Source organism: Syngnathus typhle, linkage group LG8 (genome assembly GCF_033458585.1).
Source record: "Syngnathus typhle isolate RoL2023-S1 ecotype Sweden linkage group LG8, RoL_Styp_1.0, whole genome shotgun sequence".
In the NCBI taxonomy this organism is placed as follows: Eukaryota; Metazoa; Chordata; class Actinopteri; order Syngnathiformes; family Syngnathidae; genus Syngnathus; species Syngnathus typhle.
This window is the reverse complement of record NC_083745.1, coordinates 11,033,403-11,173,936: the sequence shown is the minus strand read 5'-3', so window position 1 is coordinate 11,173,936 and position 140,534 is coordinate 11,033,403. Positions and strand designations below refer to the sequence as shown.

General features: G+C 45.8%; 7 protein-coding genes and 1 long non-coding RNA gene across 27 annotated transcripts in view; 7 read left to right on the top strand and 1 right to left on the bottom strand.

The window, feature by feature from the left end:
- Positions 1-2,894: 2,894 nt before the first annotated feature.
- Positions 2,895-25,620, top strand: dachc (dachshund c). 3 transcript variants are annotated; one of them, XM_061285763.1, is made up of 12 exons: positions 2,895-3,475; positions 3,539-3,747; positions 12,229-12,338; positions 14,916-15,023; positions 17,764-17,945; positions 18,496-18,616; positions 18,696-18,797; positions 21,897-22,072; positions 22,839-22,989; positions 23,477-23,608; positions 23,777-23,848; positions 25,249-25,620. In XM_061285763.1, exons 1-12 carry the CDS (start codon positions 3,149-3,151, stop codon positions 25,284-25,286), a joined length of 1,728 nt encoding a protein of 575 aa, XP_061141747.1. In that variant the 5' UTR covers positions 2,895-3,148; the 3' UTR covers positions 25,287-25,620. The 3 variants fall into 3 exon arrangements, with proteins under 3 accessions (XP_061141747.1, XP_061141745.1, XP_061141746.1); XM_061285761.1 differs by having other exon boundaries at positions 2,895-3,747; XM_061285762.1 differs by having other exon boundaries at positions 2,896-3,747; positions 22,842-22,989.
- On the top strand, positions 8,346-12,216 carry LOC133158513 (uncharacterized). Its single transcript, XR_009715228.1, has 3 exons — positions 8,346-8,625; positions 9,045-9,343; positions 9,856-12,216. It is a non-coding gene; the product is annotated as an uncharacterized LOC133158513 (long non-coding RNA).
- A 2,135-nt stretch (positions 25,621-27,755) lies between the features above and the next one.
- On the top strand, positions 27,756-31,239 carry ubac2 (UBA domain containing 2). 2 transcript variants are annotated; one of them, XM_061285772.1, is made up of 10 exons: positions 27,756-27,961; positions 28,306-28,430; positions 28,498-28,617; positions 28,757-28,863; positions 28,947-29,070; positions 29,142-29,189; positions 29,406-29,514; positions 29,600-29,742; positions 29,856-29,984; positions 30,160-31,239. In XM_061285772.1, exons 1-10 carry the CDS (start codon positions 27,931-27,933, stop codon positions 30,265-30,267), a joined length of 1,044 nt encoding a protein of 347 aa, XP_061141756.1. In that variant the 5' UTR covers positions 27,756-27,930; the 3' UTR covers positions 30,268-31,239. The 2 variants fall into 2 exon arrangements, with proteins under 2 accessions (XP_061141756.1, XP_061141755.1); XM_061285771.1 differs by having other exon boundaries at positions 27,757-27,961; positions 29,853-29,984.
- A 6,812-nt stretch (positions 31,240-38,051) lies between these two features.
- Positions 38,052-107,787, top strand: LOC133158725 (ankyrin-3-like). Of its 16 annotated transcripts, XM_061286101.1 has the most exons (49): positions 38,052-38,532; positions 68,934-69,035; positions 69,372-69,470; positions 70,483-70,581; positions 70,951-71,049; positions 71,501-71,686; positions 73,540-73,638; positions 74,170-74,268; positions 74,752-74,850; positions 75,571-75,768; positions 75,916-76,014; positions 76,106-76,204; positions 76,285-76,383; positions 76,469-76,666; positions 77,303-77,401; positions 78,049-78,147; positions 78,442-78,639; positions 78,780-78,878; positions 78,961-79,059; positions 79,132-79,230; positions 79,315-79,410; positions 79,856-79,928; positions 80,056-80,112; positions 82,321-82,444; positions 83,346-83,357; positions 85,495-85,582; positions 86,073-86,123; positions 86,520-86,629; positions 86,793-86,825; positions 87,945-88,169; positions 88,294-88,448; positions 88,575-88,786; positions 88,877-89,084; positions 89,150-89,246; positions 89,323-89,551; positions 89,642-89,767; positions 89,979-90,101; positions 90,518-90,544; positions 91,012-91,093; positions 100,118-100,192; positions 100,305-100,436; positions 100,577-100,720; positions 102,423-103,626; positions 103,697-103,862; positions 104,195-104,275; positions 104,639-104,722; positions 104,825-104,920; positions 105,220-105,318; positions 105,952-107,787. In XM_061286101.1, the coding sequence occupies exons 1-48, from the start codon at positions 38,452-38,454 to the stop codon at positions 105,289-105,291; spliced, it is 6,531 nt and encodes a 2,176-aa protein (XP_061142085.1). In that variant the 5' UTR covers positions 38,052-38,451; the 3' UTR covers positions 105,292-105,318; positions 105,952-107,787. The 16 variants fall into 16 exon arrangements, with proteins under 16 accessions (XP_061142085.1, XP_061142086.1, XP_061142084.1 ...); XM_061286102.1 differs by lacking the exon at positions 83,346-83,357; XM_061286100.1 differs by lacking the exon at positions 83,346-83,357 and having other exon boundaries at positions 85,480-85,582.
- A 369-nt stretch (positions 107,788-108,156) lies between these two features.
- Positions 108,157-115,033, top strand: LOC133158727 (coiled-coil domain-containing protein 6-like). Its single transcript, XM_061286117.1, has 9 exons — positions 108,157-108,467; positions 110,006-110,155; positions 111,035-111,163; positions 111,580-111,683; positions 111,747-111,907; positions 112,294-112,450; positions 113,251-113,351; positions 113,654-113,775; positions 113,854-115,033. Exons 1-9 carry the CDS (start codon positions 108,213-108,215, stop codon positions 114,055-114,057), a joined length of 1,383 nt encoding a protein of 460 aa, XP_061142101.1. The 5' UTR covers positions 108,157-108,212; the 3' UTR covers positions 114,058-115,033.
- A 3,070-nt stretch (positions 115,034-118,103) lies between these two features.
- Positions 118,104-124,505, top strand: LOC133158679 (monocarboxylate transporter 9-like). The gene is made up of 6 exons (XM_061286030.1): positions 118,104-118,493; positions 119,979-120,204; positions 120,279-120,422; positions 120,849-120,944; positions 122,263-123,129; positions 123,229-124,505. The coding sequence occupies exons 2-6, from the start codon at positions 120,012-120,014 to the stop codon at positions 123,414-123,416; spliced, it is 1,488 nt and encodes a 495-aa protein (XP_061142014.1). The 5' UTR covers positions 118,104-118,493; positions 119,979-120,011; the 3' UTR covers positions 123,417-124,505.
- Positions 124,506-129,124: 4,619 nt separating this feature from the next.
- On the top strand, positions 129,125-134,676 carry fam13c (family with sequence similarity 13 member C). 2 transcript variants are annotated; one of them, XM_061285559.1, is made up of 11 exons: positions 129,125-129,285; positions 129,547-130,283; positions 130,455-130,671; positions 130,762-130,891; positions 130,991-131,072; positions 131,208-131,392; positions 131,471-131,554; positions 131,661-131,765; positions 131,992-132,179; positions 132,294-132,395; positions 133,222-134,676. In XM_061285559.1, exons 2-11 carry the CDS (start codon positions 130,055-130,057, stop codon positions 133,346-133,348), a joined length of 1,449 nt encoding a protein of 482 aa, XP_061141543.1. In that variant the 5' UTR covers positions 129,125-129,285; positions 129,547-130,054; the 3' UTR covers positions 133,349-134,676. The 2 variants fall into 2 exon arrangements, with proteins under 2 accessions (XP_061141543.1, XP_061141542.1); XM_061285558.1 differs by having other exon boundaries at positions 130,762-130,912.
- Positions 134,055-140,534, bottom strand: part of phyhiplb (phytanoyl-CoA 2-hydroxylase interacting protein-like b) — a 12,029-nt gene continuing 5,549 nt past the window's right edge. Inside the window, exons 2-5 of the mRNA XM_061285560.1 lie at positions 139,356-139,552; positions 138,995-139,169; positions 138,380-138,497; positions 134,055-135,847 (exon numbers count right to left, since the gene is read on the bottom strand). Coding sequence (XP_061141544.1) covers positions 135,301-135,847; positions 138,380-138,497; positions 138,995-139,169; positions 139,356-139,552 — 1,037 coding nt within the window. The 3' untranslated portion in view covers positions 134,055-135,300. The remainder of the gene's footprint in view (positions 135,848-138,379; positions 138,498-138,994; positions 139,170-139,355; positions 139,553-140,534) is intronic.

Genomic DNA, 140,534 nt, shown 5'->3' with positions numbered 1-140,534 from the left:
GCAGCAATGCTTTGCATGAACATGGACACATCCAAAATGGACACATCCATTGTGTTGGCATATAAAGGCAAAAGCAAAAAAAAAAAACCTGTCATTGCCCAAATACAAGTGGACTGAACTGTATGTATATTATTATATTTTTTAAATCTCACTGGAGACGGCGTTTTCATCAGGTTTTCTGGCAGAAAATAAAGACAGGGGGTGGACGAGCTGTCCAGTCCACTTTAGAGAAGACAAGAGCAGGCACATTGTAGTGACAGCTCGCATTGTGTGCGTGTGTGTGTGTGCGATTGCGCGTAAAAGAGACAGAGACGGTGGACAAGGCAAAGAATGTGTGTGTTGGTATAGCAAAACAGAAAAATGGAGAGAATGTGTGTGTGTGTGCGTGTGTGTGTGTGTTTGGGTGACAGCTTGTATTCTTGGTGATTAATGATGTGCCGTGTGACTTGATAAGTGCTTCGGAGGACCGACGCTTGTTTCAATTAGACCTTGTGAAGGTCGCGACGCTGTGCCGGCCTCTCATTATCATATCCATAATCAATCCACATTATCATAGGGCAGTGTGCAATGGATGTGTGTGATATCTTGGTCAAACACACACACACACACTGAGACATCTAATCACATATCAAAACACAATGACATCGTCCCTCATTCAAAAGAGAGCGCTCGCACACGCATACACACACACAGCCTTCACTCCAAGTTGATTCGAATCATAACAGTGGCTGCCGGGACGGATTGTCTATTCAGATTAAAAGTGCGTATCAGAGAATTAAGCGGTGTTGATGGTGGTGGCATTTCACATCCCCTCTGCAGACACAAATGCCAAAGCATCATTCTGCCCCCCCCCCCCTCTTTCGCGCTCATATAATAACACGCACACACACACACACACACACACACACACACACACACACACACACACACACACACACACACACACACACACACACACACACACACACACACACACACACACTCTCTCTTATCCAAGGCCCAGGGGCTTTTTTAAATAGAGGCAAAGCCATTCGTATGGTTTTAGCCCTCTAATGAGAACAGATTGAGTGGTATTTACACTTGATGGGCTGATCTCGCCACCTACACATTCGCAGCCACTCGTGTTCCTGCACACTGGCCAAAAGAGCCATGTGGAGTTTGGATGAATAAACAGCATCAAGTTTTTGATGGAGAAAATACGTAAGTCAGCAACATTTTGTCCGTCTTCAATGAAGGCTGAAATATTTATGAAATAAATAAATATACAGTACAGTATATGTTTGATATAAGTTACATATGTATGGTATTTTTTTCTTTACATTTTTAGGAACTAACTCCCTTTTTTTTAATGAACACTTAGTCCTACTACGCCACTTTATCAGTCGTGCTGGTGGTACTTAGAGAGCCAAGTATTTTTTCGGTGGCCTTTTGGTGTGAAAAAATAATAATCACTGCACAACAACAGAGAAGCATTCCAGGTCTCGAAGCCTGCGGATCTATTTGTGCTAACCGGCGCATTGTTTGATTTAAGAGTATCTTAACGACAATAGCTGCCAAGCAGATTAAACCCGTGACCTTCCTGTTGTGAGACACAGCCATTTCCCCACCAGGCTGCACGGATGGAAAAATTGCAGTAAAAGCTTCAAAGGTGAGCACGCAATCATCGGGCGGCCGCATTTGACCTATAGATGAGATAATTCGCTAATGTGGCGAGAGGTTAAACGGCACGTTTAAGGTGCGACTTGACTAATCAGCGCCGAGGGCTGCGCGCGCACGTCTCTTACAGATGGAGAGCGCCCGAGTCGTGACATTTCTATTTGGCAAAGAAAAGGCCAGACTCAGCAGGAGTTATCAAAGGCAAAAAGTAAAAAGTTGGAGTTTGCTATCTCCCCCCGCTCCCCTCGTCCCCCCGGAGATACTCATGTTAAGCATAATTAAGCAGATTTGATTAGCATCAAGCCTGGCTTCCTCTCTTGACTTTTAATGAATGTAAATCTACCATCTACATCCTAAAGATTAATTTCTGCCAATTAAAAAACACAAGAGGGCTTATTGGAGAGGGTTAGCCGGGGTGGGGTGGGTGTCTTGTCGGAGTGGGAGGGGGGGTAAAAAAAAACGAGCATCGGAGTCCTTTGAGTTGGGAGTACAGTCAGGGTTTTATCCCCCCCCAGTTGTCGTATGGCGAGATGGTCTCTGGAGATCCGTACAGGCACTCCCTCGCCGCCGAGATCATTATCAGCACAATGTTCCGTGAAAGCCACTTTGAAAGGACTGCAAGCTCCATATGGAAATGACAGCCATGTGTGCGCGAGTGTGTGTGTGTGTGCACAAGAATAGGTAAAAGGGTCAATTTGGCAAGGCAAGGTTATTGCGGACTGATTAGGAGCTTTGGATGTCTTTGCATGCCTCCTTTTCTGAATTGGTTTTAATTTGATTGAAATTCATTCGGGGAAAATACTGTTTTTAGATTTAGCAGATGTTTTACTAAATACACGACTTTGCAGTTTGAAAGACTTTGCCAAGTTGTCAGAATGACTTTGTTTTTTGCCAATTTCTACGTATCCAACTTTCAAGAAGTAGCTCCCAGTTGTTTGTTTTTCCAATAAGATTCCGATTTATTTCGCTCAAAAATAACATCTGCATCAACATCTACTTCAAAGTATAACGTGAGCTCAAAAAGTGTTAGGAGAAGATTACAGAGGTTTTAATGTGTTTCGTGAGAAAGGCTTTGGGTGCCACAGTTAAACTTATCATCAGCATTAATAAGAATTATGAAATGTGTGTATTGGGCGTTGGTAAAGAGGCTTATCTGAACTTTATGTAGGCTAATCATTCTCGTTCTCTCGCTCTCTCTCTCTTTCTCGGTGTGTGTGAGAATATGTCCAGACTCCTCCTCTTTATGATAATGTGACAGGAGCATCTCCTTGTGTGAGACAAGCCTCCATTCCATTCCCAATCAACTATGTGATCTCTTTTCTCGCTCAAGTCTGCTCTTTGCGCTCCTTCCATCCTCTCGTCGTCGCTCCTCAGACTCCCTCAAAGCAGTCACGCGACAAAGTTACTTTCATCGACTCCAAAGTTGACTTTTTGCTCCTGTTTTTTTTGTTTGCTTTCACCGCCACCGGTTGGCTGACTCGCGCGACCCAACATGGCAACTCCAGCCCCACCGACTCTTTTACCCGTGGCTCCGCTCGGCCACCACCCGGCGGCGAGTTCCGCGTCCCCGGCCACTCAGTCACCGCCACCTGCAGCCACGTCCGCTACCTCCTCCCCGGCTCCTCCGGCGGCGCGTCCGGCGCTGCTGCACCATTTCCGGGCGGACCTCTTACTCCCGAACGGTACCCAGTTGAAGAGCGGCGGTGTCGGCATAGGTGTCGGTGTGGTCCCAGTGTCCGGCAACGGGAACAAGCCCGTGTACGCCACGCCGTCCCCGGTGGAGAGCACCCCGCAGAACAACGAGTGCCGGCTGGTGGAGGTGAAGGGAGCCAAGCTCGCGTCGTTCACCGTCAAAGACACGGAGCTCATTTGCCTCCCGCAGGCTTTCGACGTGTTCCTCAAGCACCTGGTCGGCGGGCTCCACACCGTCTACACCAAGCTGAAGAGGCTGGACATCACGCCGGTGGTGTGTAACGTGGAGCAGGTCCGCGTGCTCCGGGGACTCGGGGCCATCCAGCCGGGCGTGAACCGATGCAAGCTCATCTCCAGGCAGGACTTCGAGACCCTCTACAGCGACTGTACCAACGCGAGGTGAGACCGGCCGGACGCGAGAGGGGTTCTGGGACGGGGAAGAATGGGGGTGGGTGGGTGACCCCCGTGTGGGGGAGGGTCAAGGGTGAGCTTGTTTGTCAGTGATGGGGTCAACAAATCCCAGGTGACGTAAATGCATTACTTTTTTTTCTGCAGAAATCCACTACGGTACACTTCCCCCGCCCATTCCGTTTTTTTTAAACTGTCCTCCCTTATGGACTGAAAAACGTTCTTATTCCCTGCATACTTTTTTTACATTATAAAAGAGTGCTGTAAATACAGCTCCAGAAAATAAACCCCAAAACCTTTTCTACTTTTTTTTTCCCCTGTAAAGCATGAAATACAAATGGAGCCCCATATGATTCAACGTTTGTGAATTCACCCTTTGTTTTTCCAGATTGGTTTAGGTAACCTATCACTTATTTCCAAAAAACGCACCTATTCACATTTCTGGGGAAAAAAAATCATAACTTTTCAATATTATTTGTGTGGCAAAATATTATCTACAGTATGCTTGTAAGCATTTAAAGTGCTGTGAGCTTCTCTTCAAGTGCTCATAGTTTGTGGGCAAGTTATAATAATTAACATTGTCAAATCACTTTTGGGGCAGCGTCAGTTATTTACAGATTTTTGCTATCCTCAGTCGAGCTCCGTCAACTGATTGAATTTGAATTTTGGGAGTTATGTGTTCGTTATGCTGTGGATGCTGAAATAATGACAATTTACTCTCATTTTATTTGCCTGTTTTGATGATCACCTGCAACAGGTTTAGTGTTTCTTCTGCCATTTTGTGGAAAAGTATTTAATCATTTCACCTGCCCCTATATGTCACTAGCATAGATAGATGAATGAAGATACATTATTTGTAATGACCGTGAAATTTCAAAACAGTGAAGTTTGATAATTCCGTCAGGCACATCTGCTTATCGCTCAGAGTGCAGAGGTTAAGAATTGCTGATCTAAGGTGAACTAACCTCCGTTTGTGTCCGGGATGCCAATCAAGTCAAGGCTGTGATCATTAAATCCTAGGTGCAGTGAACGCATCGTTGTTTTCCCCCGAAACTCCATTCTTCCAATACTGTACATACATTGAAAATTGAGTGTTACTCACGATGGCAAATTAATCCCGTAATAGGCCAGGATATGTCATCTCCGACTGAGTGAAGCCGGTTAACTTTCTCTTTTTTGACTTGCCACATTTAATTTCTTGCTCTGTTGCTAATCATAATTTTAACGCATGATAAGAGCGATGATGGCGTAGATAATGGACTCGAGTAATCCTCGTTGGGGAAAAAAACAACACGCAAACTTTGTCGTGTTATCGTAGGCTGTGATCTCTCGCTCTGGTTGACACACATACACATACACACACACACACACACGCACACACTGACATATACACAAGCGAGCGAGCACACGCCGAATCCAACACTGTCATTCTTAGAAATTGATTCTTCACAGAAATTAATTAATTTTCATTTGGCCCCAAGCGGCAGCTCAAATCAGGACAAGCTCACTCTGTGATCCCTTCACTCTCACTCTCTCTCCTCCCTTAATAACTCACTGTCTTATCATATCAACACTCTTTAGCCCAGAGCCTCAGAACAGAGAAGATGATTAAATGAATTCTCGGTATTTATGATGAGATTATGCAAATGAGCTGTGTTTTCGCATAGCTCCGTTGGTGACCAATCCGCACGGGTCATCAGTCCAATATACCGCGGCGATGTCGCGATGAAAGAGGCTAAATTGGCCGGGATTTGTGGCTTCCCGGTGCTTCGCCGTTCGCCGACCGGCACGGGTTTCGCCAGCAGAAGTTTGCGCCCCCGGTTTGGGGAATTGCTATTGTGTGGTAGTTAATCCCCAGCTCCCTGGTGCGTGAATAATCCAATTTACACCTGCCACTAAATGCAGATGAGGACATGTCAACAAGGATGGGGATGGAGAAAGCTTCATTAGCCCAACTGTAAATCAACCCATCATGCTGTTGAATTCTCAAGCGGATGGCCACCGAGTGACGAGCGAACAATGTTTGCAATGTCGTTTTTTGGTGGTGTGGGACTGCGTTGCCAGGTTTAGCCAGAGGTATCGACCCTTTGTCGTCGGTGAAATCCGAAGCCAGTCATATTATCTTACGACCTTTTGACACTGATCTCATTAGATTGCACAGGTGTACCTAATATTATGGCCTGTTTTATGATCTAATTTGTGGAGTGAATAAAAATTGGAATAGGTATTAAAAGCATATGACACTAAACTCCCTTTCCACTTCCGCCACCCACACGTGAGACCCTGCAGCTAAAAAAAAAAAAAAAGAAGACAAAATCCAGATCTGTCTCAGGAAGTCTCTGGGGGGTTTCTTCCATGTCAGGTGTTAATGGGAACGCTGTTCTACACACGGCAGAAAAGTGCACACCCTCCGCCGTGTCTCAATTATCCACACAACATCCTAACAGTCTTAAGTTAATGAGATCTGAGGAGATCACTCGTTAGGAGTCTTCAAACGACTTTGCGAGGCCTTATTTGTGCTGTTGTGTCAACTTCCCGCTGCGGTGGTCCGAGTCGGCGAGCAAGAAAAAAAGAAAAAGTTCCGAGAAGCTCTCTCTCGCAACGGGTTACTGATTAAGACAACCCGTCACTTATTACGTGTCGGACCAGAATGGTCGCACAAGCCGCTGGGACAAACAACAGCTCGCTCGGCTTTCTTTAAAGGCTAATGACGGAACAAGTAAACATCGATTTTGGTCGCTTAAATGAAAGCGTTTGAAGGAGCGGTCACGGAAGTGTCCTGTTTATCCATCTTTGTCCCTTGCGTTCACCCCTGCTGTGCATGTGCACACACACACACACACACACACGCACGCACGCATGCATGCACACACACATGCACAAAAACACACACTTGTGTTCACAATGACTCAACCATGAAGAAGGCCTGACTTTTCTCACTGCCAAAACCTAGTTATAATTCATGTAAAGGTGGAACAACAACACACACACACGCACACACACACACACACACGCACGCATGCACGGTCACGGCTGCTTGTTTGCTTGGCCCGGCTGGCTAAATGACATTAGTTCCACCGAGGGAACACGGCGGTGGAGGAGGCAACCCGATCCTTGGTCCTTTTCTTTGTCGCTCACAAAGGAACAGTTTCATTCTCTATTAGAAGCACACATCGGGTCAAGCTGTGTAAATGTGTGTGTTTGTGTGTGTGTGTGCGTCGTCTCTGCACGCTGGCACATAAAAGAAGTGTAATGTGACAAACCGGAGCTCTTGTTACTATTAAAAAGAAGAGAGCATGTGTCACAGGCAACACATGGTTTCGACTTTTAGACACACAATGACGTGAAACTCAAAGCGGCGCTGCCAGTCGAGGCAAATGATGCAACTTTTCTCCTTCATGTCACCTTAATTCGCCCGGTGGAAGGTGTCACGTGAACACATAGTCGTTAACATGTCTGTGTTGTGTAACGTTTGTTTGCACTTGAGCTGGAAGTGATGGCAGCTACTGTAACTTTGAGCAAGAGGCAGGCCACGTGTGCTAGCGCTAGTTTAGCAGTCACCGACGTAGCCCCAAGGAACACATCAGTGATTAATTTGAAGAATAAAAGCACTCTATTTTTTTAAACTGGTCATTATGGTGGCACTTAAATATTTCTTTTGGTAGAACTTGAAGAAAAAAGATGAAGAACAACTAAAAATGTTGATAGAAACCTTCAACTTAATGCTAACAGTGCAATTTAGCCGACCCAGAAAGTTTCTCACGTTGAGGCCAACTGGCCCTTTAAGAGGCTGACCGCAGATGGACTGGTGCTGAAACAGAATCAGCACTTTGTAACCATGTTCTGTGTGTGTGTGCGTGTGCGCGTGTCTTTGAAGCAGGTCATTTATAAAAGAGCCAAATGTGAAGCAGGTGGAGAATAAACATGAGACCAAAGAATCTGTTATGATGATAAATGATAAATGAGATGAGGCGGCCTGCAGAGTGCAACAAAAAACGCTCTTTGTGTGTGTCGGCGTGTGGAGTGCGAGCAAGTGTGTGCGTGTGTGCGCGTGCGCACTTGTCGTTCTGCCTTTGTATTGCTCAACCCTCATCAACTCTCCAACCTTTTATTGTGGGGACATTTGTCTTAGCGGGGGACATTTTGGCTTGTCCGAATGAGGAAAAATGCTGGGATGAGTTCCTTTCACCCCATTAGTGTGTGCGTGTTTGTTTGTGTGCGTGTGTGAAGGTGGACTCTTCAAAGCCGAGCCCCATTGCTATACCATAACTCACTGTCAAAGTGAGCAGCATTAGAGTGAGGGGTCTTAAAAGGGGGGCATTGTGTGCGTGCGTGTGTGTGTCTTTTCGGCTGCTGTGTTTAGCTCAACTTTAACCCTGGCGCTCTTTTGATGTTGTCTTGTGAAGAGTGGGGTGACATAGGGGACCTCCGCATCATCTCCGACAGCCCCTAATGGAGTGAGCACAAAAGCACACAAATGCACACACACACAGTCTTGACATCGTCTTGACCCTGGAATGTCGGAGAGGAATGCAAGGCGGTATCAGTCTCGGAAATCGGATTCTTGCCATGATCAAACGTCCTGTGTGTGTGGGTGGATGTGTGTGTGTGTTGTCCTCCCTGCTCCTCTCATGACATCATCCCTCAAGCCTCCTTAATAACAATAGCACATCTCGCTTTTTCGCCTTTCGTGATCTGTCTTTGTTTTAAGAGGCGGGACGCGACGATCAATCTTACTCGGTCTGACGTTGCGCGGCGGCGGCCATGATGACGGTGATGATGGCCATGGTTATGATTTATCAGAGGCGACCGTGACGGCGAATACAAACGCGGCGTGATAAACACAGATTGAAAGGATGGGCGTCACGGGTATTGTAAACGGACGGCTAATGTATTCCAAACAAAATCTTGTGTAAGCTAGTTGTGTTTTTATTTTTACACAAATAGTCACTTCGGTGTCAATGATGCTGATCGATCTGCACCTTTGCACACATATCAAGTTGAAAACAGCCACACATTGTCACATGGGCTAATTAACATTTCTCTTGCTAATTTCCGCTAGCCTGTCTATGGCGTTTCTCCTTGATTCCTAGCCAGCTAGCAAGCCGCTTTTTGTCGCACAAAATGATATTTAGTTGAATGTTTTCGGTGTTTAAACAGACAATCTGGATTTCTTCTCGATGTGAGAGTACAAGCTTGAAGCAAGCACTCTTGGCCTCTTGTATGAGAGAGAACAGCTGCTAAGGAATACTAGCAACAATCTGTTTTGTTTCTTCTTTGTTTTGTAGATTTTGACCATTTGTGTAAAAAGATGCTTCGTACTCTCTGCAGTTAAGTAAAGAAACACTTCCGGAAACACACACACACACACACACACACGCACGCAGCTGCTCCCTATCAGCACCTGGTGTGAGCCTGTAGCCGTTCCACTGTTTTGACTCTCACACTTCCTCTTCTTTCATTACATCTCTCCCACTGCCGACCTGCCGCCGTGGTATTGGCCAGATCTGTCATCTTTGTTGTTTCCTTTCTCCTCCACCTGCGTTAAGCTCCAGCTGCCATGTTTGGCGTTTCGCTTTACACACAGGTAAGCCACATACAGGACAGGACAGGACTCAATGTGTTGTAATGCTTTTTTCTTTCTGGTAACACAAAATCCGTGTGTGTGTGTGTGAATGTGTGTGTGTGTGTGTGTGTGTGTGTGGCCAGTGCTGGCATGAGGGAGGACGTCTGGGTGAGATTTTAATTAAAGTTTGAGACAAAGAGGTCATAAGCCATACACCCCCTCCTCTGTGCACACCTTACACACACACACACTCACACACACACACACGCATAGACACACAATGCACTGTTTTCTCTCTCACCCCTCCTCTCTCTCATTCCATCCCCTCAGCTTGATGACTTTTCCATGAAAGGCTTTTTCATTAATCCTACCTCAGGGAACCCAGCGCTCTTCAACCTCACACACACACACACACACTTACATGAGCAACAACACACAGACCTCCCTCTGCGGGTCACTTTGATGTATCAACACACTTGAAGACTAAACACAAAATTAGTTTCCAACTCTTTTTTTTTTTTCTTTCTTTTCAGTGTGTAGCTGATTCTCCCCCTTCTACGCGCGCAAAGGTGTACGGAGCCATCAGCACGCACAAGCCATTAATTAGTGTGCGCAAATAAACAGTTGTGAGGGAAAGGGAAGCGGCTGCAGTAAAAAAGAAAGGGGGGAAAAAAACCCAAGCATGCACTTTTGCTGTCTTATTTCCCTCCAGTGGTGCTTTTTGTCTCATTTGAAGTGTATGCTATCAGTTGAGGGCGCTTTAGCTACAAACTAGCCGCCTAAAAATATGTATCCTGCTTTTGTACTGCACAGTATGTCACTACATGCGCTGTAAAAATAAAGTAGGAACTCCCAAAGTTTATTTTACGTTGAGCTACTGAATTTAGTCAGTCGTAAAAGGCAGCACTGCAGTTTTTGTTTCGTATTGAACCTAAAACAAAAATATGTGAACGATGAATATTTCAGGCATATTGATATTTTGGAATACTGGGTAAAACTTTACGGAGCTAATATTTATGTTCATTCACTTTCCATTATTTCTTGTGAAGTTTTGAAATTCAAACAACTCTGAAGTCAAGCAGGCTGTCAGCATGCACTGCTTCCCAAAAAGACTTCATGACTTTACTTTGTTGGCAAATGTGAGTACATTTGCCAACAAATCCCTTTAGCACATTCCTGTGCAAAAACCACAGTGTGTTTCTGTGCCGCCGGCCTGTGCGTGTGTGTAGGAGTGTGTGTGTGTGTGATATCTGATGTCAGCTGTCACATCCCAGTCGGTCTGGGCCCATAATAAGAGACAATAATAACAACTCATTAAAACCGAGGGCAGGAACTGTGGAGCTCATCGGCTCATCAAATTAACCTTTGAGCACTTCATATACACACATATTGCTTGGAGCTGCCTCACTTGCACACACACTCACACACGTGATGGAGCTACCTGTTTTTCTCTCAGTTAGTGGCTACATAATCTTTCTGTCTTCCACACACACACTCGCCTCACTCGCAGCCAGTGGGTGTGTCAACAGGGGATTGGTCCTTTCTGCCGGGTAATTGATGAATTATATGCAATATGCAAATGAGGAGCCATTAATCTCCTGACTGACAGCTTCGTTTATGGGGCCTTAATGACGGCTGGATTAGATTCTAATTAAAATCTGCTCAAAGACACCCCACGCTAGGAAGCGGCTGCCACTCGTCTCTCGCCCTCTCGATCTCTTTTTTTTTTTAATCTCTCGGACCCTCCTTCCGTATATTTCATCTCTCCGTCCTCTGCACACTTTGGCTGGCCGGGCTCCCTCTTTTAATATCCCTCCTCGCGGGCATACATGCACCCACGGGCTCGTGTTATGAAGTGTGTAGTATGAGGGGAGATGAGCCGCGCTGCTTGTCATTAAGCCTGATGCGGCCCGTGTCATTCCCCCTGTCAGGACATTCACACCGTTTAGTCAGAGCCCAAGTGATGTCCGACAGCTTTTCGCCAACGCCGCGCCCCCTCGCCAACCCCCCTGGCCGGCCCACAAATAGGATTGATTGAGCATGTCCGGCCCAATCTGAAGAATGCACGACGTGACGTCAGGATCTCTAGACTAGCCGGGCTCAGACGTCATCCAAAGTGGTGGCGCACAACGTTTTACATCTAAAAAATTACTTAGAGCTCCAATCATTATGACCAGCATCGAAATACAGGCCAAAGTGTTCAAGGCAGAATTTTTACCTTTAATTTTTTTTTTAATATGAGCAAATATTAGCATGATCGCAGCATTGCCCCACTTGCTAATCCTCGCTAACCAAAGATGTGGGAATTTTAGGTAGAAGTTCTGAACTTTCACCTGTAAACCCAAAATCCTTCACTTAGTAGAGTACGTCTTCATCTGCTCAAAATCACCACGACAACTTGTAAGGAGTCAAAAAATAGTCAAGTGGTCTTCAAGCATAAAGTGATGACATGCATAAAGGCGCTTGAGCGCAGTTGAGTGCTGGTCAGTGGGGGACGATGCAGCGAGAGGCAAACTGGGCTCAAGACAATTGGCCCAGTGTGAGTCTGCTCCAGGTAAGAAAAAATTGAAAAAAAACCCCAGCAACAAATGGCCAAGTGAGACAAGAAGGAGTAGTGGGCGAGCACACACATTTAATAAGCACACAAATGAACGAGTAAGCTGAACAGTAATGAGGCGCTTTATTGACGCCATGAGGGGCAAACTCGTTTTTTTGCTTTGCTCGTACTTACGGGGGTGGGAGGGCACGTTTGCTTTTGCTTCCAGGAAAACACTCACATTTCATTTGTCAAATTTTATAGACTTGAAGGCCACTATTTGTTCACATGGGCGGGCCACCCATCTCAGTCTTAGCAACAACAACAAAAAAGCACCAAAGTGACTAACGAGCGATGTTGTGCTCCGCAGTTCGAGGCCTGGCCGACCGCCCAAGAGGCTGCAGACGGTGACTGACGGCGCCGCTCACCACATGCTGTCCCACGGCGGTCTGATGCACGCCGGGATCATGCCTCCCGCAGGTGACCACCCAGCACTCGGCGCTATTACCTGCAAATCGGCAAAACACACACGGGAACTGTAAAATGTCACACACATGTTTGGAGACGTGCGACACCGGTTGCGCATGTCGGTGATCCCATTGCCATCAAGAAAAATATATTTTATTTATTTATTTTTATTTTATTTATTTTTTTATTTGTATTGAATAAACACATATTTTCTTCATTATGAATAAATGAATAAATAAGTGAATAAATAAATAAATAAATGAATGAATGACTGAATGAATGAATGAATAAATAAATAAATAAATAAATAAATAAATAAATAAATAAATAAATAAATAAATAAATAAATAAATAAATAAATAAATAAATAAATAATCCACATTTTCCTTTTTGCAGTTTTGACATGATTGCCAATGAATATATCTATCTAATAATTGGCAGCCGTCAGGTTGAGAACAATAGCGGATTGGCCAAATGTCAACACAATGATTTAGTGGCGTGAACGTGAGTCATTAGGTGGCCCACGATTGCCCGACCACCAGTCCAGTTACCCCGCCTCTGCTCAAAGTGGGCTCCCCTGTGATCCTAATGATGACAAGTCCCATAAAAAATAAAAGTATGGAGGTCGCTTATATGCAGAACACATTTTGGCTGAGGTGACATTGGCGACCCATCACCCGCACAAGTAGAAGGACGAGGGGCGGAGTTGAATGAGGTGACTGATTAAAAAGATTAACACACATTTCTGACACCTCATATAAAAAAAAAAAAAAAAAGTTGGAAGGTCTACTTTTTTGTCACCCCGAGATGAACTACACAGTTCACAAAAGTCTTTTGTAATCTTCGAACCTGCAAAACTTGTGAGCTATTAATTATCTGCCGCCATGAACAACTTCAAAATAAAAGCATGGCGTGTATTTCAATTTGCAGTTGGCCTTTTTGCCATATCGGTGTTACCTTACCATCACGTGCATCAAATAAAGCGGAAAAATATCAGAATCAGCATCTGCCCCAAAAAATCCATATTAGTCGGGGTTTAGAAGTGCTTTTTTAAATCAGTCAAAAGCCTTCTAAAGGTCGTATCATTGCGCCTTGTTATTAAACTGGTGTGTGTGCGTGTGTGTGCGCGCGTTTAAAAGGAGAGGCAGAAAAGTAATTGTTGGCACCTGACCGATCTCAAAGCTGCCCTTGTCTTTGTGTCGTCTCTGCAAGCTGATCTTTTTATTCTGCTCCTCAAAAGATTTTCTATTAGCCGCCACTTCCGTCGCTGTTGTTCAAAGGGTGTGTGTTTGTATGTATGTATGTGTGTGTGTTGTGTGATTGTTGCTCTCTCTGGGAAAAAAAAAAGAAATGCCTTCTCGTTCCCACCTCAAGGAGAGTGCACGGCGGCAATGTCAGCGCTCGTGATTAGAGGCAGGCCCACATGAGAGAGGAAGCCAAAGTGAGAGAAAGGCAGAGACAGGACATTTGAGCGTAAAAAAAAGCGGCGGCCGTCGTTTGATGTGATCCCCTCCTTAGTGTCTCCCTCACACACACAAACGCAACATGGCGGCGGGGCGACCCGCTGTGATGCTGACATTTTGAAAAGGTAAAAGTAAGGCGAGGAAAAAGGGCAGCGGAGAAGATGAGAAGAGAAAAGGAGACAATTTGTCGTGGTTGTCGACGATTTTGGTGGGACAGAGCATCTTTTGTGTGAAGGAGGAGGAGGAGGAGGAGGAGAAAGAAAACAAGCGAGCAGTTGAGCTCAGTGCTAACGTTTGGACATCAAGATCAGGAAATGAAGACTTACAGCTTTGTTTGTATTTCCTCGCTGGTGTTTGCACAGTTGTCCACTTTTAATAATTTGCCGTGTTTGTTCGCATTAACTAGCGCAAGACATATTTAATTGTATGACTTCGAAAGGTTGCCCTCGCGGGGTCAGAGGACTCTCCAAGGTTCAGAGAAGAAATGAAATGGTGTTCCGCTCTTGTCTTTGAAGGCAAAAACAGGCCAACCTTGATAAAAAAAAAAAAATTAATAATAATCTCATTTCTTTCCAAATGCTGTGTTGCGCGTGTGGGGGAGACGAATGTCCGTCTTGATTCCCTGCCAAACGAAATGAGTGGTGCACCCGAGCGGTCGCAATGAATGACGACCAGCAGTGGAGCTTCATCTTCCAGCGGGGCCATTGATCCAACTGCTATTGATCGCCTTTCCTCTCGCCCCAGCTTAAGGAGGTTATGTTTAGTTACATCAGTGTGCCTTTCATGGCGTGTTTCATGCAACTTCCTGTCTCCTGTTTTCGATGCGCAATATATGGATAAAATAGGGCCTGTCTGAAGATGTCAGCTACCTTTTCACCAAGTCATTATTATTTTGAATAATGTTTTACAGATTAAATGTCAATACCTTCCCGTGATGTTTGGTTTATATATAGAGATGCACTTAAGAAGCTTCAGTTCACAATTTGAATTTAAGATGAAGGACAAAGTAACAAGCTGTTTTCACCACAGCGCCATCTGCTGGATGTGCCTGCCCATTCATGCTGTCTTTTAGATTTAAAATTCCGTGGAGGTCAATTTCACTCTTGCTTTTTTTCTGTTGTCGCAGATCTGTCCGCCCTGGCTAAGAAGATCAAGCTGGAGATGGGTGGTTACCATAGCAACCAGCAACATGGCGGCCACAACGGAGAGAACGGCGACCACAGTCCTGGATTGGGTCGGTGTCATTTATCTCTTTTTGTCCACACACACAATCATGAAGGCGCAGACACTTCTTTGGTTACTCGGTTACAACATGCCGCCGCACATTTTACGTCGCTGTGCCGTCAAAGCGAATCACGCAGGATGTGACATCATCATGTTTCCCCTAAGAGGGAAACGTTCACTTACAATTTAAATTGATATCAAGACCAAGCTTGTAGCTCAGGTTCTACGGTGAGCTGGATCTTATTTCAGATAGATGCATACTGGATTGGTCGCCAGACCAAGGCAGGCCGCAAACAAAAATTTTGAATCTTCAAACAACCTCGCATGCCTTGTTTTTTGCAATGTCAGCGAAAGCAGGGAAGCACTTCATATTATAGCAATGCGGACCGGATTAAAAAACAGAGTGGGCCGTAGGTGGCCACGCCTGGCGTGGCGTGCTTTGCCCACCGAGATGGACTGAGCGCGAGATAGAGAGCTGACGAAGATGAGAGGCCGAAGTCCAATCAATAGCTTTCTCTCTAATTCACTACCTTGAATGCAAACGACAAACGGACGGGCAATCGATGGCGCAACACACACACACACTCACAGGCCGGATGCGCCGCTCACCCCTCCCCTCCCACACACCTCACCCCCCCCCTGCCGTTATCGACAGGTTAAAGCGACATCAGTGTGTTTAGACAGATGACAGGGCTTATACGGAGGCCTGTGCGGAATACACTATCAATCTGGGACGCCACATACACACACACGTACGGACGTACAGTTTAAATTATGCGTCCCTTTTTATGTTGCCTTCATTACTATTATTAGTTTCTATTGAAGGTTTTTTTTTAGGTCCTCGCGTCCACTCGTGAGCTTTGTTTACCAGCGCCGATAGCATCTGTGTGGACTTGGGTGGCATGGTTACCACCACCCATTAGAAACCTGTAAAGCTTAATCACTAATGCTACAGTCAAGTGGAAACACACACACATGCACACGACTTTTTTCCCTTTCCCCCCATAGCGCCACCCACTGCCTTATGGGAAGTGCCGGACCTCAACTCGGGCTGGAAGCAGCACAAAGGCATCTCTCGCACGCACACAAATGCTGAGTGCGACACCTTTGCGCGTGCAAACCATTTGTGCGTTTAACAAGATCTTCTGGGAAATGTTTGTTTACAGTAATGGTTTGTTTGGATAAACAGAAGAGCGCTACTTTGACTTGTGTGATGTTTTTTAATGAAACATAAGAGAGAGCAATGGGAGGGCCAAAGAGAAGAAGGGGGAAGGTGCGAGTGAGAATGAAATGATAGCAAGAGGTGGTGACAGAGAAGAAGGCAGCGGCTGTTTGTCTCCATCCGCTCACGTTTTCTTTTGTTTGGAAGCATGCAGTACGACAAAAACACGCACAACCACAAACATATTTTCACTTACTCACCGGACACTTTTGCGCTGATAGTAGCTGGATGAATCAGCAAAAATCAGGAGATTATAGTGTCATTTTTCTTTTGCCTCTTGACATTCATCCCATAGTCCCCCTGGAAAAATATCGTCAAATAATTGGCCACTTTTTTGCCAAGCTTTCTCTCTTTTGTAAGTTAAAGTGTTGCAAAACAGTCAATTCACATCTTTATTGTTGGCAGCGTAAGCAAGTTCCTTCCTTCCTTCCTTCCTTCCTTCCTTCCTTCCTTCCTTCCTTCCTTCCTTCCTTCCTTCCTTCCTTCCTTCCTTCCTTCCTTCCTTCCTTCCTTCCTTCCTTCCTTCCTTCCTTCCTTCCTTCCTTCCTTCCTTCCTTCCTTCCTTCCTTCCTTCCTTCCTTCCTTCCTTCCTTCCTTCCCTCCTTCCTTCCCTCCTTCCCTCCTTCCTTCCTTCCTTCCTTCCTTCCTTCCTTCCTTCCTTCCTTCCTTCCTTCCACCCTTCATCCCTTTTGCCTTTTTTCTTGGTTTCCATCCATCACTTACTGTCACTTGTATGCTCATTTGTCATCCTTTTCACATCCTTCCTTCCTTCTTTTCCTCCCTCTCTTCCTCTCTCTCTTCTCCTTTCCTCTCTTTCTTTCACTGTTCTTCCTTCATTCCCTCTTCATTGCTTTCACATTATTTATGACATTTGTGCAGAAAAGCGCCTAACATTGTGTTCTTCCTGCCCTCCTTTGTGTGCATAATTACCCATCATGCCTTGCTGGCCCGGCACCAGCACTGCCATCAGCTTCTTTTGTTCCACTTCCTCGCCGTGTGTGTCTTTTGTTTTTGCTTGTGCCTTTATTAAATGATAAATATTTATGTCAAACCTCTACCCACCCCCCCCCCCCCCAACGGAATTGTTTGTGTTTCGGACCAGAGGGACGTCAACAAGCCACAGGGGTGCTGTTGAGAGAAGGGATTTCCCTTTAAAGCCGCTCAATTCTCGACTTAAAGAGAGCTTTGTGAACAATAGATTGGCCGCGGTGAGATGAGGTGCGGTTCTTGGAAGTGGTGAAAGCACAGCGGAAAATCAAAAGGGACAAGTGGTGGTTTGACGCCGGTGAGGCGGACAGTGAGAACATCATCACGTTTTCGTCTTTGTGCTCTGCTAAGCACAAGAATATCATTGCATCGCAACTAACTCACAACGTTTTGACATTGCAGTTCTGGTTTTCTGGAGTCCTTGAATAGGTTCACAATCTAGCAGTGACAAGACCTCCTCCTCAGAGTTTGCTGAAGGTTCCTCTTATAAGTGGAGGGGAAAAAAGATAAGTGTTCATCTTGTTGTTTTCTCCCTCTCAAGTTCTGGACCAGCTGCCCTTCATGATGATGTCACATCCCCTGATCCCGGCCAGTCTGGCACCGGCCTCCGTTTCCATGGCGATGGGCCAGATGAATCGCCTGAGCACGCTGGCCAGCATCGCCAACATGGCGCAGCTCCACCACGCCAACCCTGCCGTCCGGCCCCCCGCCTCCGTCATTAAGGTGAAATCATGTCGCAGCGCAACCGTCTTGGTCGAATGCTCCCGGAGAACAAAAGTGTTGCCAAGTTTTATTTTTTCAGTGGAAAAAAAGCACCGGGCTGTTTTTGAACTGGACTATTTTGGTGTGCCTCCAAATAGATGCCGCAACCGACATGCTGCGCCCAAAAGGTTCTATTTTTCCATTCACAAAAAAATTGTTCCCTAAAGATTCATTAAACTCAACTCTCTGTAATAACACACGATTATTACATGTGACTCAAAAGTCTGACATCACATTTTAATAAGAAGGAAAAAAAGTTGACTCCTGATTGCAAGGAGGAAGACTGTTTTCGAACGGCTCGCAGCTTCCAAGACTCGTGGCAGCGCTCCCAGTTGTCCTGGGAAAAACTTTAGGGCAACATCACAATCTCCATCTTTAGATACGTGACCGGCCACTTCATTAGGTACACCTAATGTTGCGGTTGTCTTGCGAAATGAGAACGGATTCCGATTTGGGTAAAATTGAATTGTGAGTTTCACCAATGTCTATCTATCCTCCGGTTTGACCGTAGGAGCGAATGCACGACGACAGCCCCTCCCCTTCCCCCTCGCTGGAGGAAGCTCAGCTGTCATCCAACCACAGCAGCGTGTCCAGTTCGCCTTCTCACATAGACCGCGCCGCAGAAAACACACGTATGTACTGACGCCATTTTTTCCCTCAAACAATCACCAATAAATGCAAATATTTACACGGTAAATGTTTTGATTTCAGACCAGCTCTTCGATGGCGTCACTTTAAGTCACTGCATGTTGGCACAGTCGGGCCTCAGAGAAATCGACTCGATGGAAAGCAAAAGGGGGCGCACTGACAAAGGTAAGATCGGCATACAAAACCTGAAAGAAAAGCGGGTCGGGCTTCGGTTGAAGAAGTGTGCAACTCTAGCGCTCGGACAACACGTCCAACATCCACTTTGGGTCAAGGAGTTTTTTTTTTTCCCGAGATGTTCTTGTCACAGCCATTAATCATTTGCAGATGCTTAATCAGTAATGATTATTCCGCGGACAAATCAATAAGCAGACAACAAAGCCTGCCAATAGGAGGTTTGGATACTTTGAATAATCCATGCAAACACCGCGTCCTTTGCAGGATCTTCGAAAACAGGAACAAACTCTTTCATTTATTTTGAAAACTTGTCAGGATTGAAATTAAGGTTTCAAGGCGGTGCGGGCGATGTCATTTGTGTATAATGGCCTTCTGCTCCTCCTATTGAGAGCAAAGGTGGAAAATTCCGTTCGACGGCCATTTTGCGGGGCGGCGGCCTAACGAGCCGGGCGGCGCCCCATCTGCATAACGACCCGCCTCCCTGTCGTTAGGGCCCCAGCATCGGCGCGGCGCTGCAACGTCAGTTTGTTTGCTTCTCTCCGTCCGTGAGCTTTGCATTAGCTTAATGAGGACTGCTCAAGGACAAACAGTCAGCAGAAAAATAAAGACGGGAGCGCCTGTGCAAATGTATTCTAATGCCGAATCGCATTATTCCTGAAATCAAATCTCCCAAATCACAAAGGCGTCCTCAAGTATGTTTTTTTTTTTGACGGGGGGCTGTCAGGTCGCCGTGAACATATTGACAAAAGCAGTGACGGTGACGCGCAAAGGCCTCGTTCGGGCGGCCGCCGCATTTATGCAATTGACTTTGAATTGATTTTCCCGCATGCAAATGAAGCTTGCGTACATTTGCCGGATTACATGCGGATCGAGGGGGGGGCAACGTTTTCAAAGGGCACGTCGGCACTGTCATTCTGTCAATCTATTGTGCTTGAATCTGCATGCGTGTGCGTGAGAGAGAATCAGATTTGGCTGTGTGTGCTGTTTCGCGCGCTCTTTGAACAACGTATCCATGCAGCAAAGATCAGAGGCCATCCCTGACACCTCACTCCCATTAACCAAACATCAGCAGAATTTTATTCCATCTCTGCCCCCCCCCCCCCCCGCCCTCACCTCTCTCTCCCTCTCTCTCCCTCTCTCTCTTTCTCTCCTTCTCTCTGTCTCTCGCTCTCTCTCTCGCTTCCACTGACTGGCAGTCTTCACGTGGTGATGCTCGATGCCCCCTGGGGACGGCCTGGAGAGGAATAAGAGTGCAGGAAAAAAGAGCAATGAAGTTTAAGAGGAGGAGGGGGGAGAAAACAGTGACCTTGGTTCGGGAGATGGGTAAATGATCAAACGGGCCCGCAGATGCGTGTGTGTGTGTGTGTGTGAGAGAGAGGGAGAGCGGGAGTGAGGTAAAGTAGGCGTAAAACAGTAACTCAATAAAGGATCAGTCACATCCAAGGAGCCTGGGGAGCCCACGCTGCTGACTGCGCACTTCAGCGGGCTATCAGTATGTGTGTGCGTGAGTGTGTACGTGGACGTATATGTGTGTGTGGGCCACAGGAGTGTCGTTGGATGCCCTCCGCTGAGCTCGCCAGCACCTGCTAATTACCTTTCTCTGCAGAGCAATACTCTTAGCTAGAAAGTAATAGACGACGGTGTGTGTGTGTGTTGTAGAGGGGGGGTGATGCTTCTCATCTGTGAAACACCTTGAATGTGACAGTTGCCAAGACATGAGGCCATGGCAGGCACTTCTTTCTGGGAGGGGTTGAAAGATGCTGCGGTCAGCTAAGTGGAGAAAACACTGTCATTTGTCACATATGGATGAGAGAGTGAGAGGAAAAAAATGGCAGAATATCAAAGTGCATGTTTAAGCTCCACGAACCCTCCACGGACACTCCCCGAGCCCAAAAAAAAAAGTGTCTGAAAAAATGGCACATCTTCATTTTCAGCACCTCGCAACACAGATGGCAAAGTACACACATGGTGAACTTAATAAATCCACGTGCTAAATGATACTGCTATAAGTGAAATTACTTATTCAATCCCTTGAGTCAAACTAAAAAACTGCAGACAATGTATTTAAAGATCTTGTCAAGATGAGTTTTAATGTTTGAAGATAATTGTTGAAAACAGGACTGGCTGCGCTAAGCTAGCGACATGCCAACAATGCGTCTTCACCACAGGACACAGATTACGGAACAGCTCAGTGTTGTCCTTGCGAGGAGGTGACCAAGTGGAGCCACTTGCCTTTTGTTAGCATGCAAACTAGCGCCTCGAAAGCTAATCTTTAGACATTAGAAAGATCTATTTCTCTCCAACGTGTGCTTTGACCCATTCATTTGACATACCCAAAGTATTTGAGAGCAGCTTTATTTTCAATTATTCTCTACTTTTTCGGAATCATTTGTCCGCGTTGTGAGCACCGCCCGTCTCGTCTGTGACGATTAACTCCTTTCCACTTTGTTACTTTGCGCCGCTGCCATGCAATAGGCACACACGTGCTCCTCACGTGTACAAACAGATGGTCATCCATAATGCAGCTTCTTCTTCTTTGCTGCTTTTTATGGCCACGTCAAGCTGTGATGCATTATCAATCGGCGCACTGCCACGCCGTAAAAAGAGAAATCCGAAACCGGGACAAAAGATTAGTGTAAACACCCATTTAATATGTGCTTTTATGTGTTTACAAGGAATTCACTCAACAAATTCGAAAGCTGTAAATTATTCAAATGTGTTGCGGAGAACCAAAATAGCATCTGGCCAAATTTGTTCAACAGTGTGCAGCTCGCTCGCGTTGGTCACAAGAACAAGACTTTAATTCAAAACTACTTTACGCAGCAGCTGTCAAAATGCGGCCCGTCCTCGTAAAAATGCTTTACGGGCAGAATGAGAAAATGTCTCTGTGATTTATATGGGAGAGCCTCTCTCTCTTTTTCCTCTTGAAGCTGCAGAGCGTTTGTTGAATTTAATTACAGGTGAAATATAAATTGGAAAGCAGTCGACGACCTTTGCTTTGCTTAGCACGACATCAGGTTTTGGTATCAGGTCTTTTGTTGATTTGTTCTCTTTGAGGGCCTGAGAAATGTTCCCCTCAATGTGTGTCAGAATCCAACCCGTTGGCCGCTGACAGACAAGTGTACCAGCATCCCCCGCCGAGCCGGGACGGCTGCGAGAAGGCGCCGCACCCGGCGGGACACAAGCTCCCGGCAGGTCTCCAGCACGCTCCCTTCATCTTCCCGGAAGGCTTGTCCTCCATAGAGACCCTGCTCACCAACATCCAGGTGAGGCTCTGCCGGGGCTTTGTTGCCGTTATTATACTCGGAGATGAATAGAAGGGCGACTTTAGAAAGAGCGCCAATGGTTAAATAACAGAGGAGGCGGACATTTAGGATATGGTTAACTTGCAATGGGCGTGCGCTGACCTGCTTCTACCGTGGCTTTGTTGTGGACTAGTCACCCGGATTGGTTTTCACTCTGTGAAAAAGGAAAAAAAAATCTTGACTCCGGGAAAAAATGATACTTTTGACTTTTTTTTTTCTTTTTTTAAATAAAATGTTTAGAAATCGAAAACGGGAATGACATCAGAAGACTGCCTACCCATTGTTAAAAGAGAGAAAAAAAAATCATCCAAAAATGTTTTTATTGATGGCCAAAAAGTAAAACCACCTTCCTGAAAAACTCCCATTGAAATATTTGTTTTGCTTTTTAGAAGAAAAAACCTCCAATTTGTTTTATTATGTAATACTGCAGTATATTTGTTCAGGTGAAATCTCTTTATTCTCTTTAATTTATTCATATTTTGCAAGTTTCAGCAAGTGTCTAACATGATGTGGTACTTGCATGGTGACACAACAGAAAGTCTTTTTAGTTATTAAGCGTGGCTAAAATTCTTACCGCCGATTGTTGTGAACAATTCCCACCTAAGCTCGTTTGCAAATTCCTTTTTTGGGGCCGTGAGCGGCGGTCGGCAAATGTTTAGCGTGGCTCCCGGCCGTTGGCGTCCAGCGTGTAACCTGTTGTTGATGTGCGCCTGTGTGTGTCTCCAAGCAGGGTCTGCTGAGGGTTGCCATAGAGAACGCCCGGGCGCAGGAGAAGCAGGACCACCTGGAGAGGACCGAGCTGAAGATGGAACTGGTGCGCGAGCGGGAGCTGCGAGAGACGTTGGAGAGGCAGCTGAGCATGGAGCAGAAGAACAGAGGTAGCTGAAAATACACTGCAACATCGTTCCACCGCAATATGAAGCAACCACATGGGAGCAAAACAGTACTCTTATCTCAAAAAGTCTCTTAACTCACTTTTAGCTATTTATGCCACATTGGAGTCAAGTAATATCCTTAAACATAGTCATGCGCACGCTGCTGTCGACCACAGCTCACACTCACGCTAAGACTTGGTGATGTCACGTGCTGCCCTACAGGGCCCCGCCTACAATTAATACTGTGTTTTCTACTGCAATATTTGTGTTCAAATATGTCTACAACGTGGCTAAAAAATATGTTACCATAAGATCAAGCGTGTAAAAGAAAAGTACTAATCTATCCCAAACAGTGAGTGAAGCAACGCTGACCTAATGCATGATGATCTCACCTGAGTTTTCATGATATGATGTCAGCCTGCACATAAGCCAAAACAAATAGATAGCTTCATGGCTATCACTTTTGTCCTCCTCCTGTGCTTTCTTTCAGTTCTCATCCAAAAGCGACTGAAGAAAGAAAAGAGGAATAAGAGGAGACTTCAGGAGGCCTTGGAGGAGGAGGTGAAACTTCGCGATCAGGCGGAGCACGGCTTCCTGCAGCACGCCGCCAGCGCGCTCCCGGGTATGCCAAAAACACTAAGCTTCTTTTTTTATTTTTTTTTTTACATAAATGTCAACAAGCGTTTACTGGCGACAGCATGGACTGTTCATTAGCTTTATAATTGACTTCCTTTATTCATTAATGACCAAAGCGCAGCACATCAATCATCCGCCGCCTCTCTCCCGACAGAGTCTGCGAGCCAGGACGCGGACGTTGTCAAGCTGGAGGACGACAGGATGGACGTTAAGACAACAGTGCAAGGTGCCAAACAAAAGAACCATCCAGCTGCGAATCACAACAGCTTGTGTCCTTGTTAGCCGGCTTGAACTCAACTAGGATGTCATGTATGCTATAGTAGGCGCACAAAAAAAATAACACAAAGGATTCTAATAGTTTGACATTGAAAATCAGAGTAAAAAAGTAGAAATAAAATGTAGCTGCAAACAGGCAACCAAAAGAAGCTCCCACACAACAAGGAAGTCATTGATCATTTTTGCCCACTCGATGCCTCGCTGATCGGTCTGCCGGAAGATCATTTTGAGTGATTTTATTTTTTTTCTCGCACAGGGAACACTTCTGAGAAACACGCCATGCTTGACTGCTCCTTGGGTTTTAATGCACCGCGACGTTTAATATATTTATTATTTGTCCCACGCTATTGTCCGCGCGACCATTGGATTAACAAGCGAAATGCCACGTGTTAGACAGACAGGGAGCGAGAGAGAAGAAAGCCAGAGTTCCTGGCAGAGGACCACCACACAAGCCCCCCCTCCCCTCCCCAATGGACCGGACCCCGGGCCGGCCGCAGCAGACAGCGAGCTTGTTCCAAGGCGCTTTTTTTTTAATTGAACGCCAGTGAAGCAAGAAGAGAACTGGCCACTAATTAACGGCTGTCTTAATTGTTCTCGTGATGAGTTTGTTTGGACATCATTTGCATAATTAACACCCAGTAATAAATCATTTAAAGGGGAATTGTCTGTCAGACGGCGGGGGCAAGATGCGCTTCCTTTGTGCCAGGAAGTTTAATCGTGCAGAAAAAGGGGATCAAACGCCTTGAAGAAGAAAAAAAAAAAAAGGCCTTCAGTTAAACCTTATCAAGTGTTTTTTTTTTTTTTTTTTTATTCCTGCTCTTCAGTTAAAGCGATGCAGGACCCTTGTACGATATTCATCACGCTAATGAACTGATGGCACAAAGCACATTCTGCTATTAGGAAGTCCATCTTTATTCTGTTATATTCACTCCTGTGCTCAGAAAAAAAAATCCTATTGAGTTTCCTCTCTGTATTATCCGCACATTCATTTGAGGCACTCCAATTGTCCACACGCTGACTGACAAGTCAAACTTTTCCTAATAAATTGAAAATAGAGAAATCAGCCACCAACACCAGACTTCTATCGTAACAGGACGCAGAAGTTTTTTTTTTTGGGCCCATTCCAGCACTCTTACTTTGACCAACTCCACCCGGGGAATTTCCCCCAAATGAGCCGCTATCTGTAGCAGGTACCCTGGCCAGATGGCCGACGTTATATTGTGAAGCATTTTCTGCTTACGTGGTCTAATGCGGGCAGACTTACGGCATCAAATTTGATGATCATTTGGAGGATTCGCTATAAAGCCGCTCAAATTAATCTCGCCGCCTTTCTTTCCGTGTCTCTTTCAGAGGGCCGAGTATTCCTGCAGACAGCCGGCATGTATTGAAAGCAAGATGGCGGACACCTTTGAACTTTTCCACTCTTCTCTACCTTTAATTTATTGCATTTATCACCCGATCCCGGACAGTAGTAAGAGCAATTCCTTTATTCCGATGATGTGTTTGTTTGTGTTTCTTTCGACCGTCGACGAGGAGCGTAGTTGTTTTTTGTTTGGGCTCAAGCGATCAATACAGCTTGAGAGACCCAGCCGTGTACATATCTAGTCAATGCTTTTTGTTCTTATAATCCAGAAAAGGCATGTTGTATAGTCAGTACATGTATGGTGTATGTTATGCAGTAGGCCAGTTTGACAAAACAATACAAATACTTTTTAATATTAAGATTTGTCTTTGCATTTCTCTTGCCGTATACATTTTCTTTTTGTCTATGTGTGATGATCCAAAATTTAGTCAGGTCCCCAAAACAGGTGAGCTGTGACATTGTGGTGAGCTGAGCACTCAATTGCACTGTGATGTCAATTTTAGTCAACAGCAGGTAGCAGTAGAGGACAAAATAGCAGCAGCGTGAAGTGAATAAATATCACAATATTAATCAGATTAGCGTGTTTCGACAAGCAAAAAAAAAAAGTAGGATTACAATGAAACTTGACCTCCGTTTAAATATTTGTACTTTGTAACTGGGTCTGATAAGGTATGGATTTTTCCAAATGTGTCATTTCCTGGTACATTTGACCCACTGCGTTCTACTGTACTTTGTGTCCTCCTTAGATACAGTGTGACTCACAAATGCATTAACGAATGAGTCATCACCTTTTTTGGATGACCACCTCGGAGTCATCTGAATGGAAAAGCTTTAGTGTGTCTTCATTGGGCACACTTCTACTGTTTCACACTCTTTCACTTGCACACACAAAGTAACATTGTCCTGCCGAGAAACGTGTCATGGAAAAGATAAATGGAGGATGAAGCTAAGGTGACAGGCCTGAATGTGTGTGTGCGAGGGAGAGAGAGAGAGAGAGAGAGAGAGTGCACGACACAACAGAGCACCAAACCATCTGCTCATCTCCTCTTAATGAACAAAGCAAACAGCAGGAGTCAAGGCTGTCTCCAAATCTGCTCTCTCTTTATTGGCACACTCGCACACACATGCAAACACTCACACGTACACATCTTTGTGCCGTTTAATCTGATTATGTTTGATTGAGAACAGGGGCAAAGCAACCTTTTTAGACCCGACTCCTACGCCGGTGACAGAGAAGGTCTGAAACACAATTAGCAAGCTGTTCCTCACACTCAATGTCTGACCACCGGCAAGCAAATAGAGCTAATGGGCAGGAACTAACCAATGGGAACTAACGGGCCGCTGTGTCCCCGTGCGCGCAATACTATTAGACAGCTGTTGGACTTGGACATAAGACGGAGCCACCGGAGCCGTTCATGGGGAAGGCCTCGTTCGCCACGTTTGATGTGGACTTTCGCAAAGCAGCGGGGCCTACTCGCAAGGAATCGGCAACGTGACCAACACCGGTGGTGTGTGCGTTGGATGCGACCTGAAACAGATGGCTGACGTAAAGCTGCAACAATATCCGTACATGAAATATTGTGTGGCAAAACTCACCTGGCTGACAAACATGTTGAGATCTTCACACCGAATGTTATTTCTGATTTCATCTTAAATTTAGCAGCCATTTATACGGCCCAAATTATTAAGGTAAATGAAACTAAGGTAAATAAGGTAAACTCTTAGTAAATGAAAAGTGGGACCTGAGCCCTCTTGGGCCCAGCGTCTTAACTTGACAGAAGTACATTAATTATTAGATGATGAACAGAATTGTCTAAATTGGAAATGAAAAATGGCTAGAATTTATGGGTGAATACAAAAAGTTGACAACAAATAAGAATAAGAACAACTAAAAGAATAATTAAAATGACGAATTTCTTGCATAAAATATGTTCAAATACCTGCCAGTAGTTGGAAAAAAAAAGTTAAAGTCGTGATATTTTCTGACTTTTTGGTTTTACAGATAAAGTCACCACCCCAACATAATTAAGGTTTTTTAGAGCATGTCTAGAATAAAATGTAACATGATCATGTTCTTGTGCTGTGCATTACTGTAGCAATTTAGGTTAGTACTCGTTTTTCTTTTCTTTTGATTTCGATGTCTTAAATTCCTTTTTGTAGTTGTGTAAACTGCCCTGCCTGGCTTAGCCTTTTTCAGCTTCAAACTCAATGGAACACCGCCCTCTAGCGACCAAACTAGGAATAAGGAGCATAAATGTAAATTACCCTCAACGCACTTGGAAAAGTTGAGTATAGACCACAATGCATTGCGAGCAGACCAACACCGTAGCTCAAACGCGAATATAAAAGCGGTACAACACGGGGGTAAAACACTCATTTAATTGAAAACATGTACGACAAAGGAAATAAATGCAGTTTTAAAACTATATAGTCGGAATTCTTAATGCGCCGCACTTTCATAACATATACAGTGAGTCACTTGATTTTGGTCCAAGTGAGCTTCTGTAGTTTGGGTGACGATCTACTTCCTGTTCACGTCCTGTTACACTACACTCCCCGTCACCCAGCATGGATCGCCGCGTCAACGCCACCCCGTTGTTTCTTTCCCCTTAGTTTGTGTTGAAACCTCGCCGTGCGTCCTCTGGAGTATTGTCAACTTTCTCGACATCATGTTTACCACCACCGGTTCCCGGGGCCTGTGTGAGTATCCCCAGCCCGCCTCTAGCAGCCAGCTCAGCTAAGTAGATTAGCATGCAGTTGTCATTCATTTACCCTGGCAGGCTATGAAGTTGTCATTCATTTATCTAGGCAGGCTATCAGCGCGACAACTTGAACGTGCTTTTTAGATTGCTGGGCTGAGCCTGCTAAAATAGACCAGTGGAAATAGTTCAATCGATCAATCAATCAACCAATGCTAAATATTTTGGCATAAACGAAGCTTTCCGTGGGTTAAACCAGAGGCATCAATCTCAATTGAAATCCAGGGGGTGCCAAACAACCTAATCTCTGGTTAATCGGGCACTTTTTTTTTTTGTCCTTTACAGACAAGGCTCCTCTGTCCAAAGGTCTCCTGTTAGTTCTGAGCGGGTTGACGGTGATGCTCCTCCTGCTCCCGCAGTACCAGCACATGTTTGAGTACAACCTGCAGGCTGTCAACCAGCAACAGCAGGTATGACTTGAGTTAACATTTAAAGGATCTGTTATGACTGTGCCTAACAATATGGATGTGGTGGTAGGTGTGGCGCTTGCTGTGCGGCAGGCTAGTATGTCTGGACGTGAAAGACTCCTTCTGCAGTGCCATGCTCATCTACAACTTCCGAATCTTTGAGAGGAGGTTTGGCTCCAGGAAGTTTGCCGTGAGTGCCAATGATGAACAAGCTTGGCAGCATGTTCTGTTCCCATTAGACTGCTTGGGAGGACCAGGGATGTCTTGAGATATTTGCCCCTCTTTGCATTTTTTAACTGGACAAACAAATCTACATGTCTCTTGTTTAGTCCTTCTTGTTGGGCACCTGGTTTGTCTCTGCACTGCTGGACTTGCTGTTGGCTCAGGCGTTCTCCTTCCTTTTTGACTACGAGGTGGAGGAGTTGCCTGCGGGGCTGTGAGTAGCGCTGTATACAATCACAATCTTGCAAGTCACATTTGATCACAACAAATTAGATTGTTGATGCGTGACATCCACAGGCTGGCCCCGGTCTTTGCCCTCTTTGTGCCTTTCTATTGGTCCATTCCCAAGGTGCCCATCACCCAGGTGCTGGGCCTCGTCAGCATCACCAACAAAACCTTGGTCTACATCGTCGGACTGCAGGTATGGTTCTGTTCAGCTCCATTGTGTTTTTACGCATCCAGTCATGAATCTTTGTTTGTGTCTCTGTGTAGCTGTTGACGTCCAGTCCCGTCATGTGGGTCCTGGCACTCAATGGCCTGGTGAGTCATATGATACTCCAGCGGCCTTGTACACTTCATCAGCAAACAACTAAATTGCTGTTTCAATTTTGAAAACACAGTGCCCAAGGATCAATAATTATAGAATGCTGTAATCAGCCTATTTTTATTTTTTATCCGGAGGGTCCACTGGTATAAGGTAAAGCCATCATCGTATAACGCAATGGTCGATTGATTAATGTCTGACATGTGTCTCAGATCTCGGGTGGTTTGTACCACTCCAACGTGCTCTGGCTCCAGAAATTTCTCTTTGTGCCTGCCTGGCTGTGTGCCGTCGCACGCTACCTTCTGGAGCCGCTCTTCTCCAGTGCGTCCGAGCTTGCGCCGTCACGGTTTAAACAACAGTGATGCGCAAACATGGTCATGTTATTTGTGTTCCCACCCCCTTGAAGGTTCTCAACCAACCAGCGAGGCGCCTCTGGGGATGGGCGCCACGCTGGACATCCAGAGGCAACAGCGGATGGACCAACTGGATCAAGAGCTGCTACTGGCCCAGTTCAACGAGGCCCGCGCGAACTCCAGACACCAAGCACAAGTACCGGCGATTTTCCTGCTCAAACCAACAAAGCCATTCCATGCAATTCGGAGACTTCTTTTTCATTGCTTAAGTGGAAAGAGTGAAAAAGAAAGTCCTCTTTATCTTAGCAGACTGGCTTGCTCCCGTGGAGCAGGTTGTTCCCCTCCCTGAGACGCAGAAGAGAAGCGCCGCCGCAGGCTCAGACGCAGCCCAGCGCGCCACCGCTGCCACCATCCGACAACGCTGTCGCAGAGGAGCAGGTGCAGCCACCATTGCCTGTTCATATTGAAGAATGTACCGATACAATGCTAATAATGATAAACAATGTCTGACATATATAAAATATTCAAAGAATGGGGACCTAAATGAGATTTTCAGCCTCTAATCTTCTACACTCTATATCCAAATTCTAATTTCATGGAACTACTCCTGCAGGTCGCCAGGTTGGTGGAGATGGGCTTCTCCCGGCCGGATGCCCTCGCGGCCCTCCGAGCGTCCAACAACGACATCAACATAGCCACCAACTTCCTCCTGCAGCACTGAGCGACGCGAGAGCGATACCAGAAGCGAAGCAGTGCAGCCGAAAACAAAGTCAGAGTCGAGTTTGGGGGGGGGGGGAAAGATGACAAGGCAGGTAATGTGAAGGCTGCGTACGGCTGGCCGATCACGCCCCGAAACGGACAGTTGCAATCAACTGGGCAGGACGTTTGAAGCATTAAGTCGAAGATCCTGGGCTCAAATGACAAGCCTCAAATTACAACAATAACAAATGTGACCCAGCTAGCCTTCCGTCAAAGCGCGATGAAGCTCCTCACGTTAACGCAAAATTCACTCGTTGCTTGGTTACCGCTGAACTTAGCATCAGCATTAGAATTAGTTAAGAGTTCGGCACGCTCTGTCGCTGTACGAGTGATACTGATGACCCCCGTATACGCCAGCGTAACCAGCGACCCTCAAAACTGTGCCGACCGTATGAAAAACATCACACCCACAAGGCAGATATGCTGTACGGATATTTTTATGCAATTTTCATCTCACATCCGATTATAACAAATAGTCTCCACACCGATACATTTCCTTTTACAGTCTAAAATTACACTCATGAGCTTTATTTTGATATGCTTGTCCATATGTCGTGTCACTAAAATGATTTTGTTGTTGTTGTGTTTCTCTTTGAGCGAGTCAGCGAATGTAATTCTGATCTTTGCGAGGACGCACGTTCATTCCGTCTTTCGGGTTACGTGGGTCATCTCAGGTGAGACAACCCCCCCCCCCTCGCTGCACTGGATGTATTTATTCGATGATGTTCGAGTTTGAAACATCACAAAGCCGAAATGTTTATTTGTTATGCAGTAAATATGACAGAGGCACACAACCGTTTGTGCATACTGCAAATGTTCAAGAGGTAGCAGTTAAGTGTTGACTTAGTAAAGGGTACCAGTTCTGTATTTTTGTGCAAAAAAAATACTAAGACAGTATATCAGCACCTCAGAATAAAACTATTAACAAAAACGACTCCAGTTTGGGTCTCATTTTATTTATTCAGCTGGGAAGCAAGTTTCCAAAACCACAATGCTGTGTCCTCTTACGACACAAGATGGCGCGCTTGCGTTGCAAAATGTGTATCGGAGCCTTGATTGTTCCTTTTTTTTTTTTAAGGGCAAAAAAAGTGCTATTTAAGCCAGCACTGGTTGTCTGCAGCTTCTTGATGCAATCTATAACCACTCGTGACAATTTTTTTTTTGTGAAATCAGAATTTTTGATACGCTTCGTATGAAATTCCAGGATATCTCGATGTACCTACTGTAGTGGCCAGTAAGTGCCTCGGCCAATAGATGTCGCTATCGAGTCAGCTTTATTTGCTATGTCGCTGAGTGCCACGCCCACCTGCTCCGACGATGACACTGAGCAGAAGACATCTCCATCCGCTTGTCTCCTCCATGGAGTTTTAACAGTACAAGACTTAGTGGGCAAGGAAACCACCGTTAAGTGTGCACTTTAGCCCGCACCACAGCAGCCATTTTAGGATGGGAAAGATATATTTTTGAGGCTCCAATCTATTCAAGATCCAATTTCCCCTAAGAGATAAATTGACTTTGGTTGTAATATAACATCCAATCCAGTGGTCACTTCAGAGTTAGGTCTGCTAATGTAGAGTGATGAAAACTCTTTCAGATTAACCAAAACAGAATGGGCACCACATGCTTCCAAAGCCTGTCAAATTAGCTTCACTTTTAACTTAAAATTAAATAAAAAAGCTTAGCGATAACAATCAGTGTCTGTGTGTGTGTGCGTGCATGCAGTGTGTGTGTGTGTTGTTAAATACCTGAGATTCCCCTTGCAGTCAGTCAGGTTTGAACCTTTGTAAGCATCCCTTGCTGTGATGCATGGAACTAACACCATACAGCAGCTATATTATTAGCTGGGCCGTGCACTCTGCTTGTAACTTGAAGTCGGCACACCCGTACATAGTTTGGCCTCATGAGTAACATGTAATTGTACAGGACTGTGCTCATACATGAACCTGTAAGAAATGCTCCTCCATACATATGAGTCTGAGCAGCCACAGCGCCCCAGACGCCGCCGTCGCCGCCGCTCTATTCCCCCGTTGCCGCCTCTGTTGCCATGGTGAACGTGTGCCATGGCAACGGCGTATGCAAGAGCCTTCCGTTCACACTCTCATGTTGTTTATGTGATCATTTCGTATGACTTCGGATGACTCTCGCACTCTGAGGGTGGAATTGTCCCAAAGTACGAGCAGAGGGGAGAAACAATGTCACATCTGTTCTCGTCGTTACGTAAGACGAGAATGTCAAATGCCTCCCACTGATTTGCTAATGTTCGGAGCTGGTCGTGAAGAACGTATGGGAATGTTGCCGTCACGTTTCGGCGGTTCGCATGCCTTCAAGTCATGCCCATGCTTGTGGTTTCTGAGTAATTAGGACTCAGATGGGTTCACTTGAGGAATTGCCCCTGTCATTTTATCCTCAACTTGTTTTTCCGTTCTACATGAAAGCTTGTTGACGCTCTAATTGTTTTTTGTCTGATCGTCAGGTCTGTGTTTGGACTTGCTGTGAAAAACCAAAACCGCAGAGACTGAAAATCATTAGTAAGATGAATAGCACAACTACGCTTCAGTCATGAGGCCATCAGCCAAGATGAAACCGATTAACTTCACGATAAACACCTACATATTGTAAATTGTTCTCACAACATTATGACTTGAATATAATCATCTCAGGTGACCATTTTGCCACTTGTTGTCAATTGAAAATGACATCACAGTCACCAGGTCTCAGAACACAACCAATCATGGCTCGCCAGTTTTCTGAAGCTGAGCCGTGATTGGTTGTGACATGAGACCTGGAAACTGTGAGGTCAATTTTGTCAACTTGCAAAATGGCCGCCCTCTGAGAGAGGCTGGATTTTGCCTGTTTAATTCATATTCCACAAACAATACATTAATCAGAACACCGTGTTCCAACTATTTGAGTTGCACAGAACATATTACTACAAAAAGTGTTTGGCTTGACTTCCTTTTTAAAAACGTAATAGACATAATAGAATCAGCGCAAGAGAAAACTCAACATCTTATCACTTTAACTGAGGTGTGTGTGTTACCTCAGCTCATCACATGCATACACACAAGAAGAGCATGTGTTTAAAAATAAACACGCCCGCGCGCACAATCTTACTGTGGTGTGTGTGTGTATGTGCAGTTACAGCGGAAATGAACTTTGATGAAAGGTCAAACATCACTGGGAGATTCTTGAGAGGGTGGCAGTGGGTGGCACCACAAAGGGCCAAGCAGAGGTTTAAGGGTGGGGGGACTTGGGGGGGGGGGGGGGGCGGCTGGTTCTGGCTCCAATCTTGTCATCAGATTACATTTAAATTTTTTTACTGAGAGAGTCTGCGGTGTGTCAGAAAGGACAGTGCTGGGCCGGTGACAAGAGACTTCCCTTAAAGTGTCCTCACTAAGGCAATGAACGACTTACATAAAAATAACCTTTTTTTTTTTCCTTACTAATAATTTTGACATCCTTTTGAAAGTACGAGTAAATCATAATCAACTGACGTGTCGTATCTGTAAAGTGGGCGTGGCCTAGTTAATCTTTACGTGAACGTCTGGAAGTAAATTTGGGCTTGCATAAGAATTGTGTGTTTGTTTTCCTGACTGAAAGTGCAACTGTCACTTTCGTTTGTTTTCTCCCCACAGCAAGCGGCATTGAATCCGATGTTTGCTCTCAGTTAACTCGTTTTTTCTTTTTTTCCATTGCCTGAGCGACAGGTCAAAAGTCACAAATCGGGGCCGTTGTAAATCAAGACAACGCTGTTCCCAATGTAGCAATCTCGCTTGTGCGCAGTGGCAACTAAACCAGGGGGCCAACGGGGCAGCGCCCCCCCGGGCCTTTGCCTGTATCCACAGCCACACCTCCAACATCTCTTTGATGAAAAATTTTGAACGGGCAGCTAAATGTCGTTTGGCAGACAATACACTGGCCGCATGTTAACTATACAAATCTCCCCCCAGTCATGTTGAAATACAAAGACAAACCCTGCCCCTCCTTTTTTGTCTGTGCTGATTCACAACAGTCAGGAACCTGCCAGCTCTGGATGCTCGTCTCCATGGAGACAAGGGTGGGAAAGCAAGTGATGATGTTGCTGGGAGAAAAACGCTCTGGCGTGTCATCCGCGTGTGTGCATGTGTGTCTGCACGCTACGTAAGGAGAGAGGGAGAGAGTGGTCATTCGGTTGTCCGTGGCAACGCTTATTTTTGTCCAGAGATCGTTAGATTGTGAGAGGAATCCAACAATAATAATATGCAATGCTGTCTTTGTCATTCATGGACAGTTGCAGCTTCTGGCAAGCCCTGCCACTTGCATGTTGAACACTTTTTATGTGCTCAAGTTCATTTGCTTTTCTCACGTCGCGATTGGGCAGCATAGTGGTCTAGCATGTTTGACAGTTCTGAGGTACAGGGTTCGAATCTTGTTGGCCTCATGCTCTGAGACATAACACAAACCAACAGGATGGGACGGTTGTTTGTGTATGATTTTTTTTGTGGCTGATCGTCTATCACTTCCACACTCTTTTTAGCTTCACCATTTTGGACATTGAAATGAAATGATCATTTTTACACTCGACGGTGTCATTTTCAAGCAAGTCTGGTCGGACTCAGACTTTTTATTCTGCACATACTGAAGCTTCTTGACTCCAAATACCAGCATGCGCTTTATCACTGTCATTACTTTGTTTGGGGAGTTGTCCCTCCACTGTAAAGTAGCAATTTGGGCAAATTAAAGTCATTATACATATTTACACTTATACATTCAAGGTGAGGGAGCTTTAAAGTGCCCCCCCCTCCTCCTGAATCAGCAGCGGTTCTCAGCAAAACCCTCATTATGGCTCTCCTGGTGCTGCGTACTTGTATATGTGTTGATAATGCAAATGGGTCCCTGGATTATTCGGGACGAGGTAAAAATGGAGCCTCTTCGTCCCTGTAGCGCTTTATCAGTGAGGGAGTGCCTGTCTGCTCTTGACCCGGTTGCAGCACAAAAGTGGCGCTCAATCGGAGCACCTTGAAGGACAGTCGGCGCTTAAACCAAGCCACGTGCATCAACATCAAAATTTGAATTATCATTTCAAGTTGAAAGGCAACTCCGTTGACTCAGTTCTTTCTGCATAAAAAGAGAATTGTGTTTGCACGCCCTGCCTGCATGCACAGACACATCCCGCTGCGTGACATTTGACTTCAAACGTCGGGATGACTTACTATATGAGCGCTTACGCAGCCCGCGCTACTTTGGAAACGTTTAGGTGCTTTCCTGGAGGGCACTTTGGATCTTAACCGCTGTCTTGGCAACGCCTACCTGCTGGCTAATGCGAAAAAGCAACATGAACACTTATCAGTGTTATATTTGTTATGTAGATTTTGTTGGCACGATTTTGCATTGTTTCTACACATGACTTCTGATTGCTAATCCAAAATCTCATTGTGGTAATAATAACTTCCCTCAGTATCGATTCCCGATACACACATGGATCAATACTTGCATCAAAGCTGCATAGCTGTTGTTTTTTTCGTTGCTTTGTTGAGTTTGATTGATTGGAAGGTGTGCGGTGGTGGTTATCATCTATGTGATGATTGAGAGGAGCAACCTAGAAGGGGAGGGGGGCAAGGGAGGGACGCCACCCAACACTTGCTGAGCTTTATGTCGGGCCCACTCAGCGCTCGGCAGCCGCCATCGATTGGCGGGTTTCGATTCATTCGGTGATGGATGTGAGAAGACACTCGGAGGCTGCTGGTGGCTTCTGTCACAGCCTGCTTCTTTACAGCTTCCTTCCCCATGATGCACTAAATGGACTTGTGTTTACTTTCTAGAATAGCAGGCAGAAAAAAAAAAACAGTATCTCTTGGGCTCAGAGTGATTGAATACCTTGTACAAGGTCTGGATTTAAGATGTATCAACAATTGATTTCACCATTCTCAGTTGCAATGTGAATTTGGAGCAGAAATGTAATTTCATCTCAGCTATGTATTCTGTCAGGTGGACATACCGTATAATTATATAAAAATTGATTTTTCTAATTGCTTATTTACATAAACTATTGGCTCTCTTGAAGGCCTGTCCATTCATTAAACAATTTGTTTTTTTATTAGACAATTTTTGAAAATTGAATTTTGCCAAATTGTCACAATGAATCGTTTGCCAATTAATCCAACAAGTATTTAATTCAAGCATTGCGGTAGCTTTAGCGTAAAGGCTAGCATTGCTATCTTAGCTTTTGTTAACATTTTTGTGAGCAAATAAAAGGCAATAAAACTGATTTTGACGTTTAACCTTCTCGTCTTCATGGCCAGCGAGTACTCATCAGTCGTCCTCCTCGTTCTCTTTTCATGGTGCAAAATTAGCTTTCCACCCATGACGCTACAAGTCTGCGTTTGGCGTGATCAAAGCCACACCAATGGCCAACGTCATCGTCTCATCTCGTGACTTTGTCTGGTCCTGACTGCAAGGACACCGCTGAAATAAGATCGTAATTATATTTCACTCCTCCAACGGGTGTGAATATTAGAAACAGACGCCCGTGTGATGTATTACAGTTCTCGGACTCCAACTCTTTTATTGCGCTTAATAAACTGTCCAATAAACACAAACTAACAAACATAAACTCGCACACGACTACTTCAGAGAATGCGAGTCAGTTGTGGCTTGTTATGACTAAATACTAATTTAAATCTGTATTTGTTTGATTGTGCGCCAGCAAAGTGAATGCAAATGTCTTTTTGCCCCAACAAAAATGATTTCATTCATCAACATTAGAAAAAAGGCCACTGGGTGCCATTTGTGTTTAAAAGTCAAATAAAATGCAAATGCAGGCTCACAAAAGTTCTTCAATGAAGAAAAGAACAATTACTTGTTGATGGTTATTTTATAATAATGACCAACATTAAAATGAGTCGTAAGAGACTCCGAGACCTCAGGACCGCATACTGCTTTGAATCTAAAGGTTAGCAATGTTTTCCTACTCGTGTGTGTGTTCCATAATAAAGAGCGTGCTGATGGAGCGGCCACCAAGTCCCCGATCAATAACTTCTGGCACGGTGCTAAAGCAAGCACACCATCGTGAACGCGCCCATGAACTCTAGGCCGGGGGGATGGAGTAAGATGAAGATGACAGCGTTGATGTAACGTGTGACGCCGCATCTGGCCAGTTAGCCTTTGACTCATCTTGAACGCTATCAAGGTTGTTGAGTGTTGATTGCACGTCACTCCAAATGGTTCCTGCCTCTTGTGGAAGGTGATGATGTCACTGGAGTCCATTCTTTGAAACAATTCTAAACTAATTGGACGATCAATGGTTTTCAGGGTTTGGTTCTTCCAAATACTGGAATGGACACGGACTTCAAACACTCTATATGCCTCATTCAGCGTTTTGTTTTTTAGCTGCCTTCTTTCACTTTGCCGCCCCCCGCCCCCCGTCTCTCCATTATCACATTGCTCCCGCAGCCTTTTCCCCTTTTCGCTCCCTCTCTGCTGTTCCCATTCCCTGTCTGTCTCGTTAGCCACCGAATTGGCTCGTCTGTGGGACGTGCTGGCAAGGCGTGGTCTCCAGCCCACCTCCCCTCCTGCCCCGTGACTTCATGACCCCCCCCGCCTGTGTCTCAAACATATTCATCCACATCTCTCTCTCTCTTTTTCCAGTAAGCTGATCCCGCGCGCTGGGAAAGAGTAGAGAGGAGTTCCTTTTCTGGAAGGACCCCCGCCAGCCCTCCACCCCTCCCCTCCCCACCTTGAACAGTACACACACTCCCCTGTCAGAGATGTGGAAAGCCTCACTTGATGTCACGCCTGCGAGAGACGTGCATGGTAAAAAGGCAGGAGGGACTGGATCTCTTTTTGTTGTTTTTGTTTTTCCTTCACTGCCACTTTCTCCACTCTCTTTCTTTTTGAGGACTCTTAGGTAGCCTCAGGTGGACACCCTTCCTTCATCACACCTCGTTCGCTCGCTCGCTCTTGCCGTGGGTGCCTACCCCACCCTTGCGAACACACGCCGCTAATTGCCAAGGCAGCCGAGTGGGAGTGGACCTCGATGGTGAAAGAGGAGGAGAGCATCATCTCCTCTCCTCTCAATCACTGTGGCCATGGAGGCGCTCCGCTGACGACGGGCTCCCGCACGCTGGATTAAACGAGGCGCAACAACAAAAAGAAAGTGACTCTCAGCATGAGTGAGGAGGCAAAGGAGAAGACGGCCTCAGGAACAGGAGGAGGGAAAGCGGCTCATCGCAAAAAGAAAGGCAAAAAGGTGAGTTTGTTTTGCTTTCAATAGATGAATGGGAGATTTGGAAACACCTGACAGGTGATGTCTCACGAGCAGTCACCTGCGATCATCCCTAAATCGCTACTAGTCGGGCTGGTTGTCTTCTCGCCCTGGGTGATTGGCTGCAGGAGCGCAGCTATGCAAAGTAGAGGGGGGGCCCTGGGTGGGGGGTCAGGTAGTCAGAGTGATCTGTTGTCCTATCCAACTCTACTTCTGTAATTTGCTGTTGTTTGGCTACTGACATGTTCTCGAGGCGTTCAAGAGGAAGCCGCGCAAACATGTTTTGACTTATGACTTGGAATGTTGACCTGCGTGCGTACGCGTCATCACCTTTTTTTTGTTCTTTAGTGAACACAAACCCAGCCGTGTATTTTTCCAGTCTAAACAAACCTAAAAAGCTGCGCTTATCTCTTTTCTCTTTATTCGCGTCTGGCAGGACGAGAAGGGAAGAGGCTTAAAGCTTTATTTGGGGTTGGCCCTTGAGATGTTGGATTTATTGGACAGGAGGCAAAGAGCAGAACGCGCAAGATTGCCGCCATACATTTTAACAAGGTTGTTGGGTGTGTTGCTCACAAGCGGCGCACTCCTTGCTTTGGCTTCCAATTAAATTTACGGGCACTTTGTATGTGTCAAAACCTCATGTGGTGCAAAAAAAAAAAATCCCAGCCGTCTCTGAATGTCAACGCCGGTGGGCTCAAATTCCATCAAAACAAATGAGGCCTGAACAAAAAAAAAAAATCGGATTCAAATCGACATCCGGATGATGAATGCCGTTCTCTCATAAAGGCTGGAATTTTCCAAAAACTGCCTCGTTTCACTTGCCCTGTAGGCTTTTAAAAAATCTATTTATATTGATTGATCAATTTATGTCGGCGGTGTGACGATCAATCAACAACTAATTGATTACTAAATTAATCAACAATGATGAATTGATTATTTTTATAATCAAATAATTGTTTATATACATTTTTTATTCAAAATTGTCCAAATCCTTCAAATCTCACCTTGTCAACAATTTATACTGTCCAATCTCTGTCAGCCTCCATGAGAGGAGACTGATTATATTTGTAATAAAACATTTGCATTTACTTTAGAGAAACAATGATCAGATACTCCGCCCATTATGGACCAAAGCTGTAATTGAGCCATGAAAACTGAACCACGCCATATCGAATCAAATCCTAATCCCACCAAATTGAGCCATATTCGAATCATATTCCACCCAAATGTATATATTGTCCCCAAAAAAATCAGCCCTAATTGCAATAGTCCAATGAAAAGTGGACTTTCCCCTGCTGCTGTTCTTTTTTCTCGACCAGAGTGGAGGCTATGCAAGATGAAATATTAAATCTCTGAGGCCGCTATTTTAAGCGTTTTGCTGCACGGGCTTCATCTTCCATCGGAAGTTGCAGTGCAGGTTGGTTGAACTGAACCAACAGGATCATCAAAGTTGCCCACCGACGTATCTTCTTCCTCAGCCGGCCGCCGTTCGCTTATCTCGCTCACGCAGGCTCCGCTCTACCGCCACCGAGAGCACCCAACAGCTCCGAAAATCATGCATATTGATGATGTCTTTTCTTTTCTTTTTTTGGTCCCGCTTTGCTTCCGTTTGTCGGTTTGTTGTCGTCTGGTCATCGCGTGCGCATGCGCGTATGTCGCATCACGACTACGCCAGATGTGTTCATGATTGTAACCATGGCAACTCGGCTCTCTTTGGAGCGAAAGATGTCGAGGGTGAACGAGAGGAGGAGGGAGTGGAATTAAAGAAAAAGAGAGAGGGAGAAGAAGAAGATGAGGAAGCGGAGACTATGTTGCTTGAACTTGTTGGCCAGGAGAGGGAAATGTTAAATTTTAATGTCTGTCTGTCTGTCTGTTCGCCGCCATAGAAGATTTCCTACTTTCAACAAGAAACTCCAAAGCTCTCCAACCGAGCATCTAGTTGAATCAGAATCTCACGGACTTGAGCCAAATCAAACGGTTCCATTTAAAACCGAAAAACGTCCGTGAATTGAGTGGCACCCTTTGCACACCCTTTGTATTGTTTGATATTTTCTTCCAGCCTTAGTGTTGTCTTTTGGGGGATGTGACAAACATCTCGCTTTTCTCCCTGGTCGTTTCTTGTGCCTAACGAAATGCTTTGGGCCATCTTGCCCCCTGAGATGCACACGACTGCTGGAAAGAAGCTTTCAAAGCGGGATGACACATGACGTGCGCCCCAGACGGCCGCCATGCCGACGTGCTGCTAGACGATGTTCCTCCGACGACGTGCCTGCGTGTGTGTGTCCTTGTGTGTGCGCGCGCGCGCGTTTGACTATGTGCGTGTGTGTGCTTTTTGATATTCACATTAGACTTAATGGACTTAGATCACGTCCTTAAGAGGGCCTGATTGTGCATGATCGGCAATTGCAAGAGACTTTATGGCGATATCAAGTCCGGCAAACGCGCGTGCCCGTTAGCGTGACGTCGTCGTTCCGTCCTGTAGAGGTTACGCAAGATGAAAATTGAGCATGGATGATGCCAAAAAGAACATCCGTGAGATTTCTTACATAAATGTGCTCCATCAGGTGTCGATCGAGCGGAGGTGTGAGCGAGCGCATGCACGTGTGGGCTTCCCCCTCATCTAAATGAGCGCATGCATGTGTAGGTGGGCTCTTCCTGCCTTTGCCTTTTGGGTCCTGGCCTGCATGGGAGACAAGGCGGGGGTTGGCCTGCTCAAGCTCCATCATTCTCTGAGGAACATCAGTGAGAATGTGGAGAATAGGTGTGATGGAGAGGAGAGTGGGGAGGGGGCTGCGAAGTGGAAGGAGGGCGTGGTGTTGACAATTTTCATTTGGATGGGAGGGTGTTTGTGTCTAAAATGGCCGCTTCTATAGTGAGTCCTCACCGGCAACAGGTGAAAATCCAAAAATAACTTTTTTAGCCACTCGGCCATGATTTTATGTCTTAAGCTCTAAATGAGTGGACATTGTAGCTTTAAAGGCGCCAAAATGGAAGCCTTTGTTGAGCTTGCCGGTGATTTTGCCGAAAGCAGTTCGAGGTAAGCCTTGAGAGCCCAACTCAGGAGTGAAGAGTGTGCAGCTAATCAAAGCAAAGGCCAAAACGAGGGCTTGCCACTCTCCTCCACTCGTCCCATCTCGCCGCTCGGCCTGCCCTGCCATCAGCGTGTGCACTTTTTTTTATGTTCGCTTTGCAAGAATAAATCGATAACACAGAGAGCTCAGCACATTTGAAATGGCTTTCTCTCGCCGCATGTGAGATGTTGTTGGCGAAAGGCTTCGGCCGGTGAGCGACTTCGTTTCCAAGTGATCCCTTTTTCATCCGTTCTCCTTTCCACTTCATCTAAAAAGGTTTTGATGGTTTTTGTTGACATCAAAGTCATGGGCTCTTGCTACGTCCTGAACAGAAATGGCTTAACAGAACGGCTTCACTTTACTTTTGTCTGTAAATGTTATGTAGACAGTATTTATTTCAATGTTCTTATGCAATCAAATCACAACAATCATGGAGAACAATTCTGATATTGTTAAGTTTTATACCGTTTAATTCATTGCTTGTTTATAATAACAAATATGTGAAAAACAACAAATAACCATATTAAATGGATTTTTGGGGGAGGGGGGGCTCCCGATTACATAATTGTTCCAAATGGTTCAGTATCTTGTACTATAGCTGCAATGTGAGGAACATTTTCCAGTATTTTCCTGGATGCACTCGCATGGTTATTTTCTGTGCAAGCATCTGCTCTTGCCTCATTATGGCAGCCTCTTCCGCTTCCCACTCTGATTTCACTACCCCACCACCCACCCATTTCAAAGGGAAAGGGAGAAAGAAGAACTAGAGTTGCACTGTTGGATTTGTTAAAAAAAAAATCTCAAGAATTTGGGATCCTCTTTGGGCTTCCTCTGGCTCAGCGTTGCCATGGCAACTACTCAACACCAGCAAGTGGGACAACAAAAGCTTTTTATTCTGTGCCAAACGAAAGCGCTTTATGGCCGACGTTTTGTCTGTCGACCCCGTTGTGACTGTCGCCGCTCGATTTGTGGCGGCCCTTTTAGAAAGATTTATTTCTTTGCTGGGAAACTCACCTGACTTCATATTTCTGTGATGGTGCACACAGGGAATGAGAAGGATGAAGATGAGAAGCTGTGCCAGTGAAATTTAACAGAAGCTCCACAGCGCTTCGCAATGTTACATAACCTTGCGAGCAAAATGTCCCGCGTCCTGAGATCAACCTTAGTGAAACTTTCCAAGAACCCAAATGCTTTCCCCCACCTTTCTTTCTGGTCTCATGCTTTGGATTTGCCAGCAGCTGCTTTGTCTGCAGGTGTTGGGCCGTCCGTCACCCGACGCCGCCCGCTCGCTTTTCTCTGTCACATCCATCCATCCCTTCTCTAAGCCATTGACTTTAACGAGCGGGCCCAGCTTTTCCTCGGGCTCGGAGTCGCCCGGCGACACGAATCTAAAGTTGTTATCGCTGTTCGACCGGACGCCTTCATTTATGACGGTCTCTGAGCAAACAGCTGATGTAATGAGCCAAAAAATTTAAAAGTTGCAGGCCGCCATCGGATAGTGATGAATTATGTAAATCCAATCCACACTCACTACTAAATACTACTACTAAACAGCTTGCAATATAATTTATAAAGTTGTTTGAGTGGAGTAAGATTTGAAAATACACTTGTTCATCGGTGTGTTGATTCTGTGAAATACCCTGCGTGCTTGCGTGCGGTTAGCTAATGCGCTAACATTCGCCTAATGTGACAACCTCCAGCTGTGAGGGTGTGAGCCGGCTAATGAGATAGCCTCTGGATGTGTGTGTGTGATGTGTGTGTACATACGTGTGTGGAGAAATGGCAGGTCGCAGAAGGTGTGCGAGTGCCTTCGAGCCTTTCACAGAGCTGCCTTTAAATAAGGAAAAAGGATGATTAGGAGTAAGGGCAAGGTCAGGAAGAGATGAAAGAATCGGGTTCGTAGGAAGGAAAGATGAGTGAATGCAGAGCTGAGGTGTCCAGGAAGGGGATGGAGTGTTCCATCACTGGACTCGTGAATAAATCACTGCTGAGATCTCATGCGGAATGTCGTCTCAGTTCCGACGTGCCCCAGATGGCCGAGAACTTGCCAAGTCGTAATTCCCCAGTTGAGGAGGTTTTCCCATTGGCCTTGTCCAACGGCAATTATCCAAACACAAGCAGGACATTTTTTTGATGATGACCTGCACCTTTGTTGAATTTTCTTTTTTTTCCCCTAAAAACCAGATTAGCACTTGTCTGAGTATTGTTATATGGTTTGGTGCTCTGTTTGTCTTCAAACTTTTGTAGTTTCACTATATCAATGCTAATCTTATAAGCCCGTCTATGGTGTTTTGTATGATGCGTTAGCATTAAGATAGAAAACTTCCATATGTAAACTTAATCTGGGAGTGGCAATAAAAAGCTTGAAGCAAGCACACGGCACTTTTTTGAAACATTTTTCGATCCTTCGGACCTTGGAAAATTCGCAACTTGGTTCACTCTGAATTCAGGGTGGCATTATAGAAGAAAAAAATCAGCAGAGAAGCCGAGTGATGACTAATTGATGCTATAAAGCATGTAGCATGTATGTGAAACATTAAAAGCGCAGGAATATGTTACGTAATCAAAGATGAGGGAAAATGTCGACAGCCAACGACGGAGTCGTGTGGGAGCTCGCCGGGGGAGAAACCATTTCCTTCCGAGGCGTCATGAAACGACGACATTGCCGTCCTCATCATGACCGAGACGCAGAGCGACGGAACGCTTCTGCTTCTCCGCTCTGATTTCTTGCTATCTCTCGTTCGCTTTCTTGCAGTTCTTTGATGAGAGATGCTTGTGCGCCCCTAATTAACAGCATGCTGGACTCAGAGGAGAAATAATGTCAACAAGTCATACAGGACTAATCCTCAGCCCTCTCGAGTTCTTGCTGACACAAGAAACAAGATCTGTGGCTTAGATGGTGATAGCTGAACCGCATTTCAAAGCCCCCACCCCGCCACCCCCCCATTCATCATGAACATTTGATGATTCAAACTGTGTCAACATCCAAAAGTTCTCGTCAGCGTCCTCGTAAAAGCACCGCGAGAGGCTCTCCCTCCGGCCAAGAAGCATTTGGCCGTCTCCTAAGTGGAAGTGGCAGCTAATTGTCTATTTAGCCAGCACGGTCACAGTCACAAGCGCATGAAAACAGAATTAGTATTGACCCCGAGCCACCGGGTGGCCGTGTAATCTCGCGCGGCAAACCGTGCGAGTGCACGTGCTGGCCGCTCCAGCCGACGTGACTGGCGAGCCGCCGCTGGAATTAACAGTCAATGAGAAATTAAACATCCACCGTGTCGCCATCTTTAATCTGGACAAGTGTGGAATGAGGGATTTGGGAGGGAATAAGATCAGAGAGCACGGATCATCCTCGTTCATCTTCTCATTCCATCGTCAAGAGCAAGCAGCTAATTGCAGCCGTCAAACTGAGGCTGCTAATCTGTGCCAGTAGAACGTTCGCAAAGACGTCGTCGCATACCTCAATTGGAAACGAGATTATCGGAAGCATGGGCGAAAAGCGCTTTCAGTGGCAAAAAAACTGTATTACTTACGGGACCTTTATTTCCGAGCTCCGTGTTCACTTTCCCGCCATTTTGCAGAATTCATTTTTTTATATTTAATAATTCTGTTTGGGCGCACACATTACATGTCACGCATTAGGTCACACTCGCCATAGATATTTTCCAACGCATTTCATTCATCACAATGAGTGCAGTTGGACTGAGCCTACTTGGGGCACACCTCCAGCTGCCCCATTTCTCACAAGTACGATTCTGTCTTCATAATTTAGCTTTTGAGTAAGACCAAGGCCGCTGAGCAAATATGGACCTGACGTGGCGACCGCCCCTTCCTTTCTCACTTTTGAATGTGCCAGTGAATAATAATGAAAAGATGATATCCATCCGCTGTCTGACCTCCTTTTGTGACTCCTGCTGCTGCACCAGCTTCGTTCCCTTGCCTGGCTGTGAAAACCCGAAGGAGGGTGGGGTGGGTTGATGGGCAGGGGGGTATTTTCAACTAAAAGAAGGAGCAGACGTGAACGCAGACGTGCACTTTGTAGCGGGAAGGCGGCGAGGCTGTCTCTTTTGTTTCACTACTTTTATTGAGTCAGGCGCCATTAAAAAAATGTCACGGCGCTCCGCCGGAAAAAAATATCACTGCAGAGTCGTTTTTGCACGTCCTGTAATTATTTTTGCCTCCCAAAATTTCTGACTTCAATGTCAAGGTGCCATGCCAGATGTCGGGGCCAAATTAACCCACACTGATAACGGTTTACAGAAGTGGAAAGAAATCCCGTTGAGTTGTTTTTGTATGAACTCGTATGTCCATTTTGTGGCTCACAAGGAGTTCTGAAATTCCGCTGGTGCATTTGTATTTGGGGCAAACAGACTTCAGGAAAACATTTAAAATCCCCAGCAAAATAGTCACACTTTAACAGGCTATGTAAACCGGATTGTGGTTTTAATCTGAATTCAAACCGTTTTCACAGTAAACCGGATTGTGGTTTTAATCTGAATTCAAACTGTTTTCACAGTAAATCGGATTGTGGTTTTAACCTGAATTCAAACCTTTTTCACAGTAAACCGGATTGTGGTTTTAATCTGAATTCAAACCGTTTTCACAGTAAACCGGATTGTGGTTTTAATCTGAATTCAAACCGTTTTCACAGTAAATCGGATTGTGGTTTTAATCTGAATTCAAACCGTTTTCACAGTGGCGCATAATGGCGGCGGTGGCCTTGCTCTGTTGTCTGTGAGGTTGTGACCTCCTTTTCAGCTCTTGAGAGGCTCATTTGTTGATCTGCTAACCAGATTAGCACTTGTCTGATTAAGTGGCCGCAACCGCCGTTGCCGTCCGCGGCTTCGCGCGACATGTCGGCGTGCCGGCGTTGTCATGGTCAGCTGCTTTTGACTTGTCTTTGATGCACTCTTGCTCCTTTGGAGTGGTCACAGATGGCCGTGATGAAGTGAAGATGCAAAGAGTTGTAAAGGTGAGATTCGCATGTAGACCTCTGATGTAACAGGATTGGCTTGTCTTCTCTCGGGAGGCCAAGAGTTAGAGTTAGTCGGTCAGTTGTGTGTTTTGTTTAACAGCAAGTCCAGCTTGTAAAGGGATCCAGACAAGTTTTTAAATCAAAATTAGGGTCGTGTCTTTTGATTGTTTATGTGTATTCGAGAAATGTCTTAAAGGGCCTTTTTGTTTTGTTGCCTTCTCTCTCCCATTGACATCTTATCCTGAACTCAAAGAAAAAAAAAGTGGTATCGTTGCCATGGGAACCGTTATTTTCTTCCTTACAAGCCACTATCAACAGAAATTCATTTCTGTATTAAAATGGGTCATTGGTCTTGTGCTAATTTCCAGTCTGAAACCTGATATAAATTATGAACAACCCCCGAGGCCCCTCGGAGGCTTGCTTTTAACCCCTCGACCTCGTCCCCTTTTCAATTCAGCCTCTGCCTGAGTGGCCATGACAGGTTGAGCTCTGGGGACGGGAAGGTGAGGACACACTTTGGAGAAGGAGATGTGCACCACCGTTGTCGATAGAGCCACGCATGGCTGGCCAAAAGTGCCCGCCGGTGCCAGAAACTGGGGAGTGGGTCACCGGCAGGCGCGGCGTTATCTGGTCGTGACCACCCCAACATCTAAGGCAATAATTTGACAAACGTGATTCTGAGGTGCTTTCATACATGTACGTATAACTTTGCACGTGTCATCTCACGACCAGTCGTTATAATGAGCCATTGTGCCACCCTAACGAGAAGTTTCTAGCTTGGACGGCGGCGGGGAGTAAGCGACGCGCATCTGCGGCCTCAGCCCCAACGCTCCCTGACTCCATCCAATCAGTCGCACCGTCAAGCGGAGCGACATATCTGCAGATATACATACGCTGATGCGAGACCGGAGGCCCCAGCTGTCAAGGCGGAGCAGCAACGGATGGGCGGTGGCTGGGAGATGCCGCTCGGCCAAAATGAGTGGGAGGGGAGAAAGCGGGCGGCGTTTGCTTATCAAACATGGCAGGATCTCTCGGTTTTTGTGGCTGACGGGCTTTGATAGGTCTCCGCTTTGCTTCTGTCTCTCAGTGTTATTGCGTTGAGTGACGGAGCGCGTGATTGCTTCAGTGCGAGACGCGGCCTTATCGGAGTTGATTTCCGTTCTAGCGGACGGTGGCATGAACCGCGGAGCTGTCAAATGACTTTCTGGTGGGAAGGGGAGTGTTCTACTTCCAGTACAATAAGTGCTTCAAGCCACATTTTAGTTCTTGTTGTTGTGTGTCATGCACGTTGACTGACAGCCGGCTCAATTGTACAGTACACGGGTGCCTTGGCACACAAGTTCATCACCACACTTGTAAAACACACACACACACACAATGTTGTTCTAATGTTATTTTAATCTGCCTGAGGGTGATACAAGAAGGACTCAGCTGATCTCTCAGCTACTCAGTCCGGTATTAATATTAGTGTTTTTTACAAGATAATCAATATATATGAAGAGAAAATTACTGACTTCAATCTTTACTTTAGTCAGGTTTGTTAACAGAGGTTAAAGAGGTTGTTGCAAGCTATCACACAGTTTTGTTATGCTAGAAAATTAGCATCTTTACCAGTTGCCTATTGTATAATATAAACTCTAACCTCGTGTTGACCATCAGCTGCTGGCCATTGCTAGCTACGCCACTAACAGCTAGCTATCTTATAACATTCTCAACATTTTAATTTTCCATGAATACTTGAAGGTTGCTATATACATCCAAGCTATTATGATTATTATTGCTATTATTATGAAGCAGGTTGCAGAACCTGCGCAGTCGACCACCCAACCATCTCATTTGCATCCAATTAAGAGCCCATTTGTAACCTTTAGGCGCTCATTCGTTAGCACATCAGGCGCTTAGCTGCCATTTAATCACACTCTCCTCTTAATCAACGAATCAATTGCCCATTACTTTCCATTCACTCCTGAGCCTTCAGCTCACCTTGACATTTTGGACAATTTGAGGCTTTGAGCTGACTGATGTTGGCATTTAGTAGCAGCGGATATTAATTAGAATAGTTAGCCGTGATATTTGCATTATAGGCCATTGTTGCTTTATCCCAGGAACTTGCGAGTAAGAGAATTAAATTTGGACTGTTCCTGCTGCTGTCCTTTTTCTGTTGGGTGGGGCAATACAGTTCTTTGCCCCCACCCCAAAAAAACAAGGCAATGAATCCTGCCTAGCAACAAGTGACTGTAATTAAACAAAATATTTTCTTTTGAGAAATCATTTTCAAAGTATTACTCCCAACTTGCATGTTACAACTTGTCGCAACAAATTGTACATGCTGGTTGAGCATCGCGTGTTGTGAAATCAAGAGCAGCCCACAAGCCAAAAGGCCTTAAGTGTGTTGGCACCACCTTCATCTTTCCATTGATGGCCGAGAATTATAGTTTGCTGTAAATGTATCCGCGCGTTTGGAATAATATACTACAAACTCCAAATGCTGAGACTGAGCCCGACCTTTGCTCTGGAATCGATGCAGAAGTGCAGCGTGTGTACGCCGACGGCGGCCCAGCGCGAGGTCTCCTCAGGCACGACCATTCTTGGCACGTCTCCGCCATCCATCACGCCGGGGGGGAAACACGACACCGGCAGAGGATGTTCCGCCGGCTCACAGCCACTCTCACACCGCCGTCACATTTTCAGCGTTGGTGCGCTCCCTGCAGCACAAGCTCGCGTTGACTCTGAAAACAAATTCAAACAAAAGAAGAACCTCAAAAACAAACGACCTGTAATGACAATTCACGCCAATTGTAACCCCGCTTGCCACGGCGACACCCCAACACCCGTGGACCTCCCCGCAGACATGGAGATGACTGGTGGAGAGGAAGCATGCGGCCAGCGCATTCCGGCATATGGCATGCCGACCCACTGACGGGTACACGCATATGGTGCCGGTGGCGTCCGCTGCTTCTCATGGGGAGAAAGCTCCGCGCTCACCGTCTTTGATGCGACTCCAACTCGCAGAGCTCCCACGGAGTACAGCCAGGTTTAAAAAAAAAAATGAAAGATTAAAAATAAATTCATTTTGTCTTTTCTTACAACACGAAATGGTCTAACTTTAATTTCTGCTGGTCTTGGCACACAGTTAGGATCATCAATGTCATTTTGTCCCCAAAATATTAGAAAAAAAATCATCTGCAGATATGCAAGTTAGTGGGTGCCGCACTGTGAATATGCAGAGCGTAATTCTGGTTTGAAGTTGTAATAACACCAATCGCCATTAGATGGCAGTCTTGGTTGCATTTATCCTCCGCGACACTACATCTGAGTAGGCCTAATGTTTTTTTTGCAGAACATATATCAATACTTCAATACTAACATTTTGAGTGAGTTGATTTCTTTTGGTGGGGAGGGGGGTATGTACAAAATGATGACATACTATATGAGGAGCCTGTATTTTGTAAACAATTATTGAAAAAGTGTTCCCGGAATAACTCGGCAAGTCGCCCACCGGAGCAGCGGAAGGTTTCTTCCCAGTCGGAATTAGCAGCGAACTCGCCCACGTTCCCTTCTTTTCACTCAACCTGAAGTCTCATTACAGCGTTCTTAATTCTCATCCATAGAAGCTGTGCACTGTTCACGATTTGCAATTAAAAAGCACTCAAGCCTGCTGTAAATGGTCAGAATCGGAAAATGATGTTTTATTAATGCCCGAATTGATTTTCCCTCCCCATCGCCGCGGTTCGTCCATCATTTTGTCGGCCCCACAGTTCTGGGAAAGTCCTAATGTGATTGGACTTGTGCTGTGATGGATGATTTGAATAGAAAAGCAGGGAAATGTTTTCTGTGCTTTTTATTTTGAGTTGGAGAAGAAATGATGAGGACATTTTTATAAATGGCTACTTTTCAGTTGCCCTTTGCGGCGATGAATTATTGCAGCACGTTCGGGGTAATTTGTGATTACAGGCGAACTGTGAGAGCGAGGGGCCTCCTCGTTTTTGCGCTCAACTACAGAGCGTGAAATTGTTGGTTCGTCTTCAGCTTTTTTTTTTCTCTGTGGGAGGAAACCCACTATGGCCTCTCGACCCGCCCTGATAAAATCCTTCATTAAGCTGTTTTGTCCTGGTTGCGTTGATGCCTTCGCCATAGATTGAAGGCGTTGCAAGGAAAAGCGAGTGTTGTTGTTTTATATTTGGCCATTTTATGATGAAATAGCTCGTGACGCAAAAGTGGTGTTCGCCTTTTTTGGGGGGTTTTGAACATTGTAGTTAATTTTAAGTGGAGCCTTGCTTGCCACCTACTGGTGAGTGGAATAGCTGAGGAGAGAGTCTACAGAAAAATCATAAATGGGGAAAGAAAATCGTTACTTTTGGTGAGGATGCTATTTAAAGAAAAGCAAATGACACTGAACGGCTGTGTAAATGTCAGCTCCCCTCCCTCCATCTAGCTAACCTGAAGTAACCTTCTGTTTTCACCTCCAGCTGAGGCGTGCTTGCTGTCTTCGTTGTGCTTTGCGTTCAGGGGTTTTCTTTTCAAAAACAACTATGCAGACGTTTCCCCCAGAAAAACAAACGCACACCCCAACAGCAAGTCATTCAGAGCTTCATCACAGTCACTACTCCCCCCCCCCTCCCTCTTTCTTCTCCTCCTCCAAAATGTCTGGCTGCCCCCCTGTGGGCAGAGTGCGCAAGGACACTTTGCTCTTGTTTTTCCTGGTGACACACATTTTGCTCGGTTGGTGGGAGATAACTGGGTTATGTCTCATTGTACTTTTTTGTCTTTCCGGAGGGAAAGAAAGAAAAAATGAAGTGATGGAATTGAGTGATGCAGGCGAAGGCATCATATGGGCAAGGGTGCATGTCAAGAGTGGGCTGAGGCCGTCCGTCTTGTGTATGCATGAGTGAGAAATGCACAAAATTGGTACTAAAATCGTTTTCTTTCATACTATGATGCATTTGGTTATCTAAATTTGGTTATTTTCATTTTGCTGGAGGCTTTTGCTCGCCCAGTCTGAGCTCCAGTCATCTACTGGGAATATTCACATACTGTTGAAAGGAGCTTTGTCAAAACTAAGGTCCAATGAAGAGATATAGTACATGACGATGTTTTAAAATCTGTGCATCCGTTTTGTTTGCATCGAAAGCACATTTGCAGCATTCTATGGTTTAACGCTAGAGGGCAGCACAGTACATAAAGTAGCCAAGTGCACTCACCAAGAGGATGCTGAACATTTGCCTCGCTTCCTTTTTCTAAAAAAAATCACTCACGTGCATTCTTAAAAAGATGATTTACGTGATATTTTCTTTTTCATTGCTATAAAAATAGTGCACCCAAAGTATTTTATGCTAATGCTAAAATCACCTCAACTCTTTAAATCATGTTGATCCCTTCGTCCATTTTGTGAAGCTATCCCGCCCAAATATCACAAAATATGAAGAATCATTATAGCCTTAAATATATATGCGCTTCGGGGAACTAATGATGCTTCAAAACCATCATGAAGCCAAGCAATCAAGCTACTAGCGTAATTACTTATTGTGCGCCCTCAGCGTGACCTGTCGAGCTCAAACCCCCAAACACACACGCGCGCACGCGCACACACATACACACACACACTTGCACTCGCTGTCTCCCTGCAAGCTGACCCCCCCCCCCCAGCTCCCCCCAACTGGGATGCGCTGTTGTGGCTGTAAAGGTCAAAAGGTCAATGAGATTGTTGCACTCTGGGGGATTTCATGAGTAAAAAAAGGAAGGGAGCTCATTGGCATTAAAAAGAAACAGGACCGTGAAGTGTACCCCGATTCTGGCAGGAATATTGAAGAATAATTACATTTGCTGGCTGATTTTTCGATGATTGTTCAATGAGGCTCAGTAATAGCTCGAATGCTAGCTCGCAGTTGAGAGGTTCTGAGTTTGAATTTCTTTTGAGGACGTGTAAATAAATGCATGAATGATATTTTTTTTGTTTTGTGCTGCCCGTAAACATTCAAGTGAGCGAATGAGCAGTTCTGACTGTAAACACAGCAATCGTAACCCTGTTTGGGTTAGCGAGGACATATTTTGGAGAATTTTTGTGCCAGTCCATTTGTCATTTTGTGTCCCGTGGCTGTAATATTTTGGCATCTGGGACCATAAGTGGGTGACCTTATGTCTGCCTGGCAACGCGCCTGGAAACGGCAGGTGGAAATGTTCCCACTCCTTTGCGGCCACCTGCCAATTCTGGAGCTGAGATTTTTTTTTGTCTGGGAGTAAGTTTTGCCGTGAAGTGACGTCGACCTTGGCAGTTCTTTTCCTCTCCACCTGCCAGCAGTTGTGCTCTGAATGGACTTTTCTCAATGAAAGCCTTCACAACTGGCGTCTTTTGAAACGTCACCGCCCCGTGAGCGATTCTGGAGGATTTCTGGTACGACCGCCATTCGTTTGCAAATGTACCCAGCACCCCCCCACCCCCTCTCACTCCCCATCCCAATCCTTTTTCTCACCTCTCCTTATCCATCTCTCCTGTCCTTCTCGCAACCGCCTTATTGGTGGTCGCCTAGCAACGGCATGATCATTTGGCATAATGTGCCCCCCCCCCCCCCGAATGCACGTTGGGGGCTGCGAGTCAGCATCCCCCCTCCACTGACATCACCGCTTTCCAATGCTGGTGGCTGCATTTGAAGAGAAAGAAAACAAGGGAGGGGAGAGAAAGGGGAATTTTACGGGTCCCCACTGGCTATGTGTCCCTGGAGGCTTGTCACCCCCGCCCCCCTTCATCAATTGCCCCATATGGTCTCTAACCCTCCATCTCCAGGTTAAAGACACGTGCGCTGCAAATGAAATTGACAGGCACATGCTGAGGCAGCCTCACGGTGGCGGCAGGACCCGGCCAGGCTCCCGATGATGCCGCGTGTGCTCGCACGAACGCAAAGATGGCTTCCGTACGCTTTGCCAAGCTGTTGGCTCTGACTTGAGCATGGCGGTCGGCAATTTTAAATAGGACACCTATCATTTAGTTCTCCCTTTCTTGTCATTTGTGTTAATCCGTTGTTAACTTGTGAATCGTTAAGCTCTCTTTTGGCAAAGTTACATGTCTTGGTTGGACTTTTTGGTGTTTAAATAAACAATATGTAATTCTCTTTCCCATTTGTGACGTTCCTAAACATTGTGCGCACAAAACATGAAAACGTGCGTGTGCGTACGTGCATGTGTGTGCGTGAGTATGTGCGTGTGTGTGCCAGCTGTAGCTTTCATTCATTCTCTCTCACACACATTGACATGGTTTCCGAGACCCATGTGTATGGTGGAGCTGCGAGGGAGCATTTAGGAGGATGGAGTGAAACCGAAGGTGGTTGCCATGGCAACCACTACCCTCGCACCCGCCCTCCATTCTCTCTCTCCCTCTCCGCCTCCCTCGTTCCATCCACCTCTGCTGGCGATGCTGGCGCCGCTCTTCCTTCCAACCCGGTTTGTCCTCACCTCTCGACTCACGCTGCCACCCGAGGAGGAGGAGGAGGAGGCTCCTCTGCCTCACTTTGAAGTCAAGAGCACGAGAGTGAGCGCACCTTAGCAGGACAGCAGCCCCAAGGAAGGACAAACAGGATCTTGGCAGCAAACAGCCAAAAGAGAACCTACGCTTCTCCGTTGTCCTTATCAAAGGAGGGCATTTTTCTTCCCTTTCCCCCCCTTTCCTTTTCTACCCCGATTTTTCCCTCTGAGATCCCGGGGTTTGTCCCCCGCAGCCACCGTTGTCTAACTTCTCCGGGATCTCAGGTGAGGCGCGCGTGTTGCGAGTGCCCTCGGCCGCTTCATGGCTCACGCGGCCTCCCAGCTGAAGAAGAATCGGGGGGAAGTGGATGTGAATGCGTTGGAGGACGAGAAGGAGAAGCGGAGGAAGAGCAGGAGAGCCACGTCCCGGGAGCAGAAGAGAAAGGTAAAGGCAGTATCGGTACCGGCTGGTGGCTCAGCGGTGGCAGACGTCGCCGCCGGCATCACTGGAGCGTGACTTTCTCGCTTTGCTCTGTGTGTGTGTTGGAGTCTTGATATCAGGCGCTTGGAGGTCACCTCAGCGTACACGTTTCCATCTCAGCACGTTTCTGCTAATCATACAATGTGGAGCCACGCGGGCCATCTCAATTCACGGCTGACCTTGAGTGGACCGAGGTGTGCGTGTGTGTACGCTGGCATGCACTTCACTTTTTAATGTGTGACTCTTCCGACGTGATCATAAAAAGTAAGGGGTTCTCACACTTTCTCAAAATGCGTCATGGGACAATTTTGATTAGGTAGCAAATGTGTAAGCAGTCAAGAACATTTTCCAACTTCATGTTTGTCTGTGTTCTTCATAATCAGTTCGAAATTTAGGGCTGCTTGTCACGCTTATGCTGCCATTTATTACCGTCTTTTTCCGTGCATAATGCGCCCCCGTGCATAATACGCACCCTAAAAATGGCATGTCGATGCTGGAAAAAAGCCTGTACCCATGTATAATACGCACCCAGATTTTGACTCTTACTTAAGTCCGTATACGTAAAATTATTTCAGAAAAAAGATCATCTTTGGGAACAACCGGATGTTATTCTGCCGGTCAGTATCACTGCGCATGCGCTAGCAAACTCGATAGCGAAGAAATGTTTCGGAATTGTGTAGGGTACATTGTGACAGCAAACGAGCAGGTGAACGAGCAAGCGTCTGATACGAGAGCATTGTGTTCGTATGGAGCGTGTTTGAAGTGAACAGCAGAGAAGAAACGAACAAGGCAAAGTATTGTGAAATAAAATATTACCTGTAATACGCATTTTGTTATTTGCTGATTGTATTAAACTCTCGCGTTCATTGTCAGTCAAGAAGAGGACTATTATTAATTTATTAATTTTTCAAGAATTGTTGTACCCATGCATAATGCGCACCCCAGATTTTAGGACAATAAATTAATTAAATTTTGCGCATTAAGCACGGAAAAACACGGTACTATTTTTTTTTTTCCCTGGGTGAGGAATCCAATGATGGGGCTTTATTTTCAAGTCTGTAATGTAGTTCACAACTCCAGGGGCAGGCATGACTTAGTTTTGGTCCTTTTTTCTGGTGTACACAGCTCGGCGTAGTTTAGAATGCACCTTTTGCGCCGTTGAGGGTGTGCACACAGCCGACCTCTCATTACCTTTCAAATTGCCGTGAGCGCCCTTGATACGGTGGAGGAAGAAATTAGCTCAAGTCCAAGTCGATCAAAGTACACGTAGTTTGTTCAATTGAGTTTCAAGACTGGATAGACTCACGCACCTACTTATCAGGCACCTAGCAAATATTTAATCAATTGTCCTTTTTAAAGCATTGCTTTCCTCTTGCTACGCTTGTCCTATACCTGAGGCTTAGACGTGACATCCTGGCGAGAAGGCCGTTCAATAACCGGAAGAGAAAAAAAAACACAAAGATCAGCACAGATGGAGTAATTGAATGAGATAATAATGAAAAATGCTTGATTTTGTGAGCGAGAGTGCTGAGTGGATTTGTTTTTGCAGGTTCTTTCCGTGTATGTGATGCCATGCATAATGCACAGCGGCTGATTTATTGATGAACGCGCTTTTCATATGATGGAGAGGACGCACGTGAGCCGCCTAGCGCACACAATATGGACACCCGAAACAGAACTTGTCATAAGGACAATGTCACAAGGAGTACTAGTAGCAGACAGTTATCAAGTAGTTTGCAGTAGTGTAATGACAGTGGAGTCGGATGGAATCTTTTTTTTGTGCTCTGACCCCGAAGGCTCATGCTGGCTCACGATGACATTTACTGTACTCTGCTGTGCCACCGGGGTTCCTCGGTTTTAAATTATGCTGCCGGCATTGTTATTTGACCTCAACATCAACAACAAGGGAACAAGTCATCAGGGCCCTCATCAATGTCCCTTGCCACAACAGCAGCACCACTCGTATCAAAAAATGAGCAGCGATATCTTAATATGGTACAGCTCGTTGTTGTAATGTGGATAATGTGATTATTTGGACACTTGTCAAGTGTGTCCTCATTTGGGTCGCTCATCCCAGCAGAGAGGTCAAACTAAACGTAAACCAAAGACAAGTACACTTTGCGGATTTACAACAACCATCTATCTTAATGTGAATGCGTTAGTCATTTTAGTTATTTTAGTCATTACACTGTATGTCTTTAGATATACTATTTGCATCAGCCCCCCAAATAAATAAATAAATAAATAAATAAATAAATAAATAAATACTCCAAAGCACTGTCCATTATCTCACCTTGAACAAACTAACTAACTAACTAACTAACTAACTAACTAACTAACTAACTAACTAACTAACTAACTAACTAACTAACTAACTGAATGAATGAATGAATGAATGAATGAATGAATGAATGAATGAATGAATGAATGATCCAAAGCACTTTGTCCTTTATCTCACCTTGACTCGGCTTATTATTAGCTCCAAATGTTCTGCTGCTACACTGCAAAGTCATCAGTCACCCGAGCGAGGGAGTGAATTTGTCAGTTGTCGTTGGGAAAAGTTTCTGGGTGTGCTACCTCCTCCTCTTGTTTGGTGGCCTTCCAACTCTTTCTACGTCCTCAATGAAGGCTGCCAAAGTCGGAGAGAAATGAGAAAGAATTGACAGATGTAGTTACAACAAGGAGTAAAGGGCGTCATAACAGCTGAAAAGTATTTTTTTCCACATATTCACAATGATGTTTGAGCTCAACATGAAGTCCAGGTCAGGTAACGGCAGAAGACAAAAGTCTCTTATATCATACTGCAGCTGCCGTGACTAACATCTTTGCATCAACCTGCTATGAGTAAGTGCTTCTCACTGACAAAATGGCCAGTGTGGCGGGCTAGATTTGAGCAGTGGAATTGATATCTGCAGTCAAAATGTAGCGATGGATTCTTAAATGAGCTTGCGTGACGTGTTTTGGATGAGGCCTGCTGCTTTTATCAGGCACCACTCACTCCGCTGGCGGGCTAATGGAGACCTGGATGGCACATGCCAAATATTGAGCAGCTTTTTGTGTGTGTGTGTGTGTGTGTGTGTGTGTGTTTGTGCTTGATGTTTGGATCACCCTTCTCTATTGCCCGAGCGCTAAAGTTTACGGAGAATCGGGAAACGTGAACGACCATTTCAAGGGCCAAGGAACAAGACGAGGAGACGTAATGCATGCTGTTGGGATCAAGCCTTTCCCTCTAAAGCCAACATTTGCAAGACCTTGGCTCCTCGTCGGAGAATGTCAATGTTTAAATTGGTCGTCAGCCCTCAATCCCGATGGCAAGAGTGTCAGTAAGAAGCCTCTTCTTGTCCCCGGAGGGACAAATAAACAGACTTCCGGCAAGGCGGTGGGCCAAGATTGAGCCCGTTGAATCCATTTGCCTCCTATTTGTCGCTTTGTCACTTTTTTCATCCACTTACCAGTGTGGCCGAAACAAAGCCGCCACAAGTGTTGCATCTCATCCGCTCCTCCTCTTTCTCCTCTTCATTTTCCCACATCAAAGATGGAGGTTAATGAATTCGGTGCTAATTGCGTCGGCTGTGGAAACTCTTCCCCGTGTCACAGAACGCTTGTATCCACATCGCCGGCAGCTTGACGGTCGTCGAGTGTGGCGAGAGATGGTAAACCTGCTGATCCCAATTGCAGTCATTTTGATGAACTTAGTATATTCTAAGGAAGTAGCGCCGTTACCATTGTCAAGCTAGTCCCTGTTATTCCCTACATGTTTTCTGAAGGGCATCTTGTACAAAAGATTGTTCTAATTATTGATCCATGTCTTTTGGGGTTCCTGCTATTTGGGTCAGGGGAATGCTGGGCCCATCTTAAATTTTCCTCCAGGAATAACTAGAAGAAGAGAGTAGATAAGCTCAAATAAAAAGAGTGGAAGAGAGAAAGACAGAATGGTGGCAAGCCTGAAGGTCACTTGAAGGTGAGAAGCGCCTTTCCTTGCATGTCCTCCTCCTCTCTGCGTGAGCGCTTAGTCTTCACGCTTGCTCTGACGATGTGATGGCCTGATTCGGTACCGCCAAACGGGCCTTTATCCAACCACTGGACTAAATGGAATCGAGCCTCTGTAACTGGAGCTGAGGGCTATTTAAATAATATTATTGCTTAGTTTTAATTATTTTATTTATTTTTATTATTTAATTTAGGCAGCTCGGTGGAACACTGGGTAGCACGTCCGCCTCACAGCTAAAAGGGTGCGGGTTCGATTCCACCTCCGGCCCTCCCTGTGTGGAGTTTGCATGTTCTCCCCGGGCCCGCGTGCGTTTTCTCCGGGCACTCCGGTTTCCTCCCACATCCCCAAAACATGCTTACTACTGATTGAAGACTCCAAATTGTCCCTAGGTGCGAGTGCGTGTGCGAGTGGTTGTTTGTCTCTGTGTGGCCTGCGATCGGCTGGCAACCGGTTCAGGGTGTCCCCCGCCTACTGCCCGATGACGGCTGGGATAGGCTCCAGCACTCCCGCAACCCCTGTGGGGACTAAGCGGTTCAGGAACTGGATGGATGGATGGATGGATATTATTTAATTTTATTTTTCAAAAGTCTGCAGGCCAATTTCTCCAGTTTTGCATTTGCGCTGTGTTTGCATAACTGGCTGGTGACACTCGGAACGAGATAATGCTCATTCTACGCACACTCACGCGCCCCCTGGGAATCATGCCTGCTGGCCTTGATAATTAATTTTTTTTTACTTTTTGGTCCCCCGCCACCACGAGGCCGTGTCCTGGCCCCCCCCCACTTAACCGCCTGCCACTCTGATGTCACATGCGCAGATAATAATAAGAATGTAGCCACCTAGCCACATGGCAACCATTTTGAAAATTCATTCATGTTGACAACTGCCAACTTTTTATTGGTTCCATCATCCAGCCTGGACTCGTCTACTTTTGACCTCTGATCCTAGTGAAGGGCCTGGTGGTGACCCCCCGCTCCCAAGTAAACTGTGGAGCAGAGGAAATATGCTGCGTTACGACAAATCAATGGTAATCACACCTCTTCACAGTGAGCGCTCACACGTGGCCATAATGTTGTCGCCTGCTTCGGGGTGCTAATCATGAAGAAATCCAGATTCATGTTGAGCGGAAGAAAATATCCCTGCACTTTGCTCTCTAATGAAATTCCAAACATAGACGCTCCCTAAACAAGTCTCAACATGAACGGAAAACTCATTTGACTCTTTTTTGCATTCATTTTGTTTTTTTTAAAGTGTGAAGCACGGAAGCCCTTCTACAAGGTCCAGCTAATAGTCTCATTTATAACACAGGCTTTGTCATAACATAGGCTGCGTTTGTTCTTCTGTCTTGAAGGCATAAAAATCCATTGCACCCTAAGAAGGTCATTTCTCATAAGAATGGACCCTTTATTTTTATATGTAGTAATTATTTTTCTCATAGAAAGTAATTTGCATGGGCTTGGCATTTTTTTTAAGCCCCAAGTTTGGTGAAATCATCAGCTTTGTCATCTCCTGGCCACTACAGTCTTCCAGTTGCGCGTCCCTAAAAGCGATGATGTCATCTGAAAAGGTTGATTGGCGCTCCAAGCTGGGATTGGTATTCTTTATTTTGTACCAGACGTGATCAGGGATAAAAACAAACCTTTAAGCAAATCGTTTTTTTACGAGTGCACTGGAGAAATGCCGTGCAATCTGTTTACAAGAAGCTTGCATTCTTTACAAAGCGTTTCTATAAATCTACTACAATCTAAAGAATTTCTTTAACTTGACTGATGGGTATTGTTACTAAACCATTGGCTTAGGTGGCGTTGAATGGTGCTATGCGCTCTGTTTGTACACGTTAATGTTTACCCCTCAAGGCTAGAAAGTGAAATCAGGGTGGGCTAGCCCATGTTTGAGCCGATAGCAGCGTAGCATCATATGACAGGGGTGTCAAACTCATTTTTTTCGCAGGCTGCATTGTAGTCATAGCTTCTTTCGAAGGGCCATTATGACTGTCAACCCAAATAAATGTATGAGCAACTCATATTATATACAGTAAAAGCCACAAAACAAACTGACAAATAACTCGTTTTCAAATCAGACGAGTAAAAACTGGTCAAATATTTAAAAATATATATATTATTAAGAGTGAAGACAATTTGCAATTCTAGTAATGACACACAAATTTGATGCACAATTTATCTTTGCGGGCCACATAAAATGATGTGGCGGGCCCTATCTGGCCCTCGGCCCTTGAGTTTGACATCGATGTCATATGGGATGCGTTGTTTTTTTTTTTCTTTTATTTCAGGCAATTGGTAACCGAGTACAAATACTTTTACAGGTATCTGTCGGTACATCTGTTTACAGCTAGTCTCAACAAGTTTCATATTTCAAATTCTAGGTGGAGTAACAGCTGCGTCATCGTAGAGGGAATCCTAAGTGCTAACTTCTGTAGCATGTGTAGCTTGGACGTTAGCGTCCCCGTTTCAAATATGAACATCATTTTCACAAAATGTCCAGCATGTTGTTTTAGAGTTGTGCTTTAAGCGTCCACTTTTGTCACCGGTCAGAATGACGTTTGAAGGTGACAAAATAATTTGAGTTTGACAAGTTGATCGTGGCGCCACTGCTGACGAGGTGACTGTCACAGAGTGTGTGTTTGCGTAAGTGTGTGTATGTTGCTGACGGGCATGTTGTCAGCTGTGTGTCAGCTGTGTTGACACTCATGGCTTACTTTTGACTTTTTGGCACCTTGTCCCTAGACAGCAAAAGCTTAAATCCGCCGTTTGGGAAAGCACACCCCAGCATAGAATGCAGAGGCACTTGCGTAATTGACCATAATTGACTGTAGCCATCAGTCAAGGTTGAGGGTGTCTGGTCGGCCATTTTGTTTCCCTTGACCTTCATGAAAGGGTCAGCCAATGCGTCCTCACGCTGCGATAGGTGGCCTTACAATCATGTCACTTGTAGATTTTAAAGTAAAAGTGCTGCCGCCCACAATATGACTTGACTGTTTGGAACGGACGCCACGTCCGCCTGCCACAAGCTATCAGCTTCATCTTCCACGCCCGAAACAAAAATTCACTTCGTCGGGCTTTACTCTCATGCTCCTTTTTGATTGACACGAACTAAATGATGTGCTGTTGTATTTTGCAAAAATATTGCTGTAATTATTAATGTCATTTTCCTGACACCTTCATTTCACATCAATGTCGTCATTCTGTTCTTGGCCTGTTGTCAGAAGGATGAGAACATGTTCCCAAAATTTAACATGTTTACTCCGCATATGTTTGCTTTGTGCCCCGGTGACCGTGTGTTTGTGCGTTTGTGTTTGTGTGCACATATTTGCGTATTGTGTGAGGTCTGAAGGGGCCAGATGGCTCCAGTCTGGTGTTCCATACCTGCCAAAGATCCGGTGAAAGCGGTCAGCGTGGTTCTTGATTCTGTTCGGTCCAAAGTTATTTTTGTGTTCTGAGATGACGTCTTGTATTGTTGGTAATGATGCTGGAACTTGCTTCGTGTAAGAAAGTATGAAGTATGAGAAAAACAGTTTGTTGCTTTTCAACAATATGAAAACATCTTGGCTTTTCTTCTCGAAGTTTCCCTGTCTGTAGAAGCATCTCTCTCTCTCTCTCTCTCTCTCTCTCTCTCTCTCTCTCTCTCTCTCTCTCTCTCTCTCTCTCTCTCTCTCTCTCTCTCTCTCTCTCTCTCACACACACACACACACACACACACAAACACACAGACACACACGCACGCACACACACACACGGTTATAAATATATCCATAGATCACAGTTCCCCTTGCGTGTATCCAGCAAACATGATTACGTTTCAAATGATGACATTCGAAGATCATTGAGTGGTTTTATTTTCCTCCCTGTCTGAACACTAATAAAATTACAGGCAAAAAAGACGACATTCATCTTAAGGACATTAGAATGCACGGCACTCAGCGGAGTGGTCTCATTTACACGAGCGCCATTCATTTGGATGCAAAGGGATGAACATCACATTTTTTGGAGAAAGTCTCCCGTAGTCTCCAAAAAGACCTCAAAGTTTTTGTTGGTTGTCACTTGAAGGGCTCGGGAAAATATAGTTAAATATGGTGGTGCCTTGAAAGCAGCCCCAAAAATGCACATTACTGTGTCGGCTTGTGATGTCCGAAATGACCAGCAGAGTCCAGTGTTTGACTGTTGGATGAACTCAGAAGCGCGCTGAGGACCATGCACGAGGTTGGTCATCAATTTGACTTGATGCCAGATCAAGCTCATCTCTCTGAGCTCATTTTTTTCGCTGCTACTTTCTCACCGTTGTCTTAGTGTCGTAGCTTGATTCATTTATTTTTCCTCGAAACCCTCCCTGACCTTTTCGAGGAACACCCCACCCCCCTCCCACGTGCAAGATTTTTTTGGCAGGATGGTGATGGAGGGCCTTTGGCAATTTTTGCTGACTTGTTAATCTCTCATATTTAAATTTTTGACATTCACATGATACCGTGTGAATGTTCCGTTGTCTATTTGCCCCCTGTTCAAATTGATGGAAAACAAATCTGAGGTCGACCGGCGTCCCTGTAGATCGCAGCATGTCTATCTACTCCTTCCCACTGGCATCTTCCTCACTCACTTCCTCTCCTCGGTCCCAGGTGACGGGAGGGAAGCCATGCCCTTGAGCGAGCAGCAGAAGCAGTAAATCTTCTTCATGATGTGTGTGTGCGCGACACACACACATACTCAGGTAGCCCGCCTGCAGAATGACCACGGCGAGATGCTTTACTGCTCCTCCGAGATGGCTGAGCTTGTCTTTTGCACGGCGAGAGCGAGCGTATTAGCACAGGTGGACCAGACTTTGGAGTTATTGGTGGGTTGTGACAAGCTGGGAAGAGTCCTGCGGCAAAACGCTCGTTCCAAGAAAGACGCGTCTGCTCTCTGATTGAATTGCGATGGTGGAATTCAGAGCATGTGGCTCCAATTGCGAGGGGATTTGTGAACACAAATAAAACACAATCACATTTTGGGGGGAAATTGAAATAATAATCATTACAGAATATTTCATTGCAGGCACACATTTTCCAGTAAATAACAGAAATAGGCCTTTGTGGTTCGATACCACTTGTTTTTCTATACGCACCAATCGAGCAACAGTACCGCTGGAACTTTTGAGATCTGAAATTTAACTACAACTGGCGCGACAAGAATAAAATGTTGAGTCCGGACTTCGGAGTGCACCAGCACACTGTTTCCCTGTAAGTCGTCCTCTTCTACTCGAGCCTCCCCCATCGCCATGGCAACCCTGCATTCTTTTTTTTTCTTTTTTTTTGCTACACAAGTCAAGCTGCTCATTGCGGCTCTAGTGTGAACGGGGGTGCCTGTGATCCACCAATCACGCGCCCGAGACGCCTCCTCGGGAGTCCGAAGCATCTGTGCCTCCCCCGGTCAGCTCGCGGTCTCCTCTCGCGTCTCACTCTCCTTCCAAATGTCTCACAACGGCGCTGACTAAGAGCGCTGAAATGTACCCGTGATGCAAGTGGCGCCTTTCCACTGAAACACTCACACCGGTGATATGCTTAACAGATAGTGCACTACGTGCAAATAAAAAGATCAAGAACCATGAGCGGGGTATTTTTTCTTTACGGCACATTTAAAAGCAAATAAGAAAAGTATACAGTAGTTGCGTGCATTTTAAAATCCGGTTTGAAAAACATTTCCACTGGCTCTTTAGCATCTTATTCTATTGGTGTGCAGCATAACAACTAATTGATGATGCACCGTGTTTGCTTTGACCTAAGTCAGGTGACCTCAAGACAGACTCCTTCAGAATTTCGTTATTATATTCTTTCTTTCTTTCTTTCTTTCTTTCTTTCTTTCTTTCTTTCTTTCTTTCTTTCTTTCTTTCTTTCTTTCTTTCTTTCTTTCTTTCTTTCTTTCTTTCTTTCTTTCTTTCTTTCTTTCTTTCTTTCTTTCTTTCTTTCTTTCTTTCTTTCTTTCTTTCTTTCTTTCTTTCTTTCTTTCTTTCTTTCTTTCTTTCTCCATCCATCGACCGCGCTTTTCGTGTGGGCAGAGTGGCTGTCTCCTGTCGTGTCTGGACTTGTGTTGAATGCTGACTTGCTTCTTTTTGTGCCATTTCGATGGCATACTTTCACAAATTTGCTGTTCAAGCAAAACTGCTGTTTTCTTCAGTGGGTGGCCCTTTGCCTACCACCCACAAAACATATGTTAGCTACACTAGGTGTTCCACTTAATCATGTTTTCCCTAGCAAGCAGATAGTGATCAGCTCAACCTTTTTCAGCTCGTATTTTCCGTTTGTGTGCGTGTGTGTTATTTTCCGATGTGGACTTATGACAAGCCAGTATGGGAAATAGCAAAGAAGAAGAAATACTTTGCTCCCAGACTTCAATCGATGTTTGAGTTTGCTTGGGAGTTTTATGATTGAAATGTGGGTGTTTTGCTATACCCGATAGAATAATCGATTCTAAAAATATTCTATAGATACAGCCCCCCCAAAGGTCTAATTTCTTTGCATTCTACGTGAATGAGAGTAAATTTGCTAAATATGATGTGGGATGAGCAGCTATCTGCGTTGAGAGGTGGGGCCGTCGGAGGACAATGGGAATGGGGGGGGGGGGGGGGCGTCCCTAATACCAGAGAGCGATCCCTCCTAATCCTCTGTTAGTGTCCCCTTTGATTGTTTTTCGGGTTGCAAAGGGGGAGGGGCGGCACCCCACGTGAAAGCGTCTGGTGTTATTTTCACTATGAGACGACATCACCCCCCCAAAAAAAATCTTGGTTGGCTAACACTTGCTGAGTCCAGGTAGCGCTGGTGTGCTGACCAGGCACAGGCGCTCTTTGTTGAGGAGAAAAACGACTGATAAACGGGATGACAAAGAGTCGCACACTGAGGGAGGCAGCGAGAGTGGGAGGGAACGACGGATAGTGGGTGGGATAATAAAATTGCGGGTGGGAGGGATGGAGGTGGCTGGGCGGGTTGACACATAGTCATTTTAGCTTGAGGATTTGCACCAGCGTCTATTTCCAACACGCTCACTTCCCCAACCTTGGAAATCCCGGAGCACAAAGAAGACCCTTCCTCTTCTTCTTGCTGCTGCTGCAGAGTCAATGAAGGTGAGGAAGAAAAGCAAGGAGGCGGAAAAGGAGGGAGATACCGTTGCTGTCATGGTAAGTCATGAATGAGGACGAGGGGGGTCCCCCTCCGTGCTTGAAAGGTGCTTTTTCATAGCGAGGTTGAGACTGCGGGTTTTAATCCGATTGGGGGAAAAGCGGGATTTTTTTTTTTCCAGAATGGAGACTGCTTTAGTGCTTTGTTTACTCGCCAGTGAGAGGCTCTCAGCATCCTCCTCATGTGTGCCTCATCCACGCGCCCTCTCCATCCCTCACTCAAGCGCGCCACGGATGCTAAAATCTTGTTGCTAGCGTCTTCCTTTGTATGATTTTCCAATCCGACGGTTGCTGGAGTAGGATGGATGCCCGCTAGTTTGGCATGAGCTTCGGGCTGGTGGGGTGAGGAAGGGGAGGGGGGGGCTCGGGTTTCACTCCTCTTCCGAGAGGGGAGAAAGCGACAGTGTAAACAGAGAGAGAAGATGGCTGTAGAGGAAGGTGCCGGATATCCAACGCATGTGAGTAAATGGCGCTCGTTTATTGTTCCAAAACTTGAAAATGCAACACGCTGAGGGATTTTCTCACTTTTCACTTGAGTCATATTACCAATTGCCCAAAATAGCAACCTCAGTAATTGACAGTTTGACCTGCGAGCATTGTGTACTGAGGGCTTTGAAACAAGAGAAGGTTCTGGACCACGTGTCTCCTTGAACGTAAAGAAGGTTTGCAGTATCTCGCTGACTTCTTTCATCATCTGTTGTGATGTAAGCGCAAAGGTTTTTGGCACCGGACACCTTTTTGTGGCCTGTCGCCGGGCCTCGACCCTTTTTGTACTTCTACTGTGCGGTTTTTGTTTAGTCAGGACAGCGAGGGATCAAGTGGAACAATACGAGCGCTGCGACCATTCCATTGCTTGTTCCAAACGCTCTCAGCTCTCTGAACAATCAGCACATGACCCCAAGCCTCCGCGTCGGTTTGTGCGCGCTTTTCTAGGTGACACGTTTGGTTGTTTCGTACCTAAAGCTCGAGCTTTATTCAAAAAACATCTGCCTTTCACGTCACAGTCTTGACGCCGTAACTGCTGAACAGGCTTAACATTTCCGATCGTTGGCCTCGGATGTTTCCGAGTACATTCCAGAAATTAACACGCCCCACCTCACGGGAGAATCGGTCACGATAATCTTTTCGAGTCATCAGACAATTTCCCATTCGCTGACTTGCTGTCAATTTTTTTTTTATGGCGATGTATCATGTTTGCTTCTATCACAAATGACATCACATAACATCCTTTGTCATAAATCATCATCCACTGAGCATACCTAGCGGTAATGTGCTAGCAATAGTGCCCATGTCACTAGCTTAATGTTTCTTGTGCTTCCATTTTTTTTAAGCTTCTGTGTTTAATCAGAGGCGGCATGGTAAGTTCTCACCTTTGCTGTCATTTCCCCACCGACGAGCTGCTTTTTTACCCTGAGCTGGCCAAGCTCCATTAAAAATAAATCTACGCGCCTCGTCTCTTCACGTCATTCCCTCGCGTGTCGTTTTCCTCTAAGGCCGTCCTCCGAGGCTTAACCTATACTCTCTGACGGCGCCATTTTCTTTCAATATCCGATACCGTGGGGAGGCTTAGCCCATATTTGGCTTATAAATCTGCCGCCCTTCTCCTGTCTGACGCACCTTCATCTTCAATGGACAGATTTGGCGAGGGCGGAGCAACCGACATGTTGGTCGCTAAGCATTAAGGGATAAAGCGGCGAGATGGGCGATTGGCGACTTCAACTATTTAATCTGCCACTTAAGCCGGCCGCATAAAGAAGAAGAGAATATAATATCATGTTCTAGAAACTCCGTCGCATGACGACGAAGTGCAGCTGTTTGAGCTCCGTTGTCGTTTTGTTGGCGTCAAGCCATTTGAACCTGCGTGTTTTTACGTCAGAGGCATGTTGTTGATCAGGCGGGCAAGCTCCAGCATATAACGCATGCTTTCACACATTGGGACTGCTTATGTAAGAAAGAGGACAACTCTTTGGATGTGGACCAGCACACACACACACACACATGCTGCACAGATGTTATCCTGCATGGGAAACTTTGGCTTTAATAAGCAATGAATGAGGACAGACTTGTCCAAGGTCATCGGAGAGACTTTAGTTAAGTCTATTATGATTCTGCGACAAGTGCACATTTTGGTGTTAATTAAAAATGTTTGACACATATAGATTATTGACTTATTTGGACCTCGGAGTATATTATTTGCCCCTTGAGCAGTTCTGACACTTTTTAGGGATGCCTTAGTGCAGCCGCCTTGACCTGTTGCTTGTTTGTCTCCCGTCTTGACTTCTTTGCAGCGCTCTGTCAATCCAAACAAAGCATTATTAACTTTGAACGAGCAGAATTTTAAGCCACATTCCGCAGTTGGCTGTCTGGTGTCGTAGAGGCCATGAGAGCCGAGATGTACTCTTGGGAGGGGTTGTCAAGAAAGGAAGACACTGTTCCTAGAAAGGAGCGTGAGTTGAAAGGTCCCAGTAATCAGGAAATGACTCTGACAAATATTTTCCATTCACAAACTGGTTCGGTGTGCTGCTCTGTTTGTTTCTGGATCAGGCCCTACTGTCGCTTGTCGAGCAGGTTCTCGTGCTGAATGATATTCTGGAAGTAAGCCCTGTTTGCTTCGTGGTACTCTATTTTGAAGCCACGCCTCTTGCGTACAAAAGATCCACTTGTAGGAAGCAGCAAAATGTAAGCACGGTGGAAACGCAGAGCACCAGCTCCACTTTTTCAGCTTTTGTCCGTTTCCCCCACACCCCCCTTTCATCCCTCGCTGACATTTTCTTATGGGGCAAAAATATGCTTACCTCGTCATTTGATTTGAGCCCACAAAGCTCTGTTTTCGAGGGCGGTCCAGCACATTCGGGGAGGCTGCGACCGGGAACTCTGGCTGTCAGGATCCTGCCTCCGGGATTTGAAGGAAGGCTGACGGCGTACATGCATGCTTGGCATGCCGGAGCTCTGCTGGCTTGCATATGGTCTACAGGAGGTTTTGCTTTTTAAATCGGCATCTGGACCGGAAGAAATTGCAAACTTGAAAGCACTGAGTGATGCTGGCGGATGATGGAGTGCACGAAGCGCATGTGCGGATGCTAGCTTGGCTCTTCTGATGTCGTTTGCGTTGAGGAATGATGACTGAGTTCTACCTGGTACCTGGAAATACATTTTATTCTGCATTTTCCATTGCAGCTCATTATTTTCTTATTTATTATATTTTATATTATTATGTCATATTTATCATCTTTTTCTTGCTTGCCTCTCTCTCTGCAGTCTGACAGTAATGCCAGTTACTTGCGAGCTGCCCGGGCTGGAAACCTTGAAAAGGTCCTTGACTACCTCAAGTCTGGGGTCGAGATTAACATTTGCAATCAGGTGAGTTGGGCACACGTTAACTCATTCACTGCCATTGACGACGAAAGACGTCAATGGCATCGATATTTTAATTGGGCTGCCACTGAGTTAAGAGAGACAGACTGGCATGGAAACAAATCAAATGAAATGACCCTCCCTCCTCATCTTGTGTTGATTAGCATAGCATGTTTCAAGATGGCTCATTGTCGCCTGGCGACTAACAATTAAACATTTCTCTTTGTCACCGCTTCTCATTCACTCGTCATGGCAGAGCAATAAAGTCACCCCGTCCGCCGGTCGACTAATCCTGTGTCGCCGCTACGATGCCTCTAAGTGACTTGTTTGCTTTTTGCTCAGAATGGCCTGAATGCTCTCCATCTAGCCTCTAAAGAGGGCCACGTGGAGGTTGTGGCTGAGCTGCTGAAACTGGGCGCCGCCGTGGATGCTGCCACTAAGGTAAGCCTCCATTCGCCTCACGCAGCGACGATTTTGGGAGCTCCGTTTGGATCAGTGCGTGGGCTGCGGGGATTAAACGGTGCCAAGCCGCCGCTGCTGCTCCATAGGTGGGGATGAAGAGAATTTATTTTGAATTATAACTCTTTTAACGGCCTCAGCTGCTGGAGGAATGGCAAAAAATGTGCTTTAAAATGGTGACATGAACAACAACCCCTAATGGCATGCATAATGGGAGGGGTCGGCTCTTCTGAAGCTGCTTTCATCTGATGCTAATAAACACTTTTGAGGGGGAAATATTATCCCCCATTAATGTCTGGCAGTCGTTTCCGCCACCCCACCCCGCCCCGCCTCTCTGCCACAGGCTACAAACCTTCTGCTGACAAATGTATCATGTGATGAAATATTCAAGAAGAAGGCGAGGGTCTCCCCAATTAAAGCCTCGTAATTGGGACCCCGAGCAGTCTGAGGGACGAGTGGAAGGTCTTGGGGATTCTTTGTGTGTGTGTGTGTGGGGGGGGGGATTTTTTTTTTTTTTTTTTACTTTAGACAGTCAATGAGGAGGAGGTAGGAAGCTGCCATTGTTTATATGTCCCACACGCGTCTTTGTTCGTGGTTCTGTCTCCTTTTCCCGGTAAAGAACACGCCGCACGTGTCACCGTCGCCCGACAGCGCACTACATTGCTTTCACGTGGCCGGCGGGGCAATCCGCGAGGTCATTTGTGCCATCACGGGGACGGCGCGGGTTCACAAAAGCCGCTGCAAGCATATTTACGGCCAAGGCTCGTTTATGCACGTGGCATCGGAAGTGACACATTGTTGGCAGCGCGGCAGGCTGGGAGAGCTTGAAAGCCTTTGGAACTTAAGTGTGATTGGTACTGGGATATAAAAAGACTTGGCTGCATCTCACACACACACACACACACACACACGCACGCACGCGCGGGCACACACTTTCAGAAAACAGGTGTGCGAGATCTTAACAGCATTCCCGCGGCTGTTCCGTGTAATCCAGAAAGGAAACACTGCCCTGCACATCGCCTCGTTGGCCGGCCAAACGGAAGTCGTCAAAGAGCTGGTCACAAACGGAGCCAATGTCAACGCACAATCTCAGGTGAGCCCCACACAAGCAAAAGCGGACGTGGAAGATGTTCCCAATGTAAATGAAGCATTTCATGATTGGTCAATCCACAACTGAGCATTTCACTGTGAAGTTGGAGCGTCATTTTGTCATGCCGGAGCCGTGTCTAATAGAAACAAAGTGTGAAGCCGGTTGTTAGCTTGCGTGGACTTTCAATTTGCTAGCTGCTCATGCTATATGTACTCCAATTTTTAACATCTCAACTGATTTGTTTTTTTAAATGGGATCCCACAAATATGAAGGAAAGCATTGCCAGGTGTGCTTTGATGGATCTCACAGCGGGCGTTGTGCTTTCCAAGATCAGTTCTGAAGGTCTGTGGTTCTGTTTTGTCTGTGCTGCAGAATGGCTTCACTCCTCTGTACATGGCATCCCAGGAGAATCACCTGGAGGTGGTGCGCTTCCTTTTGGAGAACAACACAAGTCAGAGTATGGCCACCGAGGTACAGCACACAAAAAATTGGACAAGCCACAAATGGTCCCCGAGCCGTAGTTTCGACACCACCGATCTAACCGTCCAACTTGTCTGGTCTTATCTATTCCGATTTCCATTTTACGGTTCTCGGCCCAGTTTTATCGACTGCTCAAAGGTAGAGTGACCTTGAGCCGTCTTGAAGGTGATCTCGGCTACGATTTAACGTCGTTCAGCTTGTGCGGACACACACAAATGCTACACATTTGAACGTCACAGAAGACCGATGTGGTTAATTAAATAGCCGAGGGATCCGGACAAGTCAATCTCTTGCACTTTCATTGTTTAAATACATACGGGGAAGGGATTTCCATTAGGTTGACCAGCTAGCTGTTAGCGACTAGTCAGCTGCTAGTGTTTGAGCTAATGATCACTTCGTGATGTTCAGCAACTTGCTCGTTTTGACTTTGGACTGTGCGCAGGATGGGTTCACCCCTCTGGCAGTGGCCCTCCAGCAGGGCCACGACCAAGTGGTCTCCTTGCTTCTGGAGAACGACACCAAGGGCAAAGTGCGTCTGCCCGCCCTGCACATCGCCGCCCGTAAGGACGACACTAAGGCCGCCGCACTGCTCCTTCAGAATGACCACAACGCCGACGTGGAGTCCAAGGTGAGGCACCCACGTGGGACAGTTTGTGTGTTGTTGATTTTTTTTATGACTTGCAACCACTTTTGAGGAACTTCTCAAGTTCTCCGCTCACAATGGAGGCCCTTGTCGTTTTCCTCACTAACTACACATTCTCTCCTCTCTTGGCTGACTTTGTAGATGATGAATAGAACAACAGAGGTACTCCTCAACTCTGTACATAAAGTCTCTCCATCTCAGCTCATAACCAGTCTGAAAAAAAAAAACCCTCCCCCAAAACAGTACCCTCAATTTACTGCGGTTTTGAAGCCCCTTTGCCCCACTCCTTGTTTCCATGTAGCGCCATCCTTCTCCCCTTCTATGTCTTCACTCATGTTAGCAGATAGTCTCCCAAAGAGACTAGACTGGATCAATGGCGCATGTTTTGCTGCCTTTTGGCTGTACTTTGGGGTATTGAAGCTCTCCTTAATGGTTTCATGGTGCCCTAAAATGGAAGCTTCGGCTGTAATTTTGGGGCAAAAAGAATTGAGTCTCAAAATCGACTTAATTGTCATAATCCCGCGACCCATGAAACTGATTAATATGATAACCAGTATGTGGAGCATGTCGAGCGGTTATCAGCAGTAGCTTGCCCTCAACCCGCATGGCAACAGATGATGTTAGTTGATGCTAGGCTAAGCTTTACATTTGGTGTGTGAATGCTGAGAGAAGAGCATTTACACCAAATGCCGTGAAAGCCCTTCTTCAAAGTGCCATTTTTATTCATATTTGAACTTCGACTGCAAACTTGCCCCTTTATTTTTTTAATTTATTTATTTTTTGCTAATCTGTACACTGACAAAAAGAAAATCTCCTGACACCAGTTTCACTGATGGACATAGAATTGGGTGGACATGATAGGATCCATAAAAGTCTCAAGTTATGAACACCAAGTCAACCATTCTAGGTTTAGGCCATGTTGGAGTGAATTCCAGTGCTCGAATGTTGACAAATTCCAACTGGGGAGTTGGGAAATAATAAGACCCAAAAAGGAGCGGCCATCCTAGACAACTAAATTAAACTCTAGATTTGTTGCAGCTTTAATTTGTCTCGTTATATTTGAGCTTGCATTTACCCCTCATAATGCCAATGCTGTCGAAGAGAATGTGCAGGTTTTTCAGAGCAAAGGATCGTCAGCTTGGCCCGCTTTCTGATCTGTTCCTAATTATTGGAATCCCACAAGAGGGTTGTTCACACGGGACCTGCCAATTCCTTTGACGTTCTATCAATTCATTTGCGTCTTTGGCATTTTTGGCTTTGGCGACTCTCAGCGTTCACACGCAATTTCCAAGGGAAACGCAAATTGGAGTTGCCAAAAGCATTTTGGATGCTACCAGAATAGCTTTGCTGCTATGTTAACACCTTGTTAATTTGGCACTCCGATGTCTTTGTGTGGAAACGTATCCAAAAATTGTAAAGAAAAAAAGAGAAGAATGTTTTGACACGGTCTGTTTGAATTCAAATAATTCTTTTATTTTTCTTTGCCTCCATTGTTTGAACAAGATATCCGTCAGCAAACACCTCCTTTCCCCTGGATTATCAGTAATGTGGAATGATTACACAGCACTCACGGAGCTGTTGTGTCATTTGGACAGCTGTCGTTCACTAAGCCAGGAAATGACTCATATTCACAATGTTGTGTTCATTTGCAGGGTCAGTTTAGGCATCTCAACCAAACATCTAAATTACATTTCACCTTATCAAACATTTACACTATGATGTATATTAAAGTACAGTTGCAGTATACATATATATTGTTGGCACGGATTTGTGTTTTTTTTTTAATGATTTGTATTACAATGTGTTTTCACTTTTGTTTGTGTGTGTGTTCCAATCAGAGTGGCTTCACCCCACTTCACATCGCAGCCCACTATGGCAACATTAACGTGGCCACGCTGCTTTTGAACCGAGGGGCCGCTGTGGACTTCATGGCCAGGGTGAGTTTCGTGCGCCCTCTGCTGTCTGGAAAGTGAACTGCATCCCGTCTCCGTCCATCAATCAAGATTCCTCATGAATGAATGAAATGGTTTACCCTCGAAAATTACAAGATACATAATGAAAGCAAGAGGCTTTGATCATAGTTAAACATAACTTAATGATAGTTTACAGTCTAATGAAATAAAAATAAATAAAAAAAACACAAAAGTGGGTTGAACTCAAGTTCCAAAATATACTGAATAAATTTGGTATAAATATATTTTTTTAGGAGGTGCAAATTTGACATGAGTTTAGCGGAGTCAGCAAAGGTCCACAATTACATCAGCTAATGTCTGGAGGTGTGTGCCGCTTTCTGGCATTAATCACATGTTGTATCTGTAGAAGGAGGAAGCCTGCAGATGAGAATAGCAGCACTTGTGTCGTTATCATAGTCATTAAGTGCCACGCAATGTTTGTTTTAGTGACTCGCTGATAATGAACCATTGTTTCTTGTAGTACTAATTTGCCATGGCCTCTTTCCCTGTCTTCAGAATGACATCACGCCCCTCCACGTGGCCTCTAAAAGGGGCAACAGCAACATGGTCAAGCTGCTACTGGACCGAGGCTCCAAAATAGACGCCAAGACCAAGGTGACAGCATGATTCTTGTCATAATGGGAGATCGGTGATGTTTTATCAAGTTCCACTGGGTTTTTAACGCAGATGTGGGGATACATTCAAAAACACCAACCATTATATTTAATAACCCTTCATCGAGTTCATCTATCGTAAAAATCACCTTTTTGACCCCAGCGAAGAATTTTAGGTCATTGCCATTGTCAATTCAGTATAATATACAGTACTTTATTTGTCTTTAATTAAAGTAGTGGCTTGACATCAGGGGCAGCGCTAGATGGTGGCCATTGGTGGCTGTGGTCATCTTTCAAAAATAAGCTTACAGCTTTTTAATACCACTTCCTGTTTAAGTTTACTGTCAAGCTAAACGTGAAATTGAGAATTACGTGTATTTTATTGAAAAAAAAAACCCAAACAACTTTGATTTACTGTCAGATAGCTTGATGCTAGCATCATCATAAATGCCCTGCTAACTAACCCCCCTTGTTCTATCGGCAGGACGGTCTGACTCCTCTTCACTGTGGGGCGAGAAGCGGTCATGCACAGGTGGTGGAAATCCTGCTGGACAGAGGCGCTCCCATCTTGTCCAAGACTAAGGTAGCTGCGGCTCTGGGAACGTTTCAAATATTCGCAGTAGAGTAGAGTTTTTTTTCCAGCTCATGGGCAGCTGCATACCAGATTACAGTGGTACCTTGACTTGTGTGTTTTTCAAGTTGCTCGCTTGATTTGTCGCTTTGAAAATAGGAATTTTACACATAAGAATGAACTTGAATTTACTTGAATAGCGGCAGTGAACAGGCAGTCTGTGCTGAAACACTTCTGGTACAAACAATTGTTACGCAACAATAGTTATCAACTGTACACAAAATAATCTGCGAATCGTCAGGACCACAAACAAAATTCTGTTGTGTTTGGTTTTATAATTCAAGGTACCACTGTCCGTTTGTGAGATTTGTCCACCTTGTCAGTAACAGTCAGTAGCAGTGAATGAATTAGCTCTCTTCCCCACACCTTTCCAGTCACATAGCAGCGCTTTTATTGTTGCCGCGGCGACGTGGTGTGGCACCGTCCCCGGCCACATCCGTCCGACCTGAACTCACCGCGTCCACTTTGACCTGGCGGGACCACCAATGTAACCGCGTAGACATTGTTGTAATGCCCTCGTTATAACAATGCTCCCGCAGCCTCCCGATCGATCACAGTCACCTGATGTCCGCCTGACTGACTTGCTGTCCGTCTGTCTGTCCATCCGTCTATGTTTCCGTGTTTCTCTCTCTTTCTCTGCCCCCCCGTCGCTTCCTCTCCATCCCACCTCAGAACGGCCTGTCGCCGCTCCACATGGCCACTCAGGGCGACCACCTGAACTGCGTGCAGCTGTTGCTGCAGCACGACGTGCCGGTGGACGACGTCACCAACGACTACCTGACAGCGCTGCACGTGGCCGCCCACTGCGGGCACTACAAGGTGGCTAAGCTCATCGTGGACAAGAAGGCCAACCCCAACGCCAAGGCCCTGGTAGGACAGGGGAGGGGTCGACTTGGAAGCGCTATTTTAAACTAGCATAATTAGCTTCATTCTTGAAATAGCCATTGTACCGGATCTCTTCCAATTGTGGGAATTCTCGCGGTTGCATACTCGCTAAGCCTTTTGATTTCTCCACAGAACGGTTTCACCCCGCTTCATATCGCCTGCAAGAAGAACAGAGTAAAAGTGATGGAGCTGCTGCTGAAGCAGGGAGCGTCCATCCAGGCCGTAACCGAGGTGCTGCTCACGTGTCTTTAGTCATTTCTAACGGACATTGAAGTTGAAGTTATTTATATTCTCACACTTACTTGCATATGTTTCTTTGCAGTCTGGCCTGACACCAATCCACGTGGCAGCCTTCATGGGTCACGAGAACATCGTCCACGCGCTCACCCATCACGGAGCTTCACCCAACACCACTAACGTGGTGAGAGAATCGTCACTGCATTGTTCTCTGTTGAAAAAGTGTGCGGCTTTTTTGCTCAAAGTCCGACCGTCATCATGTAGAGGGGCGAGACGGCGCTCCACATGGCAGCCAGGGCAGGGCAGGCCGACGTGGTTCGGTACCTGCTCAAGAACGGGGCCAAAGTGGAGACCAAGTCCAAGGTGTGCACTTCTTTTTCATATCACAAAAACATGCCATTTGAAGACTTGCTGTAAAGTCGAGTATTCAAATCAAATTCAATTTCAGGATGACCAGACGGCGCTGCACATCTCCAGTCGTCTGGGCAAGGTGGACATTGTGCAGCAGCTGCTGCAGTGCGGCGCCTCGGCCAACGCCGCCACCACCTCAGGCTACACGCCGCTGCACCTTGCGGCCCGCGAAGGCCATCAGGATGTCGCCACCATGCTCCTGGAGAACGGAGCCTCTCTGGCTTCCTCCACAAAGGTAAAAAAAAAACATGTTAGAGCTACGAGAACATTCAGTTTTTCCTCTGTTGGGGTCTTTCCCATGAGTAGTTTCCCAATTGGCGAATTCCACCGAGGGAGGTCATAAGCTGTGAAGGACATTTTTTAATGGAAGTGGTTTCCGTGTGTGTGCGGGCAATGTTGCTTAGGGGGGCTTTTCGTGAAGGTGACCTCTGTCAATGGAGCAGATTAATGGAGGGTAAACCCCTTGGTGTGCACACACTCAATTACACAGTCACACACACACGCATACACACATTATCTTTCGGGACATCACTCGAGTCGAGCCGTTCCAAGGAAATGATGTCAGCGTTAAACGGCCATCTTTGCATTATTCATGTCAGTGATGGCAAAGCTTGACACAATTTTCATATCCGGATGTTTGTCATTTGGAATTCGGAGTTACAGTGGAAGTAGGAAAATAGGTCAGGTGCTTCACAACCTGCTGGGGTTCCACATTCTTTTGGAAAAAATATCTGCACCTTAATCAAGTGTACATGAGGAAGTACAGCACTGGTAGCTTTTCAAAATAAGACGACACGAAATTGTTTTTTTCAATATTTCAAATGCACTTTCCAGCTTAATCTGACTTTTATGGTGTCGTACGTCCCAACAGAAAGGGTTCAGTCCGCTCCACGTGGCCGCCAAATACGGCAAGATGGAGGTAGCCAGTCTGCTCCTGCAGAAGAGGGCTGCGCCTGACGCTGCTGGCAAGGTGAGGAGTCTATTAAAAAAAGAAAGACCAAAAGACGAGTTAGAGGCCACTAAGGCTCTCTTTGGGGAGTCTTCTTCATGGCTGATGAATTGGTCAAAATCTGTTAGCATTTAGCGGCACATAAGATCAGTCAATCATGATAATTCACGATGCTTCTATTTACTGACTCAGCAATTTTTTCGTTTACAAGATTTTCCTCCCACGTTGAACTCTGGTTGAAAATACCACAGATTACTTTTCTTGCCCATCGTCAAAGTGTTGAGCACATTCCGGCGTGATGCAGCACACACACACGGTGACTCAGTCAAGCTCACTGTCGAGCGTGTGGAATGTTGTGTGGGCGTTGTCCAAAAATGTGGGGAAGCATTATTGAACTGTGAGCCGTTATTATGATGAGGAAAGGAGGAGTCGCCCATTTTGACATATGAGAACCATTTGAATTGATGATCATGCAGTCAATCATTCATCTGTCTTCTGCTGAGTGTTCTGATTTCTTCTCAATGTTTGCATGAACCCACACGACTTACACAAAAGTCTTCAACTGTGCCATGTGTCTTTTCTGGCTCCTGTCACATTTGTGCACGTCTCCATTCAGTCCTATCTATTAACCTGCTGCTGTGTGTGTGCGTGCCTGTGGGCCATTTCAGAGCGGGCTAACTCCGCTGCATGTAGCCGCTCACTACGATAATCAGAGAGTAGCCCTGCTGTTGCTGGATCAGGGAGCTTCCCCGCACGCCGCCGCGAAGGTACACGCAACACGCAACTGTGACGGGAGGGGCCGCTGTGTGTGTCCGTATCGCATCCAAATCACATCGCTCTCATTTCTTCCATTGCGCATTAGCTCACGTTTGTGCTTATTGCTGATGGTGATGTGTTGTCAAGTCACCTCATCCAAGTCCACCTATATCCGTGTCATTAAAATTTTAAATCTAGCCTAAAATCCATTTAGAATAATGCTGGGCCTCACACCATGTAAAAGTTCAACAAAGTCAGACATAGTAGTGCTGATCACGCCAACACTGCGTTTCTCTCTTCGCCAGAACGGCTACACGCCGCTACATATTGCCGCCAAGAAGAACCAGATGGACATCGGCACCACGCTGCTGGAGTACGGCGCCGACACCAACGCGATGACGCGGCAGGGCATCAGCCCCATCCACCTGGCGGCGCAGGAGGGCAGCGTGGACCTGGTGTCACTGCTGTTAGCCAAGAGCGCTGCCGTCAACATTTGCAACAAGGTACCGTCGCTCAACAAGTGTGCTCGTCATGTCCTGTCATGTGGAAAAGGAGAGCCACGGTCTCAAATGAAGTTTTTTTGGACCAACAATTTTCTCAAGTGTATTCATTCCTATTGTGCCTGTCTTTGTGCCACGGCCAGAGCGGACTCACACCGCTCCACTTAGCGGCTCAGGAAGACAAGGTCAACGTTGCGGAAGTCCTCCTCAACCACGGCGCTGACGTCAACGCGCAAACCAAGGTACGAGCTTTCTGCCAGCGTGCACGCAGCAGATGCTTGAGTAACGTCTGCGGTTCAATAAAAGTCTCTGGGGTTCTCACAGATGGACTACACGCCGCTGCATGTGGCTTGTCACTACGGCAACGCCAAGATGGCAAACTTCCTGCTCCAGAATCATGCCAAAATCAACAGCAAAACCAAGGTGGAAAAAAATAAAGATGACAAAGTTGTGTTTTGTTGATGTCTTCATGCCGTGTGTCTTTTGCCACCGCAGAATGGATACACACCGCTGCACCAGGCGGCTCAGCAGGGCCACACGCACATCATCAACCTTCTGGTCCAGCGTGGCGCCTCAGCCAACGAGCTCACCACGGTTAGTCCCAGAGCTCCGTCGCAGCTCCATTCTTTTCTTTTCTGTGTCACTGTTTGACCAACTTTCTGTGTGTTTCTCGCACAGAATGGGAACACGGCGCTTGCCATCGCCCGTCGCCTTGGTTACATCTCAGTGGTGGACACCCTGAGGCCTGTGACAGACGAAAACCTGAATACTGCGGTGAGACGCATCAAGAATATATTTTGTAATATTTATGAATGAAGGAATTTCAAACTTAAAAACAAACCTGCTATGCTAGATAAAAGTCATTACTGTCAAAGATCCACTCAGGGACACAAATGAATAACTGTTGACCAGTTTAATTAGTGCTTCAATATTTTGTTTACGTAACAATAAACTGAGTTATTGAAACAAAACATTAAAGTATAATATTTGACCGTCAGCTGGCTAGCAATGGTAATATTTGGCCGGCTAACGCCATGCACCAAGTTGAGCTTGCAAACTTGAATTGAAAAGACGAACTAGCTTAGCGCCATCTAGGATGAAGCTAATAGATGGATTTAAAATGGGACCAAAAAGGGGAAAAAATCTTTGTTTTACAAAATCATGTGTTTTGTATCATGTATTTTGCCTCTGATGATTACTTTCCCTCTAATATTAACAGAGTGCAGCCGAAAAACACAAAATCAACGTCCCGGAAACCATGAACGAGTTCCTGGACATGTCAGATGACGAAGGTAAGCTAACAACAGTTTTTTGTTTTGTTTCCTGCACGGCATGATTGTACTGTCATAGAAACTGTGCCTTGTTGTGATGTGTTAACACGTGTGCATGTGTCACGGCGCATGCATTCAAATCTCACAGTTTGGGCCAATGTGCCTGAAAGTCTGGAGGAGGAGTCCATGTCAGATGACGATGAAGGTATCGGCTCATTAGGTTGACGTCAAAACCGCTCTGGTTGTGGCTTTGCTTTGTTGTGTGTGGTTCTTCTTCTTTTAAAATTTGACTTTTCTCTTCACGGTACTCACAACAAACACGTTTGTCTCAATACATTTGTCCGTATAGTGTATTTATAACATCTACCTCCTAGATTTGACGCTAGTTTTGCTCCCGATGTGAACTCCTGCTGACTTATTCTGAAATTCCGTTCCTCTCCGTGTAGACACAGCACGCATGTTATTTCCCACTAAAAGCTCCTTTGTTTTTTCATTTCCATCTCATCATCCTGCGTTTTTGTTGCATTGGAGATGTTCTAAAGTGCTGCAAAGGCCAAATATCAACAACAAGAGTGAGATGCTTGGGTCTCCTGAGCTTTGTTTCCTTTTGTAAAATTGATGAGCTGCCTCGCGGATGTGTTGCCTTGACAACAGTTGTGTGCGTGGGGTTGTACGTAGTGTCAACCGATAGGGGACATGACAGGTATGAGTCGGTACTGGATAGACTGAAGACTTGTACAATGATTCACAGGCGGTGTGTTTGTGTAGAGGAGAGAGTGGATGTAAAGAGTCGCTTTAATCCTTCTGGGTTAGATGGCCAATCTTGTTATGCTGCAGGCTGGTCACAATCTGTGTGTAGGCTCTCAATGCTTCTAAATACGTGATGTGCATCACACATTGCACAATTGGACGCTTGTGCAAAGTTTACAACTTGTTCACCTCCTCACGTCGGTTTCAATTGGGTTCCGCCCTCTTTTGCCAAAACTTGGCATTTGTGGCTTCTGGCCAGAACTCCTCCGCCGTCGAAGTAGAGATGACCGTTAGTGCTTGTTTGTGGTCGACACGTTCTTGGTGCGTCAGAAAAGACGTTTGCGGAGACGAGTGTCACCTCTTTAAAGCCTACGAGATGAGCTTTTCTTAGGGGATTTAACTCGGGACTTTGCAGACGTCAGATGTCACCGGACTTTACGCGTTCTTCTCCCTGTGCACCAAGAGACGAATTATTTTTGGAAGACTTTTTCACCGGTTAAAGGGAACTTCCCTTGAGATTTAAAATGACTTGCAAAATCTAAATAAAAAATAATTATGGCTGCGTCGGAGAACGGTAAGTCAACTCAAAATTGAATGATATATTCACTATAAGCGTGTCGTAACCGTATCACAACTTTATTGAATACGGTGTGTGAATTTGAGATTTTTTCGTTGCATGTTAAGAGAAGAAAATGACTAATGATGCGGAAAAACAATGTCTTTTGAAAGTCGTTTCTGTGAACTGGACAGTGGGTAGTTAAGTAAGACAATAGCAGCCAGTCAACAGGAAGCGAAAGTCCACAAAATAAAAAATGACGTTCGACTTGAAAGATTGTACGAAACGAACAGTGGCACAAAAACGTTCGTCTCGCGTTAACATGTCTCACATGACCGCAAAAGTGACTTAATTTTTCGGTAGTATATCATCCAAAACGTCCCAACGACTACACGTATGTCGACGCAAACGGGCAAAAATAATTCAATATGAACTTAAACTAATTTCATTTGCGTTCTTCTTTAAAGTGTCGGCGAATTCATGGTCTGAACATTTTCTTCTAATGTTAAATAACTATTATTGTTAGGTTTTATTGTGAAATATCAGACCGGAAACGCAACGAGTGGTGCTCTAGCGGAACTTGAGTATGATTGTAGTGCGGCACTCGCGAAGACGAGAGGGGAGGGGCTGCGGTGAACGAGCGCACTGTTTGCGGGGCTGCGCGGTGCACAAGCACCATCCAGCTATGAGGGAGAAAGCCAAGCACGCTAGCCGCGCCGCCCGTTTCGTGGAGCGGCGTGTCATCGTCCACCGGTCCGCCGATCGAGGTGCGATGTGGTGTTGCTTCACTTTTCTGCTCACCTTGTCGTTTGCGCCTTGGGGCTGTTGGGGACTCTGCTGTCAGGGAGAGGGTAGAGAGTGACTCTGGATGTAAATGGATCTATCTATCTGATATGTGTTTTTTTATGTTGTAATGTTTACTGTCCATTGCATGGTCTTGGGTGCTTTAACATCAAACAAGAACAAAGTTGCAGTAGGCCCTGCAGATGCATTCAGCAATAAATGGTGCAGATAAATGTCCTGAGGCCTCCAGTATGATTAAAAAATGATAAGGGACTACTTTTCTGCTTTAAACATTTCACGGCGCTATTGCCATCTCTCCGTCAGGTGAGGATGCCATAACCTGCGACACGGACAAGTACCTGCGGCCCCAGGACCTCAAAGAGTTGGGGGATGACTCCCTCCCTCAGGAGGGCTACATGGGCTTCAGCATTGGCGCCCGCTCGGCCAGGTAGGCATCTATTTGTCATTTGCTAAGATGAACATGCAGGAGAAGAAGAATGGATAAAACATTACATCACTGCTTGGTGCACATAGCAAATGTACGACAACTGGTGGAACAACATTGTTGGAAAGTTGCCATCTAATGATCGGAACCGATAAAATGATTCAGCATTTTTTTCACGTGGCCTCATTCAATTGCGGAGTTTTAAAGTTGCCCCAATTAGAGTAATAAATGAGCTGAATAGTGTTTCCTGTGGACTGCTCCTCGATCCTAATTCAGAAGAAACACTGCAGTGAAAAACACCACTGACACACTGTGGATGGTCGGAGTGATCAAAACAAATCGGGGCAAGAAGTGGATTTCAGATCTAAGTTTTAAAAACACTTTTTTTCGTGTAAACAAGGCTCTGGGGGCGCAACTGGAAATAGTTCTGAGACGGGCCACAGGATTTGGTACACCTGCACAGTAATGAGATGCAATGCATATGCTATGGTTGTCGTCTGCTGTGATGCGCAACTGCACCATGATTGTGTTTGGCAACAGCCTCATTAGTTGTAAAATCATTTCGTGCCGGCTAAAATTGGTGTTGGTGCTCACATGCGTGAAAAAAAAATACCCCTAATTATCACTGTATCACTGTAAGGTTACCACTATTTTTCATACCAATGTGATTTTGTCAGATTGTGCAGGCCTACCTCAATTTCATTTTGTTAAAATGTAAACTTCATGATAAATCCATCCGTCTTACATGTTCTGTTGTTGAATTGGTTGACTAAAGTACGTGACTAAAGTGTGAAGAACTTTTCCTTTCTGTACCTTCCACACTGCCAACATACATTTAGGTTTCTCCGACTTTGCTTGACACTCTGACTCTTTTCTTTCCCCTGCACCTCAACTTTCGCTCTAGCCCTAGAATCAGGTAAGACGAGAATCTTGTTGTAGGAGTCTTTAGTTGTGAATGGCGTCCTGTATCACCCTCTCCTAAACTCACACAAATCCCCTTAACGCAAACTGAGAGCTTCCCTCCCGTGTCCCCCGGTGTTTGTTTGTGGTAGTTTTGTCCCTATTTTGCAATGTTGTGATGACCTTATTCCCCCTCACTTGTTTACCTGATTCATCATCCGTGCTGGAAAAAAAGCTGCATTAACTGTTTTACCCGAACCTTTTTGAGTTTTGCACACTCATCCTATAATGTTGACGTGGCTTTCTTTCAAGCGGCGACTTCCAGGGACACAAGTTAAGGGCAGGAATTTATTTTTTTTTTTTTTTTTGCGGCTCTGGTCGGGGCAGTCAGTCGGTTTTCGATGCAGTTTGACTTGTAGCTACCATCTGTTAGCAGCTTAGCGGCAGTGTAGCAGGCTAGCTGAAGCTTTTCCAATCCCATTAACTTTCCTCTCGCCCCCGTAGAGCAGGATTATCATGGTGTCGAAATCGATGGCCTTTCTTTGCCTTTTCTTACGTGACTTTGACACCGGCGGTTTTTCTAGACATACTGTAATAGAGTGTGGCGACTAGTGAAATGGTGTCTGAAAGAGAAACAGAGGGGACCTTGTTGAAAGGCAGCCAAGCTGTAAACAAAGTCGCAAGTTGCACAGGTCATAAATCAGTGAATATGCCGCGGCAGTCACCAGGAGGACTCCGGATTTTTGGTTCAATATTCCGCACCAATGTTAACATAACTCATCCTATGCCCATTGTCGTTCACAAGTAGCTTCATAAAGAATGGCTGGTGATTTGTCAAGTTGGCAGGAAATTGTTCAGTGAAGCTTCAAGGGAGGAAAGGAGACAGATTGGTTAGTGGCAAGATGAATGCAAAAAGGTTGGAAAGAGAGATACTTGAAGTGGCTGAGAGGATGGAAAAGTGTTGGGACTGGCTGCTGAATGAACGCAGCCTCGTTCTGTAGAAAGAAACGGACGGAAGCGGGAGAGAGGCAGGTGATGTGACACTCTGGATACAGATTGAACCACTTGAAAGGAAGGACGACCCTTTGAACGGATGTTGGCTCGGGAGACTTCCAACTGGGAATTGCCACTGTGTCCATTTAGGCAGCTCAGAGTTGCTGGGTAACGCGGCCGTGAAGAAAAGCTCTTCTCTGTGCCCAACTGCGCCCCCGCTCGACATGCTGAGCTCTGCATTTTCCTCCCCCCCGGACCCCTGTCACAAATGACCGGCTGCGTTGTGTGTCTTTTGAGACACATAAAACTCTCTATGGTCTTATGTTTTAATACAAAGCCGTGGTATTTATTCACTGTCACTTTACTGTCCAATTCGATACCCACATTTCAGACTGAGGCCCAGCAGGGTGAGATTTACAAGGACCACTGGGACCAAACACTGTAACCTCTGTTCTTTCTGTAAAAGTTTGAAGACGTTTGGTGCCATCCAGGATTTGATTTCCCCCATACAGGACAAAGTAGCCTTAAGGAGAAAGTGTCCTTTTTGCTTAATGGGACATACATTTGTCTGCATAGCAGTGAAAGGAAATGCCATTCTTCCTTAAAATGTAATCCAGGGGCAGGAAATAAAACAGCAGGGGCCCCAAAGTTGAACCCTGTGGTACACCATACGGCAGAAAAGCAGTGTGGGACTGACTCAAAGCGCCTAAAGTGAACACTAAATGTTGTGCCTGCAGAATTAGAATACTAATTTTGCCGCGTGAAAGAAAAATATTTCATTAGATGATAAAAATGTCCTTTCCTTAGTTCGCAATGACGTCAATATGGCAATATCTATCACGTGTTTTTCCAATATCATGCAGCCCTTGTAGTAGTAGTAGTTGTAGTAGTAGTAGTGGTAGTTGTAGTAGTTGTCGTATTTCCATCCCTGAATAACCTGCCTCCCCAGAATCTCATCTCCCTTTTCGCCTCCTTCTAATTTACCATTCTGGACACTCTCCGTCCATTTAGATGAAAACCAAAAACATGTTCCCTGGAGGTTGCATGCAATAACGCAATTCCTTGCTTTTTGTCCTGTGTTGTGTGTCCCTGATGCCGGTCGCTTATTGTTGCCCCACGGCGCTGGCTTGGGTGGTAACATTTAGCCTCCGCTCCTTCAGTTCGGATAGGTCCAACACCCTCAACCGGAGCTCCTTCGCCCGGGACAGCATGATGATCGAGGAGATCTTGGCCCCCACCAAGGACACGGTAAAGCAGACAATTCTATATATTCCGCTTAGTTCTGCCTATTGTTCAGCTGCAGAGGATGTACTTAGAATTTGGACTTTATGCTAACACAAGAATAGCGCACCATCTCCTATCCCGTCTGTTATTTTGGAAAATCTCAGGGCACACTGCAGGGCTCCCTCCCCATGCCACTGTTCTTTTGGTGGTCAGGAGCTAAACCAGAAACTGTAAACCTCTCAGATTATAAACAGTGGCAGCGATGTAGCTTGCTAGTTAAGTGATGACATCACCCAAGAGCCCAAACTATACACAGCCAAAACATAAACTCAATTTGATTTATCACCTTTACAATATAAGCTTGAAAGTCATTTACTCAGCGCTAGTCCAATCACATCTAATACACAAAAGTGTTATTTTGTGTGGTTTGATTGTAAACTCAGTGTGGTTTTCATTGTAAAGCAAACATAGTTTGTGATAAAGTGCAACTCTTGACTCTTCCTTCTTCCTGAAGCTTCAGAGTGTCTGTAAAGACATTTCCTACCTGGTCGACCCACTAAATAAGGTATCAAAATAATAATAAATTCACGTCATTATTTCCAGGTCTCCCACGTTCATTCTTCGCTCACCCATCCTTGTTTCTGTCACACACATTATCATCATGTGCTGATGCATCTGAATGAATTGGAATATTGTTTTTTTTCCAGTTTTGCAATTCAAATAGTGAAACTAAAAAATATTCACTGCACCAAGTTTTTCAAAGAACCAATGAAACTTGACATATCGAAAAAGTAGAAGGAAGAAACACAATTATTTTGAATGTAGCAATTGGCCTCACTTGCCTTTTTGAACTGAACCACTGAAATCAAAGAACCTTTCAACAATATTCTTCTTCCTCACGTTCTTCTCCCCCGTCTTTGTCGTCCGCTCTGCTCACCCGCCCCTACCTCTCTGTTTGCAGCACCTGGCCGTGACCCACGAATACAACTCTGAGTGCCTGCGGCGCTACAGCTGGACCCCGGACATGGTGGACCACGGCCACAACATGGCGTCCAGCCCCATCCACTCTGGGTAAGAGCGTCGACTCCCAGTCAGTGTGTTCTGCTCTCCGTCCCGGTGGCGTGTTTGTGTTTTGTCACCATAGATCCCGACAGCGGTTGTCAGCCTTGATACTAAAACGAGGTTTCGGGGCTTCTGCCTCCCCCTGCATTGTCTCCATGTGTTTATTTTACAGCTTCTCCTCCCCGCTCCCTCAGTATGACTCCAGGTGAAGACTGAGCTGGCTGCTCTGTAACTTGTCACTCCCCCCCTCCTCCCCCGCCCCCTCAGTGATGTCACTCACTCATTCACCGCCGCCTTTCCCGACATTCCCTTTTTCCTCCCACTCATCTGTGTGCTGTGGTGTTTCATTTGCATTTCTTAGTACACGCGTGTCATCTTTGTGTACTTGATTTTCTCTTACAGAGTACACGAATAACCTTATACTGCATTTACAGAAAAAAAAAAGTCACAGGAAGAATTTATACAGTGATCCGCCATTCCAGAAGGATTTGTAAATCTGTGAACACTAAGAAAGAATTTTCTGCAGTTTCAAAATACCCGCTTTGCACACTTTTTAAAGTCACGTAAACACCTAAAATAAATGGTAAGCACACTGTGATAAAGCGCGGGATTACTGTACTTGACTCCTTTCTCCTCGTATCCGTCATCTTGCCGACAGGACAGACAACTCACAAAACATTTGGCATGTGGAGCTTTCAGGTGAAATTCCTGATTGAATCTTCAACTGCACTCAAACTTTTACACATGATCTTAACTGAAATTTCAATGAACGTCCTTTTGTTTGTTGCAATACTTTTGCACATTGTGCTATTTTCTGACAAGGAGTCAAACAGTGGCTGTACATGTGCATTCAAAAGTTCTTAAAAAGTCCAATCAAGTTCACGTGTAAATGGCACAGTGCATATTTGGGTCATCCCAAAATGTCACCAGAAAGCCAAATCTCCCGTTTTTGGCGAGCGGCGTATCACCTTTGGTTGGTGAAACATCTGTGCAGGTGTGTGAATATTTGATCACTGATGGCTGCTTTCGAGGATCCGAAACACTGGCGTCAATCTCACCTCTTGCCTCCAAACTGAATGAAACGCCATCGCTCTTTAGTTTCCTCTCAATTTGAGGCGTGAGCCAGCTCTCGGAACTCAAAGCACCTTTCTTTTGTCGCTTCTGGCGCTTTTCCATTATCTTCTCTGGTTTCCGTTCCGTGTTTGGGTGTCCAGTGATCACAGCATGGGGGATGGTCCTCACTTTTTTGTCCATGGCTTGTGTCCGTCTTTGCCGGGGTGTCTTCTTCCTCAGCCTCTTACAGCTCTTCTCGGTTGTCCCGCAGGTTCCTGGTCAGCTTCATGGTGGATGCGCGCGGCGGGTCCATGAGGGGCAGCCGCCATAACGGCATGCGCATCATCATCCCGCCCAGGAAGTGCACGGCGCCCACTCGCATCACCTGTCGCCTGGCCAAGAGGCATAAGCTGGCCTACCCGCCGCCCATGGTGGAAGGGGAAGGCCTGGTCAGCAGACTCGTGGAGGTCGGCCCGGCCGGGGCTCAGTTCCTTGGGTAGGCTTCGTTGTTATTGTTACGGCTGGAGAAAATACGTGCTCAAAAGCTGGCTTTTAAAAATGTGACATCGCTAACCTTGAGGACAAGCAGCCTAAAATTTGGACCTTGTGCTCTCTTCCAGTCCCGTGATTGTGGAGATCCCTCATTTCGGCTCCATGCGGGGGAAGGAACGAGAACTGATTGTGTTGAGGAGTGACAACGGCGACACGTGGCGGGAGCACCAGTTTGAGTCCACGCTAGAGGAACTTACGGAGCTGCTGACCGGCATGGACGAAGGTAAAGGGACGCTACTATGAGAGCGTCCACGTCAAAAACAGAAAGTACAGCGTGACTGAGTGTTCCTTCTTGTGCCACATACCTACGTAGTCATATGTCGCTGCTCTCCCGATGGTCATGTTGCAGAATTGGATAGCCCTGCCGAATTGGAGAAGAAGCGCATCTGCCGCATCGTGAGCCGAGACTTCCCTCAGTATTTTGCCGTGGTGTCGAGAATCAAGCAGGAATCCAACCACATGGGTCCTGACGGCGGCGTCCTGTCCAGTAGCACTGTCCCCATGGTTCAGGCCTCCTTCCCGCAGGGCGCGCTCACTAAGAAGATCCGTGTCGGCTTGCAGGTTCGTATGACATCATCACAGACCTACGACTTGGGTAGTTGAGCCCAATTCAGAAGTCAAGGTATGACCCATTCCCCGCCTCCCTTTTAGGCTCAGCCTCTTCCCGATGACATGGTGAGAGCGGTCCTGGGGAACCGAGCCACCTTCAGCCCAATTGTCACCGTGGAGCCCAGGAGGAGGAAGTTCCACAAGCCAATCACCATGACCATCCCCGTTCCGCCCCGCCAGGCGGAAGGTCACCCCACCGGCCACCGCGGCGACGCGACGCCTTGCCTGCGTTTGCTCTGCAGCATTACAGGCACGGCCATCTTGACATGATTAGACCTAAAGAGAGCGAGCACTCATGTTCTTTGCCTTGCACAGGAGGGACGTCCCCCGCCCAGTGGGAAGACATCACAGGGACCACGCCGCTTTCCTTCGTGACCGATTGCGTCTCCTTTACCACAAATGTGTCGGCCAGGTACGACACAATCAATTTGTGAGACCATCAGAGCCACTATTCTTCATATTGCGTAACAAATTCTCTCTCCTCCCAGGTTCTGGCTCGCAGACTGTCACCAGATTCCTGAGACGGTGGGTCTGGCGTCTCAGTTATACCGGGAGCTGATCTGCGTGCCGTACCTGGCCAAATTTGTGGTGTTTGCCAAAATGAATGACCCGGTGGAGGCGCGCCTCCGCTGCTTCTGCATGACGGACGACAAAGTGGACAAGACTCTCGAGCAGCAGGAGAACTTTGAGGAGGTGGCTCGCAGTAAAGACATTGAGGTGGGACTTCCCCAAATTTGACCCGACTTGAGTGGCCCCAAATCTGATTTGATTATTAAGAGGTGTCAACATGTCATCGTCCTGGTTCAGGTTCTGGAGGGGAAGCCCATCCATGTGGACTGCTATGGCAACTTGTCTCCGCTGACCAAAAGTGGACAGCAGCTTGTATTTAATTTTTACTCTTTCAAGGAGAACAGACTTCCATTCAATGTGAAGGTACGAGTTTTTTGTTGTCGTTTTTTCAAAATGATTATTCATGTCATTTTCATCAAAACAAGTTCCTCCTCCAAAATTGATTCTTTTTTTCTACTGTGGACAAAAAAATCCGGTAAAATTCTCAATCAGAGCGAAATAGTAGAAATTCAATTACAAAATTAAGACTCTTCTGCAACCAAGTAATGAATTACATTTTGTGTTTCTTCTACAGACCCGAGATATGGGTCAGGAGCCCTGTGGCCGCCTGTCGTTCCTGAAAGAACCCAAAAACTCCAAAGGTCTTCCGCAGACTGCCATTTGCAATCTGAACATCACACTGCCGACTCACAAAAAGGTAGGCATCAAGTCATCAAGTGTCCCTAAGCACACGCCGTCCCCCTTTTTGCCTCATGTCACCTCACCCACACGGTACTCAATCTCTTGCTCATTGGGTTTCGCAGCTGACTGCCTATTTGCGTGTTTTTTTATCATGCATATGAAGCCAGTCACAATACCCCACAAAGTATATCTCTGTCGCTATTGCGCTCTGCTCTGCTGCTGCCCAGCCAGCTCTTTCGTTTTTTTGCCTGCCATGTTTTACTCTTCTCATCATGATGATGATGCGAGCAGGTTTTCCCCCTGATGTTTTCTGTTTTCCTTGTTTTGCTGCTCCATTTGTCATCACCTTCATCTCACGACAATATCGCCGCTCTCCATTTTGTCATCTCTCTCCCCCTGCTCCTGCCGCAATGCATCTTGGGAATCCCACAGGAAATGGAGTCCGATCCCGACGATGAGGTAAATAGTCTCTTCATCATCACACAAAACAGCTGCTTCTGTTATTTTTCTGTGTCCCTCTGTTGGCTTGTTCGGAGTAAAAATGCTTGGCGCATGAATGGAACTTATTTCAGTCAAATTATTTTTGATTTAGTGCCTTCTCACCACTTGTCCCCCTTTCCATAGACACGCTCAACAACTATAAGATGATCCCATTTTTTCTGTCCAATACTTTAATCTTTATAAAGTGGAATCTTTTCACTAACACTGACAAATAATAGTAACTCTTGCAATTTATGGATTTGATAAATACTCTCATGAGCCCTCGACGTTAAAGAATAAAAAGACAAAGTGGTTGCAACTTGCAACAATGGTGACTCGCCCGAAACAGGTCATTTTCCAACTAAATTAATGACTTAACATTATTTAAGTAAACATAACCCCATGAGCATATTTTTATGATGAAACATCTTTTGTTTTTGTTACAGAATGAAAGGCCAGAACGACGCCATACCTTTGCCTCCTTAGCTTTGCGTAAGCGCTACAGCTATTTGACCGACCCTGCGGCCAGTGAGTTGCCTTTTTATTTTAATAACTTGCATGACATAAACAAATTAATAGATTTTCCACATAATTAACACAATCACTTGAACTGTGTGAAGGTCCCTTTATTGTAGTCTTGCTGTTGCTTACATGTATCCAGAAGGAGTTTTGCTCATGAATCATTTCTTCTCCCAGCTCAACAAACATGGTCATCCGTCCTGCATGGTTTTAATGTGTGTCAAGCTTGGCTACTGCATTTTGTGCCACTTTTGAAAATATGGGCAGGTCAACATTATACATGTCATTCGTTGATTTATTTCGACCAAATGTGTTGTTTTATTTGCATTGTATGAACATGTTGAATTTATTTTGGTTTTATTCATTCGGTGGCCATTGTTGTCTTCTTATTGGCTATGTGACTGTATGGCTGAGAATACTTTACAGGTTGCACTTTACAGTTTGATGTTGATATCATTTAGGTACATTGTTCTCATTATTCTTGCCTGCTCCATCTTCAACATTTTGGATTTCATTTCAAGATTTTCAAAGTCATTCAGTGGCTGTCACAAAACAGCAGAAAACTGCAACTTGGTGCTCATTTAACTTCCAATTTACAGTTTCGTTGTTGTAAAGTGTATCCTCATTCTTAAACCTAAGTTGTGGCCAAACACGTGGGTATTGTAATGCTTTTTTTTTTTTTTTACTTGTGGGGTCATTCTCTGGCATTGAAAATAAATCAAATGTAAGGAATTGCATGTCAAGAAAAAATGGAGAGTAAAAGGCACGCTAGTCTCAACAAGTCAAACAAGCTCATTAAGCACATAGAAAGGCAATGGAAATGTACTTTTCAGTTGTTTTGTTCGACTACATCATGCATTTTTGTCCCTCCCCCACACACACGCATTTTGTCATGTATTTTTATTTTGAGATGTTCACTTTTCACGTCATCCTGAGTGTGTAAAAGGGACCTTCTGTAATCTACAAGTACATTTTTGTCTTGCTACTCGTAAGTGATGCTGTTTCTGACTGAATTTCTCCTTTTTTTATGTTTTCTTTTTCAATTATTTTACCTTCTGCTTTCTGTTGCCTCCTTTTTTTTTCTTTTTTCTTTTTTGAATTATTGAAGAAACATCCGATCGAAGTCCGCAAAGAACACAGCCTTCTGGCTACCCTCACAAACCGGTCTTTTCAACGAGATCTTATCAGGCGTGGCCGCCTGTTCCTGTCGCCGTCCCTGGTCAAGCCAAGTCTGGGTTTGGCTCCCTCTCCAGCTCCTCGTCCAACACACCTTCTGCCTCTCCACTAAAGTCTGTCTGGTCCATCAACTCGGCCTCTCCCATTAAGACAAACATTCCCGGATCCCCTGCCTCTTCTGTTAAGTCAGTTAGTGACATGGCCTCTCCCATCCGATCGTACAGAACCATCTCCTCTCCCATAAAAACTGTAGTCCAACATGCTCAGTACCCAGGCCAGGTTGCCCACAGTCCCCTGGCGTCACCTGCAAAAAGTGCAGACAGTTCCTCAATGAAAGGTTTTGCAGCATCGTCAGCCAGGACTTCCTCTCCAGGAGGAAGTCCTCTTCTTGAGAGGACATCAATAGCCATGACACCTCCAACGTCTCCCAAATCATGCCTTAGTATGTTCAGTTCCCCTCTGTCATACAAGACCGTTGTGGGGGGTTCCACTGGTACCACGGTATCATCGTCCTCACCGATCAAAACAGTCCCCGGCCTCTCCTCTGTTCGTTCCTTTCCCTCAGACGTGTCAGGCCCCGCGAGGAACCTCTTCACCTCAGTGTCGTCACCACTCAAATCCAACAGCACACCAAGTGCTGCAGCTCTGATCAATGGAACAGCATCACCAGCGCAGTACCACTCCCCCTCCCCAACCTCTCTCCTCGCCAGCAGTCTCCAGGAAAGAATACAAGCAACCACTAATGCCGTCACGACAAGCGTCAACGCAGCATTTGATGAGGTTGAAAAAACATTCAATTCTTGCTCAGCTGGGTATGGCACCTTAAAGTCATTGTCCTCCTCTGCATCGTCCTCATATCAGTCCATCAGATCCTCTGCATCCAGTTCCCTTTACAACTCTCTAAGGTCCCCTCCTAAAGCCACCACGGCTGGAACATCCAGCGCAGTGACGGTCCCTGTGTATTCTGTTATCAATGTACTACCAGAGCCCCAGTTCAAAAAGCTGCCTGAGGTGTCCAGGTCAACTGCTGCTATTCTGTCCCCACGCAAGACTGTGCCCGCTGAGATGAATCCTCAGTTGCAGTCGTCGTTTGCCAGAAATCTTTCCCCTACCAAATCTCCACTTCTCTCATCCGGTTTAAAGTCAAACGTGACATCCCCGTTGTCATCCAGCCAAGAAATTCTGAAAGATGTTGCGGATATGAAAGAGGACTTAATACGAATGTCAGCCATTTTGCAGACTGATCCGAACTCTAATACAAGTAAAGGATTTCAGTCTGGTTCTGCGGTGAAAGTAGACGATGAAGAGCCGTACCGGATTGTGGAGAAAGTCAAACAAGATCTGGTAAAAGTGAGTGAAATCCTGACTAAAGACGTGGCCAACGAGCCTATGGCAAGGGGGTCCTTAGATGACATACACTTCTCAAAAGTACCTGTTGAACAGCCGCCAAGCAACTGGAGCTATCCCCCAAGATATGAGACAGTGGTTCCTCACGCAAAAGCAAAAACAATTCAAGATAGAGACTTCAACCTTTCGAAGGTTGTGGACTATTTAGCCAATGACGTTGGTAGCAGTTCTTTCTCCAAACTGCACGACACAAAACATACAACAGATGAAGGCAAGAGAGAAGCGGATGGCAGGGAAAAGCAAAAACGTGTTCTAAAACCCGCCATCGCAGTTCAAGAACAAAAGCTCAAAATGCCTCCAACAAACATGCGATCACCCCCTTCAGACAGAGAACCAGCTAAAGTGGCTGATGCTCTTTTTGGAACGGACACAGTGCTGGAACCCACGGATGATTTATATCGTGAACAGGATAAGAGCCCCCTCTCAGACAGTGGCTTTGAGACCAGAAGTGAAAGGACCCCTTCTGCCCCTCAGAGTGCTGAAGGCATGGGCCCAAAGGCCCCTTTCCAGGACATCCCCGTTCCCCCGGTAATCACAGAGACTAGGACTGAAGTTGTTCATGTTATCAGGAGCTATGAGCACCCTGAAGATAACAAACAACTGGCAATGGTGGAGGGAAATCCCATCATATATATTGATTCTGAGTCGAAAGGACATGTCAATCAGCCTCCATCCACCCCTGAGCTTAGTAAGGGCTATTCAGTTAAAGGTGCCCCTGATGAGGACCCTATGGGCAAAGGTATTCGGTTGAAGGAGGAAACTCACATCACGACCACCACCAGGATGGTGTACCACAAACCTGGCAGTGAAGCCGTATCAGAGAGGTGTGAGGAAACTATGTCTGTTCATGACATAATGAAGGCCTTTCAATCAGGAAAGGATCCTTCTAGGGAGCTTGCGGGACTCTTTGAGCACAAATCGGAGGAAATCTCGCAGCGAGTCTCTGAAGACATCAAACCAAAGGTTGAAAGAATAATTGAAGTACACATTGAAAAGGGAAATAAAACAGAACCAACGGAGGTCATCATCAGAGAGACTAAAAACCATTCTGACAATGAAATGTATTACTACCCAGAAAACAGACCAGAGGACAGGGAAACTGTCGAACATCCTGTCTATTTTGACTCCTCCAAATTTAGCAACACCATGACACACGATGATAGTCGCCCTAGTTCAGCCCAGTTAATGGCAGACGAGTCGTATAAGACCTTGAAACTGCTTAGCCAACAATCCGTGGAGTACAATGAGGATGAATCCTCAGAGTTAAGAGGAGAATCTTATAATTTTGCTGAGAAAATGTTATTATCAGAAAAGTTTGACCAATCCCTTCCTGACACCGAGGAAAAGTCTCACTTCCCCTCACCAGACAGAAGTCGAAATGAGGGTAGGCCCGTAGGCCCAAGAACAGAATATATTTTTCGCTCGGCACGAAATGTGTTTGATACGTCAGGAAGAATGACAAATGCTGATGATACCTATGACACAATGACACTTTTGCAGCACTCTTCTCAGCATGGTAGCCCAAAGCAATCCATTTGGATGCGCGTCTCAGCAGACGACACAGAGAGAAAGGAAAGAGAGCAACTCATGTATGAGGAGAGAGTTGATAGAACCGTAAAAGAGGCAGAGGAAAAACTCTGTGAGGTATCACAATTCTTCAGAGATAAGACAGAGCAGCTCAATGATGAACTCTCCTCTCCAGAGAGAAAATCTCGCAGACCAGACTTTAGGGAATCACGATCCGGACCTAGTTCCACACAAAGCAGTCCAGAACGATCAGTTTATAGAAATGGTGCTAGTGGAGAAGAATGGAGCAGAGAAAGACTAAGAGATAAGTTTGGCTCCAATGATAGGAAATGTGCCAGTTTACCTAGTAGTCCGGAGAGGAGAGTACTGCTGCAGTACAATGATTCAGACTCTAGAAAGCAGGGAGACGGGGAAATTGAAGGCTCAAAACTTTTGCATATGTCTTCTTCTAAAGTAAGCGCGGTGAGGCTTAAGTTTGAACAAGAGGCTCAAAGACAAGATAGGGGTTCTCAGGCTCGCCAAAATTCGAATCAACCTATAAGGAAGCTCCACGAGAGTAAGCTCCCTGTTTACCAGGTATTTGGTGGTTCTAACATTCCCAAAACACCAGAGAGTCCGGTAAACCAGAGAAAAGTTCAAGACAGTGAGTCCAAGTGTTCACCCGTGCATCAGTCCTGTGGGAAAAATCAGGAAGATAAGAAGTTATTCAAAACATGGGAGAACCAAGGCTACGGTAACTATAAACCCCAATCCCCCAAATTATCACCAACATTAGTTCGTGATTCTCAAAAAGATGACAACAATAGTGATTCACAAAGGCAAGAAACCACCAAGAAAATTATTTACACTGAATTTGTTGTACGAGAGAGTCCAAATAGCAATGACGGTCTAAAAAAAAACTCGGAATCTCAAATTCCTGTAAGAAAGCCCTCTAATTTTTCAGAAAATCGCAGATCCCAATCTTTAAAATTAGATCCCTCTGTTGAAACACATGAGAAAGAAGGCTCTCGCACGCCCGTTCTAGTTCGAAACCCGATACATGGTAGCTTTGAGTCTAACAAATCTACTTGCGGATCGTCAGGGAAATCCACGGACTCAGACTGTAGCCAGTCAAATATCACTTGTAACGGTGTTGACAGTGACCAAATAGAGTATTTGGATCATGGAACTCCTGCAATTGTCGCAGAAGGTTTCAAAGATATCAAACCCCTACCTGTGTATGTCAGCATTCAAGTAGGCAAACAGTTCGAGAAAGAAACGGCTACTGGGCAGCTCGGAACTTACAAAAAAATAGTAAGCCACGAGAGTAGGACAGTACATGAGACCAGGGGAACATTTTACACCGTCAAACAAAAGGAGTCTCCTCAAGGTAGTCCAGAAGATGACACTCTAGAACAAGTGACCTTAATAGACAGCTGTGGAAAGAGTCCCGTTACTCCCAAGGCGCCAAGCTCAGAGAACGTTAGCCTGAACTCAAGAATGCCTGACTCTGTGATTGGCTCCACGGCTTGCATGCCTTGTCCAATCCCAGAGGAGTCGGAAGAGGAAGACGGCAAGACCTTCATCTACAGGGAGCCAGCAAGGGAAAAATCTAAGCAAGCTCCAGAGAATCACAGCAAGAAACAGGAAGCAGCGAAACAGAAGTTAAAAGGGGAGAAGGGAGTTCCATATATAGAGTTTCCACCACCACCTCCTTTGGACACGGAGCAGTCAGAGCCTGAGAAAAGGAAGTCTTGCGCATCCTCCGAGACGGAGACGGAAATGATGGAAGTAAACCTCCAGGAGGAGCATGACAAACACTTCTTAGCTGAGCCAGTCATCAGGGTCCAGCCTCCATCTCCCATTCCTCCCGGAGCTGATAACAGTGACTCCAGTGATGACGAATCTGTATTCCATCCCATCCCTGTCAAAAAGTACACCTTCAAAATGAAAGAGGAGGGAGAGAAACGCTCAAAACACCGCAAATCGGAGAAGAATGGAAATAAGGAGGCTGGGGTCAATGGTGTCGTAAAGGGGGAAGAAGCCGACTTAGAACATAATGGGAATGACCAATCCATCACTGACTGCTCCATTGCAACCACTGCTGAATTTTCCCATGACACAGATGCCACTGAGATTGACTCATTAGATGGTTATGATTTTCAGGATGAAGACGACGGACTGAGTGAGGAGCCAAAAACATCCGGTCTATCCAATGATGGAAAAGCAGCTGATCGCTCCTTTGGTCAGTCTAAGCTGGAAGTGATTGAGGAAGAGAAGTGTGAGGATGGGAAAACCAATCCGTCTTCGACAAAAAGCAGTGGGCAAGAAATAGATTACACCCTTGAAGGCAGACATCCAGAAAGGCAGACCTTCGCAGATCAGTACTTTGGCTACCAACTTGAAGAGGAGCTCAACTCAACTTTTAAAACGGTAGCCACTAAAGGCCTCGACTTTGACCCCTGGTCCACCAAAGGGAGCGATCACGATGGAGTTTATGACTCCAAAACCAAAGACGAAGATCCCAAGCCCTTTGGTTTATGTGTGGAGGACAAATCACAGGCTACAACACCCGACACAACCCCTGCTCGAACACCGACTGATGAGAGTACACCAACTAGTGAGCCTAACCCCTTCCCTTTCCACGAAGGGAAGATGTTTGAGATGACCCGCAGTGGTGCTATTGACATGAGCAAGCGGGACTTTGTTGAAGAAAGGCTTCAGTTTTTTCAGATTGGTGAGCATTCCTCTGACCCTCTAACAGGGGAAAGGGGGAGAGGGGGCAAGATCCTTGGTGTAATTTCCTCTCAATCGAATACAGGGGAGAGGGCCACAGTAGAGGGGAAGGTGAAAATTGTAGACACAACCACAGGCAGCAACACACCACCAGCAGCAGCAGCAACAGCAGCAACAGCGACATGCAACCCTTTGCACCCTGGCAGTGACACTGGCTATGCTGGTACTGAAGTACCCACCTGTGAAGCCATAGCTGAGACCGCCTCCTCATGCACAATCACAGCCTCCAAGGTTGATCCCAAATTACGCACCCCGATTAAGATGGGCATAGCTGCCTCTATAACTGTGAAAAAAGACTCAGGGGATGTGACTGATTTTAAAGCTGAGATATCAGAGAGCCAGATGGTGCCAGAATACATCAGTATAGAGGCTCAGAGTACAGAAGGCCAATCTAGCAAAGACACAGAGGCCACATCAGAGAGAAGAGATTACCCCTCTGAGAACTGCAACAACAATAATAACCTTGAGTCCTCCAGTATTCAGGCCAACTACATTCAGTGTGGCAGTGTGGTGTTCAATCTGCAGTCCTCCTCTGAGCCCACACTTCAAAAGGCCAGCAGGATAGAAACACTGTGTTGTAGGGAATTAGATGAGAAAGTAGAAATAGGTCAGAGCAGTCAAGTGCAGCAGCAAAGTGCACCAGTTAAAGACAGTGAAGTGAAAGTGCCCAGGTCCAGGCTTCCAGTAAAAGCGTCAGGGCGGTCGATTCACATCCAGGGAACAGCCATAGGCAAGCAGAAGCCCAAACAAACAGTGAAAATTGAGACCAAGAAAAGAGGAGAGCCAGCCATTGCCAAAGTAGAACCAAGGTCTAGAATACCAGTCAAGGACATTAAAAAGGGCAGTTCCACAACCGCAACTAGCTCATCACATCCAGTTAGGGCTACCTCGCGGCTAACAAGGCCATTGGCTAGTGAAAGAGCAGCCATAAGGTTGCCCTCGAGGTTACCACTGAAGGATAGGAATCAGCTCAGGAAGGCATCAGGTGAGGGAACGTCTAGGCAGGAGAAACGGGAGAACCCTAGCGAGGTTTGTAAACGCACCATTGAATACTTTAAAGACATTAGCGGAGAGACGATAAAGTTGGTGGACCGGCTGTCAGACGAGGAGAAAAAGAAGCAGACAGAGCAGTCGGAGGAAGACAGCACCTCCCGGAGCACCTCCCTGTCAGACACCTCGCAGCCTTCTCAACCTTCCCAGCCCTCCCACTCGTCCAGGTCCGGTAGAGGTTCCAGGGCTGAGGCCGGGGCCCCGTCCGTAGGGGCAAAGGTGGCGGCGACGGACAGGGCCTCTGGCAGTCAGAGGAGCAGGAGGAGTAGGCGGACTGGTGGGAAGGAGGGCAGTCAGGGACTCGCAGGGTCTCGAACACCTCCCATCGCAGAGATCAAGCCTAGTTTGTAAAACTTTCACACTATCAAATACATTTTATATCTTGACCTAGTTCACTTAACGTTGCATGACATGTTGTGGTCATTGACTTGATTGACTGGAATGCCTGTGGCGTGTGTTGGCTTAGAACGGTAGCTATCATTGATCCATCTTCATTGATGTACTGTGTCGTGTATCGTCTCTGTTTCAAGATTCCTATCCCCCTGTACCCCCTCCCCCACCCAATCCTGTGTGCCCTGTGCAGTAGAGTAGCAAGCCAGTTGTAGTGACTGTCACAACCTGTTTGGCAATCCCTGGTTTGTCTCTGTTCAGGGCAAAGTTGTCGTAGTTATGCTTGTAGTCTCAGAAATGTTTCACATGTCACGGTAGTTTTTGTAAAGAACACCACGTAGCGCATGTTGACCATTTAGATACCGAGAACGAGCCACCCTCGATTTTTAGAACTCGGGAGTTGTGGTATGCTTTGTTTTGTGTGGTTCTCATGACACGTAATGCTTGCTAAAAGGTTACATGGCAGAATTAGCCGTAGACCACCACATGTAGTATGAAATGCCTTTTCTTGCCATCATGTCAAAGAACAATTGAAACTATTTTATTTAAAGACTTGATTGAATTTTTGGAAGAATTGCAATTGCAATCCAGTTATCTTGAATTGTAAAATAAAAAAGTGGCCAGAAAAGGAAACGTGTTTATTTCTCTTATTATACGAGGACAGGAATATGCCAAGTGTTAACTCGTGATTGTCGACTGTCTCTTCAGGTCCCCAAAGTCCTTGTGAGCGGACAGATTTGCGTATGGCCATTGTAGCAGATCACCTGGGACTCAGCTGGACCGGTGAGGAACTTGCGGCGTGGTTCCGATCAGATACTTCAGATCAGATACTTCTGTACCATACAAATGTTCATGTGCTGCTTCTTAAAGGCTCAATTTGTGTGTCTCGTCACAGAGCTGGCTCGGGAGATGAACTTCACAGTAGATGAGATCAACCACATTAGATTGGAGAACCCAAACTCGCTGACAGCACAAAGCTTTATGCTATTAAAGAAATGGGTCAGTCGAGAAGGGAAAAACGCCACAAGTAAGACTCTATGTATTAAATTAATACATAATTACATAATAATTAATATTTTAAGATATTAATACTATTAACATCTTAAAATATTTACCTCCTATTAATTTGGATCATGTTGACTGAAATTGCTTCGTATGTCATTTCAGCCGACGCCTTGACGGCCGTGCTGACCAAAGTCAACCGGATGGATATTGTGACTTTACTGGAGGGCCCAATTTTTGACTATGGTAACATTTCTGGCACGAGATGCTTTGCCGATGATCATGCGGTTTTCCGGGATCAGGCTGATGGTAAAGTTTAGCTCTGATTAGCTGACCTATTACCTCTTCCTGCTACCATGTTGTTGTTGTTTTTGTTTTTGCTTGGCCCACTTTGCATGAATCATGTCTATAGTGCCAATATTTAATTCCGTCCATATCTAGAGCTGTTGAAACAACTTTGGACAACTGGCTCCGACTGTTCTCCAGAAACATTTTAATAACACGTATCTGCTAGCAGGACTGTTTTCTGACTAAACCAAGATTGGCTACATGGCTACAGTGTCCCAGTTGTCATGAATGACCAATCTTGACAGGAGTATCCTGTTTGAAGTGCATGCGTTAAGATAGTAGACAAATATTTTCCCCATGGCTAAGCTAAAGGTGGATTATGTGACTGTGTTATTCAGTTTAGTTCTCCTCGGGCCCCTCCAGTTCCTCTGAGCCTTCCTTGGATAGATGAGCTTCTCTTCCCGTTCCTCCTGCCTCCCATCACTTCCCCCTCAGCAGCACCCACTGCTGATAACAGCACATAAAAGCTCTTAATGCTTTAAGAGCCACCCCTCTGCCAAAATCACACAATTCATTTTCCTGTTTTGTGTTTAACATCAACACTGACTTTCATTTTTCATTCTCTCCTGTTTTATTTTTTGTCTCAATCCACGCCCGCCCCTCAGTGTGCGTGATTATTCCTTTGATTCCGAGCAGTCCCGCTTTCATCCTGCACGCGGAGCAATCCATCCCGTCCCCTCCCCTCACACCTCGACCCTTGACCCCACGCCGCTCTCCTAGTTACGAGTTCTCCATTGCGCTCAAAGACTTGGCACCCCCTTCACGAGTGGAAAAACACTTCAGCTTTATTCCCCCACCTCTTAGATGCCTCAACCCTGCTGATCCACGCCGATCCCCTTCTCTCCCTTTCTCACCGCATCCACCCTCCCCGATCCCACTCATCACCTCACCAGCGCCTTCATTTGTACCATCGTCTCCCCCAACCTCCCCTGCTCCAACAGAACCATCTGTCGATGAATTATCCCAAAGCACCTCCGAGCTCACCTGCGGTGCACCTAGCGTCTCCGGACTTTCGAGCACACCCGCTCTCTTCAACCTTGCACCCGCTCTACCGGATCATGCGTCACCCTCCATTGTCCGCTCGCCAAGTGATTTGGCCGTTTCCTCTAGCCCTGTCTCCCCTCTCTTCTTGCCCGCTGTGTCCCCCTGTGGGTCTCGTTGCACAAGCCCAAATCCCCCGTCCCCGCCTCTCCGCTCCCACTCTCCTTGCCCTGCATGCCCTTGCACTTGTCCACCTTCCCCTCGCACCCGCATTGACCCTACCTCATTGGAAATATTTATGTAGCAATATATTAGTGGTTCTCAAACAAGGGTACCCCCAGAACTCCGTGAGCAGTTTTCATATAACTTGATCTTGGGAAGTATAAATTAATGCTCGTGAGAATGACTTTTTGTCCCGACAACATTTACGTAGCGCTAAGTTTTGTCATGGGAATTGTCAAAATTGTTTTAATTCCTGTGGCAATTAGGGGAATTTGTGATTATTTTTAATTTGCGCTAGAATGATGAGGGGGTTCTCCACTGTAAGGGACCAAAATGTTTGAGAAGCCCTGCTTTATATTTCACCTCTCATCTTTGACATGTGAGCATGTAGCATCTTTCATAGATTCAGTCAATGTACTTTGTGTATGTTAGTGTACATTCATCATCATGTCACCCACAGATTATCAGAGCATTCTAGCCGAGTTGCATTCCCCCGCCGTCCTGCACTCCGACCCACATTTCCTGGTGCCCGAACTCCCCATCACACCCGACCCTTCCCCTGTGCAGCATCAGCATCACCATTACCCGCAACCCGACTCCCTTTGGCCGACAGACTCCCAGTCTCAGCCCCCGCACTGGAGCCCAGAGATCAAAGCTGGAATCCCACCCGAGAGTCCCCTTAGACCGTGTCAGCTTGCCCTGTCCCTTTCAGCTTTTGACCTCCCTGATCCCATTCCGTCCAAGGTGCGAAAGCCCCACATCGCCCTGAATGACCAGCTGCTTTTGAGCGAGGAGGAGGACAGATCTTATCGAGAAATGGAGCCGAGCCGCAAGCCCAAGTCACGTGCCGTCCCGGCAATGTGCGAGTTAGACGTCAGCATGGCCTACTCCACATCATCCTCTTCAGTCTCGTCTGCATCGTCTGCAACTCCTTCAACACCCGACAGAGCACAAATGGAAAATGTGGTCCAAGTGGACATGTGTATTGAAGGACGTGAAAAGAAAGTCTCAAAAGAAAAGGTCGATGAGACAATTGCGGCAGTGGGAAAGGTATTTGTGCAAAGGTGGGTGGAGGAGGATTTGATTAAAAACGTGGAGAAAAAATGTGAGATAGTGACAAAAGATAGGTGTCAGCTGGAGGCGAGGAAGAATATTTTCACAGGACAAAAGGGAGAAGCAGAAATGAAAATTAATGTGCTGGGAAGTGGATTTGGGGGAGATGAAATAGAGGCTGAGACTTACAAAGAGGGTGTTGATGAAACAACTGAGAAGAGTGAAGAACTGGTCCACCGTGAGGACAGAACAAAAGTTGCTGAACAAGTACTGCAAGGTGAAGACAGAGGCACTTGCCAACCAAGTGACTTGACTGTTCACGAATGGGCTGAGGCCCTTTGGGAACATCAGCCCACTGAGGAGGATGGCGGAGAAAATCAAGAGATCTCTAATCTCAAGGCAGTGGCGAAGACTGAAGAAGGCTCAGAGGAGACGGAGGAGGACCAGGAGACGACTGCCGAGGCAGCCAGAGATCTGAAGCTTCTCAATCGTGCCGAACAGCCAGAAAAAGATGTGTGCTCGCTTTCAGGTTGGCAGAGTGACTCATCCAGCGTCAATGCGGAGCCACCGACGCCGGGACGCAGCTCGGATCTGCTGGACAGGCGGGAAAGGTGCGAGTTGTCCCGTTGTTGAAATTCGTGAAACTCAAAAAAACATCCGTCCTAGTTGTCCGTCTCTCAGCAGCCACGAGAACTCCAGCGATTCCGTCACTTCCTCGTCCAGAGGCGAATCAGGGAGGTCCCGGCAGAACGGCGACAACTCCAAAAGCTCACCTCAGGGCGGCTCATCCGAGTCGATGAATGGCAGAAAAGAAGAGGGAACGCTGGTGTCCGAGAAGAAAGTCCAGGTAATTGTGACAAACTGATTGGAAGAAAAGTTTCTCGCACGCGAGTTTCGGCCTCAATTTACACTGCTGGTCGCGAGTGCCCAATCGCTATTTGAAGGCTGGATGGAAGCCTCCTGTGACTTGTGACAGGCAGTGTGAATCCAACTGTTTCCCTGTTCATCCAAGATCTCAAAAATATCTACTTGATCTTTGAGCAGATCCGCCCATGGAAGAAAAATGTACGAGTTCCAAAGTTGCATCAACATTTGGCTAACTAACCACCTTCTTTCTCTCTTCCTGGCTTTGTTCTCTTTTGAATTTGTGTCCCGATGTTTGAAATATGCCTTCTCCAGCAGCTGGTTAGTGTAGATTCCGGTTCCGAGGAAGAACATACCGTAACCACCAGAATCTTCCGACGCAGGCTCATTTTAAAGGTACCCTGCGAGCCTGGCAAAATGGCTCGGGTCGGCTTGAGTCTGGAGTGGGTTTTTTTCTGGGTGCTTCAAGTGGCTGCCTCGTTGGGTGCGAGTGGATTCAATAGTATAGGAAAGCTTCTTTGCATTCCCAAGCCTGTCCTGGCATCTCGCTTCATCTGGATGCAGTGAGTGTCATTTCTGATAGTGTGAAGCCTCTCGCGCATGCCATCAGGATCATGCTGAGTTTTCTGTGAGAACTTTTCAAAGGGACTTTCTAGTTTGTTAGGCTGCAGTGCTCAATCTTTCCTCTTGGTGTGCTGGTGGTTTTTGTTTCATATTTCGATGTCTTCTTTGATGGCGCTAATGACCAAACATTTGTAGGGCGAGGAAGCGAAAAACATATCAGGCGAGTCTGTGACTGAGGAACACTACTTGGACCAAGACGGTAACTTCATCAGTAGAAAAGTAACGCATCCTTTCACATTCTTGACCCGTTCAGCTACATGGAGAGAAGCGCTTTGTGAAACCATCGATTATTTTTTTTTTCTTGGTTGACACACCGAGCAGGTCATCAGGAAGGTCATCCGCCGGCTCTCTAGCTCCTCGACAGACAACCGCAGGGACCTTCAGAAAAGCCCCATCCTGCCGAAGGACGGGCTTGAGGTTGGCAGAGAATCCCGTCTTGGGTGCAAAATGCTGGTGGCCTGCAGATCTTTTGGGTTGAACATGAGATGCTTCGTATGATGCATTTGAAGTTGTGCACCGCCGTCAACCAAAAGCGCAATATCCAGCCGATTCCCATCCCGCTTACTTTTCTTCATCTAGGCCCGGTTTTGGTGTGAAACTATAAGACTACTAACATTTGCTGGTTTCAGATTGCAGTGCTTGGCTTGACGTCACCTGTGACGTAGTTTAATGATGAAAAAATACCTTGCTAACTTTCTTTTGGTGTGTCCTTGCAGAAAGACGGAGCGTCGAGGAATAGCAGACGGATGGACGACAAGAGGCCCGGAGATAAAAAGTTTCATTCCTAGGGGACGGATGGTGGTCCTTGCTCCCAGGTACAGTTGCTCTATGTCTGATTATTTGAGTCATAGTTAATTTATTCGAGGTGAGCCATTTGTTCACGCGGTTGACACGTTTGTTCATTAAGGTTATTTCGAACGAGTCGTTTGTTCAAGCGGTGGACACAAGCCGCGATTAACCGAGACTGCATCGATTAGAGTAGAGGCAAATATTTGAGGAATTACAGTGCCCCCCCCCCCCCCCCCGCCATGGCACCGCATCCTCGCCCACATATTCGCTCTTATCTGTGGAAAAGGCTTAGCCATGTCTGAGCATTTTTTTAGGGGAGGGGGCAAGCAGGGTTTTGTTTGCAATGGTCATGGGTGACAAAGCGCTGATGAGCAATGTTCAACGACGTCACCTGCGCCTCTGTCTTTGTCTACCAAATCCCTGACTCAGAGCAGTGTGTCATTTCCAAAAAGAGTTGTTAGCCCGGCAGCCTCACTGTTAAGCCCCACTACTGTTCGGCCGTATGCTACACGGTACTGCCAGTCAAGAAAAGCAGCACACCCACTGAGCATCGGGTGCTCCCATGATTTTAGCTGGGCGGTTGAAATCAGGCAGCTGAATTTGTCACTTTTGTTGATTTCCTAAAAGCTTCAACTGCATGTCCTGTTTTGTGTCCACAGCCATCCAGGATCATAGTCCACAAGCCTGGGAACAGGACATACCTGAGGGCTGAGGTGTTCCAGTTTGAGGATTTGAGTCCAAGAGTCCTGCCAGCATCCGCTTCCACCGACGGGACTTCACATGGCAAGAGGAGCCCAATGCCCCTCTTGACCCTACAACGCATGAGCATGAACAAACTCCTCCAACTTCCCGTCAATCAAAGGGCCCGAGAGTGGGGGGTAAACCCTCGGTCCGCGGGACCGGCTGTCGAGGATTCCGCCTCCTGTTAGGACTTTCGGGGGAAGGCCTCTCAGGGGGGAGGGGGGGCTCCTTCGCTCACATACACACACACGTAGGTGCAACCGTTGACCAAAGACGGCACAATCGGAAATATGAAGACACAACACAGCACGACTGCGATCTAATGGAACACGTCAGCCAATCTTCAACATGTTCAGCACTGGCCTTAGTTTTTTTTCTTGAACCCGCTCTTGTCAGGATGTTTTGGGACATATTTTCTTCCTTTTTTAAAAAAAAAATACATTTTTCTGTATATAGAGTCAGAATGTGTACAATTCTTAATAAGCTTCTGCTAGGGCGGAGTTTGGTCACATTGGGGTGTGGGGTCTTTTCAAGTGCTTTGGTAATCCACTGAAGCAGTTCCACTTTCCAAAGTTGTGAGTGTAACAGGTTCTTGTAAAAAATGAAGAAAAATTAAAAAAAATATAGAAGATCTACTAGATCGGGTATAACGTTTGTACGCAAACTGGTTTGATTTTAACGTGAGGACGTTTCCAGAAAATTTGTGTTGGGTCATTCCCAAAGTGGGGATCTAATCCCGCAGCCTTTCAAGAGTATTTTCAAGCATGCCGGTCACATTATTTTAAGTACAATTTTTACAAGTTTGCAAAAGCACCGTATTAAGAAAAAAAAGGCCCTTTTATCTGTGTGTACACGTATAGCCCGAATGTTTGTCACTGGTTTTATATTTGAAAATGGACAAGCATAGAATTCAGGAATTCTTTTTTTTTGAATGGTGAAAGATGTGTGCGAGTGTGTGTGTAAAACTGGAGGGGCATCTCGAGAGCGTACTAACTGCAAATGTAAGCGCTAGTAGCCTGGCTCGCTGTACAACACTGTAACCGTGTATCGTGCGTTATCGGCTAGAAGGTGTGAAGAGTCTCCGTGCACTGTTTCCACCGTGTCTCACAAATGCTGTGTGGTGTCAAATGACTAAAAAGGGGATTCATTTTTCCATTATTCATATTTTTATGGTGACGGGTTGAGACTTGATTTAAAATCCACTCACAAGTAAAGATCATTTTGATTAGCATCTTGGAGGAAAAAAAACACTGGATGGTCAACAGAAGCAGTTTAAGCATCGAATAAATGTTAACGCCGTGTGGTTTTAGGCAGGTTTAATGCAGTGTCCTTTAGAATCATTTTCATCACTCGTGTGTTGGTTTTCATTAGGTCAATGTGCTCAGTATCAGTATGCTGATGCCAACTCTGTGGACATTAAAACTATGTGACTTTCTTTGGGGGTATGTCAGAGGTACACATCCCCTTGCTCCCCTTAAAATCTATCAGGGGCTCGATGATCCTTTGATACGGTTGAACTATCGATTTTGTTTCATATGTGTTTTCACCCGAGCGGACTTTTTGATGTACAATTCTTACTAACAGAGTGAAGCCATTGAAATGTAATAATAATTCTAGCACTTTGGTGATTCGAGGTCTTTTAGAGGCGATAGAGAACGGCGCAAATGTTTCAGATGTCTTTCAAGAAAGGAACAAAACAGACTCAAAATCGACCTTGAAAGGATAAAAAAATAAAATGCATTGGTTTTGCAATACACTTTTGTCTTGTGTCCTTGTGTGATGCGAAATTCACAAAATGACTTTTCATGAAAATATTTTCGTGGGTTCATCGGGAATGTTGCAAACATTAACTTAGATCAGATTGACAGAAACTTGGAGAACATGGGAACGAATTGGAAGAAGCAATTGAGCGCCTTGATGTGCCAGGATAAAAAAATCATATTTAGTGAAGAAAGCATTTACAAGAGACTGCGTTCAAGTGGGAATACACTGATGCTCGCGTGCTTTGTCTTTATGACGTGCAGTTTAACGCGCTGCTGGAGACTTCCACACCGGGGCGCTGTCACCATAAGGCAGAGTTGCGTGGACGCTCCGCTCGTCTTCTTCTGCGTCAAATCTGAGCTCTCTGCTTCTCCTCCTGCTCCTCCTCCTCCTCCTCCTCCTCAGCAGCACAGTCGCCATGGCGGACAGCGCGAGCGAGAGCGACACCGACGGCGCGGGCAGCAGCTCGGCCACCCCGATGTCGACTTGCGCCTCCAACTCGGGAAAGCCGAGCATCGTGATCTCCCAGTTTCGCCTAGAGGAGCTCACCAACCGACTGGCCTCATTACAGCAGGAAAACAAAGTTCTGAAAATCGAGCTGGAGACGTTCAAACTCAAGTGCAAAGCGCTGCAGGAGGAGAATCGGGACCTGCGCAAAGCTAGCGTCACTATTGTGAGTAGCTTTAGCCACTTAGCTCGCAGGCTAACATATATGATCGATATGATGCCGTTTGTCATGCAACTAGCCGTAGACGCTGTAGTTTAATCGTATCTTAAGTGCACAATTTCCACGCGTATTGCATGTCATGTGTGTGATTTATTGCCCAACACGCCCATCTGCCTCTCGTGTTATGTTAGCGATTTGGCTATGATGCTATGCTAAAGTAGCGTGCGTGCTAACGTCTCCGCTGGGGTTGGCTGACCAGCGGTTAGCCAGACAGCTAGTTTGGCTTTGTTTTGTTTCTTTAATACCCTCCTCTCTCCCCACCCCTGGCCAATCATTGCTAACCTCAGCGTCCAAAGTCGCGTTGACACCTCACGGAGTCATTTGTTAAATCGGCGTGAGCTGCTTGAAGAGGGGGGGGGGTGTCTTAAGTCCCAAATGGGCGACACACACGCCAAGCGTACCGAAAAAACGTCGAGCCACAGCTGCAGCATCGAGTCAAGAGTATTCAGCATTAGCCCTGACGAGGTGTGTAACTGATGCCGTGTCGAGATGGGAAGTATGTAGGCCAGACTTTGCAGAGCAAAGCCAGGACGAGGCTCGTGTATCTCCCCCGGTCGAGGTGAGCCTCGTCCTGGGTGTCTCCTCCGCTTGACCCCGCCACTGAGTCATTCATTCCACATTCCAGCTCATATGAACGCATTGCCGAGATGATTAATTTGTGTGTTCTGCCTCCTGTTTCAACCCCCCCTTTTGAGGCTCCTATTACTGCAATAACCCAGGAGCCATTAGGGGAAATTCTGTTGTTCTGTTTTGGATGCCAGTGGAAAAACAACAGTGAATCACCAGCTTGCCATTAAAACCTTTTGGCTGCCGTTTAGTTATACAACTCCACCCCTGTTAGAGCAAATACCTTGGGCTGGATTGGCACGATCCAAGAGACTGCATCACGGCAGTGGATGAGTGGCGAACAATTCAAATTGGCTTCTGACCATCGTGTGGATTTTGCGACTTCCAAAGCAATGAACATTATGATTATTGGAGACTCTAAAGTGTCGTTGACCCTCACGAAACCAGTTGGAAAGCTTTTGTGAAGAATACAAACCCTCTGTGACTGCCCATTTTCTCACTTTAAACCCCAAACAATGATCACAAACATTGCAGACTCGTGGTACAACATCAATCTTAGCATGTAGAGTTGTCACGCTGCAGCATGATGTTTTCCTTTGTTTGAGAATGTCCTGCAGGCTTATCTTCTCCTGGAGCGTCATTACCTTGTTTTGGCTCTTTTGACTGTTTGCCCAAAAACGTTAAGAAGCCTGCGGCATCTTAGAGCAACACGAATAAAGCACAAAAATATTTGGTTAGGTGTGACGGGGTGTGGTTTTCAGCTAATAATGTTAGATCTCTCCTTTAGAAAAAGAATGTGGGAAAGATTCACAAGATACCTGTGCATGTATCGAGTATATACCCAAAAGTAGTTGAGTTAGACCTTTCATTGCAATGCCTTCATGAACCTCCCTTTCTTTGATGCACTTGTCCCGCAGCAAGCGCGAGCCGAGCAGGAGGAAGAGTTCATCAGCAACACCTTGTTCAAGAAGATCCAAGCCCTCCAGAAGGAGAAGGAGACCCTGGCTGTCAACTATGAGAAGGAGGAAGAATTTCTCACCAACGAGCTCTCCAGGAAGCTCATGCAAGTGAGTGGTGTCGCTGATGGAACATTTGCGCAATGCGACTTCGATGGCAAATTCGTGCAGAGTGCCAGAGTTGCACTAAAGATCAAAGGTTGGTTACTCTCTACAGGATAAAAAAAAAAATAAAGGGCTCAGAGAAGACCAGAAATTAGACCGCCAGTGTTTTGGGTCTCCCTTTTATTGTACAATCCTTGACTTGTAGTTATGCTTCTGACAGTTGGGTGGTAAATTGAAGCTCAGTAGACCTTTTCCCACATTTTTTTAAATTTTATTTTAGCTCAAAATAAAAGTGGAGAAATTGCAGCTCAAATGATGACAGTTGTCTTCAATTGCTGCCAACATTGGGCTTTTTGCCAGACCCTGGCGGTGGCCATCTCGTGCTCAACTAGCTATGCTGCGCCATCCTCGGACTCACCTTGAGCTGGGATTGCAAACTGAATCGCGGTTGTGGCGGGGGGAAGGGGGGGTCACACAATTGATTTGAATGACGTGAGTGCTGTAATTGATACATATGATCTGCGTGTAGTTGGGATCAGATTTTCCCTCCCGTTTGGAAGAAGCTAGAATGCCGTCCAAAGCTATTTGCCTCGTGCCCTCTCGGTGCCGGTCGTTCCCCATCAATTAGTTAGCGGTTTTCCTTGTAATGATGAGTCGTCTTTGCGTATATAATCGCTCCTTCTTGTTTATCTGCGTTATCTGCCAAATGCGGTCACCATGGTCACCACATCTGTCATTCTTCACAATGGACTCCATCGTGTTTTGCTAATGTCGTCATCGTTTACACTCTGGTCTTCAAATAGTTGATGAGTGACTCATTGTCCGTCGCCTGTTTGTGCTTCTCTCTTCACACTTTCCCTTTATTTCTTCTCCCCCTCGTCTTAGCTCCAGCACGAGAAGGCTGAACTGGAGCAGCACCTGGAGCAGGAGCAGGAGTTCCAGGTCAACAAGCTCATGAAGAAGATCAAGAAGATGGAGAACGAGACCATCTCCAAGCAGCTGACTTTGGAGCAGGTTGGAACCCCCCAGAACACCACCACCCCCATGCAAGATGCCATATGACTCTGTCTGCACGACCCTTGTGCAATAATCTTGCACATTTCCCAAAAATGAAAGTCGATGTTACGAGAAAAGCACAGCGCCCGTGTTACCAAATTGTTTTCAAGATGAATATTTTGTAAGAAATGGAACATTGAGGAAGTGAGTAAAATTATCTTGGAAAAAGAAAAACTCCACCCAAACTAGTCCAAACAACTTCACCCAAACAAATCAACTAGTTGTCAAAAGTTTTCAAGCGTTGATCATGAAGTGTTCCTTTTTTGGTCCGTCGTGTCCTCGAGCAAACACGCGGCCGAGCTTATCTGCACCTAGACCTTGAATGTGCTGTACACATTCTCTGAATGTTTTTCTTGTTACCGTCACTTCTCCAGTTGAGGCGGGAAAAGATCGACCTCGAGAACACATTAGAGCAGGAACAAGAAGCTCTCGTCAACAGACTGTGGAAGCGGATGGACAAGCTGGAGGCAGAGAAAAGGTACTCGCTGCTCACTCCAAGCGACAAGCGTCTTCAGTCACAACCTTGCTTTTCATTGGCCAGGATCTTACAGGAGAAGTTGGACCAGCCGGTGTCGGCCCCTCCGTCCCCGCGGGACGTCTCCATGGAGATCGACTCCCCGGAGAACATGATGCGGCATATCCGCTTCCTGAAGAACGAGGTGGAGAGGCTTAAGAAAAGCCTGCGCACCACCGAGCTGCAACGTAAGCGGCCATTTTATAATTGAGTTTCAAATGTTCGTGGGGGCTGTGTGAAATGAACACAACTCAAATAATTGATATGATATGCAAAAATGACCAGCCCTTGAGTATTGTCCTAATTCCGCCAATTTCTAAATTGCAATTGGCCCATAGTCACTTCCCAATTCTATTTGTTGCTTTGCCTTTTTCTTATTAATGAAAGGTTAATTAGCCTGAACCTGTAAGCCTCTCCCATGATGCTGCCGTCTTTTCCGTTTCGGCCACTAGGGGGAGTGCCTAATTCAATCCTAAATCGAGGCAAGCTGAGCTGGCAAGACAGGCGTTTAGTTTGCTTTACGATGCAGCAATGTGCCATTGGGCCGTCAACAATGTGGTTCGTCCCTGCGCAGACACAGAGAAGCGGGCGCAGTACATTGAGGAGGAGCGGCACATGAGGGAGGAGAACATCCGGCTGCAGCGGAAGCTCCAGCGGGAGATGGAGCGTCGCGAGGCGCTGTGCCGACAGTTGTCGGAGAGCGAGTCCAGCCTGGAGATGGACGACGAGCGGTACGAGACACTTTTGATTGCAAGATAGCAGTTGAAAATGATGATACCAGCAGGTACCGTTCTGATAATTTGAGAGGATGCCCCCCCACATCACAAGGACATGTGCAACGCTATTACAACATGCCCCCAATTCCCAACAAATTACGTAGTTATCCCCGTGTTGCGCTTTTCTTCACAAATTCAAAGCATTCCAACTTGAAGGCTCACATTCTGCATTTCACCATTCTCATACCAGCTCTACAAAAGTAATGCGTGATAGCAAATTTTTTTAAATGTTTTTTTTAATTCACGCAATAACCAAGACATACAACATGATACAACAAACAGTATTACACAGTCGGATGCGTGAAAGGTCACCCCAAGCAAGCTATTTAAAGCTTTTAATAAGGGGCCCGGTTTTCCATAAGTATCAGATATTGGCCAGATATCCTTACATTATGGACAACATACAGATATATATAATAGACAATAAACAATAAACCCACAATAAGGCAAAAGAAGCAGTAGACACACAATAAATATACAACAAGTAATAGATAGTATTCTGGTTACACAGGATTTTATGTGAAGTGCAATTGCAACACCTGATAGCAAAAAAAAACAACAACACATCAGCAGATTGTTAACCAAGTGGCGTTCATCCAACCTGAGCGTGTTGTGATTACTTTGTAGCCAAACCGTTGCGTTATGTAACATAATGCCCCTGATAAAACTGGATGGTGTGACCTGAGCACAGATAACATCGCGTTAGCTGTCAAGATCCTTTTTTTTTTTAATGCTTTTTTGACTCGCTTCTTCAGGTACTTCAACGAGATGTCGGCGCAGGGCCTACGAGCCAGGACGGTGTCCAGCCCCATCCCGTACACACCCTCCCCCAGCTCCAGCCGCCCCATATCCCCTGGTAAGATGAAAATAAGTAACTTGTCAGAAAAAGAAAGAAAGACGACTGGCATAAATGGACTTTATTATAAGCAATGAAAAGAATCCTGGCCGCACCTTATCGAAATCTAGATCGTAAAGTTACTTTATACAAGAGCTGTTTTTATGATTCTTGTCATTTGCTCGTGACCACGTTGACCTGCAGGTAGAGTGTTTGACCTCATCTTTGCACCGGAAATACGGAAATATAAATGTTTTATTTCTGGGCGGCTAACATGCACACGCGTCATCCTGTTGAGCAACTTTGACTTCCCGCTACCGCAGGTCTCTCGTATGGTGGCCACACGGTCGGCTTCACCCCGCCGGCCACTCTGTCCAGAGCCGCCATCTCCCACTACAACACCCCCGCCCTGCACGGCCACGGAAGCTCCTCCCACTCTGTAGCGGTGAGACGGGCAGCCCACACGCACACGCCGATATTCTGCTTCATGTGTGTCATTGTTGTTGTGTTCCTTTCCATGCAGAGGCCCTCGCCGAGGAGAAGCACCAGCCCAGACAAATTCAAACGTCCGACCCCCCCGCCGTCCCCTAACACGCACTCAGGGGCCCTGCAGCCTCAGCCCCCGCCACCCCCGCCGGCCCAGCCCATGGTCCAGTCCATGTCCTCCCCGGCGGCCATGTCGCAGCACGCCGTCGCCTCTGCGCAGCCGCCTCCCTCCCAGCCTTAGCGCCGCACGCACGCGCACACACGTCTCCGCCTCGGGGCGCGCAAAGGCGCCCGACGGATGCCACGACGCCAAAACCGCAGCAGCTTCCGTCATTAGCGAGCTCTGGAAGAAGCGCTCAGAAGCAGCTTACAAAGTTTTTAAAGAGGAGAGAAGCGACGCGGCCGCGATGCCGAGCGGCCAAAACACACGCGCCGGCATTTTCCTAATTGCTCTTCAAACGGAACAGAAGCACGGAAATATAATCGCTTTTGGGACTCGTCGGCCAATTATCCGTTCCGCCCTCCTGTCGTGTATACGTTTAGTTTTTTCCTTTGCTTTGTTTGGAACTTGAGCTGGTTGCAATTGTTGTTGTGGCGCTTTTCAGATAGCACAAACAGCACAGGCTTTATTTTGTTGTCGTTTTGCGATAGATGGATGTTTGCCTCAGCAGATGGATGTATGGCCCTCTCTGTGGATGTGATCGATTGTTTTCTCGCCTTATCATGTGGCACTCGATTGCAGTAGTATGTGCCCCCCCACCTCACCATCACTGCCCACACTACCCCTTCAGCCATTTGTCAGTTTCATCCGTTCACTCACGTTGTGTGAGAAGACCGCCAAAGAGGTCGTTATCATTGCGTATTCAACATGAAGCTCGTATCACCGTTCATTTTTGTTCCTGAATGCTCATTCAAGTCGATGTGGAAGGGGCGGTCCTCCCTGAGGATGGACACTGGTACATAAACTACAGATAAATGTCGCCTTGAAGGTGTTAAATAACAATGTAGTCTGAGGTGTTAGTCATGTACTCTTTGCTCTTCTCTCTGGTGTATTTCTCAATGCTTTATCATCAGATAATGGCAAAAAAAAAAATTGAAGAAACAAATCACACATTGTGCTCTTTACACTAAATATACATACTGCTAAAACATTCTCAATGAATGGTACTGTCAAACTAAATTTCTATGTATGATTAAAATCTCTTGATGAAAGCTTTTCCATTTGTGAGACGCAACTTTTTCTTGTCGATATAGTCGTGGAGATGTCGAGCAGGTGGACCTCGCTGGCAGTGAACATCTCAAGTAACCCACTGGGGAGAATCTGATTTGATGTTTGTGCCGTCTTCAGTTTTTTTCTTTCCGAGAAACTTTGGTTTCAACTCCCCCTCAAGCACCTTTGTTTTTGTTATCAACCCTCTACTCATCTTACCAGTGCTGTGATGTGCACCAGTGGGCGGGGTCCGCTCCTCTAGGCCCCCCGTCGGCTGCTGTGAAACATCCTCAAGGTGACTGTTTACCTTCGGTAACACACACACCGATCCCACCATCTTGTCTTTCTGTTTTTCTTCTCAAGCGTGTGATCTGTGTTCTCTTCCAGCGACGGTTGCCGTGGAGGGGCTACCTGTTCTGACGCCCCCTATGGGTGAGAACAGCGAGCTACAGCGGCTCGTGTGTCACTACCAGGAGAGATGGTCAAGATCATGTAACAGCTTCAGGAGAGCGCTGACGTATGCGCACTAGAGTTTAGTTGACTCGAATTGTGAGCTTGCATCAGATACAAGTGGAACAATACTTATTTTGTGCATCAAGATGTTTCAAATTAAACAATTTGCTGACCTCACACGAGTTTCGAAATGCATTTTGGTTCATGTGTTACGACTAGAGATGCACCGATCCGACTTTTTCAGTTCCGATACCGATACCGATGCCGTGGCTTTGCGTATCGGTCGATACCCGATACCGATCCGATATTATGGTTGATTTTTATTTTTTTTTAAACGTTTATTTCGAACATTAAAGAAATACAAGAAAAAAATAAAAATACAGAAAAATGATAACTCCATAATACAATAGAATATAAAAGAAAAAAGATATTGCATCATAATTTTCCTTTATCGTAAAATCATATTTGCAGAAAAATGATAACTCCATAATACAATAGAATATAAAAGAAAAAAGATATTGCATCATAATTTTCCTTTATCGTAAAATCATATTTGTTCAAAAAGGGAGTAGAAGGAAGCCTAAGCTTATCTGACTCTACCCCATGTAACTACATGTTTCTATTTAATTCTGTCAAGAATTTGTCCATAGTCAATATATTAAAGAAAGAAAAAAAAAACATACATATATATATATACATATATATATATATATACATACATACACACATACATATATATATATATATATATACACATACATATATATACACATATATACACATATACATACATATATATACCATATATTTTCTCATTAAAATACAAAGCAACTTAAACAACTTCACAGCATGTTACGGTATCCCGTCAATATTTTGTCCTTGTACATTTTTTTAAACTTAGGTAAGGTACTACAGTTCTTTAATTCGTCACTGCTGGTGTTCCATAGTTCCACACCTCTAACTGTTATACAATGTAACTTTAAGTTTGTTCTCACCAAATCTCTTTTAAACATACGTGTTCCTCTTAAATAATGGGTACTTTCCCTCCACTCAAACAACCTCTGGATACTGTTTGGTAATTGATTATTTTTTATTTTGTACATGAGTTGGATGGTTTTAAAGTCGACTAGGTCGTTGTATTTCAGTGAGTTCAATTTAATAATTGAACTCACTGAAATAATAATTCCGATTTTATTTAAGAAGCTACATAACTCTACATGTGGAACAGAAAAGACCAAAGGCAATGGCATCAGGCAGACTACACAGTTCTTTGCTCTAAATTAGGGGTGTCCAAACTAACGGTCCAGTTTTTATTGGCCCGCAGCAAATCCCCCCCCCCCCCCCCCCCCATTCGGGAGAGAAGCGAACGCGCAGCCTTTGACGTCCCATTAGCAACCAGAAGAGAAGCGAACGCGCAGGGTTTGACGTCCGCTTAGCAACCCGGGGAAGAGAAGCGAACGTTCGCTCCATGTTTGCGTTTGTTTAGAAAACTCTCGTGGCATGCGGCACACGTGCTGCTAGCGTATGACGTAGCCCGCGTCCCAATAGATTAAGGAAAGTATCGGCTCACAGATCGGCTGTATTTTCCGATACCCGATCCATCTATTTTGTTGATATCGGGACCGATATCCGATCCAGATATCGGATCGGTGCATCTCTAGTTACGACATATCAAACTAACAACTATTTGATTTGTCACTCCCCTAATATTCCCCAAAAGTTACAACTGCTTTTGAATTGCCAAAATGTTAGCAAAATATGCTCATGAAATGCTTCCTTCAAAATGACGTCCATTCACCGCCGCCCCCCCCTCCAGATAAAAATTTTAACTGTTCTGTGGTCCAAGTTTTTTTTTTTTTTGGTAGTCATGCTGCCGTATGACTTGACAGTTTTTCACAACCTTCGTGAGGTCACAAATCGTGGGAGAGTCGCAGGGGTACTCGGCCTGATGAAAGCCAACAAAGCCGCACGGTGTGTGTGGTGAAGATAAAATTCCTCAGCATCTTTGCCACTTCCACGGCGGCGCTTTGCTCCATTTTCCAGAAAAGATTTAGTCCTTGTAATCCCCCTTCCGCCAGTAAATTACAGGAGCAATAAGAGGCATTTCTCAGGCTGGCATTAAAGTGAATTGTTGCCTTAGACCAGTTCCAACCAGACGGGGAGGGGAAGGCCAGCGTGATGTGTGGGAACCTGAGGAAGCGCTTAAAACAGTAGAAGCGCCCGTCAATCATCAGCAAAACATAAAAGGTGTAGTACCCGTCAATCATCAGCAAAACTAAAAGGTGTATTCTTGTTCCTAACAATAAATACCTGTTAGCTGTTATTACAGGATCTAAAGTTTCCGGTGATCTAACAAAAATTGTTATGTTTAAATCACCATCTATTACAGGGTCTAAAGCTCCTGGTGATGTAACAAACAATATAACATTTAAATCATAATCCCATACAAGTCAAGTATCAAGATGGAACCCTAACCCTCTCATCAACAGGCTTCTGTCAAGATCATAAAGATAACAAGCTGTTTTATATTCATGCTGGCCTTTGGAAATTGGCCTATATCTGTCAGCTCATGAGCTCCTTTACAGCTTCCCAGTTTGCACACGTACAAGTGCAACTTCATGACTCAGGACATCACCCCCCTCCCAATTTCTTTATATTATTTTTTTTAAGCGTCTATCAGGTAAAATGATATTAAATTAATTCTAAAAGGTGCGTCGCGGGGCTTTTTTTTTTTTTCTTGGCTCATAAAAAGGATCCGTGTGTGTGTGGCCGGCGGGAACAGCTTCCAACCGGTTTGCTCACTGGCCACAAAGCGGCCAGGAACCAAGAAGAAGAAGGCGGAGGCGCAGTGCGCTGATGCTCGGCGTCTAGTCGACACCTCCTCTCACCCAAAAAAAAAAAAAAAATCTTCCCTCTCTACTAAAACGCACTCAGGAGGCTCTCCATCCTACATGGAAAGTTGCCGCGGAGGAGCGCGCATCACCGCCGCAAGCATCGGCTGCTGTTGATCTGAGGTGAGCGCATACCGCATTTTTATAAACAACAAGGGGGAAATTGTTTACATGAACTCGTTGCTATTCGTCTCCGACGGTTCCACTACGTTCATATTGCGTGTGGTTTAACTAATTGTGACGTACGACAGAAAGGCTGCACTATTGGCATTGCGTTGTAAACAAAGCGCCCCCGCTGCCGCTGCTGTTGATGCTGCAGTGGTTTGATGCACTTGCTCACAAACGAACAGGCTGCGATGAAAGGTAGAGAAAGGCTTTTTAAATGAACTTCATGAAAGAAGGGCAGAATGAAGGAAGCAAGGAAGGATGTGTGAAAGGACAGAAGATGACACAAGAAAGGAAGGACGGTGTGACTCCAAGCTTCTTACTCGAACCTAGAGGTCTAAATTTAAAACCTTAACCCTTGCTAAAAAGACCAATAAAACCTTATTTACAAGCCTTACTTGCCCTATCTTAAAACTCCTCGAAAGTGTCATGGTATTTAGCGGTTGTTTTGGCCCACATGCAGAACACAGGAGACCAAGGGGCTCTATAAATGTTTATTGAAGGGGGTAGGAAATAGCCGAGCTGAGGGTCCAGGATAGGAGCAACAGAGCTGGTCGTCCGAAGGTGGAGTGAGCGAAGTGCTGCCAGGGAAGGGTGGAATCTGTCGGGAGGTCAGCGACGGATCCAGGAGCTGGAAGACAGCAATAGATCTTCTTAGATGTCATACCGGAGTGCCAGGGTACACGACGAAAGCGAGCAGGGTGGATGAAAGCGTGAACACAAGGGCGTGGAGGTGACCAACAATGGCAAACACTCAGGTGAGGAGTGGCTGGCTTGAGCCGCAACATCTGTGGATCCTCAGCCACCCTGCTCACGGACGCCACCTTAGAAGAAGAGAAGGCTCCCAGACCCTGACAGAAAGCCTAATTTTGAAACCTTAACCGAAATCATTTCGAAACCATAACTTGAAACTCTGACCCTCCTTTTTTGTCTTGAATCCCTAATTTGAAACCCTAATCCGGTTTAATGTTGAACTTCAAATTCCCTGCCACGACTGTAACTGAAAAGGCTTGCAATGAAGTTGCTACAGATGAGAATTTGTGTGTGACAGTTTTCTGGAACGCTTTAAAGAATGTTGGAATTTTGAAAGAGGAATATACCAAATGAAGCTGTAGTTGTACTAAGTTCATTTTGTTTTTACTTGTTAATCAGCGGAAGTACAAGGCGAAACATGTCAGGTAATGCGCCTAAAATAATTTGTTTGAGATAAAAGAACCAGTGAAGCAAATGAAGCTGTGTTTAGTAAATGTAATCAAATAAAAATGTTGGCCAGTCACTGCAGCAGACCTTCGTCCTCACTCTTAACTTTCCTCCACTCTTGTAGTTTTAAGCACAAAAGCGCACTGACTTTATCCTCGGGACACAACTCGGTGGCAGCCTCAGAATGTGTATTTTGCAGAAGATGCTGACTAATTGACCCCCCCCCCCCATCCACCCACGCAGGAAGCCCTTCCTCACTCGGTGGGCAGGAGCAACATGGCTTCCAGAGTGCTGGATGGCGGCTGGGGATGGGCCATTGTGGTGGCCTCCTTTCTGGCCCAGCTGCTGGCCTATGGCTCCCCGCAGTCAGTGGGCGTCCTCTACCCTGAGTGGCTGCACACCTTCCAAGAGGGCAAAGGCATGACGGCATGGGTGGGCTCCCTGGTGGCCGGAGTGGGCCTCATTGCTAGTGAGTGGCCTTCTTTGGAATTTGTCAGCACCTCCATAACAAAAACAAATCATTTCCCCTGCTTCTCTTTGCAGGTCCTGTGTGCAGCGCTTGTGTGGACAACTTTGGCGCTCGCCCCGTCACCATCTTCAGCGGCGTCATGGTAGCCGGCGGCCTGATGCTCAGTGCCTTCGCGCCCAACGTCCAGTTCCTCATTTTCTCTTACGGCATTGTCGTCGGTAAGCGGCCGGGAATGCCTTTAATGTCAAGGAGGTCGCATGAGCGGCTTAATCTTTTTTCTTCTCACAAGTCGGATAATCATTCGAAGTGGCCGCAATTACGTAAGACGGGAGCTGATTACAGCTAATAAATGAGCATCATGATAAAAGACAGCATTTGTTTGACATGAGGACTGAGAAATAATCGTCGGGTTCCTGCGTGACCTTTTATTACCCCAACCGGCCACCTGTTCTGGCAAATGTAATGGAGCGTGCATAACATGGCACAGAGTGGTCGCCATGCATATTTCAAGACAGTCATTTCTTGATAGCACTTGTAGCGTACTTACAGCTGTTTTTTTTTGTGTCAGCCATGTCATGTGTTTTTCCTACTCATCGAAAGTCCTGTCATGTCCCACCCTGTCTTCTTGTGTCCCCGTCACGTAGGTCTTGGCTGCGGTCTCGTCTACGCGGCCACCTTGACAATCACCTGTCAGTATTTTGACAAGAGACGCGGGCTTGCCCTCGGCGTGGTCACCACAGGTAACGCTACCGCCGCCACCTGCTGCTCTGAGTTCAACTTCTCTCTACTGCTTGCATGTTTGCACGTATGCGCCAGTGCTTAGCAACCGTGTATAGCTTGGCGGGAGTGCAGCACTTGCAGTCTTCTGGGAAGTTTTGGGAAGGATGTGCCAAAAGTGAGCAAGTTTAGCTGATTGCTCCACTGCAGTGCTGATTTTTGAACGCTTTGCAAAAATGCTAATTTGGTGCAGGCTGGAAGAAAATGATTTCTTCACATCCCTTCTAAGACTGCAGTCAACGTTTTCCCGATGAGTTTCCTTTAGACTAGTGTTCATTAGTTATCTCATCAATCACTTTGTACAGGCCAAAACGTGGATGGCTTCCAAAGGGGGCCGTGCCCAAAGCTTCAAAATAGCAGATAATTGGTGGACGGGTGACGCCACCTGAGCGCTGTTCGCTTCCTGTATAAAGTCCACATCCACACCCAGCAAACTCAGGATGTTATTGAAGCTGCAGTGCTATCACATTTTTATGCTTACTATTCATTATTCAGCGTTGCACAATCAATTGCTTCCTCCCTCATTCCCAAAACAAGCTTATGAGGTTAAACTTCAATGTTGGGTTGGGTGAATAGAGATACCAGGTATCGGTATTGGCACCGAGCCTTATTTCACAGGATCGGTACTCATGACGTTGGCCGATACCAATATTGTTGGCCCTTGTATAACCGTTTTACGATTAGAAAGTAGAAATGAGAAGAATAGAAAATTGCCATTAATTCCATGTAATTTGAAGGAAAACTTATGAGTCTGTTAAAAAATATATCAGCCAGGGAGGAATTTATGAATTAAAAAAAAACACAGAACATTCTGAAGGACACTTCCCACCCTGGCCAGTCCCTTTTCGAACTGTTGCCATCAGGCAGACGCTACAGATCAATTAGGTCAAGGACTAGCAGATTCGCCAACAGTTTTTACCCTACAGCAGTAGGGTCACATTAAATGCCGCTTAAAAAAATGATTATGTCTGTGTATGTTCTTCTGTGGGTTTTTAGTTTGTATTTTTTATCTTTTTATTCCATTTATTTTTTTATTTTATGCGCTGATCGGTTGGCAGTTTTAAATTTCGTTGTACGTGTGACAATGACAATAAAGATCTATTCTATTCTATTCTAAAAGTGCTAGTGGTATCAGTTGTTGGTATCGGTGACGACTCAAGAACTGAATACTCGTACAGGATGACTAGCAAACAGGATAGGCTCCGGCTCGGCCTGAAAAAGGTGGATGACTGAATATCCAACCAACTCACAGTCAATATCTCGACGGTGTCTCCATTCCAGGCACCAGTGTGGGAGCCTTCATCTACGCCACGGCTCAGAACGAGCTCATCGTTCTGTACGGCCTAGACGGCTGCCTCCTGATCATCGGCGCGCTGGCGCTAAACCTCATGGCCTGCGCCGGCTTCATGAGGCCCCTCAACATGCCGGGCTACTACCTCAAACAGAGGGCGGCCCTGCAACGCAACACGGAGCAGCAGCTCTTCGAAAAGCCCCAGCCGGACGACCTGAGGACGGCGCCGGGTTCAACGGCGTGTGCTCAGGACAAAAGCCTGATGGCGAAGGAGCTTCTCATCACCACCGACGGCATTCGGGTAGAGACAAAGAGGAGCGGCTTCCTGGCTCGGTTGGGCATCATGAGAGTTATCAAGAAGAAGAGGCAGGCCTACTTCAAGTACATGAGCTCCATGCACAAGCTCCTGCAGGAGCAAGCCATGGTGGCCTTCTGCATCGGTGTCTTCCTGTTCAGCCTGGGAGCGTTCCCCCCCGTGCTCTTGATCGAGGACGTGGCGCAGAGCCAGGGACTCATCGAAGAAGTCAGCGTCATTCCACTGGTGTCCATCGGAGCCATCGCGACGTGCGTGGGCAAACTGGTGCTGGGTGTCCTGGTGGACATCAGGTGGATCAACAGCATCTACCTGTACGCCTTCACCATGTTTGCGGGAGGCGTGGCGCTCTTGCTCATCCCCGTCACTAAAAGCTACTTGGGACTGCAGATCCTCTCCGCCAGCCTGGGCTTCTTCTCTGGAAACTGGTCCATCACTTCGTACATCACCACAAAGATTGTCGGCTTGGACAGACTCACGCAAGCCCACGGGATCGTCATGTTCTTCGGTGGATTTGGAATCATGCTGGGACCACCTGTTGTTGGTAAGTAGGAAGTAGAGTGAGAACTCCCCAAGAACTGGATCCAGATTGGTTGAATTTTCCAGGAACCCCCCTCACTGTTTGCCTTTCATCCCCTTTCAGGCTGGTTCTTCGACTGGACACAGTCTTACGACCTGGCGTTCTACTTCAGCGGGAGCTGCGTGTTGCTGGGAGCGCTGGTTCTCTTCCTGCTCACGCTGCCTTGCCGGAACAGGAAGGCCACGTCCGACAAGGACCGAGCGAACATCCAGTTCACCAGCAACTGCGACAAAGTGGCCTCTGTCGCGTGAATGCCGGCACGTTGGGGAAACGCGCCAGCACTTGCCCAGCACCTTCGGACACAAGCACGGTTTGCCCTGTTTTCTGCTGCCAGTTTTGCCCGCACCAAAATACTTTCCAGAGCCAATCCAGGCCTTTCCTCCCAAAACCATGCCTGCATTTCTCAGGTTCATGCCAAACTCACAAAGGGTACTGTGGGCGGCCATCTTTATTTTTTAGCCTCACTGATCTAGGCAGACAGCTAGAAATGCACAAACAACCTTCAAGAATTAAGGAGACTGTTTTTTTTTGTTCATTCGTTCTTAAGCAACAAGATGTTTTTGTTTGTACACCCCAATTCCAAAAGCATCAATGATAGACAATGCCTATTGACGCGAAATGCCTATTTGAACAATGCACAGGCTTTGCTTTGTTCTCAATCAAGTTTTTTACTTTTCATAGCTGTTTATCACAACATGAGCTACAATCGCACAATCCACCAAGCTCCAATACAAAAGCTGGGCCAAAAAGATAATAACGCTCAGTATTTTAACAATATTTACGTATCAATGTTGTGTTTCAACTTTCTTTTACTGCCCTGGAGTGTGCAGGTGTGCCTAATCCGTTTTTAGGATCAGCAAGTAAAACCTGATGTTTTTTCATGATTTTGTCCATTTGTGGCATAATTATGTTGACCTGCCGGCTGGTCCTTTTTCATGCAGTTTTTGTATGTTGTGTGTGTTAGTGTCTGAGCATGCACACGTGTGAAGGTTTATGCATTGTTTGATGCGCTTTTATATGCTAGCCTAGTTAAGTCCTATGTAGCACTGACTTTAATATGCACCTGGCTGTAGAGCTATAAGTCGACATGTTTTAAGTTAGAACTGTGTACGTCATGCAATCACACGTAGACTTTGAGAATCATTGAATGTTGTTCAAGACACCGCTAAAAATAGTTGTTATTTTTGGGGGCATTTTGTGTCTGTTCAAGTTGCAGACATGATGCAACTGACACTGATTTTGCATAAAGACAGTTATGCCTGTTTTCTAACAGTTATATCTACGTATTTTATTTGTATATTTTGTATGCATTGAGCCAATAAAATATGTTTTCAATACTTTGTATGCACTTCTTTTATGCAGTGTAGGCTATGAATAGATACTAGTCCGCCAATATAGCAATTTGATTCTTGTTCACACATTTATAATGGATTAATGGTAAACATGTCTTATCTCACAGTTGACAGATTGCAGTTTGGTTTTCATGAGGTATTTCCAGATACTCCAACTTCCTTCCGTCTCAGCCCCAAAACAGACTAATGTAGACTAAATTGACAGAACTGTTTTGTTTACCTAATTATTTATGCACATAGGTCAAATTATTAGTGCAGATTTGTGCACGGTTTGGTTTATTTATATGTCATATGATGGCTGCTGACAGACGATGTGGGCGCGGCCAATGACGTCAGATACACGGAAGTAGATGACCACAATAAAGTGTGTTGTTTAAAGAAAACGCCTGGCATGACGTGATTTTTAAAACATGTACATCGACGCAATGCTCTTACGTGTAAATAAATTGACTATACAAAATCAATCGGTAGGTCATTATTTACGTTTCTTCTTAAACCCGGAAGTTGTAAGCATTCAAAACGACGCACAAGCAGGTCCGTCACGCCTCCAGCCGTCCCTAATACTAAGAAATGGCAATACAAGCAATCGCTCTGCACACCCAGTATTGTATTTGCTTTACTTTAAAATCAACAGCAATCAATTGTATTAATTATTCAAGCTCTAAAATATAATTGACTTGAGAAAACAAGCGCGCGGAGCGATCGCTACGTCACGTCAATATGTTGCATTATTTTCCTCCGCCAGTCTTTTTGTTTGTACAGCCAAAGTTGGCCTCATTAGTTCGTCCCTAATCCAAATCTAATGGCTGTCGTGAATTATAATTAGTTGAAGTACACATTCAAAGTGTAATAGAAAAGTCAGCAGTTGTCTTACATCAGGCAACCCTTTCTGAGACCAAATGGAAAACAAATGGAAGGAATGACATAAATACCAACAAGGTCAAGTGCTTGATTTGCCCGCCCATCTGGCTATAACATGGGAGGGAAACTTTCATTATTCTCTGTAAGTAAATTCTTAAATCATTTATCAAATTGTCAAGTGTTGGCAAATAAATGTTGGGAAAACCTCATCAAATACAAAATCTGTTGTTGCAATGCATCGCTCCCCTTTCAGCATGAGAGGTCTTCGTCAGTAAGGATGCGGTTTAGTATTCATTTCAACCGAGATGGATCTGCTCCTGTCTGCCGGGTCCCAAAATCTGGAGTGGCGCCTAAGTGTGTGTTTGGCGTTTCCTTACAGACGCTAAGACAAAATGGGAAAACAGTCAACGGCATACCGCTTGTCCTACGAGATATGGTAGAGTTCTTGGAGAAAAATGGTAACTGATACACGCACCCTTTGACAAATTGTCTTATTCGGTCTTGTAACTCCGTTTGCTTTTGTAATCAGCGATGGACTATGAGGATCTTTTTCGCGGGGGCTGCTCAGTGGTGAAGATCCACCAATTGAGGCGACAGTTGGATCATGGCGAGAAAGTCAAACTGGAGCTGGAACACGTGAACACCGTGGCTTCGCTCCTCAAGCTCTTCTTTCAACAGCTGCCCGACCCAGTCGTCCCAGAGTACCAACGGAGACTTCTCGTCCAGACCTTCAGCGGTACAATACGTCTTCTAGGTTGATTAAAATAAAGAAGTGTTTGGAACATTGACAGAGAGATTCTCCCTTCCCATTAGCAAAAATAGAATTTTGCCCATTTCTCCAATGCCCATCCTGAGATTGTAAGACTTAAAAGTACATTTTTGTCCTTTTACATGTTCTCCCACTAGGCAATACGGATGAATACGAGTTGACCCTGTCCTTGAAAAAACACCTTTGCCGCATCCCGGACGACAACCTCATCGTCTTGTTGTACATCACCAACTTCCTTTCCAGAGTGGCGGCTTGCAGCGAGTTGAACCGCATGACGGTGGACAGTCTGGCCACCATTTTTGGACCTTGCATCTTTCAGTGAGTTGTTACGGGCCCGTGTAACGCTTCCACACTTGTGATGTGTGTGTGCTGATTCCACTTTGCATGAGTTTGAACATGATTCATTTTGCACACAGCCACACCATCTCAGTTGTTTAGTTTCGCCTTTCCTCCTGAAATTATTGATTTATAGCTCAAAAACTTGGCATTCCAATAGGGGTGTGTAAACTCTTTTCTATCCACTGCACACACTAATAACTAAACGTCACCGTTGAGATCCTGATTGTCGCCTTCAGTCATTTGAATTCACATATTGGTGATGTTAGAGCAATTACGGGCAAATAGCAGCTTCTCAGCCACTTTTATGCTTGGCTGGCTTGTTGCCATGGCGACTCCCTCATAACCTCATTAAACGGTTTATAATATTGGCGGCGACAGTAAAGGGAGTAAAATCCCAGCACCAAAAATGTGCCTCACAGTTGTGATCTTAAATCTGGATCATGTAGGCTTGAAGTGGCTAGTTGAATGTTTATTTAAGCTTTGTCTAAACCAGTTGGCCAGTTAAGAACCGTTTTGCAATCTCTGAAAGTCTCCCAGCTCACTTTCCACATGCACAACAGGATACCAAGGCTGCTATTATGCTAGCATGAAGAGTAAAGTATTGCCAAAAGCGCACATCAACTATCCATCGACATATTTTTTCTAATGTTGATGACCTAATTATTACTCTACGACTCAGGAAATGTTTAAATAAATAAACCAACCAACCAACGAATAAACAAACAAATAAACAAACGAATAAACAAACAAACGAATAAACAAACAAACGAATAAATAAATAAAAAGGCACGTTTCACTTATAGTGCTGCATATCTCAAGGCACCACTGTCCAATCCAATGACGCGTCTATACATGATCCCTTCCCTCCACTAGATGGCAGTGTTTCACAAGGCTTTTTCCATTCGCAGCGTTCCCGCCGGTCCTAAGATGCTGGAGGAGCACAACGTGTGCAACACCGTGTTGGTCCATCTCCTCAGGAAGCACAAAATCATCCCACTGCCCACCGGCATGTCTCGCCCACCTTCCCCATCATCCTCCAACCCTTTCTGAGGTGACCTTTGAACTTCTCACCGATGTCGGAAAACGCTATCGAAGCAAAAGCTCAACAATGTGATCTTCTGATGCAGCCATAAATGGTGTCGAGTGATTTGTTTGAATGGCAGCGCCGGTGTGTGGCCTTCTTGCAGCTCTTTTGGGAGTCAACAACTTTCGTGTATTGTTTACTTGGGCTTTTGGCTTTAATTGAAGGCGGCGAGTGAGCCGCTCTGCCTCCAGGAAGTCGCTCGTTGACTACGAAGTGCTCATCATGCGTGCACTTTCCTCGCTAATGGAAGCCGCCCTCATGTCAGCTGTATGCTTGACTGCCAACCGTGTAGAAGGAAAAGTATTTTGTCTGTGAAACGAACGTTTGCTTCCAATGCACGCCGGGTCATGTTGATTTTCTTCACCTTTAAATTGTCGAACAGGTTAAAACCAATCATGGATAAACAGTCTCACTTTTTTTTATCTTTTCAGCAAGATGAGCAAGTGGGCAGCTCGTCTGCCTCACAGTTTTAAGGTTCTGATGTAGGAATTAATTTACACCTTCTGAGTCATGATGGATTTTATAATCCTACGCTGCAGTCAACCGTGGACAAACCATTTTTTCTCTTTATTTATGTTCTCATACTTGCTCATATAACCACTGATGGTGATCTTGAAAGCACCTTCAATTGTAAATGAGATTTTTGATCAAGACCGATATGATATCAATGACGGGAATGCTAATCTATTTGAGACTGAGACATGGATAAGGTGAAATTTTACATCTTCCTTCAAATGTCGTGAACTAAAGTGGGCTGTGTACTTGGTCTGAGCAATTTGGAATGATGTCAGTTGAAGTAGTTGGTGTCTGATTTGCGTGACAAAACAAGTCATGTCACTCTGCTAAAGTTTGCTCCCAAGTTGTCTGTTCCACTCCAAAAAGCCCGGCTGACATTTTTGTTTGCGTCTTTGCCGACGTGATGCCATTGTCCTCCTTTGCACCAGCTTGACTCGTCTTTGCTCGGCTCATAGTACGGTCAGTGTGACAAGTGGCTTTCTGGAGCAGCGCTCTGCCCGCAGATATGCTTTTGATATGTTTCCAGTCCAAATAACACAGAGGGGGGAGGGGCGGGGGAATCACGTGACGGCTAACTTTCTATTTGCGCTGACCTCGTAGGCTGGGTGGCACACTGCTCCCAAAGAACAGAGCTGCAGGACAGGTTGTCTCACATGTGCCTCACTGATGTCACGCATGGCTAAACCAGAACCTTAATGAACTTGCCAGATGACCTCGGAGAAAAGAGCACATTTGATACAGACGCCACCATGATCTAACCAGCCATTACATTTTAAATTCTAATAATCAGCTGTTGACATTTTGTCATAGTCATATAATATGATTTAGTCATTGTTGACACCGCGCTTGCATTGAACCTCATCAGTCTGTTCCTAATATATTGGCTTTGGAAGCACACGAACCTGTCGCAAGGTCCGTTTTGATTGTCAAGTGGCTTCTGTTATGTCACACTGTAACGTTTCATCGCATGTACGTACGTGCCGCTTTCAATGGACTGCAGCACGATGACATCATCGCTGTTTGTCCTCCTTCAGGCAAAAGGAGGAGGAGGAGGTGCTGCTGCTTCCCCCGACAAACACACAGACACACACACACACACACCGATAATTACACAGGCTATGACGTACAACGGGTCCCTCCACCCTTGCTGCCATTTTCCAACTCCTAATCTGTGACAACGGGGCACCTTCGCTGCTCGTGTAAGTATTTTTTGGCTTTGCGCGCTTCTTTGTGGCTGCCTCATCTGTCGATTCCCTCTCCCTCCGTCCTCCCCCGCTCCCTCCTCCCATACCTGCCCTTGTGACGCACGATGCTGTGTTTTTTTATGAATGAACAGTGCGGGAGCGTGAGAAAGCAGCGCTTGAAGCCATGATGATGATGATGATGATGTCATCAGAGCTACTTAACCCCCCCCCCCACACCCCCTCAGTGCCTCAAACCAAATCTGCGTTTCATTGCAGCCTCCATGTCCATGCACGGCAGCGATGTGACTCCTGCAGCGCCATCACCGCATAGCCGCCCTAGCTGGCTCTGACAACGTTGCCGTGGTAACCTCACATCCTCCGCCTCGTCCACTCTGCTCTCCTCTTCCCGAGCACGCACGCACGCACACACCCACGCCGCACGAAACGACACGAGCGGTATTCCCGCCGCGCCCCTTCTTGCCGTGCCTGATGAATAATCCATGTAGAGGCAATTGAGCGGGGAATGCCGGCCAGGAAGGAACGCCATGTGGCCATCTTTTTAGGTGTCTATCGCTTGATAATGGACTCCTGTCCTGGATCCCGCACTTGGACGCCACCGACACATTTGGACAGTGATCCTTGGGACTTTTTTGGGTTGAGCGGCATCATGAACAAGACGTGAGGAACGGCGAGGCGGAGGACAGCATTCCTTACGAGGAAACACAGCGTGACTCCTTCCAGCTCATCCCTCTGGAGGACTTTAGAAGCTTTCTACCCCCTAGCCATGTTCTGCTTCTGCTTCCAGAGCCCCTCCCTCAAGCTGCAAGCCCTGGAGGCTGATTTTAGCCCCCCCGACTTGGAGCAGGAAGACCCCCGGGATCTGAAGAACCTGCCGGCCAACCAGCAGCCTCTTTTGAGCAGGCAGCCGAGCCCGCGTTTGGACCACAAGCTGCTCTTTCATTCGCCTCCCTCAACGCCAGCTCAGGACACCGTTGCAGACTCATCGCAGCACGGTGAGTGCATCCACGTGCGCACAAATATCATGTACATGCGTGACTGTGTACTTGCGGGGCCATTGAGCAGAATGTGCTCAATTGAGGAGGTTCGCCCGATGCTCATTGGGCCCTAATGCAAGCCGACTAACTGTCCAAATGACACTTCGGGTTTTCGTCTCTGTCCGGCAGTTGCTCCCGCATCCCGAGATTCTTTCTATACACTCGGCGGCTCTCCTGAGGTACCTGCCGACCCCCCGGCTAGCTCCCCGGGCAGCCCCCCCCTGCTGTCGGCTTTCAGCACCGGCGAGTGCCCGGTCCCGTCTCCTCGCTGCCCCAACCTGAGCCTTCGCTACAACCTGGACCCCGACGCCGCCCCGTCGCCGCCCTGCTCGCAGCACATCCGCATGTAAGAGAAGCTCACCGTGTTAGTCTTTATTTTTTTGGGAATGTTCCATGTCCTCATTGTGAACCAACGTTTTTGTTTCTCTGTCCGCAGGGCGCGCTGCAGCATCCGCTCGGAACCAGACGATTGCTCCCTGTCTGTGTCCGTGTTGAAAAGACACGTTCAGACCTTGAGGAAGAGGATCAGGCAGCTGGAGGAGCATTTTGAGCAGGAGAGGCTCAAGGTGAACGCCAAAGGCGAAACGGTTGAGTCACACTTTGCCGCCAAGCCTCCGCTTGGGCCGCCTCCCACCTCTGCATCACGACGTTTTTGTTCTTCTCAGCCTTCTCATTATGACAAGAGCGCACCTCCCGAGGTTGCCAGACTGATTAAGGAGCTACTGAAGAGCCGCAAGCAGCTAAAAGGTCACTTGGGGTGCACTTGATTTTTATGGAAAACACAACAAAAACGCTTTTTGTTATTAATCCAAAGAATTTGGAGTTTCAGTTTAAGTCACAGAAACAAGTTTTGGGCCCAGCGTTGTTTGTGTGCTGTTGCAGAGCTCAAGCTGTGTCATGCGGACGAAGACGTCCTGAAAGCACCTTTCACCCCGAGCGATGCAGACCTTCAGCAAGCCAACAACAAGAGCAACAACGGCAAGCCCAGCGTGGAGGAGACGCTCCACGTCATCAGCATGATGCTGATGGAGAGTCGGCGAGAGCTCAGCCTTCCAGACAGCATCAAGGTTTCATACTCTCACCTTTCACAAAAGGAGGATCGTGTGGTTTTTCCCATGTCAAGCTTGATGTGTATCTATGTGCAGGAGATGAACCCTTCCCAGATGAGCTTGGAGAAGTCCAGTCTGCAAAAGTGTTTGCTCTACTTTGAGAGTCTGCATGGATGTCCGGTAAGAACACAACAACACCAAGGCTAAAGTTTTCATTCCACCGGTTCGGAAATCCTTCAGTGTGCTGTCAATAACAGCGTGGCCGGTCTCCCTTCTGTGACTTTAGAGTAACGCGAGCGAGCGGTCGCTGGTCAAGCCATTTTACGAGCGCTACCGCATCCTCAAACAGATGCTGCTTTCCTCCGCCACCCCCACACTCATCACCACCATTGTGAGTAGAAAAAACTTGAAAGAAAGCTGGAAAAAAAACGTACATTGTAACTTTTGGGGTGAGATGATTTTTCAGAATAGGAAACAACAAGTAGAACACTGGTTAGTACACATATTCAAATAGTTTACTTTGCTGCCCTCTTGTGGCAATGTGGGCCCACTACATGAACTCTGTCCCATTAATTCTGAATGATGTACAATTAATGAAGTGATGTGTGTGGGCGTAGGAGGAAGAGGACGACTCAGATGACGACCACCCCAAAGAGCAAAACCTGAGACAGCAGTACATGTCGCCTGTGGAGCCCCCCCCTCCCACCTTGGAAATGTCCGACACGCCGCTGGTGTCGCCTCTGGACGAAGTCAAGTGTCTCCAGCCGCAGATTGTCACCATGGCAACACTCCATGAGGCTTCCAGGTACGGACTGTGTGCAATCAATCTTTTTTTTTCCGGAAGGTCATTTTGTGCTCAAACGCACGCATTGACTTTCTTGGAATGAAAGTATTCTTTCAATCTTTTTGGTGCACGCAGAGCGGAATTACTGGACCATCTTCGGATCACCCGCTTGGAAAAACGGAGGCTTCACCGCGCACTGCGGGAGTTTGAGGACCTTTTCTACACCCTGAGTGGCAGGTACGTGCCCACAAAAAGAAAGAACCCACAACAACTCGTTTACTTTTCAATTTTATTTGAAACTTAGGAGTATTCGGTTCCAACCAAAACAACAAACATAATTCAGTGAATGCATTTGAATATAGTGGTTCCTCGACTTTTGAGTTTTTCTGCAATTTTTTTTTTTGTCTTGACTGCTAGCTCGTGGCAGCGAATTTCACAGTTTGAAGAATAGGGAAACTTTTTGAGCAGCCTTGTACTTCCTTCAAGCCATTTATAGCCACTCCCAGTTGAAGTTTACTGTAAACTCAACAAATACAATGTGAAACGCCACATATGGGCTAACAAAACTAGCATCTGCTACAGTACTTAGAAAACTTCAAAAGAACATATATTTGAACACTGTTGCTATACATGCATATTTTTTTCATCCGCCGCAAAAAACGACTTGACATAAAAATACGATGCACAAATGGTTTAATTCTTTACTTTCTATTTAATAATAGATGCTTTTATAGAGTAACATGGATGCCCCAGCCAACCTGCACACCCGCTTACAGAGTGCTAAACGTCAAGTCAAGGCACCACTGTATTCAGTGGAGGGGTCGGGTTAGGATGAGGGGGGTCCACAAAAAGAAATTTCACTTTTAGTACCGCATTGAAACCTCTGGGGGTTCTGTACATTTTTCTGCTCTGTACACATTGTGGAAACAGTCTTTTTTTTTTGGTTATTTGATTTACAATAGACACTGTACAAAACTATCTGAGTAAGGCAACCTAGGGAGCGTCAAAGAAGTGCTGCGAGCCCAAAGGGGAAAAAACAACACGACGATGTGTCCTCCAACAGGGTGTGTCAAAAGGAGGACCGTGGGCCCATGGCCGAAGAGTACTGCCAGTACAAGGACCTCAAAGCCAAACTGCGCCTGCTCGAGGCCCTGCTCAGCAAAAATCAGGACACGCCCAAGAGCAACTGAGCTGACGACGACGACGACGATGCACTTTACTGGAGGACAGCGGTGAACGTGATGATGTTGTACACTGAGAGTTGTGTAAATCTTGGTGTAGGTGTATTATGGCACTCACTGTTTTTTATCTGTCATTATTGTGGAATATGCATTTTTTAAAATTATATTGGGAAAGAAAGGCATTTGTATGAAGGGGTGGTAAACAGAAAAACTAAACTGCACAATTATGAGCTTTGAAGTCACAAAGCTATGACAACAGTCTTTTTCTTCAAGAAAACATTGTAATAGTTTAAGAATTATCATTCAGAGAACTAACATTTTGAAATTTCTAAAAAAAAAAATACAAATGTTTAAATAATACAACTTTTTTGTGATTGACTTTTGTTAGATATATATTTTTTCCGTTGAAGTTGAGGAAACAAAGTTTTCATGACTTTAGTTTTGTGAATAACATTTTTCTTGTAATATATACATATACATTATATTTCTCTGGGGGAAAATAGTTTTGCTGATACATTTTTGTTACACTTTCATTGTAATAGTGCTAATTTAAAATTTTTCGGAACTAACAACTCTACTCGAAAAAGTAAAATTTTTTGCTGACTTTTTTTCCTTGGAAAAAAAACAATTTGGTTGCCATAATATTTCTCTTTTTGAGAAAAATAACCCTCAATCGAACCCCTTGAAATCTGCCAACACATTTTAAATCAAGGCATAAAAAGAAAATCTTTTTTTTTAATGGCAATATTACGTAAAATAAAAAAATACAAATACACCAAATCATTTTGTCCAGAGGAAAACAAAATTACATTCAGCAAGAACAAAATAGTCAAATTACAAGTAAAATATTTCTTAAAATGTTGTCTTATGAAAAGAAATTGAGTAAAAATAGAGATGGATTGAAGTTTAATTTCATGAAAAAATGTTACGTAATATTACAATCTTTCAGTTTTTCTTGAAAAAAAATTATACAACCAAATGACTTCAGCTTTTCTGTTCCAGCTTTTCTTTTTTTTCCCCTTTATCAGTTTGACCCACTTCCCTATCCAGGGCAATCCTTAAAACCGTGTCAGGTTTTAATCCTTCATTGTGCATACATGTATATATATTTCTATATTTTAGTTTCTCGTGACAATATTCAGTTTGAATGTTGCCCTTGCAACCTCGTTAATGTCACAGCTCCAGTCTTGTCACGTTCCTGTATCGGCCGCTGTTGCTTAAATGCTAATAGTAACATGAATCAGAACTCTGTGCACTTCTGGTTTCCATAACACTATAGGGCCCCCGCCCTCCCTCCATGTACATACGAATACAAAATAAATATTTTTTCACATTTACCCCGCAAAACATTTGTTTACCTTTCCACCAACCACTGCACTATAACTGTTGCAGAATGGGTTGCCATGGCGACGAGACTCACAGTACACCCGTGTTGCTAAAAGACTGCATCATGCATAAAGGTTATCACATAAAGGTTATCACGCTGGTCCATCACAGTACACGTTTTCGAGGCCTGTCGTACGAGTTCGATTCCAGAGCTTGTTTTATTGTACCTTTGGTTTCAAGAAATATAACAGGATGCTGCAGCCTCAGTACACGCCATAGTTGGAGGTAGCGAAAAGGTGTCCTCCCGCTGGAACGGCAAACTAAGAGGATCAAAATCAAGTTGGAAAGAATAACGATGCTTGACCCATAACAAGGCAAAAAGGGTGGAAAAAAAATAATTCATTAGTTGAGACAAAAATTAAATTAATCAGAGAAGCGTGTTTGTAAGCGTCGGTGAAGTGCTGAAAATACTGAAATTTGATTGTGTTTTGTTCATCTTTTTCATATATGTAAATGCAGTAGGTACAGGAACAAAAAAAGTAAAGGTTGCATTTTTGTGAATGTGGATGGCTGACAGCATTTATGTTGGACGTTAACTTTAATGCGCCATTTCATGCAAGTGTTGCATCCCCTCGCTAGCGTCCCACACTGATGTTGCAGGTCTTGCAGCTGGGGTCCTTCTTGGCGTTGACGGTGGACAGACTCATGAGCTGGTGGCCACTGATCTCGGCCACTGTGCCCAGCGCCAGATCCACGGGCTCCGTGAAGATGACCTCCAGGATCACATCCTGGGCGTGATGGAATACCAGGCCGCCACCGTCGCCAGCTTCTTCCTGTTGGCACGTGAGGAAGCTGTTGTCGGCGATGTCGAGAGCGGGCAGCCTCTGCTTGCAGAAGTCGTCCCCTGGCGAGCCCTTGGGCGCCAGGACCAGGATGATGTAGTGGTAGGCCGTGTACATGCAGTAGAAGTCCCCAAAGTAGAGGTTGGTGTCGGGGTTGAACAGGGCGTCGGCCCCCACCTCGAAGCGGTAGCGACCGTACGGGGAGTCCTGCGGGGTCTTGCCCGTGTTGAACTCGGTGTTGCAGCTGAAGAAAACACCCTCCAGTTTGCCACTGATTGGAGAACCGTGACTGCCGCTGTTGTCTTTCACTGAGGGGAGCATCCGGTTGCCCTGCTCTTCCCTGGAACAGAAGACCGCATTTTGTGATCATGACCACAAAATAGACTAAAAAGTTGACTATTACCTAGTATTATTAGTTTTTAGTAGTATTATGGTATATGGGTTAGACCAGGGGTGGGCAAACTACGGCCCGCGGGCCACATCCGGCCCACGGGACCGTTTAATCCGGCCCGCCAACCCTGAACAAATTGTATTATTAAACTTTTTTTTTTTGGTCATTTTGCCTGCAATGACTGCGTTTTCCCAGTAGATGGCGAAGCGCTCGCCTGCGCATTTACTACCGGAAGCCGTGTCAGAAAGCTCGGTGCACACTCACAAGTGCGTGTACGTACTCAGTAGTACGGACTTGGCGCACTCTCGCTCTATTCGTATCAGTCCCGAATTTAGAGCGTGGGCTTTGACGACAGCATTCTTATAATTCGCGCGCTGAGCTTTCAGATGCAGTTTTGCGCTAAAGCCACCCACAAACCTTCCCCTGGAATCCTTCCATTAAAATGAGTGGCCCGAAAAAAAGAAGTGAGTGCCGAATGTTAAAAAAGAGTGGACAATTTGGCTCGACGTACGCGACGTGACGTTCAGCCACATCAACATCAACCCGTCACAGATCAAGGTAAACGGACCAACACCTCCGATCTCGCCTAAGAATTGCCACAACAAATTTTACTCCAGACTATGACGCACTAGCAAAAAAGGGACACCAACAACACTGTTCCCACTGAAAATGAACGGGAGGCTCTCAAGTTTATTGTAAAAAAATGCATTTTGAATATGATTTGTACACATAGCAGGGATTGAAACTAGCGACCATTCTCATTTTCAAACAATGCAGGATGCTCAAGGACATTGATGCACCACCTATTTGCGACTAATCTTAACCTGTAAAGTTCTTAAGGCTTACTTTAAGGAGGTGTTTCCCGTTTCCTCACCTCTGTTACCAGGTGTTTGCGAGTTAAAACTCTGCTCTGATTTTCAGATACCCCTCACCGTGTTGCTGTTTTGATTACTTTATTTGGATGTATGCTTTCACCGATTCTTCAAGATGATATATTTGGTCAGAATGTTTGCCGTTTGATGTGATCTCATAAGATAAACATCTTTCATTAATCTGACCTGCAGGCACTGAAGTGATGGGGATTGTTATTCATAATAACAGTGTCGTATTTTATGAGAATCACTGATAGCAGTTTTTTAGTGAATTATTATTTTTTTAATGCTGTTAATAAATGCATTTGTTTTCAAAAAAATTGTTTGGAATATCCATGCTTTACTACCTACTAAAGGCCAAGATCTTTTATGCAATGACCTTTACAGGTCGCTTATATGACTTCACACAACGCCTACGTCCATCTGCTCCTTGTCCGGCCCTCCGGTCCAAATTTAGAACCCAGTTCGGCCCGCGAGTCAAAAAGTTTGCCCACCCCTGGGTTAGACTGTGATTATTACTATTATTATTATTTTTATTAATGGGTTAGGGTATTATTATTATTGTTTTCAGGGGTTAGGGTATTATATTGTTAGGAGTTAGGGTATTTTATTATTAGTTAGAGTTTTATTGTTTTTTAAAGTCAAAATCTTAAATTGCAATTACTATGCTGACCACTAGATGGGAGACATTGCTTACTAAAACCTGCACTTGAGCCTCACAATTAAGAGTGTGTGGCACATGGCAAGAAGCAACACTAAAACCAAACGAGCTGAAGAAAGTGGATTCTTTCAGGTAATATGTTCAACCGATGTGACAGTTGCTTAGAGACGCTGTTTGCTATGGATGACTTCAAACAAGTCGCCTAACAACAGCATCTCACTTGTACAAAAGCAATTGTTTTCTTTTACAAGAACACTTGACAGGTCGTTGTGTCAAGTGAACAAGGAGTTCATGCATCTAACCTCTCTACAATCATGGCAGCTATCACATTACAAAGACAAACATACACAGTAAGTAGCTTAAGTGTTTCAACCATTTCATCACAAATCAATTCTTTTTGTCAATTAGTTGCGGATTTTGGCTATTCACGACAAGCATTCCTGAAGCATCCGCCTTGACGTCGCTGCTAAATTGTTTACAGCATTAAACGTGCGCGCGTGTCCAGTGGGTATTCACCTGCAGGGGCTCATCTCTTTTGCCCTGAAAACGTTTTCCTAATTCCAGCAGTGTTTCCAAAATGAAGGCAAAGCTGATTACATTTGTACAACTAAATGAAATCAATTAAATGTAGCTCGTGTGTAGCTTTGCTGCTGTAATGACATTCGCGCAGTGGGGGAAATAGTATTTGTCACAAGCAGAGAAAAACAGATTTCATGATGACAAAGTGCTGGAGAGAAAATGCGGCACATGGGCCAAGCTCGCCTGACATTTCTCCCCTTGGAGAGCACCAACAATGCTCCAGCGAGAAAATTGTGATGACACACCTCCTGCCTCTGCTATTGCCGCTTTATTGGCGTCATTAAAAACTTACCAAGCCCACACATTTGACCAACAATCAAACAAATCAGCTATCAAAGGGAGCAAGACAGACAAATGTATGATGGCTACCTGGCGTGGTCAAAGTATTCCTTATTCTGGTTGCGGTAGAAAACAGAGAAACGCAGCATGCGGCCGGCGATCGCCTCGGCCTTGGCCAGGAGCTGGTTGAGATGAACTGTGGAATAATCTGGAAAGAAGTTACAAACGTGCTGAGTGTCATTTTGTGCCAATGAATTCAAAGAAAGCTTTGTTGACGTTTAAGCACTGCGGAACTGGTCATGAATACAATTTTTCTTTCTCAAGCCTCACAAAATTGCCAGTGTTGCTTTTGTGCCGCTTTACAGGGGCCAGCTGGTGTGTAGCGTATGAAACCTCCCCACATGACCCCCCCCCCCCCTTACGTACCGGCATTAAATGCTCTGACCTCTGCATTGCGAGATAAAACTGCATTGCTGGCCTAGCTGCTTTATTTAATCCCACCGTCCTTCCCTAATCTTAACACCCTCCATCTGTATAAATCTCGCTCTCATGCATCATGTGGACGGACAAGAGGTGCTTGGTCACATCCGCTGCAATAATGGAGGACTTCCTCAAGGAGACCTCTAACGTAGTCACGACAATGACCCTGATAACATTTTGGGTCAAACGAAACATGTTTTATTTCAAGATGTCCCTATGACTCACCGGCGGTGCAGAACTCGACAATTTCACTCCACTCCGAGACAGCGTAGTCTCCGTCGGTCTGTTTGGACGCCGTCTGGACTGCCACCGTGTACTCGGTGCGAGGGCTCAGGAACCAGTGGCCCCGAACCGTCATGGGGAGGGGCACCGCCTTGGCCACCAGCTTGGTCGGCACATCCTTAAGGAAGACAACATCAAGTGGAAACAAATTTACGATAGTACCTCATCCCTGTCTCGTGTGTAAGGGGCGTGGCCTAATTATTACAACCATTCATTTAGTTTACCAAACTCAAATTTTCTAAGTTGCTGCTATAATTCATAAGCATCACATCACAGGGACCCCCACTCCCCCACCAAGTTTAACCTTGTGTTTGAACTTGTTGGAGTTTTTGTTCTCCTTCTTGTTGAGGTCAATGAAGTAATGCGTGATGCGGTCCTTGCCGCATTGCTCCATGTCCCAGCAGATCTTGAAGGAGTCACAGGTGATGTGACTGATCTTGATGCTCTGCGGGACAGGCAGCTCCTCCGTATCGGAGATGGCGCCATCCTGTGATTTATTTCCTGCGCAGAAAGGAAGTCACGTTTTCGGAAAAATGTTGACATTTGGTCTTTACATCCTGCTCAGCGGCCCTCATTCTTCTATCTGCTCGTCCGCTCGCCGCTAGTGATTATTCTCCCTCCCTGTCGGCCACTTACAGTCTAAGCAGGGCGGGTTGCCATGGAAACACATCCCCCTCACAATACAAACCTACGTGCTTCCCCAAGCAGAAGCCGAATTGTATATTTCAAAACGGTGCTGATTGAACGTGCGGGAACGTGTTTGAAGAGGAGGATCCTTCCTTCTCCATCAGCAATGAGGTTTGCAAAAAAAAAAAAAAAAAGAAGACATTTGCTGGTCAACTTGGTCCATTTGATCACGTTAGTATCCAAATGTGATTGCAGGCGTGCGACACACAATGCAGAGCGAGGTCAAAGGAAATGTCAAAACACGGCTCAACGGCTCCTTTGTGGAATTAGCGATGAATATAGACTCTTACGTCACACTCGGGCAGCACAGCAACAATGCGGTGTGTGTGTGTGTGTGTGTGTGTGTGTGTGTATACACGGCGCAAAGAATGCACATCTAAACAATGGCAGAAGCAACCAAGCATCGCGTGGCACCGCCATCTCCATTCATGCGCTTAGAGGGGCCGAGATTAAAAGAGCAATTCCATAATTGGACTCATCTCGCAACCATACACACCAAAACGTACATTCTGGAACACAGAATGTGTCGATTCCTGTTTATAAATAGCTAATCGGCAGGCAGCTTGATGAGCATCTTTCCATCACCATCACATTTTCTAGTGTTAACACAAAAATAAATGATTAAATATATTTTGCCTTTATCAATTCATTTTTAAATCACATGGTTTTAAGTCACATTTTATTTTTTTAAATGAAAGCCTTGCGATACAGGAGGATCCCGATTAAAGCCTAGTAAGGCTTTGTCGTTTAATAATAAGTTTCCTCTTACAGGAACTCTTGATAATAGACATCAGAG

Bases quoted from the DNA above. Each gene is read 5' to 3' on its own strand.
- LOC133158727 (XM_061286117.1), top strand. From the start codon at position 108,213: ATGGCGGACAGCGCGAGCGAGAGCGACACCGACGGCGCGGGCAGCAGC. The intron at 110,156-111,034 runs GTGAGTGGTGTC...CCCTCGTCTTAG, and splicing joins TCTCCAGGAAGCTCATGCAA to CTCCAGCACGAGAAGGCTGA. The intron at 112,451-113,250 runs GTACGAGACACT...TCGCTTCTTCAG, and splicing joins CTGGAGATGGACGACGAGCG to GTACTTCAACGAGATGTCGG.
- ubac2 (XM_061285771.1), top strand. From the start codon at position 27,931: ATGTTTACCACCACCGGTTCCCGGGGCCTGT. The intron at 28,431-28,497 runs GTATGACTTGAG...ATGTGGTGGTAG, and splicing joins CTGTCAACCAGCAACAGCAG to GTGTGGCGCTTGCTGTGCGG. The intron at 28,618-28,756 runs GTGAGTGCCAAT...TCTCTTGTTTAG, and splicing joins TTGGCTCCAGGAAGTTTGCC to TCCTTCTTGTTGGGCACCTG.
- LOC133158679 (XM_061286030.1), top strand. From the start codon at position 120,012: ATGGCTTCCAGAGTGCTGGATGGCGGCTGGGGATGGGCCATTGTGGTG. The intron at 120,423-120,848 runs GTAAGCGGCCGG...CCCGTCACGTAG, and splicing joins CTCTTACGGCATTGTCGTCG to GTCTTGGCTGCGGTCTCGTC. The intron at 120,945-122,262 runs GTAACGCTACCG...TCTCCATTCCAG, and splicing joins CCTCGGCGTGGTCACCACAG to GCACCAGTGTGGGAGCCTTC.
- fam13c (XM_061285558.1), top strand. From the start codon at position 130,055: ATGTTCTGCTTCTGCTTCCAGAGCCCCTCCCTCAAGCTGCAAGCCCTG. The intron at 131,766-131,991 runs GTGAGTAGAAAA...GTGTGGGCGTAG, and splicing joins CCACACTCATCACCACCATT to GAGGAAGAGGACGACTCAGA. The intron at 132,180-132,293 runs GTACGGACTGTG...TGGTGCACGCAG, and splicing joins ACACTCCATGAGGCTTCCAG to AGCGGAATTACTGGACCATC.
- LOC133158725 (XM_061286100.1), top strand. From the start codon at position 38,452: ATGAGTGAGGAGGCAAAGGAGAAGACGGCCTCAGGAACAGGAGGAGGG. The intron at 89,085-89,149 runs GCACGGCCATCT...TGCCTTGCACAG, and splicing joins TTTGCTCTGCAGCATTACAG to GAGGGACGTCCCCCGCCCAG. The intron at 90,545-91,011 runs GTAAATAGTCTC...TTTTTGTTACAG, and splicing joins AGTCCGATCCCGACGATGAG to AATGAAAGGCCAGAACGACG.
- dachc (XM_061285761.1), top strand. From the start codon at position 3,149: ATGGCAACTCCAGCCCCACCGACTCTTTTACCCGTGGCTCCGCTCGGC. The intron at 15,024-17,763 runs GTCGGTGTCATT...CTCCCTCTCAAG, and splicing joins CGACCACAGTCCTGGATTGG to TTCTGGACCAGCTGCCCTTC. The intron at 22,073-22,838 runs GTGAGGCTCTGC...TGTGTCTCCAAG, and splicing joins CCCTGCTCACCAACATCCAG to CAGGGTCTGCTGAGGGTTGC.